The 144,179-nt window shown below is 40.0% G+C and overlaps 1 long non-coding RNA gene across 4 annotated transcripts; it reads right to left on the bottom strand.

The window, feature by feature from the left end:
• Positions 1–55,974: 55,974 nt before the first annotated feature.
• On the bottom strand, positions 55,975–129,279 carry LOC130182043 (uncharacterized). 4 transcript variants are annotated; one of them, XR_008829663.1, is made up of 3 exons: positions 129,175–129,279; positions 128,485–128,668; positions 55,975–56,109 (listed from the first exon to the last, which is right to left on the bottom strand). It is a non-coding gene; the product is annotated as an uncharacterized LOC130182043 (long non-coding RNA). The 4 variants fall into 4 exon arrangements; XR_008829661.1 differs by lacking the exon at positions 55,975–56,109 and adding an exon at positions 110,872–111,295; XR_008829664.1 differs by lacking the exon at positions 55,975–56,109 and adding an exon at positions 120,375–120,807.
• Between the last annotated feature and the right edge of the window lie 14,900 nt (positions 129,280–144,179).

The raw sequence follows: 144,179 nt of genomic DNA, 5'->3' as shown, positions 1-144,179 counted from the left end.
AGAAATAATTAGGTATACCGAATCTGTCATTTGTCAATCAGCAAACGTGTGTGTTGATGTCACGGTGATAAAAAGAAGCTAATTGAAAGATTAACTCGACTCACCATATCTTAAAGCTGTTGACAAGTACTATCACCTCTCAGTTTTAAGATATGACTGTATGACAGCTTCATATGACATGAGCCGGTTTGCCAGTTTTTGCTTTCAGTCTGTCAAATAGTCTCGAGGTAAATGAAAGAAATCAAAGGAAAGTTTGAAAAGAAGAGAATTTGTTAAAACGTGAGGTTAGACTAGATAGCCTAGATGTATATCGACATGAACAATGAATGCCAGCAATTCAGGAAAGAAGCGGTTCTGTCAAGTTTTATGAAGTGAGTACGCATCTGACAAGAAAGATAACATGGTGCAGCTAGGATAATAGCGTGGGCCTGGGAAGGTGACAGTTACAGTGGTGGGCATCCAACATAGGGCTGACTGGGGGGGTTGAAAGCTGGGGCCATGACATGGAGCACAAGTGTTGGTATGGATGTAAATGTTGGAAAAAAATTCCCATGTTGTCGCCGACGAGGCATTTTAAGGTAACAGAAGAATATGAAGAATATGTGATGATGTCTTCCTTTATCTGGCATTTCCCGCATAACTCATTTTAGTTTTTTGGACTTCAAGAAACGAGTTGCCATTAGTTGGAAAGTGATCATTTGTTGCAATGCTCATTCATCTTTGGATCAATTAGAAGTTGAAGCTCTAAAAGCTGCCAGATTTCCTCACAGCGCCTTTACCTCCGTGTTGTGTTTCTCTACCAACCAGTACAGCTGGTAATGCCAATCTACCTTTGCAATCCACTATTTTTATGTCCCCCTTGCTTCTGCTTGCTAACTCATTAAAACAACTACAACTCTGTTGCTGTTGATTGGAAGTTTAACCGAACCAATCTCAGTTCATAAGTGTAAACTTGTGCCAGCTGGTCCACGCCAACCTGGCTGCCTACACAGATTCCTGAAGGAGCCAGGTCTATCCAAAACTGAGCCAGTGACCTTTCTCCAGACCAGTAAGTGCTAAAACAGACACCATGAGATGTCACTTAGAGATGCTAGTGCGTTTCTGTGTGGGCGTTATCGCCCCTTTAGAGCGAATACGAAGCTGATCTATGCCCTGCTGTGCTAGAACTCATCTTCTGCAACAAAAGCAGCATTAATATTACTGTTTGATGGCAGTGAAGTGATTGCTTGGCAAAGTCTTTCAGCACTTCAGTACCAAATATTACTTTCCTACAAAGCAGCATTTGCATTGTGTCACCAGTGCAGTCTGTGGGGCCAGATCATTAATGAACACATTAAATATTTTGACACTGCTTGTTTAGTGATCAAAAACTTCCATTTGTACTGCTATTGTAAAATGTAATGATGCATGCATATCACAGCCAATTGATTGCATAATTAACTGCTTGATTAATTATATCCATTACATAATCCGATGTAATTACAGTCCATCTTTTCCTCTTGTCCTCTCCACAATAAGTAAAACCATCCCTTAAATAACCATTTATGTTAATCCAATGTTTTTTCAAAGTATCCCCAAGGTGAATAGCATGATCAACTGTACAAGATGAATCATCAATCTCTTTTCATTTACATCTCCAAATTCAATTTAGTCTGTGATTTCTATCAGAAACAGTAACATCCAGTAAAGAATCCTTTTCATCTACTTCCTCCAATTGAAGGGGAACTTTGAAGCTATTGTCGGCTACACTGGGAAGAAATGTGGCTACTTCAAACTACGGTTTTGTCAGTTCTAGCAGATGGAGAAGATGGAGCTAACATAGAGCTAAAGGGGTTATCAAGGGGAATTTTCAAGTTGGCTTCACTGGCCGTTGAGTGTCAGTGTCATAAATTCTCAGATGAGCAAGCGAAAGTCTGCAGTCTAGTTTAATTCCAGTACTTAAGGCGACCACACGTCAATTCTGCAATCAATCCAACTCAAGATGGTGGAGCTAGAGAAGAGGAGCAGAAAATGTTGACTCAGTGTTGTTCACCTCATCTAAAGTAGCCATGGATTTCTTCAGTGATGGCACACTGGAGGTTTGGGTTGGCAGTTCTTGTGTCCCAAAAGATGTTTAAATTTTGTTGTGCTGGACTCTTATCTGTCTTTGGACTCAACTCAGTGTAGTTGAAAAACATTGCTTCTAAGGTTCTTTCTCTGTTCGGATCTACTGATTTGAGAGATCTATGACTTTCAATGCAGTGGGCTTTTTTAAAATCAAGGCTGTTTGTCAAGTTAATGGCAAATGTTCTCACTCAGTGGGCTTATTACAGTATTAGTATAATTTATTTCTAGGTTCAATTAAAGTAGCTGGTTATGAGGTTATTTTCTGGCTGCCTCATGTCCTTTCTGGCCCTGAGAGCTCAATGCTCTGCAACTTAGGACAACATGCAAATAGACGAAATACAAGCAAATTCAGAAAATGTCAATTTCATAAATTTGACAACACATGCACTGCAAATACTCACAGCACAACCAAATATATAAATGTGCTGCAAGTAGCACAGACAACAACATAAGTGTTTCCCGGGGACACTAAAAAGTGGTGAACCTGGCTGGGGCGCATTTATTGTCCAATGCTTTGTGACGTTTGAAGTTAAAATTGAACATTGCATTGAACATGCAAGTGCGTCCCATCCGGGTTCATGACTTCTCAGTTTTAAATCTGTGCTACTTGCAGCGTGTTCGTGTATTTGGTTGTGGTGTGAGTATTCGCAGCACATGTGTTGTCAAATTGACGAAGATGTTTTCTGAATTTGTTCGTGTTTTGTCTGTTTGCATGTGGTTTCTTAAGTTGCAGTACATTGAGCTCTTTCACTGATAAGCACAGTTTATGATTTTTGAATCTGTCTCATTTGGCTTTATGCTACTTTTGTTTTCTTGTATCATATTATTTCAGTGAGGTTCTGTTATGTTGTGATCTATGAATGGTGGGAGTTTTGTACATACAGTTTCTGACTTTTGCCTGTGCACTGCTTGTGTATGTCCAGTTACTATATGATATATACTGATATCTAACCTTCAAGTGAACCTTTATACCAATTTGAAACAGCTGATTATTTCTCTGAATCTCAGCAGCACTTGAAGCTTACTGCATTGTTAAAAGATGATGCAGATTTACCTCAGGAACTCGCTGAATAAAGATAAAGGTCATGGTAAGCTGAATGACCCCTTGTGCACCTTGCAGAGGCTTCAAGCATCTTTCTTTGCATGATACAGGAATGCTTCCTTTTTTTCCCAGTTTTGCAACAAACAACAGAGCAAAACTGTGTGAGCCGATGTCTGTGACAGCGCCCATACTGGCTTTGATCTCCAACGATATTTCAGTGCTCATCATCCTAGAACACTGTCAGCTAAGATATTCTCGCTACTCAATGGAGACCTCCTCATTCTACATCTGTAGCAGAGGTGATAGAGGTTTTTGGACATCATCTATTTGCATGTGTACAACATGAAATATTTCTGTATTTCTCCTGAAACATCATCAACCCCCATACACATGCGCGCGCGCGCGCACACACACACACACACACACACACACACACACACACACACACACACACACACACACACACACACACACACACACACACACACACACTTTATATTTCATTCTTTTTCTCTTTTCTTTCCTTTGTGTAGTCTTCAGGATATTTTATTTCCAACGTTGCCTTTGATGTACAGGATGTATGTACATGGATTCAAATGTGCAGGTGTCCTTGTCTCCTGATAATGCTGCACAGCCTTGAATGAATAATAAACTTTGGCTGCCTCAAAGTGAGTGTTTGTTTTTGCAGTCTACCTTAATTATCAGTGGTTTGTTTGCTGACCATGTAACCGGTCTCACTGAATAGTATGCTATGTCAACTGAATATGCAGCACTTAAAAAATTCTGTGTATATATATTTTTTTCTCAGTATCAGGGTCTTGTCAATCAAACTGGAGTTTCAACGCAATAAATCCTTTAATACTACAGACACGCATGCTCACATACTCTTGTGTGTACAAGTACCCCAAATCCTCCACTTTCACCACTCCACACTGGTATTGCTGTGTGTCTCTACATTTATTACCACCTGCCTGAGATGTTAATACTGGAGCGACGCAGCAGTGACGTCTTCCACTTTGCCTTAGTGACTTATTGCCACATGATTTTACCATATAAGGTGTGTCTAGAAATGACGATTGAAAGAAATGAATTGCTAATATTTGCAAAAGAACAAACTATGATGTCAAGGCTGATGATTTAACAAAGGACAGGAAATCTACTTGCAGTTCGAGGTTGTGACGTTTCTGAGCTGTACAAACGAGTTCATGCATTTATTCATTCAGGCACAGGAGGTATGAATCTGGCATTTTAGAACAGCTGGTACTGCTGGCTAAAGCTTTGTTATCCCGTAGCCTACTCATCTGACTCATGTAAAGCCACAGCAGCATGTACTCCTGCAGAGGGTTCAGTAATTAGAAGGGCTCTGCTAGTTGCAGCTTTTTAAATACAAATCCTTCTCTGCTGCATCGGACCAGGATTATAATCTGCTCTCTGTGCAACATAGAATAAATATTCCAAACACTTGACTTGTTGTTTTATAAGGTACATTTAACATGTTGCACCCCTTCCAGCGTTATTTGACAACTAGCCTTTGTATATGGGCTTTTAGTGTATGCACTCTACTCATGCAACGCCTCTGATTAAGATTGACTTTTCTGAAAAAGTTCCAGCTCAAATTCAAAACTTGTTCACACAGTATGTCCAGTGGTGTCCTACACTACCTTCCTGTATGTCACAAAATGACTGAAGTGAGTCACATGAGGTATCGCAGGCTGAAGTGAAAGTAGGAGGCTCATGAACAGATGCATTCTAGTTACAAAAAAACAACTAACAAAACAACAAAAACACAACAAAGCTAAGGCTTAAGAGCTTGAATTGATTAGGAGGCTGCAGGAAAAAGGGAGAGGGTAGATAATGGGATAGTGTGTAAATAAAGAGAGGGGATAGTTACAGTATGATTGAAGGGGCATGGGAACAGGTCAGCCGGCTTGTATAGGCCCAAAGAGTCATGAAATAGGACAAAAATAATGCCTAGGTGTGATAACTCAGGGGAGCTACCTTGCCTAGGCTTGCCTGCTGAAACCCAAAAAACTGTCAGCACCTTTTGCAGTCACTGTGCCTCCAGCTCACCAACATTGAATTGGGTATTTGAGCCAAAACGAACAGGGCACTAGGGAAGAAATACTAATACAAGACAGACAGTAAAATACAGGGGAAAAAAAACAACAGACAATCGTTGTAGTTCCATGCCTTGTACTAACTTGGTCATCTACACTGAACATGGGTGTTAGGAATCATCTGCTGCAGAATGGTCCAATATCATCTCTATGGACTCTGAGCTGGGGACAGTAGTAAAATTGCCTGCGAGATGAAAATGATTGAAAAGATTAGTTTTGTAAAAAAGTAGCCTTTTGGAGATGTTCTCTTTACACACTGTAGCTTGAACAAAGAGATTTTACACTGCGGCCTATAAAACCTGAGAAAATTCGATCCCCTCTCAAAGTCTCTCTAAAACCTTCAAGATCCCTCTCTGACTACAACAGGACTATATAACCTTTAAACCATGATATTGCTTTTGTCCCTTTAACTTGTGGGCTTACGGGTGTAACTTGCTATAATGGAAGTTGGGGCAAAATGGAGGCTGTAGTAAAACTGACCTTATTTTATTTGCTTACAGATGTGAAATAAATTGATTATTGATAAATGAGATATGGGTGAAAAGTTCGTATGGTGCATGAATGAAAAACAGAGTCTCCACCCCGTCCTTTCCCTACAACCTTTTTTTCAATCACTATTTCATTCCCCTTGATATCTTCATTTCCCTTTAGTCTCTGGTACATGCATCAGCATGCACTGTATGTGTGTTCTGCTGAGAAAAAGATGAATTGAATGTGCATGTGTCTCAACTTGAATGTGAGAAGGTGAAAGGAAAGGGCATGAAGTGTTAAATCTCACTTTCTTTTCTCTGGTCTCTGGTGGGAAGCCAAAATGAAATTACCTCCTCCTGCAATATCACCAATCTGACTCAGCACCAACTTATTGTTCTTTTCTCTTCATTCCTATTGCTCTCTAGTCGCCTTTTAGTATTATCCTTAAGTCCTCCCTCTGCCGCAGTACTGTGCATGGCCAAGGAATTCAACATAAGGTCCCAGGTTTATCTGTTATTTTCTACTCCCCTAGTCGCTCCCCCCGCACTCCATCTCTTATGTTTTCTCCCCACGTGTTTTGTGCTGTTGATGGGCCAGAGAGAAGTCATTAATTCCCAACACAGTGTGAGCGAGAGCGCACACCAGAGGAGAGCGGGACTGAAGCATTCACAGCTCTGCATCCTTCTGATCCCTCAGCCAAAAGAAAAATATCCCCATGGGCCACCGCTCTCGCATGAGTGTGTGTGTGTGTGTGTGTCTGCGAAGGAGAGAGAGAGACGAAGACCGTGCAGGAGAAAGAGAGAGAGAGAGTGATGGCCAACCTAAATCACAGGTATTGTTCCAAAGTTAGCTCCCTCGGGGAAAACTGACAGCTAGCTCATCACGCTTGATAAGAATGATACCTGGGATTTTCGGATGTCTGGAGGTTTCATACACCCTAAAAATCCTGGAAAAGCCTTTCCTCATCAGGGACCAATTTTGTTATTGTCTGTTCCTTGTTCCCCCAAAAGGAAATCCTACAATAGAGACCCTTCGACAAATTGATTTATTAAGAAAATCTGGAAATATATATATATCTTTTATCTACATTTGCTACTACGACTGTTTTGTATTCAGTATTTCCACTATGCTGCACAGAAAAGCAAAAACATTTTAATAGTCACTGTATGTTATCCAAACAGTGGAAATAAATTGTGATGCTGGCTGTGTCTCTAACACCATCTGTTAGACAAAAGTGTCTGAAGTTGCTTTGAGGGGAGAGCTAAAGGTAAACTAATCCAGTGCCAGCAGGTAGTGTAGTCACCACACAAAGGGCAGCAAAGGCAAAAAAACAAAACAAAGACAATCACACTTTTATCACTGTGCTGTAAAATCCAATAATTTCCCAACCTTCACCCCAACCTCATCCAAAATGTAAAGTTACAGCACTCCGATCTTAAAATAACACGTGAAGTTGAAATCAATGACAGATTTCAACTTAATCTTAAGAGTGCACTTAACAGGGAGAGTGTACTCAGGACTGCATCTCTGATAGTGATGATGGCTCTTGAGCTGATGACGGCCCCGTGTGGATTAGTGTTGTTTGATCAGTGCCATCCAGCAGGTGTAGCAGGGGTTAGTTGCAGGACGCTCAAATATGTCTTTGAGCTTTCCTTAGGTGTCATTCCATCAACCGTGAACATCAACACGTGATTGGAGGTGCCCACTTGAAAATGCCAGAATTTTATAGCCATTCTAATCCCTCAGATCCAGCCACAGGAAGGTCTGAATGCCGGTGTGCTTGTAGCTGCATGAGGCCTGGTGTGCTACAGTGCTCAGTTCTTGTCTTGTACAAGGTCGCTGGAGTAGGGTGGCTATTTGCTTTACACAAAGGCCAATCCAGCCATGGTGTTGTAAAATGATGTCAGATTCTATTGCAACCATCTCAAGGGAAAGAAAATACTGATACTGAGTAAAAGCACACAGAAGATTTATCGCTACATTCTGAGGAATTATAAACAAACCTTGAACAAATCTTGTCCCACCATGCTGGCTTTGCTCGCGTGCCTCATGCGCTGTGAGTTTCCAAAAGTCTGTGAGTGATTGATCCCCCATGTTCCGTCACTCTGGTTCTCTCTTACCTCCTCATCTTATGGCTGCCTCAAATTTGAGTCACCTGAAGTCCAGCCAAACAAGCAAGAGTAGCTGTTTGTAGGCAGCACATTCCCCGCTTTCCCGTCATGAACTTTAAGACTGATCACCTGTCAGTAGTAGGTGTTAACCTTCCCAGGCCAGGCAGTGCATCCACTCAGTTGTGCCACATCACACGGTAACAGTGTTTGGATCTGAGGTCATTATTTGTGCACTAGCCTTGCTCCACTGGATCCCCAGTGGCACAAAAAAACAAAGAAAAAAACAAAAAAAAAACTTAACCACAAAGAAAAGACAATTTCCTGAGCTGCATTCATGACAAAATATAGAAGCAATAACTTTGAACATCTGTGGGTGCTGCAGGGGTGTTATGACAGTTCTTGCCAAAGTTCAAACATAGAAAGCACTTGCCTGGGGCTGCCCTTGGATCATTTATGAATCTGATGATAATAAAAATACATGACTTAATTTTCAGCAACTCTCAGTTGACTCCCAGGTGACATTATTTACTTATTCGGAGATGTCCATGTCTAATTTTGTCTAATAATTTAATAAGATAATACAGTACAGTCTTTTTCCTCTCTTTCTCAGCTATATAGTTTGTGCTGTAGTTTTGTGCAAGTACCAACATCATTACCACATAAGGAATTTAAAAGTGTTACAGATATAAGACTGAGCTTTAAAAAAAAAAAAAAAAAAAAGATGGTGACATATACTTTATGTTCCAAGCAACACAAACCGGACGGTTCCAAGAAACCAACACAAAAAAAAACAAAAAAACAAACCAAACAAAAAAACACTTCACTTGTGGGCAGAAACATGCAAAGGAGCCTGCATTCACTGTGAAATACATCAACACTGCGGGAGGCTGGCAGGAGTGTGTGTTAGCATTAGACCTGAGCCAACAAGTATCTGGTAAATGCGTCTGTCCAAGCACAACACACCATTATTCGTGACTGGGGACACAGTTTGCGTTTTTCACCACATTCATGAAACAAATATGGTACTTACGGTCTGCAGCTCACTCTCCATCGCTTTTTCGGCCTCCTTCCAGTGTTGCTAAGTGCTTGGGGGGGGGGGGGTTCATTGTTTCTCTCGGTTGCATATTTTATAATAGGGTTCGTGTCAAATTATACTGCAAAAACAACACCACAAACAACAGTTAGCCACACACAAAGGCCTGCACTCTTTTTTTTTTTTTTTGTTCAGGTCTGACCATTATCATGTCTGTGGGGTTCAGCTGTGTGATACGGATCCAAAATCAACTCTGTCAAAACTGTTTCTTGAAAGTTTACATTTTTGTTGGGTTTTTTTTTTAGATACTCTGAGGTTTTCAATGGGCAATGAGTCATTTTAGAAAGGTTGGGAGATTGGATAGGAGTTTTGGTTGTTGCAAAACATTGCCTAAACTTGTGTAATCTTGCACACTGATCTTCAAATAAGGAATCCAGAGGCAGTATAAACTCTCCTAACGTGTTAATACACACACCACACAGTTTTAAGGCCGCAACCTTTGATGCACAAGTAATCTCCTCGCTGGATCCTTCAACTTTATTGTCCCATCAAAACGCTTCTATTATTTTTTTTAAGACTGAGGTGCTGGTGAGCATGTCAGGACCCAAATTATACAATAAACCTTGGGTTTATGACAGAGGTCCAGATGATGATGGGCTTGAAGGGTTCCTGGGTGCTGACAAACTTTCTGGTCATCAGGCTCACGGAGTTTACAGGCCCACCCTGTACTATTAACACACACACACACATACACACACACACACACACACACACACACACTGACACACACACACACACACACATATACACACACATATGTACACGCACGCACGCACACACACACACACACACACACACACACACACATACACACACACACACACATTTGTGCACACAGGCACAGAGTTGGGAAAACACCAATATGTGTTTAGTAAAGACCAGCTGCTGCTTTAACACAGCACAAAAAAAGTTTTGCTGCAGTGCATACAAAAAGCTTCGGAACCGATGAAGTGCCTCTTTAAACTCTACCAGAAAAATATAATTCAGAGTTTAGGCGAGAGGACAAATTTCATATTTCTATATGATGCTGAGAAATTATTCATGATTCATTCTGCGGTTAATGTGGATAAATAAGGTGATATTAAACAGCACGCATCATGATTTGCCACAGGGTCTCTTTCAGGTACAACCATGAGAAGGAAGAGTTTTCTCGCTATAGGTGTTTTCTGCTGTAACACCCGGGAGCTTTACTAACAAACCACAAGCTGCTGCCTCGGTCATGATTGCTCAGTCATTTGCCTTCCTTGTCATTATTAGTGAGGTTTGCAGCGTTTGACCCAGCATGCAAGGGCAAATCAAGGCACGGGTCATTACGAATCAGCATGAAATTAAAGGTTGCTGTACCTTTACTCCTCTTCACGGAAGTGTAGCATAGCTGGAATGCCTCTGATTCTAAATCTAGCTTTTCATTTTGCAACAATTGATGTCTTGTTATGCTCATTTACCTCCAAGTGCCTAACAGTAATTGCAAAGAAATATCCTCGCATACTGCAAGCAGGCGGAATAACTGTTTGTTTTTGAAATGTGTTTTTGCTGATTGCATAATACTCAAACTATATATATATATATATATATATATATATATATATATTTGTCAGAGTGGTTGTGATTCATTTTGATTATGACAAGTTTTGGTTAAACTATTGAGGAGATAATTACATTCTAAGTGTTATTTTGTTGCAGGATGTAAAATTTTAAAATAGCTCAGCTTTGAGAGAAGATGCAGTGTGGACCATCGGTTTAACGGCAACAGGGAACCGACTGACTTTTCCAGGAGTTCTAGGAAAAACCCATCTTTCTCATTACAGGGATTCACGACTCTTCTCAGTCACTGCGATCCCCATAACAGTGATGTCAGTGAACATGTCGTCAGCCAGCTTAGCCTGCCAGTCATCTCAGCTGCGTGTTGCAAGTGTTTGTTTGAGCTTGAGTACCTGTGGTTGGAAGATAGTGTTTGGCAGACTGTGTGTAAATAGTATATGTCTTCCCTCAGCTAGAAAAGGGACTCGCTGCTTTTTTACATTGGTGACTTCTCACTAAAAGCGACAAGCTGCAGTGTCACTTCTACTTTTAGAGCAATTTCTTAATAGCAGAAAACCATAGAAAACAAAGATGTACTGTAAGTACTTAGTACAGATTTTTGTGAGCACTTTACACTCTGCCTGCTTCTGTCTCTGCTCTTACAGCTGCTACAGCTCTTACTACACCTTTGGCAACCAACAGATTCAGTTTCAGAACAAGGTTATATGCTGTAAAAAAAAATAAGAGGATAAAATCAGGAGGTCCAAATCATCCAGCATGCTGTTTGTTACATGGTCGAGCTTTGGGGACCAGAATCCAAAAATAGATCAGATCATCATACCCCAGGACGGCTGAAAGAAACAAAGAAATGAGATTCAAAGAGAATAATGAGGTGGCAGCGAGGTTCGAACTAGAGACCAGAAAAGTGCAGAGACTGGAAGAAGTCTGCTTCAGTGCCTAATGGCAAAGTGAACAGAGATGTAATTGATTACTGTTATCAGTGGACAGGCAGTTACTGTAACACAGATAATGGCAGCCATAATACACTGCCCTGCAATATACTGTTAGACTGATGGAAACAGACTGATAGAAAACCCAGGAGAAAGGGAAAGAAGAAGAGAAATAAATGGGAGATATAGTAATCTACAATGTTCTGAAATGAGTATTAAGACAAAGGGGAAGAGACAGAGACAGAGGAGAGCGATGAGGAGGCTCTAATAATATAATGGTGTATTCATATATCAGTGTTGTCCTTTGTAGGGAGGTTTGATCTTTCCGCACATGCTTTCAGCCCACTCCGTTATCCATATTTTCTTCACCAGCACCCTTTCATCATATGCAGTTTATTGTCAATATCCACCTAGTCCACCCATATGACATCCATTCATCTCTGCTCACCTATTCTTACCCTCTTTGCCCCATTTCTCTCATCGGCTCTGAGCGAACACCTGTCCCCACCCCCCTCTTAAATCAAGTCTCCCTCATCTATCACCTGTCTCCTCACTATCTTCACTCCTTTTTGTCTTTTCTTATTCATCCTCTACCACGCTGCTAAAGCCCCTCATTCTTGGGCTGAGCAGAACAGATCAGAACAACAGTGTCGCTGCCGTGGTCACAGGCTTATGACAAGAGGCTGTGAGCCAGCCAGGAACCCATTACGGTAAAAGAAGAAAGAGAGGATGACATCCCTATTAAGAGATATATATACACACACACACACATACACACACACACACACACACACACACACACATTCACACAGGCACAAAAGGACACTTGTGCATGCGTACAAATACTCGCTGTCACGCTTGCGAGGACAGATGCAGGCATGCATGCACCCACATGCACAAAGTCAGACGAACCCAGACGGAGGCACGCGCGTCGAAGAGATCCTGCAACATTTAATTTTCCTGTGTGACTCATGTCTCTGGAAAGCTCATGCCTCGGCAGTAAATCTTTCGAATTTTTTCAGCCCTCCGTTTTGTTTAGTGGTCATCTGGGAGCACACACACACACACACGCACACACACACGCACACACACACACACACACACACACACACACACACACACACGCACGCACATATGCTCACACTGCCTCATAAGCCTTTACAGTTATTACGATAGAAATTGCACCGGCAGGTGGTGAGAAGGCAGCTGCTGAATTAGAATCTGTATTGTTCAGACTTTAACATGCATTTGTTTTGCACTGCACTGTTGACAATGGCAACCATTTGACAATGAGCATGAGTTATAAGGATGCATAATATAATTAAAACAAATTATAAACAAGAGAAAACATAACTTTAAATAGAAGGCTTTTTACTAATATCGCTTTGTGAAATCCAACATGTCCTCCAACCTAAACAGTCAATTGTCCTTACCCCTCTGATATCACCCACAGGAGCATTGGGCCTCTACCACTGACAGGACATATGTCAAAGATAAACTGTAAATGCTAAGGTTAATATTTTGTTAAGTTAAGGCATAAAAACAACTTTGGATAAGTTTAGGGAAAGATCATGTATTAGGTTAAAACTAGATTCACTGCCTCGCGGTTGTACGCCTCCGCCACTCAGACTACTTTCAGATTACATCCCTGTCTATCCAGTCATATAAAATACCAAACATTTGTGTGAAATTTTGTCATAATTGCTGTGTGAAGTTTTGAGTAATGGCTAAAAAACGTTTTGTTAGATCACACAGACCTTTGACCTTTGACCTTTAGCCAAAATTTAACCAAAATCTAATCAGATCTTCCTTGATAAAGTTCTTTCAAGGTGTTACTGAGATACTGCATTCACAAGGCCAAAACCGTGTTTTGTGAGGTCACCACACCCCTTGACCTTCGACCTTTTCGCCACTAAAATCTCATCAGTTCATCTTTAAGTCCTACAAAATATCTGTGCCAAATTTGAAGAAGTTCCGTCAAGGCGTCACTGAGATATCGTGTCCATGGACATACGGACAGACGGACGGAAAACCTGAAAACAATATGGCTGTCGATGGCGCGGAGGCACATTAAGTACTTAAGATGAAGATAAGATTAGAGAACATTCATCGTCATGATTACATCAAAACATGCAGTTAAGGTTGTGCGTGAACAGTCATGAATAAAAGATTGTAACAGAAAACAAACGGCGGTCTCCTGTCCAACGCTTGTCACCTGACTTCCTCTTTTGCTCCCATCATAATTACTACAGCCACTAGAGGGGCTTATTACTTTTGCAAAAGATGTCAATTTGGGGCATTTGCTCAAACAGCTGACACTGTCTCACATGACCACTAGAAGTCGCTTCACAACAAAACATAACCATTGGTCATAAATGTTTTGTTTGTTTTTTTTAATGGTAGGACGGTCTTGTGAAATCATACCAATAGAAATCAAGTCAACCTTGTACATTATATTCTGAAATGACTTGCCTGATACTTGGTAAACACATGTATTATCATATTCTATGTACAGACTGGTATTTGCTCAGGTCATGATGCAAAGCTATACTACAGGATGGCCTGTCTTTTTCTGTAATACAGTGCTCACACATACCGCATGAACATGATCACACACACATCTAATCCGTTCGCACCACATTCCTGCCATGCACTTGGCTCACCTTTACACACAAAACCCAGGTCTGCAATGATAAACCACAGACATACTATTTGCCACACAGAGCTGCCAGCTTTTGAACACAAAATGCAACGATTCTACGCTCACATTGAAATACTTCTGCGATTAAAAACAGAAGAATTTTTTTGAAGGGTAGGCGAACCAAAGTCAACACCACTATCTAGTATACAGTTATAGTATTTATATAACAATTCTACTGTAACTAGTGATCCTATAGTCATCACAGAAAACGAGAGGTCACCCTTTTATATCAAGCAGACATGTCGTGGGTGGGAAAATGGTCACAGCAAACATTTTGAATTCCCCTATTTTGCGACTGATTCTTATTCACCTTCAGATTAGAATTTAATGTTTGTGGCGCATTAAAAATCATTGTAAAAAGGGGTTTTAGGTTATATGAAATAATCACTGCAGCAAAACGAGAGGGCTCACAGCATTGATCTTTTTGCATCAGCGGCCACATTTACATATACTGAACCAACCTCAGTCCAACTGCGGTTTCATGGAACTTAAGCAGCTTACAGGTGATGCTGATACCCATTAATCGAAGCTCCCTGATGCCATGAATAAAGCAATACACAGAATCTTCCAGCCCACTTGTGTTGAGACAGATCAAGCTGCCCGTCAGCAAAAAAGTCTTGTAAAATATGGACATTAAATGTGCGGTTTGACTGAACAGTCGTTTACTTTTAATGAAATGATGACGCCATGGGGTGAAAATGATGACAAGCACTTCTGAGGTCTGTATGTACCAAAACAAAAGTAAAATGAACAAGATGATAAAATACCAAATTAACCTGTTTAGTATGAGAGAAAATCACGGATGAACTTATTTTTTTTCAGACAAACAAGCAACTAGTTTAGAAGAGAGGTAAATGCTTAAATAACCAAACCAACAACCGAACTCTCTGAGCTCCGCCATCGCGGCGCCGTGGAAGGTGTGCACACAAATAAAGAAGAGCGTGGCACACAAATGGAAGGAGTCACCGGAGCCGTGGCTGGCAGCTCATCACTTCACACACCTGGCTGCCGTCCCAGCCTGTTAGAGGCACTACCAAAGACCCGCCACAATCAAATTACTAAGAACACATAGCAAGGTAACACAATCAGTCCCCCAGTGACTTTCTACACCCTGTTTTCTGGAGATTCTAGCTGAGACAGACCCCCTACCCCCACTGCTGCACAGCTTGTGACAGAAGCTGAGCAGAACCCTCTTTTTTTGTCGCCACCCTCACAACTAGTCTTTTTTAATCTGCACACGTTTGGACCCTGCAGATAATTGGAATCACTGATTGGGTAAATCAAAATGAATAGACAGGCACAATCCATTAGAGCCACTATCTTATTGTCACTTTAGTGCAGCCCGCCCTTAAATTAAAACAAAAAGAGCAGTTTCTTTTCTTACTTAAAAGTGGGCTATTTCACCAGACAAACGCTGGTTCAAACAAGAAATGCATTTTATTGAGACACGGCATGACATGTTATCAAGCAACTCAAGTTTTACCCACCCTTCTGAATTACTCTGTAAAATGAACCTTCAGGCAATGTTACTCCATCTGATGATAGCAGCAGTGTGTAAATAACTGACAACAAATTAGCGACGAGGGCAGGTTACATTATTTTCTGCATGCGCCTAAAAAGCAAACGAGTGACACATGTACAGTTTGTACACATACAATTAGCACATAAAGACGCTGCGTGCATAAATGAATGTGATTAGGTGAAACAAAAAAGAAAAAAGATAAAAGCAGGAAACAGGAAACCCAGGAGGTAATCACAAGTACAGATTGTTGTCAGACATCTAGGTAGTCAAGGTAATGGTGAGATTTCTAATTAGATTTACCTTGATTGTACAGAAGGGATTAAGGCTCAGGATGTAATAGTGAGGAACAATAATTACCAGTGTGTCTATAAAATAAATCTATGCCAATACAGCACCTTGACAAGTTTAAAAAAGGCATTCATATTCTGTGTGTCGGTGTGTGTGCGTGTGTGTGTATATATGTCTGTGTGGATGTGTGTGTACAGATTGAATTGCTTTTTGTAATTTACAGCACCGGCATAGTGTGTGCAGCACTTCCCCAGCTGTCTTTTTGAGCTGGGTTGACTCCACTGTGTGCTACTTTCCCTGCCATGCTTGAGGTAGCCTGAGCTAAGCTGGCTCGGTGTAAATTGATAGGAGAGCGGAAGAGAGGTTTACTAAATTTGTACAAGTAAACACTGCAATAATTTCCATGTATCACTTCAAACCAAAGTGAACTGGGACTGCTGAAGATCATTAGGCTCTGCTCAATCGAAGCTTGTGGATTCTGACAGCACATTCAACAAAACAAGCAGCGCCGTGATTGGTAAATACACCCAACCCAATGTTCCTGAGCACGGGATATCAAACCTATTTGGCTCAGAGTCTGAGGTTTTAAATCGGCTCTCATAACTTTGCTTTCCTACCTCCTCTTGGCTCAATATTCTTCCCCTGAATTGCTTTCCTGGTTGTGGCACTGGATGCTTGTTGACACGCAAGATCTTTTGATGTCAAATGAGTGAAAGGAGACCGGAGACGTTGCAGAATTTGGATCGTGATTAGGTATGGCTCAGGGAGCTTTCTTTCTCTGTAATATTTGATGTGCTTTACTGTAAATGATAATTAAAGAGTGTGTTATTGCTGCAGATTTATCCTGGATGCTTGTGGATGCTTGTTGACTTTTTCTTTTTGACTTTGCCATAATGAGGTATCACTCTTCAATCTTCCTGAATGTCAATTCATCGGTGAAATGTTCAGTCAGCCAAATGGAATTTTTTTTCCTTTCAATAAAATTTGAATTAATTCTATTTCAACCCAAATTTCAAATAAATTCTGTTCACTAAAAAGCCACATTTTACAGTGAAATAACCAGGGATTCACACCAATGCAATCCCAAATAAAAGGAAATACAACTCTCTCTCACACACACACACACACACACAAGAATTCATGCACACACACATCTGTAGAGGTCAATGGAGATAAACCAGCAGATCAGTTCAGATAGCGCCTCAGGATGTATTTTAGCTGACTGGACCACTTATGGCTCAATATCTAGTCTTGACTCCTCTGATCAACCTAAAAGAGAACCTTCTGCCAGCACAGTCTATTAACAACACTAACCAGGTTTTTATTACACAAAGTGTGGACGTCTGTAATTGCAATAATTACACAATACTGACAGTTTATAAGAACTGAATGTGAAAACTGCACCAATTCACCTGCAGGTTGCCTTGATTCCTTTAAATCACACATTAAATGACTAAAAGTGAGCACATTTTCTTTATATGCATTCACTGATGCTGCTCTTCTGTTGGAGCTTTTTTGTGCAGCATTAAGTAAAACACAGCCTATATGTGGATTCGAAATCCAAGGTTAAAGCAGGTATTTCTTACTTCTCTGAAATGAATTCTGTCCCCTAACCTATTGGTAACAAAGCATCAGAGTCCCAAATGGCAACACTGTAAGAAAAGTGAGGTCTGCTATTAAATGTCTGAGTGCACTCTGGCATCGTCTTTCAGATCCCAGACTTTTTACCCTCTCATTGTACCTAAGAGCTCTTGTTTCATAATTAATGATAACATGGAAATTTTCTCTTAGGATGAGTATTGTTAGTCTGACTCTCATCCTGAATTATCATTGCACTCTGCTTCATTATTCAGTGTGAAACGTTTGTAATGATGCCAAAGCAGAGGGCATTGTGTTCAAATTGAATTCAACCCAGGCAGGATTGTCCCTTCCCAATTACAGATTCTTACCCACTAGACACTCGTCCTGAATAGCTCTGGTTGCACCCACGTGGGTTTACTCTGGCTTTGGCTGATAAAAATCTAAATTTCTAATCTCCAGCATGATTGATTATCACCTCCAGAAGAACCAATGCCCGACTGAGAAATTTGCAGTTGGAACAACCAACTGAAAAATCACATGTTATTAATGTGGATTACTGCAAAAATCCAGAATCCTCTTTTAAATCACTCAACAAAGAAATGAATGCTGTCACGACAAAAAACAAACAAACTGATGAATGAAACTATTCTGGACTTATAAACTTGTTCCATCCGTGACTTCCTGAAAATAAATCCCAACCCAGAATCGTTATTGAAAGACTTTATGACAATTCATTTGAAATTACCATCTGACACCATCAAAAACACCACGTTCCATTGAATTCTCCACCTCGGCAAACGATCAGACACAGGACCCCGACCTTTCATCGCAAATTTCAAGCATTCTGTCCTAAAAACAAAAAAAAGATAAAAAGCAAAGGAAAGGAGCTTAACCCTCGTATTATGTTGAAAAAAAATTACATTGATTATGTTGCGGGTCATTTTGACCCGTACTGTGTAAATGCACGCAAAACAGTCAAGAAAACAGGTTAAACTAATAACCAATTTATTTTAGATTATATAAACATTTAGAAAAGTGACATACAATACATTTTTAATTCCAACACTATATTTAAGAACTATTTTGTTTAAGTTTTTCCCTCTTCACAAACACATTTCTTTTTAACTTTAACTTTAACATGCGCCATTTTCTCAGATTTTCAACATTCAACATTTTCATTGTTCTCCACATGATGGGCAGAATGTTACTGTGCGCTTTCTGCAGATGTAATTCTTGCATTTCACACAACAGGTACTTGTTTTACTGTCCTCTTGAGAGGGACACACCTGGCATCTTTTCCTTTTCTTTTCACCTGTGTCCACTGGATGTTGGTTGGGTGACCTGAGCTTGACCTTTTCAATGACAGCTGCTGCTGCTGGGGATCGAGCTGGCCTGGCTCGCGTCTGGATCTTAGGAGTGACAAGCCGAAAAGCCGACGTCGGTACAATTTGCCGGCATTCCATTGCTGGTTGATTTCAGTCCACAGGACATAGTCATTGTAAGCAGACACATCCACAATGTTGTAGAAAATCACCAAAGGCCAACGGGCAGTCTTGCGCTGGCAGCTGTATGTTGCTGTGACTTTGTCCAGATTGTCAACTCCTCCTTTGGTGGAGTTATAATCCAGGATCATTTGTGGCTTCATGTCTTCTCTTGTGCTCAGAGATGCATCTGTGTGCATTGTACTCATTACAAGAACATTCTTGTTTCTCTTTGGGCAGTATGAAACAACTGTTGTTTTCTCAGTGAAAGCAAATATTGAGGAATGCAGAGGTCTGCCCTGCATCTTCAGAATATTACTGGGAAGTTCCGGCTTATTTCTTCTGACTGTTCCCAACATGGTCAGCTTTCTCTTCTGAAGTTCATCTCCAAGGCGGTAGGATGTAAAGAAGTTGTCACAAGTGATGTTATGACCTTGCAGCCCTTCTGGGTCAAAATGACCCGCAACATCATCTTTGTATACAAACTCTGCACAGACACTCCACTACACATCAAAGTGTCCAGATTTTACAAACCAGTTCATGACCCTAGATGAGGAAAAGTCACCAAATTTCATGAAGGAAAAAAAAGGATAACCAGTACTTTTGTCAACACAAAAACTGAAACGGGTCAAATTGACCCTTAACATAATACGAGGGTTAAATACACAACATTCAGACTGAATGATTAATACCCATGAGAAATAAATGAACAATGGAATATACTGTGCCCAGTCTTCAATGAAAACAGGAAAAAAAAACACCAACCTGCATCAGTTGTAGTTGACTGATGGACAGTTATTATTGGCTCCTCTAAATGAACCAAAATAAACTAAAATATCCAACTCAATATAACTATGATAATCACATTCTTAACAGCCTCCTATTCGGAATTGCTCCTTACCAAGGCATCAATGCTAAGGCACCTACCTATATTCCTCTCTACCTTTGTTCATGTATTGTTTTGGGTCATGTTCTCTGGTTTTAATACCCATTTTACTACCCCACCCATCTACCTCTCCTCTTCCCTCTTTACCACATCTTCGCATAGGTTTAACTCACACTTCAGACATATTTCCCCTCTCCTTTTCCCCCTCTGTCTTGTTCTCTTCTTTCATCCAGAACAAGACATACTTAACATGCAACCATGCAATCGCTCAGCTCAGTAACGTGGAATGTACGTGGCATCCACACTCAGTCTAAAAGGATTAAAATCATCAATCATCTTAGCAAATTAAAGGCTGATATACTGTATGTTTGATTCAAGAGACACACTTAAATTCAGAACTATACAGCATCTCAAATTTCAACAATTAGATTTGAATTTTCATCAATATGCCACAGTAAACATAGAGGCATTTAAACTTTAATACATAAAACATTCCATTTGTCCAAAACACATCTGTTATTGATCCAGATGGAAGGTTTATTATTAACTAATGCATATATTAACCACAAAGCATTTACACTCACCAACATTTACTGCCCCAACAATAATAACCCATCCTTTTTCTCCATACTGTGTGACTCAACAAATATCATAATGGCTGGAGACTTCAGTACCATCATTATTGCCCACAGCTAATGGCTCAAGTACCTCTGGTATCTCAAGAAACTGGCACTCCACTGAAATAATAAAACAGCACATAAATGATAATGGACTTGGCAATAGTTGTAGGATGAGTAACCCATCATCAAGAGGACATTTATATATTCCCCTCCCTCCATCAATCTTCCTTTTTTTTATAAGCAACACACACACCTAACATATCCAAGAAAACACAAATCAGTCAATCATGATCAGCTTTTGTTTCCTTAACAATTAACGACCAAGCATGTTAGGTCTCCTACAAGATGGCGCTTCAGTGCATCACTTCTAAGAGATCCTGATTTCCTGGTCATCCTTCCTCAAGAAAGAACAATTCTTTACAAACTTCACCATCACTGTTCTGGGAAACAGGCAAAGCAGTAATGAGAGGTAAAATCATTTTTACACAAGAAAAAACAGCAACAAGAACTGGAAAATTCTTCGAGCAAAAGATTAAACATCTAACAAGCCAATATACCAATAACCCCAGTAAACAAATACAAAAACGAATTGAGAGAACTTAAACTTGAAAGTATACCACACACAAAAAAAAAAAACACAGTTCCTTATCTAACAACTCAAATGTAAAAACGTTCAATACAGCAACAAAGAAAGTAAATGTCTGGAAAATCTGCTACAACACATAAAAGAGAAAGCAATTATCCTGTCCATACTTAATTCTACAGGCACTACAACAGAATCCACAGGATATAAATAATGTTTTCCAAAAATTGTACATCAACGTATACTCAGGAATGCCTCCCTAAACAGCGTGGACTTACCAACACCACTTAGAGAGTAAACAAACATTTTAGATGCAGCCCTTACCTCTGAAGAACTCAATAAAGCCCTGAATAAAATGCCAAATAATAAATCACCAGCACCAGATGGATTTCCAGTGGAATTCTATAGACACTTCTGGGATATTTTATTACCACCATTTCACAGGGGAACAGCAGAAATTAAAGCTACCTCCACCATGCCCATGTACATGAATACTGCCACCATGACACCTCTATTAAAACACAATAATGACCTAACCCATCCTTCCAGCTACCATCCTCTCTCACTAATTAGCACTGACTTAAAAATTATTACTGAAGCCCTGGCAACCAGACTAGTCATCAAAAACAGTCACACTTCAGACAACACCTGTAAGGTTTCAACTTAATTAATATATTGCAACAAAAACAAAAAACAACCATAATTGTATCATTAGATGCTGAGAAAGCACTTGATAAATTAATTAGCACCCTGTGCAAGTTTGGTTTTTGTCATTCATCCATTTGATAATAACAGTGTTCAGCACAATAATCACATACGGGGTCACCAAGCTTCACACTTCACCAGAGCTCCAGATGAAGATGTCCACTCTCACCATCCCTATTTGCCATTTTTATTACAAACCGCAGCAGCAATACGATACCAGTTCACAACATAAAATTCGGTTTTACACTGATGATTCATTATTATACTTACAGGACCTTTACGTGTCAGCAAAAAAAAAACTAATCTCACTCTCAACATTATGAAATAGAAAATCACAGGTCATCTAAAGGTATCCAACTTTTTCAGCACATTATTGGCAAATCAACTACAATATTTATTCAAATGGACCCAAAGGCACAACTACCATGACCCATGGCTAGAATTAGAAAAGTATCAATGTAAAAGCACCTCAGTTGTAGACCTTCCCTCCCTACCAGAATCAATCAAGCAACTGATTTACTGTAACAACAACAAAATCACCTCAACTCTGACAACCTGGTGGAAAACCAATAAAATCACAGTCACCACTACCACACTGTGGTTCTTAAACTGAGGTTTCGCACAATTCATGCCAACTGCACAACACCTCTGCCATCTCTGTGTATGTATGTATGTATGTTTGTGTGTGTGTGTGTGTGTGTGTGTGTGTGTGTGTGTGTGTGTGTGTGTGTGTGGACTTCAACCTGAATACACACTAACCCATGGGAACTTGTGTCACTGTGAGAACAAAAATGGAGGTCCCCATGGATAGAGCCTGCTTTTAGAGAGTGTGTGTGTGTGTGTGTTTGAATTTATGTTTTGGAGAGAGAGAGAGAGGAGGAGGGGGGAGAGGAAGATGAGAAAAAAGGGGAAGGGAAAAAATGTACACACTCTCACCCAATTGGTTATTTTATTTTTTCTTCTTAAATTTTCAATAACTTGCCAGTGTCAATCATGGGTTGGGGGTGCATGCCTACTGAGGATGTGTAAGAAATTACTGACAGACAACCATCCAAAGGTGGAGGGAAAGAGGGTCAAAATACAGAAATGACCCTACAAAAAATGTCATCTCCCTTGTTGAGGGTTTGGGGACATTTCAGGTTTACAGATAGGGTCTTGTCATCTGGTCGTCAGCGTCCTCCAGCGGCCTGGAGCATGACCACTATAAGGGGAGGCCTGTATTACTGTACTGAAGAAAGAATGTATTCATTTATTTCTTCAATAGACACTTTGTATTCAAAACAAACAAGACAAAACACATCCCATCTCCCCAGTGTTGCACACCCTGTCCCACTGGTGGATGATGCCAACTGCCACTCCTGCCCCCAACTCCACTCTTTCTTTCTTTTTCTTTCTTTCTGTATTTTATTTGATTTTACACATTGACAATACAGACACACTGACTGTACATTAAGGTGTCTCATAAATAAATGAACAGACAAACAACACAAATTAAGACATACCAGAAAGAGAGAGAGAGAGATAGTTTAACTTTAGCCACAATAGAATGGTCTTTTACAACACTAGTGATATTAGAGAGACTGCGTCAATGATCATTCAGTCATGTCAGTTGGGAGATTCTCCAGGTTGCCACATTTTATGAAAAATGTTGCAAATTATCTTAATTCTTATCTTAAGTTATCTTGTATGCAATTGTTCACATTTAAGGGGCCACAATCCAACTGGCAATGGGAGATCTGACTTCCATTTCAGTGCAGTACATTTTTGGCAATGGCCAGCAGGATTTCTGTAAGCTTGATGGAATGACTATGTGTAAGATTAGATTTTGAGAAGATGCCCAAAAGGCATATCTCTGGATCCATTGGGAGTGTAACTCCATGAATTTTGGATAAAGCATCACAGATCTTCTGCCAAAAAGCGAGTAGTTTACTACTATGCCAACTGGAATGAATGAAAGCACCCTCTACTAGACCACATCTTAAACAAGAACAGGAGATTGGGGTTAGGAGAGATTAAGAGAGATTGGAAGGGGTAAAATAATACTGATGTAAAAAGCCTAATTAAATTGACCTATGTATCTTAAATTTAGCGTACACATAAAACCATTATCTCTCCTCAGTTCTGGCTCAGTCTCTGTATCTAAACCCCTGTCCTATACCCGAGTCTAGATCTTTCCAGAAAAGGTAGCAGGGTTTTCATAAAACTTAGAAATATTCCTGAAAAAGAAGTTCAGTTGGTAGTTTCCCGTTCTCAGAGTTTAACCCTTATAAAAGTTTCTTCGCTGTAAGTGTTTACAGAAAAAATTGTCAGTTTGTCAAAAAAAATATTTGTCAGTTTGTCAGTTGATATTTCTGCTTTAGTTGCTGGAAGGACATAAAAATTCCATCCATATAACAATGTTCCAAGCGAGTGACTGTTTTCAGGCCAAGACTCAAAGTTTCTGTTCTGGTACAAGATAGGGATGAGCCTATTCCCTCACAAGGGAGTCTGGGGAGAGAGAAAAACCATCTCGCCTGAGCATCACTTTGTACCAAGTTTGGACAAAGTGAAGAGTGAAAGGGTTATAGGTCATAGTTCTGACTGACTTTCCATCCCATTTATAAACAGTATCATGATCTCTCTTATCTTCTCTCTTTCCTAGACAGCCGTGCATCATATCAATCCATCCTTTACACTTATGCCCCTCTCTCTGTTCAGTGTAACACCATATTATTGTGTGTATGTACGTATGTGATGTCATGTAACATGTGTCTGTGTTAAATGACTGGTTACTTGTTTGTCTTGCTTCACCAATTAAAATTGAGAGGAAAAACTTACCTACAACATAACCAAACTGTAAACAGTGATCAGCAAACATTAATCCTCTAGTTTTATCATATTCCATTTGTCAGTATTATTAAGCTCTGTAGCTTTGCGTTCTAATTCAAATGCCTGTCTTTAGTGTGTGTGTTGCATCTAGCTTTGATTGATCAAAGAATATCAGTTTAATTATCCTCCTTGCCATGGTGTCTGGGACGTAGAAGCCCTTTTTGTTGTTTCTTTAAATTTAAATTCAAAGGGAAGAAAGCTGGAGACACACACCCCTTGTTTTTGTGGTTAATGTAACACATTTTTGGGTTAGTGGATTAAGCCTACTTTGCAAGGTTCAGAGAACAACATTCTCCCTTTGCTTTAATTGAGGATACAATAGCAAACTCTCCATGGGCTACTGAACGTACAGCCACCCTAAGGTGCAGAATAACAACTGATGTTTCTGCCTAATATGAAATGTCCCAGGCTATCAAAAAGTCATTTTTTTACACGGTGAATCTTGAAGCAAACCATGCTTCAAAAATATAGAAATGAATGAAAAGGGCGGGATGAATGCAGATCAACTTGAATTCTTTCCTTTAGTTTTTTATCTCAAGCGTAATAATACTTTAAGGGCCAAGTGAAGTCAGGCTGGGGGGAGAGGAGGAGAATCTGTCAGAGAGATCCCTATATAAAGAAGAATAAAAAAAACAGAGCCCAGAAACCTGTGTGAAAGCACATCACACACTTAGATACACACCTGAAGGATTTAATAGGCATGTCAAAATAAAACTCCATTCTGAGGCTGAATGCAGCATCTTGAATAATAATCTCATGATAACTGCTGAATGATAAAAAAAAAAAAAATCATATTGTCAAGTCTTGCCAAAGAGATCAAAGACCTTTTTCTTTATTAATATTATTGTTATTCTTTTATTGTTCCTTATTATTAGATTATTTAACTCATTAGTTTGCTTCTGCCTGTGTATGTGTGTGTATGTGTGTGTTTGTGTGCACATCCCGACTCACAGGTGGTATTCTATTTTTACATTAGTTTAATCAGCCAGTACTTCACAGCCTCAGGCACGCATTACAATGTCTCATCTATAAACTGTTCTGGCAATAAATGAACTTCAGCACTTCAACCAATATCTGATATAACATCAAGTTTAACACACATAACAATAGTAACAGACATGCACATGAGCATGGGTAAATCAGCACACAAGACAAGCAGACATACAGGTTCACAGAAATATATGAACAAAAGAACAGATATATAAACACTGTTCATTTCTTTGTCTTTCAATCAAAAACACAAATGACTGCAAGTGGGCGCATACACATGCTTATACTCGAACACTCAGACAACACACACAAACTCAGGACATTAGATAGAGTCAGGCAAGGATGGTGCTATAAATTACGAAATGCAACTCCTGCTTATCTCAACATTGATTAAAGGGGAAAACTGGCCCTGAATACCATCAAGAGCCCAAAATGGTTAGAAATGAATAAATCATAGCTCTTATCCCAAACAGCAGAAGGAGAAAACGAGCAATATCCTCGAAAGCTTTAATTTTTTTCCAGCGTAAATATGAAGGGTTGTTTAGTGAATTCTAAGCAGACGCTTACCTGATTGGAATTTGATGCACAGCAGCAAAGGTGGAGTTATGGGGAATCCAGTGAGAGAAGCACATATTAAAATACAGCCTTTAATTCCACCATGAAGAATAATTTGAAAATACTGTAGACAGTACATCTAAAAATAAATTGACTGTGTAATTTGGCACATATTGAAGGATCAAAGCCCATATGAAAATAGTCGAGAACTGATAAGAAAGCGTTTGTTGCATGCATAAATATTGTTCGTTTCAACGCTTTTTGCTATTTTGCTTGTATCCGAACAATGAGTGACGATATACTTAGGTTTTGCCCAAGGACTTTTTGCCACATTGACACTGCACAATATATGTATGTGTAGCAGGGTGCATATTTTGAAATAGGGTAGTTGAAACAGTTAATCAGCCCAACCAGAATATAGATTGGTTTATTTTTATCTCACTCATTTGCAGGCATGAATTGGACAAATGGCTCTTTCTGTTTCACAAAATGATGGAATGAATCGCCCTATTTAAAATGTAGGTTATAGCCATTGCTCTGATTAATGAATTCAAGGGAAAAAATGTAAATGCATGTATTCATCCCAGGCCCTGCTGAATATTTTCCCCCCTCCTCACGTTTCTACCTCAACCTCGCCTGAAAGAGCCAGAGCTTTTACCTTTTGAAATCTGAAAGGCTGAAATAAACAAGCGCAAGCGAATCACAGAGCCTCGCATTGACTTACTTTAATTCCCAGTTGTATAAGTTGCGCAAGACGTATAATCTTTTGCACTACTGCTCTTTTATCTCTCTCGTCTGTACAATGAGCATGACCGAAAAAGATAAGTGATATAATGTGGAAAAAGAGGAGGTGCAAGGGCAAGAGTCCTCATCTTCAGTGCTACCTTTAAAGAGTTATCAAGCAGTGCTGCTAAGATGTTAAACTGTGTCTGCAGTGCCAGCTTTCACAGAAGCAATAGTACATTGTGCAGAGGGGTCCTATAAAGCCAACAGCCATTGTCAGTAAAGCGCCTATGCTGCTATCTCTAAACTTAGAATCAGTCACATGCTGAACAAACCCCAGCAGGTAAGCAATGCATTTGCATTTCTTTTTTTTTTTGTTTTACTTGTACGACTTGAGTATTTCTGACAGCTGGAATGGTGTGCACTGATTAACTTCTGTGGTTCACACTGTGATTAACACAATCTCATGTGATTTGGTGACAAACTGAATGTGATTATAAAATTTTAATGAAGAAAACTGAAAAGTTTTTTTTTTTTTGTTTTTTTTTTTTTTAAACTTTCTCAAAAACACACAGTCTTGAAGGCATTTCTGAAATAATTCTATAAAGCAGCTATTTGCAACAGCCCGGAGGCTGGCTGGGAACGGGCCATTTAACTCACAGCTGTCTTCTCATCGCATTAAAAATGCATGGCAGGAGAATTCTTTACATAATTTGTAATTTAAACATTGGGATTTTTTTTTTTTTTTTCAAATTTTAAAATCACAAATGACTTATACTAATGTTAACTGATGCACTTTTAGATTTTTCTCTACTAGTAGTCCTGTCTTCATTCAATCTGAGTATCCTTTAGCAGGGGAACTCACACAGAGGCCAAAGAGTCAGCAGGTTTTCATTCACTTAAAGTGTACACCATCATCAACATATCTTGATCTGTACATAGCAACAACACAAACACACACACACGCACAGACACACAAGTCTGTGCTTGTTGCTAGCCAGCTGTCAGCCAGTCCATCCTGTCACATCCACGGGGTGGGGCTAATTAACGGGGACAGCAAAAAAAAAAAACTTCTGTGTGAGCAAAGTGCATAAATCTGTTTTAGTAGCTACCTTTAGTCACTCTATTTGTTTGATGACTCATTTGCAACCTGGAAATAAGCACAATGTGTATCCTAGACGAGATAATGTGGCTGATATCATTGGCCTGGTTTAGTTATAACATAGCTGTTAATTTTCCCCACCAGTTTCAGTCAGCTCTGACCTTGGAATGAGTCCCTTTGAGTTCATTTGGTTTTTAAACTAGATTTGATACTATGCAATCATCACCAAAGAATACACAAGAAGGACAGCCTGCACAGTCTCTGTCCTCCGTGGCGCATGGTCACAGTCTTTCACTACATTAAGCTGTTTATGTGTGGCTGTGTGTGTTTACAGAGGTGAAGGCTTAGCCAGACACTGACCACCTGGTGCTTGACTGGCATGTTCGCCGCGCAGCAGGTAGCCCGGGCTCGTCTCCAGAGAAGTCATTACACTACCTAGCTCCTTTTTCGTATTTTTCTGAGTTCACTCGCTCCCTTTAGTCGCGTTCTTTGTTTGGCGGTTAAAGACATCTCCAGGATTCAAGCAGCCTTTAAAAGCAACATGAATCAGCGGCCCTGTGAATTTCTGGCTCAAGCGTCTCAAGAGGATCTGCAGAGACAATTTTGTAATTACATTTTGAATAGTGATTAGGTTTTCTAACAAGAAAAATAATAATTGTGCATGAAATCCTATGTATTTTTTCCCCATTAAATTGTAAACGTATAAATCAAAGTCATTTTCAGGGCCTAATAATCTGAGTGCAAACTGTATGGATGTGAAGACGAAGGTGTCTGTGCGTGTGTGTGTGTCTTCATGGGTGCATGTGTGTGTGCAATAAACCCTTGAGCCATGAGAGCTTATAGCTTTGAGGGCCCAGCCCCTCCAATTAAAACCTGTTAAAGGCAGAATTCTCTTTACTTCTCTCCGCAGGGAACTGACAGAGGAGGCTTGTCTAGTTTCTCACTCTACCCAGAGTAATAATTACCTGAGATAATTACTTTCCTCTCTCAAGCAATTAATGCCAATTCCAGGGGCGATGGTTTGGGACTCAGGCAGGGACTGAGGTTATGCACGGGCTTAGGAATTAACAGCAGGGAGCTTTTATTTCTTTCTTTTTTTCAGTCTTTATTAAACACTTTGAGACATGAAACCACGAGATGTGAGCCACGGTGTGTGTAGTGAGCTGCATAACAGAGGAAAAAACAAAGCACGGAGAGGTAAACCCGGTCAGAACGAAGGTAATTGGAACAGATGTCAGTGTGACAGAGTTTGCTTTTCGCCCTCTTTGAATGTTGTTTCCAGCTCCTGCTCTGATTACTCAGTTAGACGGACTGGTAAGGATGATGTGACTACTTATGAAGTCAAAGAAAAGCTGTATGCACATGATAAGGTAAAGTTAAAACGCACATACAGCTGTGCTTGTTAAGTTAAACCATATCTCTCATACACCTCAACAGATATACATACAAAAAAAAAACACACACACACACACACACACACACACACACACACTTGCCTCCCTGATTTTGTTTGTGCTTTTTTGTGAATGACTAAAACAGCCCCTCTAACAGCATCACACAGAGCAGCATTCAAATGAGTGGGATCAGGATCAAAACCATACATGGCTGTGTCTGATCCTGCTGTGCGAGAGTGTGTGTGTTTTTTCATATGTGCACATGTGTGAATAAGCGAAGCTGATAGCCGTCACATGCAGCTGCCACCCTGGGCTGAGTGCTCATACACTGGTGCCAGTGTCTCATCATGGGGTATGTAAAACATTGTGAGAGACTGACCCACACTCACATCCATTCATTTTTTTTTTTTTTTTTTTACCACTTGGAATTATGCAGCGCCAGAGATAGAACGACACACAGCAGGGAAAGATGAACACTCATCCCATTGTACGGTAACAGATCTCATCAACTGATTGGTTATTCTCGTACTGTGTTTTTATTCCCTTACCGGATGGGGTGTTAACAACATGGTGTGTTAACTGTGCATCAGGTATGCGAACGAGAACCGTGTTTTGTCAGCTCCGCATGATCGTGATCATAATCAGCTGCTAATCAGCTTGCCTGTTAGAAGTTTTTTCAAAGAGGGTAAAATGAAAACAATTTGACTGCAATGACCTCTCAACCGCACTTGTATTTCAACAAATAGGCCACTTGTACGAAGGATATGACAAAATGTAATAGGAATTCAAGACTTTCATGCTCCTCAGAGGAACTTTGTTCACTTTGGTTGTTATGCTTTTGACACCATGTGACATAACAACCAAAGTGCACAGTTACATCCCCAAGAAGAAGAAACATCCTGCCACCCTGAGATCAAACTTTACAAATTTAGTCACTATATGCTAATATCTTAATTGATCAATAAGTGATAAAAGAGGACACCTAAGTAATATTTGATGCCACTGAGCATGGTTGTCAAACTCCTTAGTAGTTTGTACACTGAATACATGAGCCGGGGGGACACTTGTGTCAGTTTTTAAAAGCTGCTCACACCTTTTTGCTTATGTATTGAAGGGCAGTGCAGTTACTGACCTCATTAGTGGTCATCAATCAGTCAATGATTGAAGTATAATGACTAGAGGAAATGGTAGAAACCCTTTTTTGCTTCATACCTAAATATCTATTTGAGTGGTGGTCATTTATCACTGGTGATAAGTGGCTAAAAATGACTAAACTGAATTTCTAAGCTTTAAACAAAAGGCATAGAGAATAAGAATGGTCTAATTTTTTTTTTATGTATTGTTCTTAACTGCCTGAATTGCAAAATGGATCATCGATCGATATCTAATTATTTAACATTGATAAGTATTCTTGATGACATAATTGGTGTACTTTTTTTTTCTGGTGTAAATTTGAAATATTTCTTGACTTAAAAGAGCTATTTGCAAGTTTTGCTATTGCTACATAGCCAACATTAGCATTAACAGCTGTTTACTTACCAGTCTTGCCAAGCTAGCTTCGGCCGTTGTTGCATTTACAAGAAAAAGAGATATAATACGCCCTCTGAGCAGTGCTATTTCTTCTTTACTGCTAAGTAAACAGCGGTCAATGATAACGTTGGCTATGTAGCAATAGCAAAAGTTACAAATAGCTCCTTTAATGCACTTTCACTTGTTTGTAATAAAATTAAAAAATGCAAAGTATATGATTTTGCATATTACCAAATCATTATTTGAGTATTGTTTACACCTGTGGGTTTCTATCTATGCACAGTATTGTGTCTCCACCTCAGCATGCTGTGCGGTGTATGTTTGCTCCCATAGTGATCTCTGATGAGCACCAATTTCCAAAAATGAGGGTGGACAAAAAAATATTAGAAATATTAGTTATAATGCAGCACATTCAACAGCACCACAAACAACTACAGCTTCTAAACATACCACAGAGATGAATCAACACATCTCTGACCGTCATAGAGAATTGGCTTCATAAAGGTCAAGTTTGTTACATGCCTGTTAGCTATGTGTACCTCATAAACTGGCAAGCCTGTGTGCAGTGCAAAAACAAGCAATGACCCTTCCTTTCTCTCACACACTCAAAGTACATGTGTTATCATACAGTAGCTGGTGGTGGGGGTGGGGGGGAGCAAAACATGCCATTAATTTGCATGTGGGAAGTCACCAAAAAAAAAAAAATAAAATAAAATAAAATAAAATAATCAGGGGACGTTAAAGCCTCTCTTTCATCTTAACAGAGAGTCAGACACAAATACGCTCTGAAAGGCGGATCATTATATTCATGGCAGAGACCGAAAGAGAGACAGGGGAAGTATGGTTGAGAAAGAGAACATCATAGAGGGAGATGGCATTTAAAATGTATAGCTGTTGTTATTGTGTGTATCCCATTAACGTGGGAAGCAAAATGACCACATTGTTTCATCAATAGTGAGTAAATGACAGCGAGAGAAGGAGTGTCACCTTTAGCGCGAGCACAAAACAATACCTGTAATGGCTCATTGTGTCCATGATAAACACAATGAGCCCATCTTTTTAGGCTGTTTTTGGCTGTCAGGAACAGATAATGTGCTTGTTAAATATTCATCTAATTGCTATAGATGAAGAGCCTTTTCTTGTGCCGTGAGGTGACATTTCAAATGCCATTCAATAAATCCTCAAGTCTAACCTATTCCCTTTTAGTTCAGGTTCAAATGGATCAGCTGAAAATTGAATGACCCCCCCGCAGTAAAACAGGGTCACTTCAAAAATAAGTAATAAAAGGATATGCAAAGAAGACCAGAATATATTCAAAAGAAAATATGTGTTCTTGCTCCTTTTCCTAACATTGCAGTGTGACCTTGGTAATAGGAAATGCTCCGTAACGTCCTCTAAGGAGACTGTCCTCTTTAGAAAAACATCAGCATTGACTGTTTGTTCAAACGCCTAAAATAAACTCGGCCTCACAATAGAGGATTGGGGGTGAACTGTACCGTAAGAGGAGGAAGTCGGCGGGTTAGGATTGGTCCAGGACGGCTGCAACAGGGGACGCTATTACGAGAGATGGGAGTACAGTCTGCACAGGAGGAGATGAAAGGAGGGAAGAGAGGATGAATGGATGTGAATGGGCAGAGGGAGGGATGAGGCGAGAAGGTAAATTGAGAAAGGCAGGTTGAAACAAGTGAGACAAACAGGAGAGGATGGGTTAACCAGTTATAAGTAGGATTGACTGGTGACTTGAGACATGGCCCTGGTTACAAGCCTGTTGACTAATTAACTTCATTACACTGATGAGGACCAGCATGGGAACTGTGATTACTGACTCTTAGAAGCAAAGGCAAAAGTAAATGGAACTATGTATAGGGGGTCATAGTGGTGATGAAGCATATAGATTGAAGGACGTGTTGCTCTCTTATTTCTGTTTCTGTTCATTTTACAAATATAGTGTGTAATACTGTATATTACATTGTTTATGGTATATACTCACTTTCTTAATGAAATGAAAAACCCCTTGTTGCCAAGTCATCATATGGATACCTAATGGATAAAGAAGATATATTAACCGTCTACTGGCTCTTAGAGTAAAGAGTAAGTAAGTTTTTCTGTATATACATATATATACATATATAGCATGAACAAGAACTGTGATTAGATAAAGTCACAGAAGATGAAAGACAAAGGATGAAAACTGCATATGAGAGAGACCAGTGATGTTTGTACTAAAGTCAACAAATGTTGTTTTCATCATTTCTGAGCTGGATCAGTTGGACCATTTTTTTTTTTTTTTTTTGTGTTAGGTCATTCTTTTAGCAGCTAATGGGTTGTTATTAGCACTGCACCACCCAGTGGCTCAGAGTGGCCTCAGGCCTACAGCATGAAGCAGCCTCGTTATCCATCTCCGCTCTGTGATCACTGTGTTTTCTGTCTAGTAAACAACTCTCATACTGAAAAAAAAAAAAAACAGTAATAAAAAAACTCTAGATTATTCTGACAATCCAGTAAATTTCTCATTGACATTCAGCTCAGTTTTTAAGCCACTGCAGTGTCTTTTAAACCTTGACATTTCTCTCAGTGAATCACTGCGATTTTCGGTCCTGTGATGTTGTTTCCATTAGCTGGGTTCATCTGCATACGGTTAATAAATTGCCTTCCTCTCTGCACCCTGACTTTTTGAAAAACTTGACATTCAAGGAGGGTTCTTTCTTTCTGAAAAATACATAGAATCGTTGGATTATTTCTTCATCTCTTCAGTTTTCTGTAGTTAACAAACATAAAAACCACTGAAACGGCTCAGAGCACGTGTTGAGCATATTCAGTCTGTCAGATGTGCCAACACATACTTTATGAGAAAGTGCACTCATATATATGCATGCATGTATGATGGAAACACAAATGGACACACATCAACACACAAGAAACATGCACCGACAAGAATAGGTGCCCGTCGTTTCTCAAATCATGCTCAGTGGATTTCAAATTTAGATGATTCATCCCTTTCTCCAAAGCCGTCTCTCTTTTCTTCTCTTTCTTTACATAGACAGAAAGTCATCTGGCACAGTAAAGTCATCTGTAAAAGAGACTGATGGCTAACAATTGATGTGCCAATCCTGTCTAGACAGCGGCACTTCATCCAATTATGTTGGAAATACAAACATGATCGCAACAACAATGGCAGGATTACCAACACCATAGAGAGGAGAGGAAGAAGTGGAGGAAGACAAGTGATGAGGATGAAATTGACAAAGGAAGATAGATGGGGGCGAGTCTCGACTGTGATGGTATCGATAGTAAGAGATATGGATTTTATTTAGCGAGAGGAACAAAATACAAATAAATGCAGCTTGTTGTCGTGGTGCCACTGAGTGGGCATCAGTGAGATGAAGGCTTGTGATTGAGTTCATGTGTGTGGGAAAGGACGTGTCAATATTAAAACAATACGACACATACAAATCCTGGCACACACACGCATTTGATTTGCTGGTTGTTGCTCAGCACAGGACGGACGAGCAGAGGCATGAGCTGGAAGTGGAATTTTGTTTAATCTGGGTTTCTAAAAGTTATCAACATTATAAGCATCTTAAGTTTACTTTACTACAACTATTTCCTGTGGCTCATCTCATTATTTTTGGTTTATGTCAAACTTCAAAAGAGGGTGTTTACGGTGTTCTATGAAAAAGGATACGAAAAGATACAAAAGTTTAACAGCCTGCTAAGCGTCAGCCTCCTGTAGACTGGTGCGTGTTTGTGTTGTTTGTCTTCAGTGCTTGATTTTCAGGCTAAAACAGTACTTTACAATACAATATTGTTTTGCAAGTGAATTCCAAGCGATCAGAACTCCCAGAGGCACATGAATGCACCATAACAGTCACAGTGACAAACTTAAAGACCGAACTGGAGATCTAAGATATGACAAATTATGTTAAATTACATCAAATAACCCTGACTTTTAATTTTAAGTTACGTTGAATCAAACAGAGAGACAGCGAAGAAAACATGGTCCCCATTCGGTCTGAGTAAAACCAGGTGGGGATTATTGAGTAAAAGGCATAAAAGCAAACCCGTGCACACAGTTTACAATTCATAGTGTTTGCTTTTAGTCTAATTCTGATTTCTTTCCTTTTTATTCAATCACGTCTCATGAATGAAATACAGTCTATACATATCAGTGCTGAGTGAGGTAACATTTCCAAGATTCCTTCTCATTCTGCTTTCATTTACATCCATTTAATAATACATGCCCTTTAGGATTTGTAGTAGAAATAATAAAATATTGACTTTTCATTTGACATTCTGTGATGCAATTAAAACCCACTCTGGACTAAAAATGTAAGAATGCAGCCTGTGATGTCTTGTGGGTTTGTGCAGGTTTTATTCGGTGCAGGGAGAAATAAAAAAATGCTGACGTAATGTCTGATGACCAGCTCCACAAATAGGCATCCCGCCAGACGGTTAAAAATGATATGTGGATAGATCAACCTCCTTTAAAAAGGTTTGCACAGGCTCAAACCAGCCTGCAATTCTGTGTTGCTCAGATGTGTGGATGTCAGTAGCAGCGGTGTGCTTGCACCTTTGTATGTGTGTGTTTTTATGTCCTCAATTTCTACATCCACTGGCTTATTTACTTATCCCTTTCTGATGTGTAGTGGTGACTTGGAGCCTAAGAGAGACCTTCTCCATTACTCTCTTCATTTGGCCCATAATGTAACACCCCCCCCTTTGCTCGCATCTCCCTCAAGGTTGTGTCACCAGGTGTCGGCCACTTCTTTACCGCATTCTCCCAGTATTCCAGGAGTCTGTTGGTGTTGGTTTGTAATTTACACTCCAGTACTGGCTTGATTTCAGCTTTCCCTCAGTTAGTTGACACAACCTCCCACTCAGTTCAGTTTGGCTGATGTTTTTTCTTTTTTTTTTTTTTTTCTTTTTTTGGGCCAGCAAATCTGGAGCCTTCCTCATGTGCGTTTGTTGAGAAAAGTCAGCATGTTCTTAACGGTGACGGATGTTAAATCCAAGAAGACAAAGCATCCAATTCTCTATTCTTAAACTATTTAAATAGCATCTTTGCATGCAGCCTGCTTTTCAGTGGGTAATGTCTACTTTTAGAGCACACTGGGCTTGAGTTTGCAAAATCTTTGATACTTCAATTTTTTATCATGTAAAACCTAGTTTTGCGTTAAGCTGGTTGCTAAAGCTCTGAAATTAACGAGATTAGTATTAGGAGTATTATTATGCATGGTGCAGGGCATTATTACATAGCCGGGTTTTAGAAAGACAGAAGCTCCCTAAGTTGTGTAAACATTACAGGAAAAAAAAAACAAAAAAAAAAGGAGGTAACTAATTTATTTATTTTTCCAACCACGTTATAAATGTTGGATGTTGCGAAGGGGATCATATCCTGCTTTAGTGGCTCACACACAGCGAACTTATGCCTGATTAAAATTAATGGTACACATCTAATACATTGATAATTATTTCAGAATGATCTGCTTCACAGTGTGCACATGGGTTGATCTTTTCTTTAATAATTGACATTAATTTATGATATTAATTAGTTGAAAATTAGTAGTTGCGTGCCGTATTTCAAACAAAGTCAGAAGATCCATCTAAAATTTCAGGCATAATATCACGGACGCAAAGCAGTGTTGATGACAGAGACTCAGTTCAGCTTTGTGATGATATTAATATGTTCCGATTTTGACATACTTCTTGTTATTAATTAACAACTACATCTTTTTACTTAAAAAATGAGAAGGCTGCTCCACAAGGGTAAAGGCATTAGAATTTGGGAAAAGATCAGCATGCCAATAAAGTCTTTCTGCATTTTAATTAGGACAGGATCATTAATGAGCCATCTGAAACTCCACACTCTGAATGAACAACTCCTTTTTAAAATGTGGCATTGGCTGCCTCTGAGGCCAGTGTGCTAATAGAAAAGTTAATTACATTAGAGGCATTCATGTTAATGTATGTACTTTGACAGAAGCGATATAATAAAAGGTTAGAGGAGTGTGTTCCAGTCCCCTGATACCAGACACACTTAATTGCTTTGTCTTGATTTCCACAGTCAGTTATTTTGACAATGTTGTAGAATACAGTTGTATAATCACAAATGGCTTGTTAAGCTTTGGTAAAACATAAGCTGCAGTTTTGATAGACTACGTATGATCATTTGCATATTTGTATATTTATGTATTTGTTTGGATGTACAGAGTTGATATTCAGGCTTTAGGCTGCGACCTACAGGCATAAAATGTAAAGATTCGCAAAAAGAGAGAGAACACAGAGGAAGTGGTGATGATAGCCTCGCCCCACCGGCCACATGAATTAAAGCCTATAAGTGGGTGGTGAGATGAACTGATGATGTGTTGGAGGATTGCGTGTGCAGGGCGCTATAATGTTGTGTTATCATTGATTATTACATCTATCAGCATTATATATACGTGTAATGAGATGGGATCTGTTTGGATCATTTTTGCTATTTCGCAAAACACTGCCCCCATTCTTACTCACCTAGTATGCTAAGGTTGAAAGAAAAATGAATGTTGTAATGTTGTATTATGGCCTCTTCCAGATGGAGTTATACCAGCCTACAATAATAACTTCCAATCAGATGCTTCTGCATCTCTGTAAATAAATCCAGTGTAATACAGCAATGAGTAATTGTTACTATCGTTTCTGAGAGCTATATTTACATCAGTCTGTTCATGTGAATACAATCATTAAATGTACTTTAGGGAAACAAATTCCCATAAATTGATAGATGGTCTGATCAGACACACCAGCTAATCCTCAAGATTTCTTTCAGCTATAGCTCAACTAAAGAAAAGGTTTCCTGCAGCAACCAGTAAACCTGTAGAAAACATGTAGATATTTAGTTATTGTGGAAAACATTCATCAAATTTGATTTTAAGCTTTGTGTGTCTATGTTGCAATTTTACACTGGGTCAGGGTGCTAGTCACAGTGGCCTGTGCACCTGACACATACATCTAATTACCATTAGAAATATAATATATGCATTGGTTCACTGTGACAAAGTTCTATATGTGTTTTCTCTGTTAATTTTTTTCTAGTTAAGACCAGAATTGAATAAATAAATTGAATCTTTCAGAACTACAACCCAGTGGTCTCAAAGGGCACCATAAAAAAACAAACAATTTAGAGTGTAAGTTTTGTGATTCTTGCTTTTCTACTGTAACAAATCTGCCGTTCAGAAGCCATTTATGTCCAAGTAAATCCACACAGCTACATTGCCAGTGTGAAGATTCCAAAACTTGAAGCTTGAAAAGTGTGGGGGGAAAAAAAGGTAACTTGGTTATATATCATCTTGACTCATACTTCAGGCCTTAAATAACTGACTGTCCTTGAAGAATGGTCCAATATTTCAGTGCACACATTTCAGGTCTTGTATGAAAGCAATCTACAGTAAGGAGAACTGAAGGTGTGTGGAGACAGCCCAACAACTTATTCAATGCTATGTATATTGTTAGGTGTATGTCTAGGGAGATTCCCATGGTTCATATAGTAACTAGTAGTAACTACAAGTTATTATATGGACCTAGTACTAATAACATGAAGGGACACAAGAATATATTTTAACCTGTATCAGGGTTATTTCCACAAGTGAATTCATCCCATCTTTTCAAGATTTTTAGACTCAACTGGATTATTTGACTTGATTTTAAGAATCAATATAGGACTTTAAATGCAATGTACTCAGTTTCTTTCAAAACCTAAAATATTAAGTTTTCAATTCAATGTCAGTATGTATTGTTTTTGTCTGAAGCTGTGCAAAACATAGGATTTAGTTGTTTAGTGGGTTGTATTTTGTTTGTGAAGGAAACATGCTGATATGAAATGTGTCAACAGTGTTCAAAAACGAAAGATGAAAGAAGAGCCAAGCGGAAGAAGAGGGACTGTGTAGCTGCAGGCGGAGCGGGGAGAAGTCCCTGACCACGACACTACCACCCACAGATATGCTCGGTTTGAGGGGTGAGCTTCAAAGACGGGTGACTCTGGGGTGCTATAAAACGATGTGATGGTATATGCAGAATAATCCCTCTTATTATTAGAGCAACAGTAATCACTCTTTCATACTGAAGTGACTTTTATAAAAGAAAAATGTTGGACCCACACCAACAATATAACAATTAAAGAAAGTTAGGAATGGGTTGGATGACTGATGTTGACTCATTCAAATTTATCTCAAACATGGATTTACACTGAGTTGCTGAAAGTACAGTGGTGTACAGCTCTAATAATCCCAAGCTTGGATGTGACTAAGTGGTTGATATGGCGTTTTGTGTGGTTTTGTAAGGTGTCACGGCCTGTTTGCCAAGTATGTCTGGGTTGCCATTGTAATTCTGTGTGGATCAATTTTAAATATACAGTATTATGTGTAGAGGAGAACTACCCCAGCAACAATGTTTCAGCACCTTTCAGCACACAAAACACTGGGTTAGACTGTCTTGGCATCTCAAAGAGAGAGAGAGAGAGAGAGAGAGATATTAATGCTTATACTGTTAAGACACTTTGTTCATCATTAAAGAGGCACAGACAGAGACAATGGGTTTGAATTGTTCAGCACCTTGGAGAGAGACACAACTGTCGCTGCCTTTTTGTGCAATTTGTGTGATTTTTACTATTGGCTCTATTTGGCCTGATGAAGGTCTAAGATGGACACGTTGCATTTCATTGATTGTTGCAAGTCAGACAGTGTGCAGGATTTTTTGATTGCCAATTTGGATCCACTCATCCTGTTCCTACGCACCTGCCTCACCAAACAGATGTGCAAATTTTTCTCCTACTGTTGCCCTTCACCATAATATCTTTGGCCTTCAATGTAAGTTTTGATACCTGACACTTAAGACTGTAGAATTCAGCTTTCTTTGCATTAACACCCTGTCTAAATATTTCAAATGTAAGGTTCCTGCATTACTTCTTTTTCCAATCTCCCTTTGTATCTCTGTATATTCCTTAAACATCGCTCTCATCCAGTGTGTTGAATTCCAGGCTTCAATCAACAGCACTTTCAGCAATATGAGCGAGATCTGTTTTTGTGCATCCTGAGATGTCAGCTAAAGCTTGTAATCTTAACTAAGTGCTGGAATTCTGTTGAAACTCTCAGAGTAACCGTGTCCATTGTTGCTGGCTGAACACCAGTGTCACAGTGTGTAAGATACTAACAGTGCTTACTGTAATGACAATGTGCGGCACGGCACTCTAAGAGATATACCAGCTTAACGGAACAATGTTGAACTCTTTTTAAGCCTTCATGTTGGTGTATATAGAGAGACGGCAGCCAGACTGACCGGGCTGCGCAGATGGACAGACACAGTGGACTGATTGAGGGACATAAACCAGATTAATCATCTCATCTTTGTGATTAATTTGGAACTGAGCATCATTGGCAGGGTAACACAATGAAGCAGACGCCCTATTGACAGGTCTATATGTTTACACTGATGGATTTGCTCTCATACATGTGTACATGCAAACATACGGACACACACACACACACACACACACATACAGACACACGCACACATACATTCGCTCTTTTGAGTCAGTCGTTGTTAATAAAAAGCACATCCTGGGTAGAACGGGTCTACATGTTCTAATGTTTATGATGTGATGCAAAATAACTGACTTTACTAAATAAAATCTATGATTGCTATTAACTGATGATTCTTTTGTTGTTGTTGTTGTAGAAGCAGCATGGCGCTCAGCTGGGGATCATGCAGCAGATGATCCTGGTGATTTTAACCCCCGATCCCCACTGTGCTGAGTTTCAGTGTATGCTGAGGGAAATTACAAGATTAGAGTACATATCAGTAGCTGAGTCTAATTTCATTTAATAAATCTTTTCCACTCGAGTCAGCTGACTAAACCTTTTAACTTAAGTTTCTAGGCAATGTTACCTCTTTGATTAGTATCTTGTGGTTGTAATTTTCTCTCCCCATCCCTGCTTGTTTGTCTCCAAAATTCTTCAGGAAGGATGGGATGTGATGGATAAATCACCCTTGGATGAAATGATGATTCTGATAAAAAATTTCCGTATTGAAACCAGGGTGTGTCTGACTACCTTCAGTACACCTTTATTTCAATGTTACAAGTTGATCATACAAGCTAATGTCTTGTAATGTGCTGCTCAGAAAAAATGGTAATATGTATACAAAATGTTGGGCTGTTGACAGTGAAGGCCACTGTGAGTAAGCTACACAAAAGTTGCATCTCATCGAGTCATTTCCGTTTATGGTGTTGCATATTAGTTGGTTCTGACATGTAGATATAACAGTCACTAAAAGCCCAGGTGGTTTAAAACTGTGGTTAACTACCTTGGCGTATCATCATTTCTATTCTGAATACAAACTGTTGTAAATTTCAAGAATGAATAACAAAGATATTGGCATGTGGAAGGTATATTATATGAATACCATGAGCAGATCTGTACTTGAGTAATGATAACCCTGATTCCTTTTTGAGAATCTTCTGAAATATTATTATATTTAATTATATTCTGACAAACAAGACAAACATTTAAAGATATAAATATACATGTCTGGATTACCATTCCTTCTTTTTGGAGCTGGGTTTGAATCCTGAGTACAACAAACGCATGTGTGTTTGTCAAAAGTTTACTTGTACGAAGGACAGCACATCAGTAGAATGCCTTTCACAGCAGAGTGATGACCAGCTCGGTATCTAATGGCCTCTCTCATATAGTACTTGAATAGGCCCATCCTGTCTCTGGCAGGAATCAAAATGCACAGGGGAGAAATACGGGGGAAAAACAATGGTGTGTCACCTCATGGCTGCAGAATAAAAAAAGAGAGATGCTTTGTGTTTCTCTCTTTTTCAGGCGCACAGGTGTTCTGGCAAACAACTCAAAGTGGGTGCGTGTGTGTGTGTGTGTGTGTGTATGTGTGCTTACCCGCTCACCTCTACTGTCCTCTTCTGAACTGCCCTTGATCACTGAAACGTACTGCATCATCAAAAAACAGACACATCAAAACAGAGAGTGTTTGCAAAGTTGTGAGAAATGCTCTCTGGGGATCAGGTGACTTTTGTGTTGTTCAGGGTCCTGCGGAAAAAAGGCAGAGAGATGGCAGAAGTGCTCCACTGTCAGTCTCAAGGAGATAAAGGGAAGGCTTTATCACAGGAATGCATTAAACTATGGCTGTCCATATGTTATAGCATCGTGCACCCAAGTCTTCTTTTGTAGATTCAGGATTCAATATATATTTACCAGTCACGACAGCGTGGCTGGTAAATATATTTGTTGGTCTCACCTTGTGAGTGTGAGCGCGCGTGTCATCAGGGCAACATGTGGTCCTGGAGACACAGCGAGAACTACCAAAGGGGCAGTTTTGAGTAGGTGTTTATATATCTGTCACCATTTTGTCACCACAGTAGCATCACAACCATGGTAGATGCAGGCACGAAACTTAACAGGTGTGTAGTTGAGATCAAAATGATGGCCAAGTTTGAAGATGCGTTTGGCTCAATCCATGAGTACTGAGTACACACACAATAATGTAGTCATAACTATTAAGTACTTATAGCAGGGGTTGGAACGGGGGGTTGATGGGGGACGCAGGCGGTGTGATCCCATCGCAAGATGGTGTCTAATTTTAGCAATAATAGCGGCAAGGCCATAGAGATAGACATGAAAATTGGTACAGATATACATGGTGTAAAGTGGTTGAATCCTTATGACGTTGGTGATTTCCTGACTTTACATCTACTGTCATTAGCAGGTCAAGTTTTTCACTTATCCAGTGACATGTCTCAACATCTAAGAGATTGGCAGAATTCATAGTTCACAGAAAATGAATCCTAGTGATACTAACAATTGTCAAATGTGTCATCTCTAAGCTGAGGCATTTTCTACCACTGGAAGCACTTCAAACCTTGTATCAGTCCTTATTTAAGTCTCATATAAATTACTGTAATATTATATGGTGTAATACTCATCCTTGTTATCTTAGGAAACTACAAATTCTACAGAAAAAAGTCATACATATAATATCATGGTCGGCAGAAAATGCTCACAATGACCCTCTTTTCCACTGTTACAGCTTTTTGAACCCCACTGAATGTAATATCTTGCACAATGCTCGTATTATGTATAATGTTGTGTTGAAGCTAAAACACTCTGTGCTGTTATTCCAATGTATCTTCCCTTGTATACATAGAAAACCAAAGCATCTGATACAGGGAAAGAAATGTAAACTTAAATGCACAAGCTTTAGTGCGGTTTGCAAAGGTCCACAGGTATGGAATGAGCTTGGTGACACTGTCAAAATGTTACTATCTCTATATGCTTTTAAAAAGAACTTAAAGTAGCAGCTGCTACTAAAATATATATATACATATATATATATATATATATATATATATATATATATATATATATATATATATTTTTTTTTTTTTTATGATCCCTGAAAGGCTGGAAGCTCAAGGACTGGTTACTCAAGTTTTATCATTATTTTTTGCTGTAATTTCTTATCTACCATTGCTTATCTTGCCTTGCCTTAAATTGATATGTGGACTGATGGGATATATGTTTTGGACCATTCAGTTATTCCTTTTAGGGTTTTAGGTATTAGGATTCAGGTATTTTGTGGCTGAAATTCTATTTTGTACATGCACTTACCGGCCCAACAAGCTTTTGAAACATTTATTGAGGTGTCCCATTTTCACCCATTACTATTACTATGTTTGTATACTTGTATTCTATTTTTTTATTTTTTTATTTATGATTTATGTAAAATAAAAATGAAATGAACTGAATGAATGAAATAATGTCAGTTTATGACCAAATGTGTGCAAACTCCAAACACAACCTCAACTGTACTTTGTGTTTAGTGCTTATCATTAAATTAGCATGCTAACTCACTAAACCACAATGGTGTACATCATAAACATACCTGCTAAACATCAGGATGTTAGCATTGTCATTTTGTGCTAGACTTGCAATCCAACTTACATTATATGGGCAACATATGAAGCAGTGTGCTACACTTTCATCAAGCTTGGAGTTATAATGTGGCATGAAGTAATGGCCATTACTTCTCTCTGTCAAGGTGTTGCGTTTCTATACCTGACCTTCAAACCCAGCACTACATCCATTTTCTTTACTCCACTGTCAGCAGACCGTATTGAGGCACATAAGATCTCCATGAGTGTAATCCTATGTGGTATAGTAGAAAAGCAGATACAAGGTTCTATATGCGTATACAGTGTAGTTCTGAGAAATGCTGAAAGGTGGGTTGGAAGCTGGTGTATATCTACATTCAGCCATTATGTAAAAAGTTGCGAGGAAATGCTTGTTACAGCTTGGGTCAATCTAAATATCCAATACATTCATTTAAGATAAACAAGATTATCCCAGTATATGGAGAATTAGTAAAAGGAATAACTGGAGATGAATCCAACTCATTGACTGGTAGATCATGGGGAATTTTCCAGTGATCCAGTTTGACATATTATTTTCACTTTCTAAGACATCAAAATGTTTTCCTTTCAGCAATTTGATTTTACCTGCTACTCTTCCGCCATGCTTGTCTTTTCATAAACGTTCTCATAAATCTTTCCATTATCACATAAGTTTTGTGAGTGCTGTATCTGACCCTTTATCACAATAAGACTGAAAACCACAGCGTGCTGAATTGAGTTACTTTCTTTGACAGACACTGAAGGAACAGAAAGGTTTCTTGATTGAAAACATACCGTTCCAACTCTGACTGAGACACGAGGATCACAGTGCTGGTTACACTTTTGGGCTTTATAGTAGAATCTATCTTCGGTGACAAAAGTGGTTGGCAGTGGAGAGTAGTTTTTTGTTCAAGTAATGTGGTCATAATAATCGGCCCGCTACACAGCTGATATTAAGAGAAATTGAAGATGGAATTCACATAGATTGCTATCATCCAGGATTAACAAATGAGAGGAAATCGTGGCTTATTATTGAGCATAAAAGGCAAAAATACTTCATTTATCAGCAGGAATCCTGATTCCTCAAAAAGCTCCATCAGCAACATAGCAAATAAAAACCTACCATATTTTTCCGTGTGTGTGCTGTGTGTTTTCAATTCACTGCTTTCCATGATCATTGAAACAGCAACCATCTCAAGGTATACTGATTTAGGAGCATTTGAGGTACAGGTAACCACCAACAAAATTAAAACACTTTAAAAACTAAAATTCTACTCTGTGGAGTTTATACTTCTGCCAAGGCCAAACAATCCTACACATCCTACACATGTCAGTGCAGTGCATTTTTAACTGTAATTGTGTTACATAACTTCTTAATATCAGTAACTACAGTAACTAGGGTAACAAGGATATAAACATGTTTAACGCACACTGGTGGGCTCATTTCCTGCTGCTCCACTCAGCAGAATTATTTAATTATGTCCATTAGATCACTTGCCTTTTTTAAGTAGCTCTTTGTGGGTTGTTGATTATAAATAAATATGAACCAACAAATGTATAAGCCACATTACATCACAGTAGAATTTTGTACCATCCTGCTGAACCAGAGTCAAAAGCAATGCAGAGGCTGCTGTGTCATTAGCTGGAGAGACAAACATACAGAATCACATACATATATTAGTTACTTAATCAAAGTCTTAAAAAACTGTGAGGGCAATCATTTTATCTTGTGGTGTGCAAACAACAAAGCACAAGCCATCTAATTGCCAACAATTATGCAAGCAATAATGGAATTATGACAAAATCTGGCCTGATATTCTCCCTCAATACTGCAGCATGCCTTTCCAATAAGAGTCAGAGCAAGTTGAGCCATTGAGAATTGGCATAAGATGAGAGAAAGTTTTGTGCTGGGAAAACTCTGGCAATGCCAAGTCAGGTCATTATTTCCTCCAGAAAATGGCCTTTTGACTTCCTCAACAAAATCTCCAAAGACCTCAGCCCTAAACTAGTGGACACTGTACACTGATATCCTCATACTCCTCATAAGCTATTTATAACCCCAAGGTTTGCAATGCTTCACTAATTCATGAACACATTTAGAGGCAGTCTTCTCCAATTTACCAATAGCTTGAAGAAGGAAAATCTTCACTATCAAACTGATCGTGTAGTATGACATGACATTATGTCATTTCTAAAAGTAAGGTATGTGGGGATGTTGAATTCGGGGAAAAGATGCAATGGCTTGACATTGTTGGAACATACCCTTATGATAGAGGATCCCTTACACTGGTATACGCCCCTGAATTTCATCATAGGATGGGTAAAAGTAATAGATAAGGGAGCTGTGATTGTAAAGGATGAGTGTCTGGGACCAGAAAATTGGATTTTGGGAATGAATGTGATCAACCAGTGTTGGAAGGCTCTGTTTCAGGGAGACCACTCAGAGAGAGAGAGAAGGTTTTCGCCACCTGCAGGCAAATAGAAGGAGAATCCCCTGCTGATGGAAAGGTGGGTGTGGCCAGGCTGATGAGACAAGACCCTGCTGAGGTGCCGGCATACAGTAAGATGATCCTCTAGGTTGAGGTACTGGAAACTTCCAAGCCCATCCATTCCTGTGTTCTGATGAGGAGGAGTGACATGTGGCCAGGACATTGGCTGCCATCAAAAATGCAAAGATTCCTATCTGCATTAAGTACGTTAACCCATTCCCTATTGTTGTGCTGCAGCATCATCCTCTTGCCTCAGCGTAACAGGTTCACAACAGCGATGTCCATGGAGAGAAGGAACTTGTACTTCGCACCGACCAGCAAGGGACCATTTTCTCAGCTGACTTCCAAAGCCATTTCCAACACTTGAAAGCCCTTCCACCTCTACACAGACGCAAGTTTAGATTGTAGCGATAGTTCTGTCACAGGTGCAAGATAGGAGAGAACAGGATTTGTCAGTTGTTACTGGATCCGGTCAACTTTTGGCTTGGCTTCCCCAAGGTGCAGCAGCCCCAAGAGGGTGTGAGACCCAACTAAGACGAGACGGCAAGTGACAGAGACCATTGATGGGCCATACATTTCGAGAAGCAAAGGACTGTGAATCAACTGCTCATGTGTGTGTGAGAGTGTGGCCCCTGATCGCAGGCGAGCCCGCCAGTGACTGTATGCTTATTGTTTGTTTGCAGCGGGTGCATCCCTGCTCTGCCAGAGCATTCCTGTGCATTTGCCAAAGAGTGTGTTACCAGATTCAAATGAGTCTACGAGTGACCAGAGATCATGATAGGCCACAAATCAAGATAAGTAAAGGAACGTGAACGAGCAGCTAATTATGTGTGTGTGTGAACTCGGCCTCCAATTGTTGGCATGCCCACCAATGATTGCTTGTTTGTTGCTGCTTGTTTCGAGCAGCCTTTGCTTTCGGCCGACAGGGAGTGGAGGGTCCAGAGAAGCACATGCTAAACCACAGGGATATTGGAACATGACTGGGAACAGGCCCCACGATACAAAACCTTGGATTGGACTGAGTTTGAACTCATATTGAGATAATATTGGAATTGGAATTCCTTAATATTGGAAACTAGACTGGGAAGAAATTGTTTAATCTTATTGTTTTATTGCTTATGTCATTTCATTGTTTTATTGTTGATACTGGCCAGTCGCTAATTTTACTTTAGTTTTATTAATAATTATCTTTTCTCTCATCTTTCTGTTGTTATCTTTGTGTATTAAATTATTTTATATTTGAACCCACTCTGCCCTCTTGTGTCAGTATTGGTGTGGCCTGGGGGTTTTAACACTTAGTACATCCTTGTGACAATTACACAGAATTATACAGTAGTTACTGCATATTTGACATAAAATGATGGAGATAAGGCAGATAACCTTCAGCTGCCTGAGGCAACTGCAGCCCCCAAGCATTATTTGACCTAAACAGCCAATAGGTGACTTGGTGGCCCACCAACAGAAACACAGTTTTAACTGTAGAACACGTATCTATGATAAATGTTAATATATATTTATCTATTAATGCTCTGAATATAATTATTATTTTCCTCAGATTAATTTTCCTACAAGCAAATTGTTCATGTAATTGAACAGTGAGAGTGATTTTCATGTAAAGAGTTTGTAGCTTATAACCTCCACACGATATATAACACATTATAAAATACTAATCATCAGTTTGGTTTTCAGTGATTGTTTTTTAATTATAATCACTGTAATTTTGAATGTTTCTCATCAAAATTCATTGCGAAGTTATCTTTACATACATTCTCATTTTATATCCTGTTAGTGGCAACTAAATGTTTTTTTTTAATCAGTTTACTGTTTTCAGTGTTTACAATTTATTTTTTCAAAATAAGAAAGAACTTGCAGCATATAAGCAGCTGCACTTTACTTCGCAAAATACATTTAAACAAAAATATAGTGTGTTTAATTAGCTGATAATTTCATCTCATTTGTTAGTTTTATTGTTGTATGTTATTTGTCATCAGGTGCATCAAAGTATATGTTAGTATTCTAACCGCACTAAATGGAACTTTGAAGCAAAACTAAGAAGAAAAAGAAAGAAAGAAAAAATTCATGAGCCTTTTCAGCAAAGATAAACCTTTTTTTCAGTGCTTCTGTAATTTCCATGTCAATAGCGTGCCTCTTAGCAAGGTGAGCCATCACACAAAGTAAAGAGCTCTAGAGTGCTTCAAGGTTGATGCTGAATTGAAACATATATTGCAGTATTTTAAAAGTCACTTACATAAATGTTCCATCCCTGTGGATGCTCCAAAGCTGTATGAGTTCAGTTTCTTTAAAGCGAAAAAGCACTTCAGAGGGTTTCTGTGCACAAGAAGTCATCAGGTCAGATCCTGAAGAGAAAGTAGTGACTGTATTGTACATTGGCCGACTATTTCTATCTATTTTTTCTGACCTCATGAGATCCATCTAATTTAATATGAGATTAGATGAATATGAGAAGAGGGTGTTTACCATGACACTTTTCAAAAGGGTTAAATTAGCAACCGTTAAGATCAGTAGAGCAAAATATAAGTTTTGGTGCTCTTTTGGAAAAAAAAACAGGGATCTATCAACAGACAGCCAGCACTGTAATCAGTCAAAAAAAAAATTGGATCTTAACTGCATTGATTTTATCTATATTGTCATTCATTTTTAGCCATATTGTACTTATTGCAATGAAGAGGCGAGGCTCATTTGGCAAATGTAACCTGAAGCAGATGCTACTTCAAATGCAAACACATCTCTATCCTTCATTTGGAGACACCAATAGGACACACAGAATTTACACTTTTTACTAAATGTGACAGAGGATAAATCTGTTTTGCATCTAGTTTCCTGTTTGAGAATAAGAAAACAAGAGACCCCCCAACCCTTTCATTTTTCACGAGGCATGTCATTAATATCTCACTCTGAGTTCTCTATTATTTGACAAGCACCACTCCTTCATGCATGTTTATCTTTTCAGTGAGTGTATTTCTGAAGGGCAGCACAGTTTACCACCCGGGGAAATAAATAAGCCATTAGTTCAAGTGATGCTAAACTGGCCTCTCTGAATAAAATCTGGTCCCAGAGATATTTGTTTCTGTGTGGCCATATTGTGTGTGCGAGAGTGCGTGTGTGTGGGCTTGTATGCGTACATGTGTGTTAGTGTGTGACTGATCTGATGATTTGGAGGGCAACCCAAGCAGACAGGGATGGCATTTGTTGCATGAGAGGGGGGCTGTACTGCTCCTGTCAGCTACACTGTTGTGGACACACACACACACACACACAAACCCCAATATTAGAATACCATGCACAAATGCCAAACACACAAACACATATACACGCACGCACACACACACACACACACACACACACACACACACACACACACACACACACACACAGTATGCAAACTACATTGCCTGTGGCTTTTCAGATGCCCCCCAGGCTTTTCCTGTCCATCTGTGGTGACAGAATGACCACTCTGCCCCCTACAACTTGAGCATAGCCATGTAGAACCACACACATAGAGGGACACCGGACCAGAAGCTCTGCAGACACCCACCCCTTCCCTGCAGAAAAGCAGCATGAATCTTGTTTGTCTAATTGACAGCATTCCAGCCAACCAAACAAACAGGCCTTGTTGTAGTGAACTCAGTTACACATGTAGCCTGGAACACTTCTGCATGGCTGACGTGGAAACACAGAAAGTGATCAAAATCTGTATAATATAGCATTTTAGTAGAGACGCAAGATGCTGTGGAAATGTTTAGACGAATAAAGCATTTTTGGCTTGCAGTGAAAGGTTTCATACTTTTTTTGGAAAAATATTTTTAGGCGAGGGGGAGGGTTCCCCCTTTATTATGATAGCGAGTGTGGAGAGAGAAAATAAAGTTAGAGGAGAGAGAGGGGGCGACATGCAGGAAAGGGCTGGGATCAGACTCAAAGACTTAGTCTCATTGCTAAGCGTTCTACCAGGTGAGCTGGAGGGGTGGCCCAGATTTAATTTTAAAAGTGGATATAACTTTATGTAATCTAGTAATGACAAGGTCGAAATCTGAAATCAATATAAAAAAATGTAAAAAATCAAGTTTTCAATTCCACAAGTATACTCACAAAAAACCTGAACATGTGCTTAACATGCTTTACCTTTATAAAAAAAAAAAAAAAAAAAAAAAAAAAAAGAAGCATTATACAACATCTTTGATGTTACATCATTTCACCTAAGCGAGAATCAAGGTAGCCAATTATTGTTGCACTGAATGAAAAAATATAGCTACTATTAACAAGACAAAGAGTGTGAATTTTCTTAATGCTTTGATAGGTTACCTCTGTGATACAAAGAGGTTGAACTTTCTACATTTTTTTACCAATTACCATTGACACACTGTTAGTGACAAGTTGTAATTGGTTAATTGCCTTCCTGTTTGTGTGAATGAATAATGACTTAAAATATCACCTTTTGTAATTGCGCTGCTGTAAAAGTTATTTTAATGGGTCTCTAAATGTGCAGAGCTTTAAACTGAATGAGCTCCTCACAGTGGCAGTGGCTGTTTTAGCAGTTTCTAACCTTACAGATACTTAGTGCCTCTAAAAGGTTCTTGTGTGAACTTCATTGAAAACACTACAGACAGACCACCACGTGCATGTGGAAAAAACTAAACAAAAACAGGACATCAAAAACGCAACATGACTCGTATCCAATAAAAGAGCCAATAAGAATAAAACGAAACAAGTTGTTAAACAGGGACTACACCTAATTCATATAGACTAAAAGGAAAAATACATTTATTCACATGTTAATATTGCACATTGAAATAAAACCACTACTTAAAAGCATTAGCGTCACGGCCATGAAATGATAACAATTTTACTCGTCGGTTCTGTCCCACAGCAGTTTATCTGATCTTTGGAGGCAGATGTATCACCTTTCTTACAGGGGGATCAATCTGAAATAAAATTACATTAAGGACAGACAGCTTGGCAAAGGTGTACATGTGTTCTGATTTGACTGATCAAACTGAAATCCAAAAACATGTTTTCGAAACACTGCAATATACATGAGAATAAATTATTTATGCTGCTGTACAGCTTCAATCAAGGAGATGAGATGAGCAAAGCCCTGATCATTACGGGGATGGCTTACATCAAAGCCTCATAATGTGTGCGTGCGCGTGTGTGTGCGTGTGTGTGCGCGCGTGTGCCTTTGCAAATTCACACTCAGTCTTTGTACGTGATTGACCTAGAGATCGCTGCAAAGAATATTATAAGCTAGAATTGTATGAAGCCAATGATAATAGAGGTGAAAGTATGCGTTATGTGCGTGTCTGCCAAACCAAAGAAGCGTTTGGTTCTGTTCTGTAAAAATGAACACCTGCATTGTCAGGGCCTCTATGTCATTGTGATTCATTTGAGGCTGGATGTTGCGCTGAGAGCTATATGTACACCGTAACAAAGACTCTGATCCATTATCTGTATATTATCATATAAAATCAGAATTTCCTCCGCACCTAATTCAGCCCGACACGTTGCACATGCAAAATGGTTTGATGCCCCTCTCAATAAAGTCTCTTTAACGGCATTCAAGCTCGGCGGTTTTAGCCCTTTGATGATAAAGCCTGTTTGGGATCTGCTGAACAGGAAACCCATCGTGCACAGCACATTGTTTCAAAACGGCACTCGAAAAATGACACATGCAAGCCACCTCTGAGCTGACAACCCAGTCAATGATCTGACTATGTGGTCCGCTATGGTCAAGGTTCGGTTTGCTTGATCTGTCAGCAGGAACCAGGAAGTGGACAGCGGGCCTCCTGCGTCAAAGTCTGACATTTCGTTGTCTGGTCTTCCCTTCGGCTGAACTTTATAATACGTAATTGTGCAGAATGAGGATTGTGAGTACTATATTAAGACAGACTTGGGAAAATCCATACCTGTTCTTTAATCAGTTTTGGGTGCAGCGCTTGTCTGCATAGATCTAAACTTTAATGAGTTTGATTTGTCTTAACTGTCAAGTTACTCACCCACCACTACCACCAATAACACAGACCTCTCACCTTCTCCGTGCTATCCAAACATGATGGTGGCACTACGGGAAATGCTATAGGGGGATTGCTCAAGGCCCTGTCCCTGCTCCAGTGGTGCGCACACACCAAGTGAATATATACTGAGCGAGAGAGGAAGAGGAGGAGAGAGAGAGACTCACTGCCAAAGAGAGCCACAGGCTTGATTCTTCTTCACAAACATCAGCTGCATTGTCAGAAACATTTGGAGCTGTTGGCAGATGAGGAGAATGAACCCGTTTTTGGGCACCGGAGTCAGACTCAGCTGTTTCCACCTGAGAGCTGCTAAATCTATCCTCTCTGCCTCCCACCGCCTCTTTCACTGGAAATAAGGTCATGGTCTTTTTGAATCTCTCCCAGGCTTGATGTTCACTGTTTTCACGATGCCTGATCTAATTGGAGGCATGTGAGCGCTTCAGAAAAATTTCACCTCTGGTGCAATCACTGATGTTGCCGCATGTTTAACAGTGTGTCGAGCGCTGAAACTGCATGTAGCACTTGTCATGTATGAAAAAAAAAAAAAAGCATGTGCACTGCTGTGAAACAGTTGTGAAACAAAAGGAAAACGAATGAGGAGTAATCAAGCAAGAGCTGTTTATCACTACTTAGCTATTACTGTGTTTACAGGCCTGATCCACCATAATGAAGTGTGCAAGGAAAACCAAATGAGGATTTTCTCATTCTCCTCTTTTCACATCATCATAACTGCTTTCTACTCTCGTCTCCTTCCTGTTATATATCTCCATATCCCTCCCCCTCAGCTGTGTGAAGAGTCACATTAAATATAAATAGAGAGAAATGATGGGCAGAGAAATCTAATTGTTTAGACACCATATTGAATTTTAGAGGTCTCTATTGAATTAATAGGGTATGATTTCATTGTTAAAAATTCATGATGAGATTGTGAGGATGTTGGTTTTAATTCTGTGAGAACCGACAGCCCGGGCAGGCGGAGGCACGGAGGGACAGGATAAAATATAGTCCCATAATATTTAACTCTTGAACAAGTGCTCTCAAGGGACAATTGAAATAAAAACCAATGCAGTGCAGGGGGTAATCAAAACTAATCCAGTCAATCAATAGAAGTTCACTTTAAAGCACTACTCTCACACTGTGCAAAGACAAGCACTGCAACATGCATAAAAGATCAGTGTCCCTAATCTTATCGCGGCGCATGCACGACATCTCGGTATGAGTACACACACAAACACACACTCACACTCATACTGACGCAGACGCGAGGGAGACTTGTACCCTTTCTTCTTTCCCTTTAGGAAAGGATTGCAGGCAGCAGTTCCTATTTATCAGACTGCCAGCCATCTGAAATCAAATTTCCCCTGAAGACACCATGAAATTACAGATATTTTCTCTCCCAGTCCACCTCCCTGCCAAAGCCCACAGGATAAATATCACAACTCTAAGCCTTTCAAGCTGCTATAAGCTGGCACGCTGATGACATTTTGACCAGGCCTGTGTTTCTCCCCAAAGCCTCACTCTAAGCCACACATGCACACACACACACACACACACATACACTGTGTCCGGAGTTTCTCCCTTCTCTGTCTCCCTCTAGCCCCTCTCCCAGTGACAGACTTAGCAGTGCAGTGATCCATGGTACTAGCCGCCTGTTTATCCAGGCTAAGTGCTCTTTTGCTGTGCCACTCCACTTTTCTCTGTTGTCTCAGACCTGTTTGATTGATAAATATTGCAGCCGGCAGGCAGAGCCAGCCTCTGACCTTAAGATAATGGAAATAGTTTGGGAAGCATAGGACAAAAGGCTAACCACTAAAATCTCCTCACCATCATGTTCAGTATGTTTTGGGAAAGACATGGCAGGTGAGATGGATGGAATCTGGCTAATTCACTGTTTAGCCCGGTCCATGCTGTGTGCTGAAATGCCTTAAAAATCCTACAGTAAAGTAATGGAGATTTACTGATGGGGAAAACCTTTGTGTGCATGTTCCTGTGTGTGTTTCTGGAAAGCCCAATCCATTTCCTGCAGATAGCTCAGGTGAAAAAAAAAGAAAAAAAACCACTGGGGAAAAATTTTGTAACTGTGAATACATGTTGGGTTTTCAACCTTTCCATCTCGATAAGCCAGTAACGGTTTAAGTGTAAAAACAACATGTGACCAGAAACCCAGGAAACGCCACATCTGTCTTTCTGTTCTAGTGTTTTAGATTATTGATTGTGTTTCCTTTCAGAGAGCCAATGATCTCCACGGTGTCTAAAAGCAGACATGGAGGTCACACTGCAAAAAGTAATGGAAACCAATGGCACCTGGGTGAAAACCTTCCTTCAAAAATCTTAAACAGCAGGGAACGCTCTCAGAGTCTCTCAGCAGCTCAGACGATTCCAGCTTGACAAACTACATGACTGAGAAATTATGACTGCATGATAACATAGTCACTCACAGTAGTACACTGCCATTTGGTGTGTTTGTGTTTGTTACTGTTGCCTAGTGCATCTGATAACAAGAGGAAGCATTTACAGCAGCTCTGTGATGCTACATGGACACAGCATGCCTTAAGCCAAATTCTAATGTTATCATCATCACCATGCTGATGCCAAGCCAGTATAATGTTCCCCCATCTTATTTAGCACGTTAGCATGCTAACATACAGGGTTCGAATAATGGGGGAGATAAGGAGGCCTTAGCTCCCCCACAAGTAACGAAATTTCAATAATAACCATTAACATTTGTAAGTACTGCAACGATGAATGATGTAAGAAATTCATAAAATCCAATTAAAATGTAATGTCTTGTCACAGGTGAATTTAAATGTACGTGCGCAGGTCTGCCGCGGTCAGTGCGTCTGACTCTATCTGCTGTCAAGTAACATGATTGATCGGGGCACATGGGCGGAGCGCACCTATTGACATTCAGTTCAGCAGCCGCTCCCTCATCATTTCTGCCTTGCATTAAAAGCTGGGTATTGTGTCACTCAGTCGCAGTGAAGACTTCACCGCTCGTCCCGATCACAAACCTTTGTGAAGCGGGTTCTGAGAGTGTGCTGTAATGTCAGCCACAGGATTTTGTGTAATTCGATAAATGTGGAAAACACCTCTCATAGCAGTTTTCCACTCAAGGACAAATGAATTAAGAAAACAGATGATTAATGAAACTTGAAACAGGCTTAAAATTCCCATCAAGTATTGAGCTTCTTATTTTTCGTTGTAATATTTGGTATTAGAGGTGACGATAGCTTAATGGAGACTTCCTCTCCCTTTATATATTTATTGTTTGATTTTTGTTGTTGTTTTTGTGACGGATGTTTATCCGCCAAAACTGGAGGTCTATATAAGTTTCTATCAGTAACATGCGGCTGCTTTTGTTTTGCTTGTAAGGGTTACCTTGAGTATAAACACCTCACAAACTGTGGATGCTCAAGGAGCTGAGAGACAATCACAACGGTCCAACATGTGCTGTCAGACATACAAAAAGCCCCTCGGTGCACACTATGTGTGAGACAACCTGAAAGAAGCAGAGGAAGATCCACGATGATGGAGCCTGGTGAGACACAGCAGGAACCTGCAGTTACCCACCGAGTGATGGAAAGACTTTGGATGATTCCCAACTATCTCTGCTGCCGAGGACCTTCACTCTGTCATCCCCAGAACACAGGCGCGTGGAGAGGTGTCTTAGGGAAAATGCTCACTCGGTTCTGAGATGGGACTGATCTGGAAAATCTGAAAAAACAATAATACAAAATGGTGCTTAAAGAGTGATTGATGCTACATTGCCATGTATCTGTAACATACAGTAACACATTATGTATTAATGGACATTACAGAGTCCTGCATCAGAAGAAAGCTGTTAAGACCACACAAGATTGTGCTCTTAACATCCACTACAACTTCAGGCTAAATGGTAGAAGTGGAAAACTATTTCGAGACAGATTTAGGAACAGACAGGAAATTATAAGTAGCCACAAATGGCAGAATAAATTTGATCTCTATCAAACCCCTACCAGTGTAGTTTAGCATTCCACTTAATACATAACATTCAGTGTGCCTTAAGCACTCAATAAAACATTACTTTTTGCAATGCAGTTTGTTGATAAGGGCACTATGTTATTAAAAAGTTAAATGATTTTTTGCTTCTCAACATGTGAAAACAAAGATAAAGATCAACACGGGGCGGGCATTTTTGTTTTCAGTTTACCATCCCCAATTCCAAATGGAAATGAGGCTGCTGTCGGTTCAGATATAAATATAATAAATTAGTATCTGTTTCTGCTCTACTACCTTTCAGTCTGAAAGAGTGACACCCAACCTTCATGTTTACAGCTATATTAGATGACTTAAAAGCTCATTTCTTTCTCATACTCCACTGCTGCACCGGCAAACATGTGATGTGTGGACACGTATAAATGTTTCACTGATCAACTTTGAACATGAGAAAAAGACAAACGCAGAGAGAAGCGATCGGCGTGAGCTGCTGCTCTCACATTACATACTCTGCTAACTGAAATGCACCCTCTGCATTATGGTGGTGTCATTGGTGCTCACTGCTTTGGTCGGCCCTAAAAGTACCTGCTGCTGCACAGCTCTGATTCCAAGTTTCCCGGGGGGGGGGGGGTTATTATCATTACCCGCTTATTGCTGCTGTGCCAAGTTTGGCATATTCCTGTAGGAAGTGGTGAGGGCATTCCTGAAAATGTCTTTCAAGAATGTCTGAGAGAATGATTATTACTATACGATTATCAAACAATATATCAATTGTATATGTTAAACAAAGAACAAGATACTCATACTAATGTAATTATATACAGTCAGTGGTTTACATAACTCTATATCTAAGCTACATTTCTGTTTTAGCAAACTATTTCAGCACACCCACATGATATTAAAATTGCATCAGTGTCCATGAGTGTGTGTATTTTAGTTACTGGTGGTCCTCTTCCTGAATCATCAAAAATAACCACTGAAATAAGTTCACGAAGTGAAGGTAGAAAGGTGAACCTGTTCTATCACATTTCCCCACAGGAGAGATGGGTCTGACTCCCAGTTATGTAGGACACATTTGATCTGCAATCTCATCCCATATTCCGTTATATAATATCTCTGAGACACACACCAAGCTTCAGCTCAGTAACTGGTTCCTCTGCTCTCCGGTCTCTTGTCCATTTATTTCACTGTCTTCTTTCTTCCAGCTGAGCCCACAGGGGCAGTGACCTCATCTAAACCCAAACTCTGTGACCGCTGGGCTTCCTGTGTGTCTGAGAGGAGATGAGAGTGCCAGACACCGCTCTTATTAAACCTCTGTTTGGCTATCAAGCTGGGGGGGGGTACAAGACAGAGACGGGTGGGCTGGACCAAACTGAGTCTCTTTTGTCATCTCCAATATTACACTCTAATTGGCTCCCACAGGTCTTGAGCCTGTGAAAAAAAAGAACGTGCACACACGCGCACGTAAACACATGCACACACACATTTACAGTAAAGATTTTATTAAAAAAGATGATCAAATCTAAGAAAATATTATATTTCATTTGAGTAATGAAAGTTTCAGACTTTGTGCATTTGTCAAGAGTGTGTTTCCAAGTATGTTAAATATTAACACTGGAAGCTCATTAACTTTAAGTTTCCTTCAGGCAACCCTTTTCATTTAAAAACATGATCATTAAGTTGAGTACAACACAATCTACAATTGCTTTGCTTCTTTGTGGGCTACAGTCATGTTTCTTTTTGACAGACTGCCCTGCATAATTAGCTTCCTGCCAGGTGTCCAGCAAGCAATAGCACTTGTGAAATTACAAAGTGTAGCCATGGGTGGATTGGCCTAGTCTTAAAGGTTTGTGAAACCTATTATGTGGATGAGACTATAGAGCGGCACACTGTTGGAAAAGGTGCCCCGAAGAGTTTTTGACCACTAGTGATGCTAGAAAAGTAATGTTTTGATGAGCCGCGAGCTCTGGGCGCTGGAGAATACAAATGCAAACTTTCTTTGTTAAAAACACTATTTTTTGGGGGACAACGTATGCTTTTATTAGATAGTGGTAATAGAAAGATGACAGAAAACATTGGAGAGCCAGATGAGATACGGTTTAAGGTTGGCAGCCCAACACCTAAGCCACAGGGGTGCCCCACGATACACATTTCTGCAGACAGTTTCACGCTATTCCAGTGATTAACAGTTTGTGGTGGTGGGAAAGAAAATGCAACACAGTTTTGCTGAGAAACACCGAATGTAAGTATAACTATCTGTTTGCAAGGAAACACCACAGGGTTCCCTGTGGGATCTGTCACTTTGATGGAATGAGTAAAACTGACCTCGCCATCATTCACTCATGGCTAACCTTAATCAAGCTTTGTTATATCACTTATATTGTCTTAAAACATTACTCGCATATCAAACTGTTTGTCATCTGAGCATGAGGAGATCTATTCCTGACATGATTCCAATGTGAGTAAATGCACTGTAAAGCTTAACTGAACCTAGCCATCACTACTTTAATGCCTTATATACAGTGAAAGTAGAATTTAAAATGCAAAATAATTCATGTTGTCTGCCTAATCTTCATAAAGCAGTATAATCTTCATATTGCTACATAAACATGAGCCTGGTGTGATCCATAAATAAGTAAGGAGTTTTAAATGAATACTCTCTTGTTTTTGGAAACACCTCTATAAAATGTCACCCAAACAGTCTCTATCCCATCGTGTTGCTGGTCGCAGCCACATGTCTACCTGTATTCTGATTAAACATGTGGAGCTCCGAGTGTTACTTTGGCCTGACGCATTAAAAAGAAGATGAAGTGTACAGTCGTTGCTCCGGTTACACAGTGTTTTGGATTGTGACACGGCGGATGGAGAAAGGAACGGATGATCCTGAGGGAGTTATTAGTGGACAGTTTTCATTTGTTCGATGATGTTTGACGTGCACATAAGCACAGAGGTATCTGTAGTTATTTTTGCACCATTTTGGTGCTGATCGCATAAAATGTAATTATTGGATCTGCAGTGCGTACAGTAATTGTGGTTTGATAGTGTGCAACATCACAGATGGAACAGATATCCGCTGCCTTCAGACGGCTGTATAAAGACTGATCAGAGTAAAGACAAAGCCTTCAGTACAGATAGCTGCTAACTGTCGTAGATCACAGAGCTGGTAAGAATCAATTAGTAATCTGTATTTCGTCTGGCTGGCATTAATGCCACTTTTTTGACAGCATTAACACATGTCATGTGAGTGAAAAATGCAAAATAAAAGTGGAAAGATGAGCAGAACAGCAGCTGTGTGATCTTGGAGGGTTTTACTGTATATGGGTGGGAATAAACCAAATAATGTGTCCAACTATAGGCAAAAGCAAGGCAAATTCATTTGTGTTGCAAATGATCATACACATAGGTCATTCAATGTGCTGAACAGAAATGAAAGAAGCATAAAAATAGAAGTATAAAGCACAATAAGAAGACAGTATAAAAACAGTAAAAACACAGGTTATAGAATAGGTAATATCTCATCAAAGTACAAGATTAAAATTTAGATGAAGGCAGGGAAAAATAGAGCAGTTTTTAGCTTCTTTTTAAAGCCACTTACAGTTTGGGCAGATTTGATCTCCAGTGGGAGCTGGTTCCAGCAGCGGGCAGCATAATAGCTGAAAGCCATTTCACCCTGTTTAGTTTTCACTCAAGGCACCACTAACTGACCAGCTCCTGCAGATCTTAGAAACCTATTGTGCTCATTTACATAGAACATGTTTTCTGAACTATATTTAGGGCCCAGACCATTTTGTGACTTACAGACTATAAGTAAAACTTATATGGCCAAGAGGGAGCATATAGCGGTCGGACAAAAGGGGCCTGAGAATGGATCCTTGTGGGAGTCCGTATGACATGGTGGTTTGCACGGATTCATGAGCACCGACAGACATAAAATAATCCCTCTCAGTGTGTCAGTTCTTCTACCAGAGTCTGTGTTTAGGCAAATGTCATTTCGTACCTTTATGGAGGTAGTTCCAGTACTGTGATGTTGCCATTTATATTAAAGTAGTTACTGAGTTGGTTTAAAAACTACTTTCTCAATTACCTTGCCTATTCATTTTTAGGAGAGGTTTGATACCTGCATTTTTTTGTGATGCTGGAGAAGTGCCTGAAAGAAAGGAGCCATTCACAATCTGCAAAAGTTCAGATTCTAAACAGCTGAAAACACTTTTTAAACAAACTTGTTGGTGGAGTATCAAGGCGGCAAGTAGATTAAGATGCAGCACTATTTTCTTCAAGAGTTTTTACCATCAATGGCAGTAAATTCCAATATAGAGACTGTACTTTTTCTGAGTGCTGGTATAGGTTTTTCTTAAGTCATTGCTTGACTGCGGAGCCAATACTTGATGTTTTCGATTTTCTGATGGAAAAAGGAAGCATTTTACATTTTGCATTACATTTTTTTAGCCGATATAAACTCTTGAGGTAACTGTGTTGGGGGATTTCTTAGAGCATTGAGAGTGTTGTTAATATTCCCATTATTGATGTTTGAGAAGTAAGATTGTCTAGCTCTGCATAACTCAGAGTCATAGATACAGAGACTTTCTTCAAAAATGGCATAGTCAAATTGAAGCTTAGTTTTCCTCCATTTATGCTCAGCATTGCTACATTCTCTCTTTTGATATGCTACTGTAGTGACATTTCTCCATGGTGCTTTACGTTTACCCTTGACAGGTGCAATAGTACTGACTAAGATGGTCGTCCACAGACTCTGCTGTTATACTCAGTGTCATAGATATTGCTTATGTACCTCTTATTGGCAGTTTTAGATCTGGTTTGGGTGATGAGTCTGTAGATAACAACGAGTAAACTTCTACGAGAGCTCTTCATCACTTTACAAAAGAAAAAATATTTAAAGGAGTTCAATTCCCCAAGGGCGATCTGTTTACATCCAAATGCGTCTTTATATAGAGCAGCTACACCCCCACCTCTCCTGCCGACTCAGGAAACATTTAAACATTTAACATTTAAAATTGGCGGGGAGGGGGGCTGACTCAAGGAGAACTGTTGCACTGCAGCTGTTCTCCAACCATGTTTCAGTTAAAAACATGAAATGGAACTGGTATGTAGAAATAAGATCATTAACTAAAAGTGCTGTGTTGGCAAGTAATTCGACATTAAAAACAGCTAACTTTAAAATGTAGGAGGGGCTTGGAACAGTCTGAGGTTTATCTAGGGCTTGAACAGGTTTTAGGTTTGATGTGTTTACAGAGCGTATAGAATGCTGCCTGTATACTATTGAAATTTACTATGAAACAAAAGTGTGCTGGTAGTCGACTGCACAAAACACACTCATTCTTGGCAACATAAGACTGCAGCGCACTACATCCTCTCCTGCTCCCCTCCTGCCACTTGGGAAAGCACCAGTTCACCTGTGCACCTCTGTGTTTTTGCACCGTTAGTCTTCCTAGTACAAAATTCACTTTTTGTGTTTCTATCCCTCCATTGCAGCTCAGCAAGTAAACACTGAGGAATAATAAAAGAGGGAATTTTGTACTCGAAAAGTGCAAATTATAGATTGTGGATTTTGGGGGACTACCTCTGGAAGGGAACTCTTCAGGGCCAAAATGAAGAGGAAGAGTGCTTACAGCTACCAACAACTGTTTAAATGTATATATGGGCATGTGAGGGCTGTTTTAAGATAGAAACGAAAAGGTTATAGTATAGCCAGTGTGAAGCACTCACCCACGAAGGAAACAGACTTACATTTGAGACATTGCTATGGTGCTATGAAAAGGCCAGAGCATTAATGTTACTGCTTTCGACATGAAATATCTTTGTTACACTCTAAACAGAGTTATGTATTGGATCTCGTACTTTCGTGTTAGAAAATATCGGTAAGATAGATATAATCTCTTATGGCTGATGACAGTGCAGAGGTCTGTACGTACACGTACAGTATGTCCAAGTCAGCTGTGAATCAAGAGAACTCCACACAGCCTGGACCGGCTCCAAGCTTCAAACCCAGGAGACAACATTGTTAATCACTTCCACCAGGGTTCCGCCAGTGTTACATTTAAGGATTATTGTAAGTTGTGACAGGAAATTACCTTCCACAGCAGCAAGTTCCTTAAATTACATGACTCCACAGATTCATAAGTCAGAACATAAAAGCAGAGACTCTGAAATGCCTCCGGTGATGAGGCTTTGTTTTCTCTGTTCTGTGTGACTTTCTTTGTTCCATCGTGTTCTTTGTGACTTTCATTCTTCCATCAAAGTGACAGTCATCCCTGAAAAATGAATAAAGTGGCATCATTTAGGAACCTTGCAAATTATACTCCATTTCTGCTCACCGTCAACTGACTCCCCTAGGTTTTATATGACCATCCTCGTCAGCTAAATCATCCTCTCTCTAACACAGCCTGCCATCAACCGTATCCTGATGGCACATTCACAGACTATAGATTAATTCACTTTCTCATATAACAATGTTTAATTACACAGCCTTCAGAGCAGCACCATCACAGGCGGAGATTTATGTGTGTTTGTCTGCAGATATGAAGTCTATATAACAGTACGCTGTCATATTCATCATCCCAATAGATGAAAGTGGGTTTAATTCCTCCCTCTGTTAGGATGTAATTACAGAGGTTTACTGAGATGGAGAAGAATTCTGACAGAAATACTCACACTTACTCTGAGAAATGCACATGCTACACACACACACACACACACACACACACTCTCACATCAGGCACTTGCACAGATGAGAATTTTGCTCCATGTTGTGCTGTATTCATGCACCTTTTTCCACCAAAAAACGTGTGCCCAAAATAAGTCCCTACCTCTCCTCCCATAGAGATAAATTCTCGTAATTGTGATTCAGGAAACAGATTTGTATCTGGCTAATCCTATTTACATCACTGCAAGTCTTTCTTTTCAACTATTTTGGGCACAAGTGTCTAGATTAGCGCATATAAACAGCTAATATAAATGGAAACGTTTTCCGAAAGTCTCTCACAGGCACTCTTCAAAGAAATGACTGCTGCAGTTATTTTTTCACTTGCTGGTGTCAATCTTAAATGACCATCTGAACTCTTGGTGGCGTTTGGGCACACTCCTCTGCAGCTCCAGCCATTTCCTCAGGCTCAGCTAATTGGTGCAAGTGTTGCCACTGATTGTAGATGAGAGACCGCTGCTTATATCCAGACACAAAGGAGGAGCCGGACGACTGTAATTGGCCAGGGAGGGTACAGGCAGCAGAGACTGAGGGCTGGTGGAGAGAGACGGCAATGTTATTTTTATTCGTTTTTGTTTGTCTGAGAATTGCGTATGGGTCAGCAGGGATGTGAGTGAATAGGCAGTCATGGTGTACTTTTGACGTATTGTCAAGTGACTAGCTACCCCCCCCCACACACACACACACACACACACACACACACACACACGCACTCCACCACCACCAAGCTGTCATAGCTATCAGTTACATTTTTTATGCCCATCAATCACTGTTTCTCCCCATGCCAATCATTCCACATCTGTCTCCAGATGTCTGTCAATCCATCACCGTTTCTTTTCCCTCTTGATTTCTGACGCTCCCTCTTTTCCCGTAAATGCTACGGTGGGTCATTGTCTGTATGTATAATATCCCATCTCGGTCCTATAAACACAGACACCAGCAAACAAGCACATGGGTAAAAGTCTGCCACTGTTTCAGCAAGAGTCTGTCATCACATTGTTAAAATTGCATAAGCTGAAGGATTTTAGCTGAAAATTGTGTGGGGAAAAAATGGAGATTTTATTCAGTTTCTCTCCAAAATACAGGCAATTTTGTAATACTACACCGACTCCAAGCCACAAATGTTTAAATGGATAATACTTCAGTCCCAGATGGATCTTCATATGGTCAAAATGTTTGAAAATTTTTAATGCACCCATATACAACACTAGGCTGATGGACTCTGTGATGACAAGTGTGATTAACCATCCAGGGTAATTAACAATTCAAGAAGTACAGAGTGAAAACTCAACTCAACTAGAATTACCACCTGGCAGTTGTATGCTTCCACCAACCAGCCAAGCTGCTCAACCTTGCTTTCCCGAGTTACAGCATTGGATAATGGTCAGAGGTGGGTTTTTTGCAGAACATTATGATGTCACAGTGGAGCTGACCTTTGAGCTTTTGCATCTATCATCATTTAATTTCAACATTTGAGTTTAATTGTGTCATAATTAGTGTATGAATTTCTGAGTTACAGTCAAATACGTGTTTTATGAGGTCACAGTGACCTTGACCTTTGATCTTTGACCACCAAAATCTGATTAGTTCATCCATGAGTCCAAGTGGACATTCGTGCCAAATTTCAAGAAATTCCCACAAGGCGTTACTGAGATATCGTGTGTGACGAACAACGCAAAAACATAATGCCTCAATAATGCGCCCTGGCCGTTGCCGGCACGGAGTCATAAAAATACATCAATCCTGAAAAAGGAGCACACAGACAATACTATATTATCACGACATATTTAAAATCAAAACTAAAATTGCAGTCAGTAGAGCACATACCAAACAAACAATTCTACATGTCTGCCAGATCTGCACAAAACTGTACGAAGTCATCAAAACTATAAATATGTCTCATGACATCAGGATCCACACATTATTTCCTGAGAATTTGACGAAAGTGTCGAAAAATGAAAAATCTTAAAATCTTAAGAATGTGATGAAATATTTGAGAATCCACCCCTGCAACAGGAAGGAGTCTTTCCCTGGCCCACGCCTCATCCTGCGACCCAGAACCCTATTTGGTTCTGGAGGTAAATATCCAAAATATTTGTTAAATGGCAGAAATGGTCTTTATCTATTTGGCATGTGACTGTGCATGTGCTGCCTCAGTGAACGTCAGTCATGCCAGGCCTGAGATGATGAATGCTCCTCTGCCACTGAAAAGTTGATTAGTCTAGAGTGGAGGGCCATGAGGAAACAGGTGGATGCTGATGTATGTGGCACATACCACCCCCCCACCCCCCACTGGAGACAGAAGGCTACAGACCTCCTTAACCATGCTGAACTGGCTCGTTGTCCAATTTCGGAGAGCCATGAATCAAGGGCTGAAGGGCGGCGCTTGACAGACTCATAACATCCATGGGAGGTTATGAAGTTCCATGTGAGTGGAGTGTGAAAATAGTTTGACGACTGTTCAAACTAGGTAGTTGCTGTAGTCCAGCGGGCTCTACGTGCTCGCTACTGTGCAGTCAGGAGCAACCGAACTGAGCCAGAGAAGCGAAAATGTCTTCGTTGTCCTCCACTCTTTCAAAAAAAAAAAAAAAAGAAAAAAAAAGTGGATCAGGAAGAGGGTGATCACTGAGCTTTAATAGGGGCAGGCCCCATAGGCTTGAACAGGCTCACCTTGATTATCTAAGCGTGTACATGCAAAAGTTCAGTGCATTCATTTTAAGAGATAAGCAGCTGTGCCTGCAGAGCCCTGTTGGAGGGCCAAGCCCATGTGAATGGAACTCTTCATCTACTAATGATTTGCGATTGCTGCCAAAAGTGATTGGCTTGTATACATGTGTCAGAGCCGGCATATATATATATATACACACACACACAAACACACACACACACACACACACACACACACACGCACAGTGGCATAGGGAGGTGGTAAGAGGGAGTGCTGGCTGATGGCGGAGTCTGGAGTGTGATGGATGTGAGAAAGAGAAAGAGGGAAGGGGAGAGGGGTTGGGTCGGGGGCGCTTACTGGTGAGTAGTGATGGAATACTGGAAAGCTGAAAGCATTCATTCTCTTTCCAGTGTGTCTGTGTGTTGGCATGACAAAAAGGACAACGGAGGGTTTGTTGCATGTATGTGTTTCAGACAGTGAACTTTCTGCACAATTAGACTTTCCCAGAAGCTGTTCACTTCCAGCTCCATCATACTTAAGAGTGCTTCACTGGACACACCCAAGTAAAGAAAGAGGAATTACTATAAAAGTTGTCAGCAGATACTGTCACCAACATTTATGACATTTAAGGCTGGCCAGGCCAGTACTGTTAGCCTTACTGGTTAACAGTGCAACTTCCTGTTTTACCATGAGGATTGGCCCTTGTGAAGAGGCTCTGAACCTGAAAGTATTACCAGTTCAGGCTACCCAGCAGCAGACATTTCTTTTCCTCATAGTCTGTAGTTGGCTGAGCCCCACCATCTTCATCTCTGAGTTCCAACATCACCACATAACAGCTGGTACTGTATACACGAGGTGGCTGCCTTCCAGTTGACGCTCAAAAAAGAAAAGCCTCTTGTGTGCAGATACAGCATGTATGTGTCACAGGAAGCTGCCTCTGGAAAAAGGCAAGCTTTTTTTTTTTTATTAAAAAAATTAGAACATTTAAATAAAAAAAAACAACTTAATTTTCAAGGCAGTGATTTAAATGTCAGTGTTGGTTTTGACCTCATTAATTCATATTAACTAAATTGGATACGTCATTTAATTTCAGGTCCGATGTAAACCTGCACCATTCTCTTTACACAACTACAGGGTTTAGAAAGACCTCCTTTCCATAGAAATGGAAACCTGGCAGAGCTGACAGGGTGCGTTGTCTTTGCCTCTCCCTGCCTGGTGGAGAGAGCCACTAACTGCAAATGTCGCAGCTCTCTCACGAGGACCATTTAATTGATTTGTATTGGAAGGCACCTTTGTAGTGTCTGTCTAAAAGGGCAAGAAGAAGTATGCTGTCGGTGTGTGTGTGTGTGTGTGTGTGTGTGTGTGTGTGTGTGTGTGTGTGTGTATGTGTGTGTGTGTGTGTGTGTGTGTGTGTGTGTGTGTGTTAAATCCAATGCACCAGCAACATAATGAAAGAAAAGAAAAGTTAGTTACTAACTATTACCACAGCACCTCTCCTGATTAGTAAGTGCTATTTTAACACTCTTAACTTGCTAAGTGTGCATGTGTTCATTTCAACGCACATGCACATGCACTGTCCGTGTGTGATGTGCACCGTTTGTTTTCGTTTTTTTTCTTCTTGGCTTTAAAGGTGTACTCTCTAAGATCAATGTTTGTTTGTTTGCCTGGTGAATTATTAATTAGTTGCTAGGCAAGTGAGGTATTCTTCTTTGAAGCTGAACTATCCACCCTTGCAGATTCCTTCTAATGATATAAGCAGCAGCCTCAACCTTTCAAAGACCCTTTGAGTCCCGGTACTTTTCGTATGGTTATAATCCAATGGAGCTTGAAGTGTTTGTGATATTATAGATTTTCAAACTGAGAGAGATGAACACCCCCCTTGAAGAGAAAATCTGTGCTTGGAGTCTTTCAGACAGCACAGCCAGCTAACCAGTCTCATACCTGTGCTGCAATTCACTGGTGAGCTGTTCGTTGAATAATAGAAGAGAAGTCCTTGGATGAAGTCAGCTCTATGCATAGCTTTTCTGTTTGAGTCAATATTCCTCTCTATTCTTTCTCTCAGCAAGGATACGCATCACACTGAGAAGAAGTTGCCTCTGTCTCTCAAGGATATTTAGTATTTGCGCACCAGCACTAAGAAGGTGAAAGAGTGAATGTGATCACAGACAGCGTGTCTGGACCAATATTGTAATATGAGATCTAAACCAAGCGGAGAAAGGTTGCGGTGATTGTAAGGAAACGAAAACACAATAAAACAACTCCATATGTGTTCCTAGCTATTTGACAGCTATTTAAGGCCTCGGGTCAGTCTCCAGGTTGGCATGTGAATGAAACACCGGGGACATCTGATGGTACACTGAGCAGCAGATTATCCTTTCCAAACTCGCACCTTGGATGGAGAGAAGTCCCACTGTGCCGACCTGTGCTAGACAAGAGACAACAGAAGGTGGATAGGTTGAAGTGAGGACAAAATGAGGTCTTAACACTGTAAGCAGTAGGGCAGGAAGTCTACAGGACGGCAAGCTCAGGGGATGTGACTGTTGGTGTCTGTTTGTGAGGATGGCTGCATGTGAGCGACAATGCCATTCCCCGTCTACCATCTGCGTACAGAGCAGCTCCAAACCAGGGCACCGAGGTGGGAAGGTGGGGGGTGGAGTGGGGGGGCACACACACTGGGGTCCTTCCCCCAGACAAAGGGCTTGTAAATGGGGGAGCCATCTGTAAGAGATGACCTGTGGAATCGCGGTTCAGACAGTCACAGTGTGATGGCGGAAAACAGACGGAAACTCTCAATGGTTTCTTCCTATATGCACAGATGCACGCGTGCTAAAACAACCTGCGTGTACTCAAACACAGGCAGACACACTCTATGTCTGTCATTTTGCCACTGAGCAAGATGGCAACAAGGAGAGAATTTATTTGACTTTATTTTCCTTGAGTTGTACATTCTGATGAAAATCATCTGGAATATTTACTCAGATAAATGTTGAATGAAGAATGTGTCTGTGTGTGTGTGTAAATAGCAAACAGAAACTCTAAAAGACAAAACATATATGCACAGAGGAGACATTATCTACCATGCATCTGCTCAGTTTAACTATGCAATCAAATATGTATTACGTATCGTTTACTGTACAATTGAATTATTGTGCACAACCTGCCATTGCCAGATTGCCAAAATTGCTAAATCTTCATTTATTTACCATCAAACTAGTGTCAACAAAGAGCCGATGTTGGTTAGTTAAAAAAAAACAAAAAAAAACAAACAATTGCTTTTTATGTTTCAATCACTGAAAAAGTTTTTATATTAAATAACAGCTAGCTAAATATCATATATATATATATATATATATATATATATATATGGTCCTCACAATGAGGCTGTAAGGTTCCCACACCCTCAGACTGCTGACCTATCAGTAGTTAGCATTAGCAAATCCACTAAGAAAGAACAACATCTAAATAAGAGAACTTTGGAGTTCGGAGAAACGTTTCTCATCTTTTCATAGAAACCAGATAAACGATAACAGGATTATTAACAAACATAATTGTGTCACAAATGTGCGGAACAGAAAAAGCAAAAAAAAAAAAAAAAAAACCCAGTATACAACTCTGTGGAATCCCAATATCATTTACAGAGAGGGGGATGTGTCCTATCATGTGTTCCTATCATAAAATCCTTGAGAGAGCGAGATAACATTCATTTCATCTTTTTTTTTTTGTGTTAATTTATGGCTTTGATTTTATCATGTACTTTGTAATAGTGTAAGTTTTCTAACTTTATTGCTTGTGTCAGTGCAAATCTTCTCTCTCTCCTTCAAACCTCTGCACTATCATATTTTCTCCACAGCACGTCACAGTGGCGCAAGGCTGCAAGAAAGCATGCAACACTGACTATGACCATGGTGCCTACACGATAGTGTCATTATGTCTGTGGACATACTTATGCAAGTCATGATTCCATATGAGCAAAATGCCAAAAAAATTATCAATTGCAGGAGGAGAGAAAGAGGCTTGATGGCTTAAATACAATAATTTATGAGCCTATTCACTCAGATGATACGGTTATTTGTGTAGCAATAATGAGTGTAATTATCATTGTCAATGAAAAGGATTTTTATCTTGAATTTATGTAAATGAATGATTTGGTTGTGAAAGAAGCTAAATGGCCTTATCAATGGACCTCCACCCTCACTGACACAAAATGATTGTTTACTGGCTATAAGGTTTATAGCTGAATACATTCCTCGCACAGCAAACGACTAAGACTTGTCACGAAATTGCAAGATGACAGAGGATAAGGAAAGTCTGAGAGCTGAATATCCTTTTTGGCCTCTGAGCAAGTGGCCATTTTAAATTGTTTGTGTGTGCGTGTGTGCCTGCGTGCGAGTGTAAGTTAGAGAGAGAAAAGGACGAGGTTCTTCTTTGTCTCTTTCCTTTTTTTCCCCAGATTTATTCTCTATTGAAAATGAATCATCTGCCAGGTTTCATCCTCTTTCTTTAGATGAACAGAAAAAGGACATAGTATCTATAAAGTATATACTGCTGTATTCAAGAACTGTCAGCCTGGTTGGTTGGTAATAATAATAATAATAATAATAACAACAACAACAACAATAAAGAGGAAAAGCACAAACTATGAGAGATAGAAGGCACGTAGTTAATGACATGCAGTAGTGGGATATGAATGCATGGAGAGAGAGGGAAGAAAAGGGAGTTCCCTTAGCAGCCTCAGCCTATAGGAGCATAACTAAGGGAGGGTTCAATGCTCACCTGAACTAGCCCCAACTACAAGCTTTATCAAAAAGGAATGTTTTTTTTTTTCAAATGTAGAGAGGGTGTCTCCATCAAACTGGAAGCTGGTTCCACAGAAGAGGAGCCTGATAGCTGGAGGCTCTGCTGTACTCTTTGAAAGTCTCTTTGAGTGTCTGACAGCATGCATTTTCCCTTTCATGAATGTAACACAAGCGTAAGGGTCAAGAGTTTCCACGAAGGTCATGAGGCTCTCGTGTATGAAGGAATGTAAGGATGATTGGGGTAGACGGCGGCGAGTCCAGGAAACTTGTCTTGGCCAAAACTATGTTAAGGAAAGTTCGCAGTATCCACCAAGTGACACGGAGAAGACACATGAAGAAACAGCTGACGCTCTCACTGTATATAAGGCAGCTCCATCCGATGTGGAACTGTCATTCTCTGCTACTGTCTCTAGTGTGAATGAACCGAGCTGGTCATTAAAATTGAAAGAGACTGTTTGTGGCCGCCTGACTCTTTCAACTACGCAGACCTTTTTTCTAGTTCCTGTCAGAGCTCGCGCTTCAGCATCAACTGGAGGATTTCCACAGAGCTACTGGGAGATCCTGATAATAAAGAATAACAGTATTTCATCCTCGAGGTAATGCATGGACTAGTTTTTTGGCATCCTTTCGGGACAGGATGTTTTTTAATTTTTTACAATTTTGGGCAGGGGGAAGATGGCTGTTCTATAGAGACCTGTCTCATGTGTGAGACAAAGAATGACTTCAAGGTTCCCTACAGTACAACTGGAAGTAGTGTGTTACCTTTTCTTTCGCTGCCAACACCCACTCCTTTCCAGGAACTTGAATATACAAAAGTCAAAGTCATGCATAGACTGGATAAATATTTATATAGACTGTTTGTGGTGGCACTGGGTATAACTTTAGTTCAGGCATATTTACAACTCAAACAATTAGTAAATACAATGTTCTTTTACGCCCATCGTGAGTGTGAAAGTGCACGTCAGCTGTGGAGATGTCTGTCTGTCTTCAGGACATGGGTTGAACAGTAGGAGGAGATGTTTCTCAAAGCCATCTCCGTAGCTGTTAAAATGTTAGTCATTCACACAAGGTATCTGCACACAAGCATCTTCTTTACACCTTACCACAAGTATGCGTGCACAAAAAAAGCAGATTGCACCTATAGTCCAGACAAATGGAAAGCACCATTGCACTGGCCCGCAGTGCTCATCCTCTTTTTAAATGGCCAGAAACTTCCAACTACACGGTGCATGGAGTAGCTTGTATAGACTGCAACATTTCACATATTGGTGCAAAAGACAGCAGCTATGTTACTACACAGAGACCTACTAATGTTCTGAAACATCAGAAGACAGATGGGGAAAGACAGAAAGGTACAGTAGCCTTGTATTAGGAAGAAAGGTAAGTTACTGCCATTGTTCAACGCAGACACTATCGATTGGTTATTAATTTGGAAAACTTGTTGATTTAATGCTAGCCATGTTGCTTGATTCTTAGTGATCAAAATATCCATAGAAAGTTCATGAACCAGTTCTACACTGTCTGTCTGTTTTCTGCATGCTCAGTATGTTTCAGACTTGGCTTAAGTTCATCAACATGTTGTGGGTGTCACTGTGAAAATAGATGTCTTGTAATGATTACATTAAATATGAGACTAATGGACCAACTAAAGTAGTGTTCCAGTCCTTTCTATTGTGAAATATATATATATATATATATATATATATATATATATATATATATATATATATATATATATATATATTGAATATAAAGTTAGTGGATTTTTAAATGGTGTGGGATCTTGAGGAACACAAAATTACTTCTTATCTTATAACTACTTATTATTCTTTCCCTCAGTATGCTTTTTAGAAAAACAATAAAAATCCACTGTCTTTACATAACTTTGCATTCAAATTTAAAGTGCTCCCTGAACCCACCCACCCACACACCACCAACAACCCTGTCCCCTGACCTAGATGCTACAGTTGAGCACATAAGAAATGATTAGGGTAACTCAGAATAACAGTGTAAATCTTTACTGCAGAGACAACATAACATTCATAGTTATTCATGAGGGACTCTGGCTAGATAAGGGGGATCAGACCATGGCCGGAGCGGTTCTCATTATGGCCTCATTTCAAGGTTTGGGAGCACAAAATTAACCACATGCACCAGCAATACTACTCTATTTGGTCTCTGTTTTCTAATTCATGAAAATCCTAAAGCTTGACCAGCCATGTGTTTCACTGTCTTCGCTGTACCATTAAATCACGACATGGCCATATTGGTTGGCAAATCAATGCGGTTTGTCATCAAAAAAAAAAAAAAAAAAAAAAAAAAAGGGTTGGTATTAATGGTATAATGAATTTTGCACACATGCCTCTATTTACACATAACTGCGTGCATCCCTCAAAACAAATGCCTCTTCTGCCGGTGCAACAGACATGCACACACAAACGTGCTCTATAAACTGGAAACAGTTACATTTTGTGAGAGCAGAGGAGAGTATCACCTTCTTTGAGGTGTGTGAATGAATGCTGGTGAGCCAGAAGTGGTTAATAAATATTTAACAGGGCATTTAGGCTCTTTTAACCAGTGGGGCGGCTCAGGTTCTTTGCACACTTTGCTCCTTTGTCGGTATCGCTCTCTCTTTTTTGTGTGTGTAAATGTGCTTCCGAGAGGAGTGGGGCATGGAGACGTGTGGGCTCATGTGTGATTGCAGGTGTTTCGTGCACGTGTGATCATGCATGTGTGTTTAGTGTATATAACTGGAGTGCTAATTATGTGAAAATGCTGCTCTTCGAGTTGAGCTAAAGAGGTCTGTGCGATGTTGGATCCCACCACTCTTCCTGAACAACACTTCACAGGCCACGATTGCATGATAACTGCTATCTTAATGGCAACTGTTATTCAAGACATTGTCCTTCCCCTTTAAAGCCCCTGCATTATCGCACATGAATATTATCATCATGTCTCTCCTTCACCTCTGCGATCTCAACAGCCTCTTCACTGTGTGTGTGTGTGCGTGTGTGTGCGCAATTGTTTCGTCCTGAATGAAGGATATAACTGCAGGGGTCTAACCCAGACCTATTATCATTCCCTGGCCATTGGGTGGAATATTCACTCACTTTCTTTCTATCTTTTCTCCCATCTATCTATCCATACATCCATCTATCATTGATTGAGCATATGCCGCTCTTATTTGTGCTTCATATTTTTCTGGCCGTGCTGCATGGCAAGCGAACTGCCCACTCTATTACTAACCCAGCAACTGTGTTCCAAACACACACACACAACGCACACGCACTGAACCAAATAACAAACACAATCACATTATTTTTCTTTTGTTATACTAATTAGATAAATAACCTTCATGGAATTTAATTAGTGCAGACTTGCAGTACAGTAACAATAATAACTGCTGCAGGGAAAGGGACTGTGCGGGGGGGGGGGGGGCATCATCAGGCTGTCAGTGGTAAATATGTCAAATTTGCAGATTCTCCACAAAATGCTGAGGTTCGGTTTGTCTTAAAACCTGTACGATAATATGATGACACAAATAGCAAGGTAAAATAAAGGCAATTAGAAAAATAAGATTGTCCCAAAAACAAATCTCCTAAAATCTCCTACTCGTCCAAAAAAATGTAGGTTTTGTGTGTGGCAATATTCTAATTACAGTAGCACAGATTATTCACATCAATAAACCCCTTTATATGTCAGACAGTCAACAATGAGGTGCGCTGTGTTTGTATCACAAATGTGTTCTAGGAGCAGGTGTGTTTTGGTGACATCCGCACTGTGCTACCTCGCTCGACTGCAGCGAACATGCGAGTGACATTCCACCGCCATTGAAGCAGCGACCTAATTACGGCAGAAGACCAGCGAAATTTTAAGCGAAGTGACAGGACAGGAGGTGAAAATTTACACTATCAGCACAGTTTTTACCTGAGCCCAACTGTAACCGTTTTCCCCAATTATTACATGTTATGTTTTGGTGACAACTGCAGGAAATAACGTCAAAATCGTCAGGGGGCTGAGGCAGGGACATCCTCCCTTGTAGAGTCAGATTTCTGCCTGTAGTTATGAGGCGTCACCCAGTGTAGACGCATACATCTCACATTCTGGTCAGACTGTATGTTTCAACAACATACTGCATGCTGCCTTGATGCATTCATATCCATCACACAGCGGCCCTGAGTGCTCAACACACTCAGCGCGACCTAAGAAAACACTCTCGGGGGCCACCGCAGACATCAGTCAGTATAGCTGAGGCAGAGACAACGCAGATGAGCAGTTGTCGGACGGGCGGCCTACAAACCACGGTTTCAGATTTGATCCCCGTTACTGAAAGATCTGACCTAGTTACCATAAGCTCTGGCGTGATACAACATTTGCAGAGATGTGGAAATATAAAGGTTACATCATCGAACCCCATTATGCAGCCACGCCGGAACAATTTTAACAGCAGATTTAGATGCTTTTGTTGTAGTGAACACAAGGGTGTCATTTGGTGGAAGAAAGCTCGATAATAAAACTTGCTTTTAAAGCATTTCGGTAGATGGTAGGCGTCATCACAACCCCAGGAAATTGACCCCATGCTCATAACTTGCCACGCTGTTCTTTCAATCGCACTGTTTTGAGGAAAACCGTGGATCTCCCTGCTCCTGATACACCTCTGCTATCAAACTTTTAAGACATGGCATGCAGAACTATAACATCCATGTTATAGAATTTATTTGAGGTAAAGTCACGATCTTGTTGAACTCTAACGTCCGTTACAATCCTAGATAACTGTGAATGTCAGCGTGTACATCTGCTCTCAGTCTTCATGAGGTTATTGGGGAACCATTTATGCAAAACTGACATTCACACAGGAAGTTTACTGGGCCCGTTAGATGTTAACATTTTCCTCAGTCACACTCTATCCACGTATACAAACTGTTATGGCATAATAATTGCTAAATTGTAATTTTGACTGGAATAAAGAGACCACTCGCCAGTTAGCTGAGTACCCCCACAAATAATTGTAAGTGCAAGTGGAAAACTAAGATAAGGTTTGCTTTCCCTCATCAAATTGTGATTTATAACAACTACTATTTTAATGCATCCAAAAACTTTTTCCACATTTGTCGCCTGCTTGCAAATTTTCACAAAGTCCTCTTTTAGTCTGAAATATCATTGTTTATCCATGATAAATATGTATGACAATGCGTGATCCATTTTCTAAAGCTGCCCGTCTGCTCCCCCCCCCCCCCCCCCCCCCCGCCATGCGCTTGTTTTGTCTCTGGCATGCTGTAGAAGGTGTCAAGACTTATGCCACATTATGTTTAATTTCCTACCCTGTAAGTTTAAAATATATGGTGATGGCACAGTGATATAAAATTTGCCTTTATAATTATATTTTCTTTTTTTTTTTTATTAAATTATTTTTAAGAGTGGATAGATAGGCCCATTGTATACCTGCTCTGATGCTGTCAAACTACTAGGGTGTCATTGGCAAAGATAATGAACCCCAAATTTTTCCAGATGAAGAGCTGTGCTGAGAGTTGTATGCATGTGTGCGTGTGTGTGAGTGGGTGGGTGAATGAGACCCGTAAAGCAGTTCGAGTGGTAGAAAACATCTATATAGATGCAGTCCATTTACCAATTATACGTCAATGTTGAAAATAAGGTAGACACTACACAATACGAGCACTGCAGTCAAGCCCACCGTTACAAAATGTAGGTCAGTGAGGGAATTACAACCTGTTGGCTGAAACCCAACATAATATGAGCCCATCTTCCAACTCACAACAGCCAGGATTATTACTGTTACTGTGATTATTTAGAGTGGTAGTGAAACAAAAGATGGCGGGGGGAATAACACAACAAACAAAACATATATAACTAGGAAGGTAAGAAAAATAAGACCAAAATCAAAGACACCAAATTACAATAGCTTACCTCCTGACTTAAAGCGGGCTATTATCAATAATTTTTTTTTAAATAAAAATAATGGGCTGTATACACAGATGTATCCACAGAAAAATCACCCATCTCTGCAGCTCCATGGAGCTTTGCAGCATCTTTGCTTCCCTCTCATCGTCATTTTTGGTCGCAGTTTTCTGTGAAAAATGGAAAATCCATCATGACGGCAAATCAATGCTCAAGTTGCTGCATATTTGATAGATGCGTGAATAGGCAACTGTCAAGCTTAGATCTTGCTAACTAAGTCAAGCTTAGTTACTTAAAGGTGATAAGGTGCTAGTTTAGCCTATAGCTTGTTTTCGCTTCCCTCGAGAGGCCACAAAAAAATTGCAGATACCAATAATAAACAGGAGGAGAAAAAAAAAGGACAAACAGAAGTCTCAGCACAGCCCGACAAACTCCAAATAACACCATCATGATGACAATACAAACAATAGAATGTGCTGCTTCTTGGAAAGAAGGGGAGAAGAGCTACTAACGCACGCAGGTTTCAAAACCATCTTCTCCCCCTTCTAAAGTCTGCCGTCATTAGCCCTCGCAAGGAAGGAGCCAATCATCAGTGAGTGGCAAGAGCCTCCGGACCAAATGCCTCCTTGTTTTTGCTTGCCATCCATTAGCACAGATGCTTACACACACACACACACACATACCTGTCACAGCTCAAATGCATTCAGTCACGTACCAAGGGAGCAAACCAGATCATAGATGGTGCACACAACAAAACACAGCCACAGCCATAACACAAGTTAAATCAAGGATACCTCTGATAATAAGTAAACAGAAGAAGAAAACAAAAGCAGTTTTCAGTCCGACATGACGGAATATGTGTGAGCAGCGTGGCGTGGGAGCATTAACTGCAAAAGCAGGTATGACCGATTGTTTTTCAAGGCACCACAGCAGCCATGTTCTAATCAGTGTAAATGATTTGCAACCTTTTGCTGCCGATCATATCCATTTCTAAATTTTTTTGGTTCCGCGCGTGTGTTCACTTACAAGTTAAAAAGTTGCGGCTGTGAGGATTTAATCCAAAATTGATCTCAATTCACTGGGCTCTATCAGAATGAAATTTTGATGAGTGTCACAAAGGCAAAATCAAAAATAAAACAATTAGATTGAGAGAAGAATGGAGCAACATGACAGCCAACAGGAGCAGGAACAAAGCACAACAAAATAAATCAAAGAAGAGTGAGATGAGATTTGTAAAGAATAAATAAGGAATAATAAATAAAGAAATAATAAGGCGGACAAGATCCAAAGGGCAACACATGTCCTTCTGGTGTCGGATGTACGTAACCGAACATAGTCGGACCGAAATTTAACACTGATACACCAATATCTTGCTGCGTTGCTCAATGTACTCTACGAAATACCATGAAAATATTAAGATTTACAAAAGGAACTTCCCTCCTCATTTAAAAAAACGAAGTGAAATGAGGAGAGCGAGAGAGCAAGAGAGTGAGAAAGCTGTGAGGGAGAGGAATAAAATAAACTGAAGCTTTCTTTTATTCGGTGTTTCTATAACTCTGGGTTCTTACAGAGGTAGATGAAGCTTCCTTGCGGTACAAGTAACTCTCCTCTAGGTGCTTTAGGTGTTCCTTTCCTCCTCACAAGCAGATCAGTCCCTTCCTTTGGACTGTTAAGGAGGCATCTTTTTTTGGGGGGGGTTTTCTACACAAGGCGCTAATTTTAGTTTAAATGACCCGTGATTATGAAGTTGACAAGGACAACTTGAACTGATGCCTCTGCGGTAAAAGATTCCCATTCGTCATTAGAAAACGTTCAGTATTATTCAGTGCAGAGCTTCACTGAATTTGCCAGCACCAGTATAAAAAAATAAATAAAACTTTTAGTGATCATTATGCAGGAGGAGACAAAAAAAAAACCCCGGACCAATCCCTTAGCCATTGTGAAAAAGTAGAAAAACATAGGTGTACTCAGCAGCGACTTGCTTTGATTTATGCAGCTGAATCAATGTGAAACAGAATGGTAAGGAAAATAGGCACTTCGTATGTACAACAACATCGTTTCTCAGTTGACAAAATGTGTAATATGCACATATGTAAGGTAATTTGTGATAACTGCAGCTATTTGCTTCTGCAGAACCAAATCCAAAGGCATAACATCCAGGATTGTAAAAACAGAGGAAACCTCTGCTGCCCTACCAAGTACGCTGAAGCATCAGTGCAGAATCTCTGTGTATTTGTGTTTTTCCTTTATTGTAATTTTTGCATCACTTAAGAAAAGGTCAGGTCAACCATATCACAAAAGCTATATTTCACCATTGAGATTCTGCTGTTGTTACCACAATACAATAGGGGGTGAGCGAAAGCGTTTCTGAATTTGTCCCATTCATTCCGGATTGTCAGCTCAGCGTACACAGGAGTGACAACTGTCTACATATGATGCATTTCAGTTAAATCCACTGTATCAAATTACACTCCTGCTGCAACATGAACCACCTCTCCCTTGTTGATTCATACACTCATGAAAACTAAAGTCAGGGTGTGGCATCAATAACACACCAGCGAGCTGCCAGCAAGGACGCTCTTTCAGCTCATTTATATTTTACAACTGATAATATCGCCCACCAGTGATGTTTGTCATTTGAATGTCAATGAGAAGCCTGCTAGCATCACCTGAATGCAGATTTTATTTTATTTTATTTTTTTACCAAAGTTATCACAATTCATCATGAGGGGAACACGAATGTCTGCGCCAGATTCCATGGCAATCTTCCCGATATTTGTCAAGACATTTCACGCAAACTGACACGTTACTATGCTGCTGGCACACTAGATGGAAAAGCCACGGGATCACCAAAGCCAGTAGGATACACAGTTAAAAAAAAAAAACGCAAACTGTCCAAGAGATGTCACGATATTTCGTAGAAAAACCTACAACGCAATCTCGTGGTGGTGCGGGAGGAAAAGTCAGGTGATAACCAAAATTGTTAGGCTTCCTTTTTTTTGGAGACCATGAATGTCTCTGCAATCTTTTATACCAATCCAGCCAATATTTGTCCAGACAGTCGGGACCAAAGTGGTGGACCGACCAATCCCAACCATTCCAAGAGCCTTGATAATGGACTGGCTGAAGATTAATGCCTCATTCAACCTCAAAGTTTAAAACATATAGCTCTGTCATATAACCTTCATCACTAGTACTGCTAAATAAGCTTAAACCAGCTTATGTTAGAAATATATTATAAAAAGTATACTAATATCTAGAAGCACGGTTTCGTGGTTTATATTACCCTCTAATAGGACAAAGTGAGCATGAAAATTCGCTGACTTAAAAAACCAGAATGGGGAAGAGTCTGAACAATGTATGGAGACAATAAACAAAGTGCTTGACAAGCCAGTGGAGGAGACTGTAGAGTTGGCTGTTGACTCAGACGCAGCTTACTCTTGACCTTTCCACACTGGACGAGAAGTTGTGTAACACTGAATGAATACTGAGTAGCGGGGCTTTCCGAAACATGAATTTTCTCTGAAGTATATTCAGTGATAAGTTATGAAAAATAATTCATATTTCATATTATTTTTGCGATATTTTTTGATCAGTTATTTTCTGTAGCAGCCCAGCAGAAACACCCTGGTGCACTTGGCTTTCAGTTGTGTTACAGTAAAGGGTCACTTCACCCAAATCATCCAAGCATGCAGCATGGATGATTATTTTTTGTTTTTCTTGGTTAGGTTGAAGTCGAACCACTGAAAATTTACATTTGAAATACCCAAACAGCAATATGTCTCCTCAGAAACAACACTCCACAGCACCATGGCTCACAAGTGACATTTCATTAACCCCTGCTGTATCTGAAATCAGAAAATCTCAGTTGGATATCTCAAAGTAAAACCAAACCTCTGCATGATTGGATTCATTTCAGGGTTTATTTGTTTATGAGCTTTGTTTGATCAACTGTAAAAAAAAAAAAAAAAAAAAAAAGCACAATGAGTTAACCACACATCTATTACAAAAGATACAAAAAAAGTATCTATTGTGGGTCCTTAGTGAGAGACAAGGTAAAAATGCAGCTAAAGTGCAGTGTAGAAATCTGTAGCCTTCAGTTGAGTGCTGCTTATACTTTGAATGCTGTGTAATCCTAGAATCTTGATACTGTATGTCAAGTGTGCAGTTTTCGGGACACTTCTGACCTTTCAATTTCACCTACAGCTGCATAGTCTGTCTTGCAGGGTCATGAATTAAGGCAGCATTTCTTGAGAGCTGCGGAGATAAAAAACCTTGGGACAGCCGCCCCATATCCCAGTTCAGGCTGAGGATGACAGACCAAAGGTCACCGCGATGAAACTACAGGTTTCATAGCAAATTCAAAGCACGCATAGCTGAAAGTGACTGCGCTCTGGAGCAGGGGCTTTGTGATTTTCCAAGAAGCACCTTTTTCTTAAGGGCTGTGTGTAGGCCTGAGTGCTAAAGCTACATTATAATGTTGAATATGTTGATTAAACGACTTCCAGTTGAAATTGACGTGCTAAAACACAATCTGAACAACCCAAAGGTGATTAGATGTCCTCTCTCAGCAGCTGCTGCTCGCTCAGTAGGTGAAACAGGTAAGCCTGTCAATTCTAATTTACAATGAAATCAGTGCACTTCACTGTAAGTAAAAAAAAAAAAAAAAAGTGTGAATATACCGTGTCTGTCATATTTCTCATTTTCTTCTTTTTTTACTCATTTCTTCTTCAAACATGTCACCACTTTTTCACACAGAGGCTTTCAAAGCCTTGCGATTTTTATTGCCCTTGACCCTGTCTTGCTGCATGAATAATATCCCATTAAATCTGCAGTGACAGTTCAACTAAATCATGGCCTGACTTTAAGGAAGCCACTGAAAAGGAAGAAGCTAAGTCCTTACAATTTTCAGGGGCCAGATGGGGGCTGATGGAGTGTGACGCACTTAAAAAGCTAAACATGGTCCTCTTTACCTTTTACAGTAATTCAAAGTGGTCTTTTTGAGAGTCTTTCAAACATACTCTGCCAGTCTTTCCTCGGTTGCCGGATCTTTATGGAAAAGATAGAATTTAGTGTGTTGATACTCAGCAATCTCTTACCCTCTGGTTAAAAGTCAGTTTTAACAATGCTAACTTAGCCACATCGAAAGGACAAATCACAATTCTACTGATTTGTATATGCCGTCCTTTCTCTTTTCGGTGCTTGCATAGCAATTCGCAGTCTTGGTTAACAGTTTACAAATGACATCGCTGGATATTTAGACCAAGGTTCACTGTGTGCAATGGCAGTGCTGCTCTTTGTGAGCTGGCTCCAGCCCCCTTTCATCACTGATTCTCCGAGGTTCATTATCGGGTTTTTAATAGGACTCAAACTACAACATTAACAACAACAACAACAACAGATGCTTTTGAACAGAAGGAAGAGAACTCAGATGCTGGTGGCTTTAATGAGGGCACCCAATCCTCCATGAGCTGGCAATTTACTGCTTTCTGCGGGCAACTCTCAGTTCTCTCTACGCTGTTTGGCCTACCTGACAACCTGGAAAAACAGGTTGCAGTGTCTCGGTAAGACTCAGGGAGCTCAGAGCTAGACACGAGACACGAGTCCTAGGACATGCCAGAGATTATAGATAATTCTGGCTTCAGGGCCCTGGGTTAGCTTTTGTCAGGAACCCCAGGATTTCTGGCAGTACCCCCTGCCTCTGAGTTGGCGTGTAGTTTCCCTTCTCACTAACTAATGCCTTTTCTGTCATCCCTACAGTATCGTACCAATCAGAAGGTACGACATAAAGAGCCAGACTTTATACGTTACTTTAAGGGCGTGCTCCATCCAATGCTCCATCTCACATGTGCACTCATTAGTGGGGTGTTCGACTCGGTAATACAACAAGGATCTAGGGAGATTTCTCTCTCTCTCTCATTCACACACACACATACACACACACACACACACACACACACACACACACACATTTAAGCTCAACCATCACAACAGCACACCAACTTCATTGTGATCTTAAACAAAAGATCTCGACCAAATGATATGTCCTCACTTTTAAGAGCTGTCCTTAATCTCAAAGTATGCACACACACACACATAAATACACACACACACCACTAAACACCACAGACTGTAGATGCACATATTTAATAACACACATACTGGCCTACATAGCAGTGTACTGTGATGTTGTGCGTAGGTGGGGGAGGTTGTGTGTCTGTGTGTGTCTGCGCAGTGTTTGTAGATGCTGCGCTCCCATTCAATCACAGCAGGAGGTCTGTAGCTTTAGACCTGCTCTACATGCACAAGGCGTTCGCTAATGGAATGCTCAAGTTGTGTGTGTACGCATCTGTGAGTGTATGAAGAAATGAATGCTGGTTTACAAGTCTGAGACACTGCTGTGGAAATGGCGCAACCACTGGACCATAGGGCTTGTCAAAATAATTGCCTGTGTTAGTGTTCCATGGGCTATACCATATGTAAGGTATACGACAGTGATATAAAGAGACAGATATAGTAAAAATTTACAGTTTAGCCTTGTTAAGATCCAGCAGCCTCCGGCATGCAACTCCTAGACTATAAAACTTCGGAAACACTGGGATCTGGTGTCTTCTAAAAAAATTTTAAAAAATGTCTCTGTGACACATATTGGCTCATTGAAGCATTTTATTTATGTACTGGCTTATTTAACAAATGCCATTTACTTGTCCAGTGATGCTATTTGGGGATTTTTATAGAAACTTAAAAAGACCCCACTTAATAAATTTTGAATCAAGTGGATATGAGCTTTATTTTATCTATTTATAATAATCTATATGTTCATATGTATATAATGTATGGTAATGGTTTTTATGTCATGTGATTAAGCACATCTCTGTTTGCAGTTTCATTCTTGTAAATGCCATGATTCAGCCACAATAAAGCACTTACACAGAAGGTATACACTTAAAGAGTAGATTAGCTTTTGGAGTACCTGGCTGCATAAATTTCCATGTTCATGAGGAGGAATTGTGTGACATTTGTCAAGTACCTCTTGTTTGAAGCAGCTGTAATGTTGGGTGGGTGTTATCTGAAATTTTGTTGTACATTAGTCTCTGCAAAGTAGCAGAGCTGAGATTTAATGTATATTGACTTCTGACAACGCTAAAAATGCTATGTTTTCCATATGGTAATGAGCAATGAAACTCAATATTACCAGCCACAGAAGGGTACAAAGAAGACTAGAAAGACCATTTTTGGTAAATGCTTTTTAAAGTTGTCTTATAGTTGTTTCAGTAGCCTCTGCTCATATAGGGATCAACTTAATTCATTTAGCCTGAAACGAATGATCTAGGTTCTGAACTAAAAATTTCAACCATGCACATCAAGCAATATAAGCCTGAAATAGCGCTCCTCTGGGGTGAAGTCAGAAAATTGGTGTGAAGTTCAGACTGAAAGTGATGATTCCAGACTGATTTTGCCACAAGAAAACATTGTGTGGCCTTCATGTTGCCCTCTCTCTGGCTCTCTCGACTTCGCTCCACTTTCTCGTGCTGCACCACTGGGTGATAAAGTGTCTTATAGTTCTACAGTTTTTATAGCCACCTTGTATATTTTTTTGGCTGGACTGACTGACTGACTGACTGAGTGATTACGTTACACAAGTGGTCAACCAAATGCCACATGACTGAGTGATAAGGTTACGCCATTGGTCAGCCGGCCGAGCGTTTTAGTTTCCTCGTTGGTTCTTACACTTTCAAAATGAAGTGGTGCGAAAAAGCAGTGTTGCCAACTTTGCGCCGTTGTTGCTGACTTTCAAACTCCTTCAGTGACTTTCTTTAAAAAAGAAAAAAGAAAAAGCAACTACAGACTTTTCAGACAATCTTTGGTTGAGGACGTACAATGAGCGTCTAACTTTCTCTATGAGTGATCCTTTTATAAGTAAATATGGACAAAATCACAGCACAGCCAGTTTTTTTAAGCCATGTGTTTGGTGGTTTTGTCACATGACGCTGTAAGTTATAAAATCAGGATTTCAGCAGCAGATTGAAAATAGCTTTGAAGTTACTGCTGGGTTAATATGTAGTCTTAATGGCCGTGTTTCAGTCATTATTTCAAACTTGTTCCGTTGTCTAACAACACAAACAGATTCATTGGAAATTCATCTATATTAAAATACTGCATACTGCACCAGCTGACACTAGGCAGAATGCAAATATGATGCGGTCCAATCATATACTAGGTTTTGACCTAGTCTGGTTTTCTTTGAGCATGAAAAAGGAGGCAAGGTACAAAAAAAAACAAAAAACATTGTGGCTTATTGAAGAGACCATTCAATTTTCATCACTAAAATCTAAAGGAAGGAGGCTGTGTTTCAGGTATAATTTCTGTAGGAAATGTGATTTGAGCAACACTGACATGGTACACAACCCAATCATGCCAGAAAAATATGAAGGTTTTGAAAAGACGGTTCTTTATCTAAAAAGAAATACGCTCCTCATATGGGAAAGCTTGTGATTGAAGTAAATGAATGATAATGTGGCTTGTAATTGGGGTTATACAAAGGTTTTGACATAAATGGTCTTGTCACAGCCCTAATATCTTCATGTCATGGCTGATTATTAATAGGTGGTGGTAATTTAGGCCAGGCCACATATCACCAGATTGTATTCTACTGCTTTGATACAGATTATATGATAAAATCCCCTTCTGCTTTTGTGTGGAGTGAATTAGGTTTTGTGCTGTTCTCATGCACGTAAACATATTGGGATTGCGTAATAGCAATGTTTTCTTGTATATTCTTTTGGTTTTGTATCACCGTACAGACAGTCTCGACCATAAGTATTTGGAGAGTTACGCAATTTTTGTTCTTCAGGCTTGAATGTGGGTTGAAATTTGCCACTTAGATTGAGGTGGAGTGGTCTGTAAGAAAGGAGGTGGCCATGCAAGTGAAGACAATAATATTGAGGCTCAAGAAAAGTAAAAATCTATCAGAGAAATGTCAAATTTAGTTAGTTTGCCCAAATCAATAATTGGATGCATTCTAAAAAACAAAGAAAGCAAAACAGGAAAAATAGAAAATGGTACTGATAGTCCAAGGAGCATAAGTCTTGTGATTGACCAAAAAAATCATTCGCATGGTGAAGAAAAACGCCTTTAGGACTGCACTGCAAGTCAAGAAATGCTCTGCAGAATGTAGGTGTTTATGTTTCCCTGTCAGCGATGAAGAGAAGACTTCATAACCTCAGAGGATTCGCCACAAGATGCAAACCTCAAAAATAGAAAAGGTCAGACTGCACTTCACAAAAACATACAAGGAGAAACAGGTATAGAGTGCTGGAACAAAGTGCTATGGGCTGATGAAACAAACAAAAAAATCAACATCAAAATCAAAATCTGTGAAAGAAGGTGTTTCTCTTAAAGGCTTGGGCCTGTGTGGTTGGTGATGTAAAAGTCTCACTGGCATTCATTGATGGCTTCACCGCTGATGGAAGCAACAGGATGAATGCAGCAGTCTGCAGAAGCGCCTTGTGCTCAGATTCAGCCGAATGCATCAAAAGTCATTAGACAACATTTCATCATTCAGCAGGACAACAATCCTGATCATACAAGCAAGAAAGAGCTTTTCAGGGTGAAGAGGTGGAATATCCTCGACTGCCCGAGCCAGACACCTCATCTCAATCCGACTGAGCTGCATTTCGCTTGCTGAAGATCAAAGAGACCCCACAACAAGCGAGAGCTGAAGGTGGCTGCAGTGAAGCCTGGGAGAGCATCAACAGGGAAGATACAAAGCATCTGCTGTTTGTCAGTGGGTTGCAGACTTCAGGCAGTCAGTATTTCCCACAAACTATGAAATATGATGAAGTTGCTCAACTTCATCATATTTCTGTCCAATTACTTTTGAACCCCCTAAACTTTGGGCACTATGCGTTAATAGGGCTCCCACACAGTTCTCTTTGTATTGATGTAAAACAACTCAAATGAAATGTAATTAATTTCAAAAACTTGGTGTGGAGGAAAATGAAAACCCTTCAAAGTGAGAAAAAGCAACTAAATACAAAAAAGCATGACCAAATACAAATTTCCAGGGGATACTAAATATAGCAGGTGTGTTCATCACTTTTAGTGTTCCCTGGAAACTGCTGTTGTTTTGCAACTCATTTCCGTGTGTTTTGTAACTCATTTCCCCATCGTGTTCTGTGCAACTTGCAACATTTGTTTATTGGGTTTATCTGGCTTTTTTTGTTTGTTTATTCATTGTAGTCATTTCTGTACTTGGTTGTATTTTCCCTATCCACAGCATGTTTCTGTATTAGGGTTTGTCTGTGCTGACTAGGCGTTAACAAATTGATGAGGATGTTTCCTTCATTTGCCTGTGTTTTGTGTCTTTGCATGTGTTTCCTCAGGAGCTTCAGGGACATCATACACAGACATACATATACGTCTGAAATATGTCCTATCCATAAGCAAGTTATATAACATCTCATTCTTATTATGTTACTTGATGGCCATAGACAGCAGCTCTTGACTACTGGTTTAGATGGATAGTCTGTGTGTGTGTGTGTGTGTGTGTGTGTGTGTGTGTGTGTGTGTGTGTCTGAATAAGAGAGGTGTCCAAGACAGAGAGATTCAGCGACAGTATGACAACATGCGAACATACATGTTATTTCAGGCTTCTTAAGAGTCAGTATCTCTCACCTAAAGTCATCCTGTGACAAGCTAGTGAGAGATAGAGGCGGTGTGAGCGTGTTTGTGTATTTTAGTCATGCGTTGTCAGCACAAGTGTATGCTACCTGCCATCAGGGAGCTGATGCTATGCTATGCTTTTCTTCAACTTTACCTCAACGTGGTCCCTCATGAATGCGAAATTTATGCATTTCCAACTTTTAAAGAAAGTTCTCCGCAGTCAAACAAGTCACATACAGCTACTCATAAGTCACATAAACTATTTAAAAATAAAAGGGGAGTAAAATATTTATGCCTTTAACCTCATTTAAACCCAATCCTTTGATTGTGCTGCCTCGCATGTCGTCTTCATCATTTTATTTCCTTACTTTCCATATAAGCACACATGCGCACACACACACCTGCATCTCATCTCTTTTATTTTCCCCTTTTTAAAATGTTTTTTTTTTTTTTTTTTAACATCAGCATCACCATCCTCTAAATGTTGATATGTTTTCGGATGTGACAAAAAATAACAACCAATTATTAACAGATGAAACACATGAGGAGGATAAGTGTCTGATACTTTTCCTTAGCTCATTAAAACAGAGTCATATTAACACCTTGTGATTTATTGCTAGTGATGGAGACATTACTGAGAGCATGACATTTCCACTCTGACACAATCTTTCGCCATGCGTCTCATTTGTGGCAGGAATCATGTCTGCTCACTGTTCTCCTGTCCCATGCCTTAACAACCCTGTCAAGGTATCTTAGCAACATGTCAATCCTTACGCCAAACAGCGGGTAATTTCTAGACAGGAACTATCCAGTAGCTGAACTGATTGTAAGGTTTTCTTAATGCCTTTTAGGAAGTGGTGTGGTTATATGGAAAATACATGTATTTTAAATGAAAATATGCTTTCTTCTCTTTTAAAAGGAGGCGAATTTGCTGCAAATGCACGGCTGTGAGTGAAGTCTGAAGGCTCTCCTCTTCCCAGATGTGTCTAACAAGAAGATTGTGCAGCAGAATGCCAAGCAGAAAGCAGTATGGAGGTAAATGGAAGAACAGACTTGGGCCGGTTTCCTCTCTGCTTGCAGTTACACTACCACAGTGCAGGATGGTGCTGAATGAATGCAGAAGCAGTCAGTCCCTAACACTGTGATCACTCTTCTTCCACCTCTAGCCCACAGCAAGTCATACGTTAAATTCGGCCTCAACCTATTTCCTGAATCCATTATCAGTGTTTCTTTATTCATCTTCCACACACCCTGTGGTTGTGGGATGAAGCAGTTCCTGATACAAGCTCTGGTGGGTGCTCTGAAACCTTGGATCTTCCAGCTTTAAGTTAGGCCACATCTACCCATACCAATCCTGAAATTTGTAATCATTTTGGGCACCTGATGTGAGCAAGTGGACAAATATATGTGTGTTTCTGTGTTCATGTGTGAATGTTATAAAAAAGAAAAAAAGAAAAGAAAAAAGAAAAACCACCAAATCACCCAGGTCTGGCGTTTTTTATTTTTCTATTTATTTACTTCTTAACGGTTCGGTTTTGTACTCTCCTCTGTTTTCTGGTGGCCATCTGTGGTCGCTGTCACACAGCACATATTGGCAGTAAATAAAGAAGACGCAGATGTTACTGCAATAGGTTGCTTTTTCAGAATCTACTCTTTGTCTTTTCAGTGTGAAAGCTGGCAGCAGAGGATACATCACACCTCATTCACTGCTGCTCAAGGCCAGTTTGATAAATAAAAATGAAAGAGTTCACAAAGTACACCTATTTGTTCTTGTCATTTCAGAAGTTAGTTATCTTGCGTTTTCAGCGATCTCCATGATTATTTATAGCACTAACTGCAGCCTTTTATGTTGCGCTCAATTCACCTGTGACTCTCCTATTATTAAATTGACCTACTGTAAGAGGTTGGCTCCCACTGCTTTAAAAGCATCATTAAAGTCTGTCTGGATTAATTTCGGTTTTCCACAGTTCGGTGTCTATAAAAATTAAAGAAAGAAAGAAAAATTAATTTTAGAAAAAAAATCAGTGCATTACGGAAAAATAAGAAGTAAAAAAAAAATACAGTAAGCATCACTCATGGTGCCTTTATAACAGGCTTGCTTCAACTCACAGGCCCTCTTTAGTATTCCCCTCCTCAGTCTGTGTTTTTGATAAGGTACATTGCCATTCAGGGGTCCTGTCTCAGGGGCTTGTTTCAACACGCAACTTTAATGGGTCGGAGGGGAAAAAAACAACGTAATGATATTTAGAATATGAATTTGAATAAGATGGAACAAGCCAATTAAAGATGTGGTGTGTCTCAGTAGGCATGCATAAGTGGCTCTGACTGAATGTAAAAGGGGATGGAAAAAACACCCCCCAAAAAAACAGGCATTGCAAGTTTCTCTTGTTCAGTTTTCATTAAAAGCTTAAAATACATCGCCTGTCAATCAGCTGTGTGGCTACAGTGGGGCTACCTGCCAGATTAGGAGGTTGTAGTCATGAGATCTGTTTTCAGTACAGTATGTATCAGAGGATATATAAGCAGCTTTTTTAGCACTTCCAATCGTTGAGTTTAGGTTTATAATAACTAGTATTCAAGTACTTTAGCATATCTAATGTCTCAAGCTTTAAGAGTAATTCCAGTTTGTAACAATTTACAAGCTTATTTCTCCTAGAAACTAAATTTATATACTCCCAGTCTGTTTTCCCAATTATGTTTGGGCACCAAAAGCAAATGACTGTCTGGATTATCTTCACTGGCAACATAGTTTTGACTGAATGAAGTATCATATTTATGTACCAACTACAAAGTCCTAGAAAGGTGGTTGATATAAAAGCGAAGGGTTAGGTTTAGGCCAGTGGTTCTCGCCCTGAAGGTTAGGACCCCAAGATTACTTTCATGATGATTTTCTAAATAAATAAATAATTAAGAAATTAATAAATATTTTTGGAGAATGCTTTTTCCATTAAATTTCCCATAACAGATTTGAGCCAGTCAGTGAAATTAGTGCATGTGAATCTGGGCTGGAAAGGTTGTTTCCTTCAGCTGGAGTGACAGACTGACAGTGACACAGCAAAGTGGCAGGTGCTAAACGTTAGCTTACCACTGCAGAGTGTCTGAATAGTGAGCGGTGGCTTCTCTTAAAAAAAAAAAAAAAAACAAGAAAAGTCTGTCAGATACTGATACTGACCAAGAAGAGATATGTGAAGGTGGGCAGAACAGAAGCTACACCATCAAGTTCAAGTGAAAAACGAAAGGTGCCGGCAGCTCTGATAGATCTGGCCTCCAAGCAGGCATCGCGAGCAAGGACAGTAATGCGAGGTTTGTGTACGTCTGGTAGCTGTTACGTGTGACAGCAAACCATGGGATAAACGGAGCAGAGAAGCGTGTGTTCGCAGCACAGGGTCACTCAGTCTTCCACTGCTATGAAGTCTGTGTGCTGTGCGTGCAAACGCGCTGAGCTCTGTGCGCGCGCGACTGTGTAAACAGCAGTGCCAACAGGGCAGGGCGCCGAAGTGAGGCGTGTCACTGCGGTGTTGTCTCCAGGGTGAGCTGAAAGGGAGTGGCACGCGAAACCCCAACTTAAAAAGGGTCCCTGCTCAAAAAGGTTGAAAACCACTGGTTTAGACAAGAAAAGCATTTTAATTGAGTTGAATGAAAGACAATATTGATTAAATGTTAGTAAGCAAGTTAGGGTCGTGATGATCTCAGTGATCGACGATCATCAGAGTGATTGCTGATAGCTCGTGCCTTTGCCAGTATCAAGGCGATATTTGGCTCATTTTCCCATTAATGTCTTAACTTATTATTATTTGTATTATATTAAATTGAGTTTGCCCTGCCATAGTTTCATGTATATAGCCGCATATAACCATTGCTTGCATCACTGACGCGCGCACACACATTTGCGACCAGCTGATTGCCACAGAAGCACTACTTGTAGTGTGTTCAGGAGCTGTGCTGTGATTTAAGAGCGGAAGAGATCGATAGACAAGAACATGTCACTTAGTTCGGTTTCTTAGCCTGCTGCTCTTTCAGGTTGCAAATAGAACTTTTGGACAGTCAACAAGAGAGAGAGAGAGATCATATGGCTATCAGCTATTCACATGGTGACCAAAGGACTATCGGACATGGATAAGATCGCACAACCCTCCTTCAAGTCGCCGTGGACTTCTTCATGATCTTTCCCCAACCGTAACCAAGTGCTGAGAGCGCCTCAGCATTACCATGAAAAAAGTTTAAAGTGCTGGAGCTGCCCTGGGAAAATACTGTCAACAAGATCTGCTATATCGAGGGGCATATCTGACTCATAGTGTATGTTCAGGATTAACATGATGCATCTTGCCAGGTATGTTAACATTTCAGCATTATGTTAAAGAAAAACCAGTGTCACTGCAATTCCTCCAAATGCATTTGCTGTTGCAAATTAGTAGTATATAAACTTCGAGGACACAGTGTTGTTTATTGTCTCCGTCTTGGCTATAACTCCCATTGGTAATAATAGCAACATGTTTCTCGCCCTGTCAGGCTTTTTTGCATGTTGCCATGTTCTCAGATCTGCCCAACAATTATGTCACAATAACCCAGAAACACCTTTGTAGTCAGTGATGTGTTAAACCACACTGCAACTGCACAGTGTGATGTGAATGGTAACCAAACAAGTGTATATACACTGTAGTAGAAACACAGCTGAGATATTGTGCCTGTCAGTACATCTATTTACTGTATGTGTATATGCATACAGTGTGTGTGTGTGTGTTGTGTGTGTGTGTGTGTGTGTGTGTGTGTGTGTGTGTGTGTGTGTGTGTGTGTGAGGGCGGGTCACTCGTGTCGCCTCCGGCTACTCTAACCAGCAAAGCCTCCAGCTTATTAGTGTCAAACAAGAGAAGTAGAGAAGACGGGATATGGCTCACCAAAGAGGAACCAGGTGAGAGATAGAGGTGTGGGTGGATGTCATCCTCATTTTCAGCTGTTACATATTCAGCAGGGAGAGTAGGGCAGGGCAGGAGTGGTGCGCTCGACTTGATGTGCATAATGAAATAAAACGAGACAAGAGGTACTGTAGGAAAGAGGGAACGGAACGGGAGAGTAATACATCTGAAAAATACTTCAGGTTAGTTACATGTGTTTGTTATTACAGTGATAATATCTCTGATTTATTTATTTATTTTTAAAAGAGAGAAAGTTCAGGAAGAATGGGAAACGGCAAACAGCAGTAACAGAGAATTGGTGTTTAAGGAGAGAAATTGAAAGCATAATGATGGCATAGTGATAACACAGGAAGGGATGCCTGAATGGAGGTACAGATGAAAGAGAGGTGAGATGCTCATGCCTGCTATTGGCTTCTCTCCTTTTCCTGCCCCTCCTGCTCAACCTCAGACCCATTAAATTCACTTTAACGTTTGCTACATCTGTAATGTGGCATCTCAGCACCCCTTCCACCCTCCCCTGGGACACCGGGATAATCTCTGCTAAGCCTTCAGGAGAGAGGGATTTTATCCCTCCACTGACAGATAGAGAGAGACAGAAAGAGGGAGAGGGGAAAAGAGCTGGCTACTGGAGGATAACGACATACATAATGAGTTAGCTGTCAAAAGATTTTTTTTTTTTTTTTCCCTTCTCCTTCCCCCATCCCTGTTCCTCAACTTGCCCGGCTGCTTAATCATTTGAGAGTTGCTTTTGCACTTGCTTAATATCGCATTAAATGGACTTTACTGTGTGGAAACTATAAAGTTAACTGCATGTGTGTTTGTGAGTGAGTTCATTCATCACATTTGTAAATTGTAGATATTGCCAGAGAGCAATACTGTCATTTACAGATAATAGCGGAGTGTGAGCTGATGATACACTGGCCCGAAAAGACTTTTTACCACGTACAACCTAATTACAAAACAAACAGCTGCAAGACAGTGAATAAAGTGATTCAAATGTCACAAATACTCTGACTTGGGCCCTTGTAACATCAGAATCTAATCCATAACGTCTAATTAAAAAAAAAACAAGAAGTCTTCATTTTCATCGCCATTGATCTGTGACAGGAGCCAGCAGGAAGTCATATCCAGAGAAGCACTCCAACAACCCAAACTACAGAAGTCTGAGATACCCAAAAGTAATTCTTTGACTGTAGGAGCTAACAAAGCAACTGCCATTGAAATAAAAGATGGTGCATGATATCCGGTTCTCTTAATACATTCCTCTACTTGAAAACGAGCCATCATTGTTCTGTAACTAGGAAGCTTGCTCATAAACTAAATACTGTATCTGTATTCATTAATAAATGAGACCCACAAGACAAGTGTTTAACTGGCTGCATTTACATTCATTGGCAAACTGACCTTGTGAACATACTGTATTATTAGTACTCATCATGTTAAGGTTGGGGGTTATGGGGAAAGAGCACATTTTCTCACCTGTTAGCAGTATTGTAATGCATAATAAATCGCTGAAGGAAAAATTCTCCCTTCACTTTCCACAACCCTCTCAGTGACAGAAAATAGAGAGTAGACCTAAAACGTGGGAGTTAAAAGTATATTGTGTTATTAGCTATTTTTGATCTAACTGCCAAATGTGTTTCCCCACAAATACAAACTGCCAAAGTGAAGAGCCGTCTTCAAAGAGTAGTGTATGGTTTGGCATTTTGAGAAATATGCATTATCGCTTTCTTGCTGAGAATTCGATGAGAAGATCGATATGACGCTGATGTCTTGAAACGGCTAGCTTAGCATAAAGATTGAGCTAACTGTCCAGCTAGCCGTCTAGCTAGTTTAAAAAGTCCGCCTAGCAACGCCTTCACGTTTTATTAATTAAGATGGTATATTATATCTTGTTTGTTTAATCCAAACACAAACAGAAATGTAAAGTTGTGATTAAGGGAAATTTCGAGCTGGAACTATGTCTTGGGCCAGGATAGTGATCGGCTCTCTATATTTAACGTCAAGACGATTAGAGCGGTATGGTCTCATCTATAAGGTAAGAAATATATTTACAAAAATAACCCAAAACGATTCCTTTAACCATCCAACCAACAGTGTATCAGGAAATCCAAAGATTAAGATTGAATCAGTCCGAATGCATTAACACAAATCAAATAGTGTGTGCTGCAGACCATTTTGAGAAATGAATCCAACTCACTTTGGTTGAGGGAAACAAACTCTAGAGTCTAGTAAGGGGTAGACAGTATGTATACTGCATACGACTCTCTTTATTCACGAATGAACAGTTCACAAGTGAGGAGGGCCTCAACAAGAGAACTGTCAAGTACAGAGATAAGAGTTGTGAGATTTGTAGCAGGACCTTTTTGAACTCAGCTAATGAGCTACATGGAATCGCATGGGGGATACTTTTAAAATGTCAAGGCAGTAGATGTACATGCTTCCTGCATACGTGGTGGTATATGCCTTTTGTGTTTGTGTAGCATGTAATTTATACAGTTCAGATAAGCAATTAAGTGTTAATATCTAACACAAAATTATGACACGTAGTCCGTCTTTTTACAAATAGTGGTTGTGCGGATACTGATACTCCTTTTTAAGAAAACTTGTATTAAATATAATGAACAATGAAGAGTCAGTCCCCAAAAATATCAAACTGCGGGTTTTAAATTACATCCTGTAAAATAATACTTGATCACAGCTATTTATTACTTCCTCTATTTGTGTTTTTACGAGAACGGATCATGTTAAGATCCAAAATATTGTAACTTCTGTAGTGGGACCCAGCTGAAGACCGCAATCCTCAAGTGGTAAAGTGGCGAGGTGCTTTTATTTCAGTCCTACACTCATCTCTCTCCATTATCTGGAAGTGATTAATGCCATGAAATCCCCTTTTGTATTTTCTGCTCTCTCATGTGTGCAAAGGGCACAGTGAGCTCTACAGCAGCTACACTATCATGCTGCCCATAAACACCACATCCTGTGTTACAATTGTGTTGCCAGTTGTTGACAGGACTATAAACAATGTTGGCACCAATCATTTTTGGCACTGCTTTTTGTCACTCAAAGCGCAAAAATGGCTCAATACCAGAGCCGGTATTTTTAACGGTTTAATTTTGTTTGGGGGGGGGGGGGGGGGATTCCACTGACTTAAGTTCAGGACTACACAGAGGAAACAACAGAGAAAAACAAGCGAGACGAGTGCATTCTGCAATCTGCTTCTTTCAGTGTGCGCACACGTCTTTGAAAATAAGACCATAGTCAGGTCAGTGTCAAGTCAACACAGCAGCTGTTTGATGTTGACAAGAGTGACAAAGACATAACTCTTACTACCACTGAGCAATGTCATGTGTAAGACCCAGCAGACACCTTCAGTCCCACCAAGACATGCTGGGACAGAAGCCTTGGTCCTGAGTGTATTGAACCCAATTATGAGAAAAGTGTGCAGGGAGCAACAGGCATGGGGAAGACAAACATTTTGCACATCCCCTATCTCCAGCTTTATGGGGATTGTTGTCAGATAAAGATCAGAAAAATGTAACAGAGAGTATTTCAGAATTCTGCTGCAAAGTACATTCCTCCACCAGGGACACTGGTGGGGGTAGATGTGCTCCCTAACAAAGGATCACTTGCATCGTCTCTTACAGAGTGAAGAAGCCCCAATTGATGGAATCTTTTTTTTTTTTTTTTTAAATAAACTTTGCTTGCCTACTTTTTTTGTTTTAATGTGACAGCTTGCATCCCTTTCACAGCTTATTGATTTTCTGGAGACTTTCATTTGGTATTGTAGACCAAAAGCAAATCAGTGATGATAGAAAGTGCACACTTGCATTATTACTGTTATGGAAAAACAGGACATTTGGGGACAGCCACTTCTCCCAGGCTGCAAGAAAAACACTAGTGTCAGATGAACTTGCCTCTCATTCCATGGATGAGACAGGTTCTTGAGCACGCCACATAATGGTGCTTATAAGGCTATGTGGATTTACTGCACAGCTTAAGATCAGGAAATTGCCAGTAGACGGCAAGCTGTTGCAAATGTTGTGAGGTTTGGTTGAAATTCTAGCAATTGCAAGATACAAAACTTCTGGAGTGATTCACCTTGCATACAAAAACTGTGATTGTTTTGTGGCTGGAAGCATTTCGTTCCAACATCCCTCTCAGGGAGGGAGACCTTTGCTCATAATAAGATCGACTCACGGGACTGGACCATCTTTAGAGGCTAGCTGGTATGGCCCTGTTGGCTAAAAAAAAGTCAGAAGTGTAAGAACTCCGCCTACAGGAGATGGAAATGCGACTTTATTAGGATTCACAACAAGCAGTGTGTGTAAGATAGAATTTCTCTGACCTCATTTAGGAGCAGGGTTTTCCATTAGTCAAGTGTTGTTGCTGCTTGCTTAACCAAGGGGAAAATGGGTTTTTAAAACTGCCACTCCTGAATATGTTCACCGTGTGTGTGTGCATGCGTGTGTGTGTGTGTGATCGTGTACATCTATAAGGTGACTGCAGTGTGAGTTTGTGTGTACAGGTGGGAGCTGTACGACAGTGCACAGTGCAATGGGGCTTTGTCTAATGGATTTAATGCTGACAGTGGGGTTCACCCGAAGGATTTGACAGTCATCACATTCACAGTTGAGGATGTAGAGCGAGTTCTGGGCAAAAGGGTATGCAGGTATTATTTTTCATAGTCTGTGGTGGTATGTGCTGTTTCATGGGTGTCTTTGCCACTGGCATCACTGTTTAGACAGGTGAAAGGAAAAAATAAAAATAAAATCAACCGAGTCTTTGAAGTTGATCTTTGCTGTGTATGATTGTACGTCACCATGGTTGCATCACAATCTGGTCAGCTACATTATTCTCTTATAGAAAAGGTGCTGCAGGCGCTCACAGCAGGTCACTGGTAAACTAAGACGTGAGGAAAAGTGAGGAGAACACAGGAAAGCTGATGTTTCCAGTCACAATCAGGTACATAACTTAAGACAGACACCAATAGTCTTTCCCATCACCATTAGCAGTGACCATCAAACATCCGCCAGCCAATCAGGACACATAACCCGACACCGTGAACTACTGCGCAGGTAAAGAGCAAAACGAGATGTGTATTACACACATACAACACACAGTGGTTGCTCCTGAATGTGCAAACCGGAACAAAGGATCACAGCAAGAATGAGACGAGCGAACGGGCGTCAAGGGAGACCAACCTACTAACACAAACTGACACACCCTTCAAGATGAGTATCATTTTGAGTCTCAGTCTCGCTGGAACAATTAGAGTGTAAGGGAAGGCTGAGCTCCTGTCAGCACGTCTTCACTGAGGATTAATTAATTCTACAAAAGTCTGTAAGGACTGCAGCACATAAAAAATGAGGAGGGGCTGTAAATGAGAAAGGAAATATTTTTGTCACAACTTTACAACAACTTTAAATGCAGTTGAGTCACTGGAGTGTGACTCAGACATGGCACTTTGGCCGAATCACATTTGGTCCATTTAACATTGCCCTACCAAAGGCAGGTGAATTATAATCTGTTTTTAATTACTGTCAAAGAAAATACAAAATTAAAAAGTCAAATAAAGCGATACATCTATGTGAATGCCGGTGGAGTTTGGTTTGAATAATAAAAAAAAAAGTTCCCATATCTCAATGTATGTATGTTTTATGTTTTTATTATGGGCGCATCTATTTTCTAGATCTAAAAATTACCTTTTTACTTTAAATCCTTTTTTTTTTCCTAAAGATTTTCACAGTTTTAAGTTTTAAATTTCAAGTTTGATGTTTAAAATTGATGTTTAAAATTTTGCATTTAAAAAGGAGAGAAAAAGAAAAATCCTTTCATTTGACAAAACGTGGGTCTATATTGGCGGAGAGTTTTTGTCGTATTCTCGAACAGATCAGCAGTCACCACTCAGTTATGGACATCATGCTCATAGCACACCGCCTCTCCTTTCACCACTCCAGTGCCTTTGTATGCAAAGAGTTATGCAAGCAAAAAATGACTGTGCTAAACCGCAGTTGGTCGCAGCTCAAATACTCCCCTTACAGCAGCAATGCCTTATTTTTCAGTCCCAGACACCAGGGAAGAGTGTGAAGAGAGCCCAGTGCTACTTCAGACAGACGGAGATTTTGTAGTTGAGAGGTGATTTTACACTCAGGGAATCCATCATGTGTTAGTAAAATCCTGAGTCACTTACAGATAGACAACAGAAAAAGATATTTTATACTATATATATATATATATATATATATATACACAACGCGCATATATATATATATATATATATATATATATATATATATATTGGATACCTTACCATACACTTGGGGTTTTAACAGAGTTTTCTTTACATCTGCAGATTATGTGGGGGAGGAAGTGTTATCTGTGCTGCGTTGGAGAGACCGATGAAGGTCTTTGAAACTGAGCATTATTGATATTTTTCATGATTTAAATCATCATCATTGGCCAACACTTGCTTAATTATAAGATGCTTACATTGACTCAAGGAGTCTATGCTGAGTTCCAACCCATGCACGACGTTCAAAGCACACGCACTGTACAAATAAATTGGTATTTAATTTAGTCCTACCACAACACTGAAAAGAAATATAATTTTCAGTCTATTCTCATGTGAAAAGTTCACTTGCTGTAGCTCACGCAGTGTGTTTTTTTTGTCTTTTGCCTTAGGCTTTCAGCAAAGTTTGCTCAACTTTTTTCCTCTGTCTCTGTCTTTGTATCTGAAATGAAAGCAAGCATGGACTTAGGTTTTTCTCAAAGTATCATGGGATTGTCTGTGCAAGTCTTTTGTACTTTTCAAGCACCCCTCATCGTCTCCATCTCTCTCCCCTCGCAAAACCTCCTGTGGCTTGTGTTCCGACTGTTGTACAGTAGATATGTGCGTACGTGTGTGTGTGCGCGTGTGTGTCCATGTATGAACAGATGGGATTTTCAGAGAGCACACCATAACTAAAATTTGGTGTTAAACAGAGCACAGGGTCTCATAAATGCCTCATGAAGGTTCCTCTCAGGGGTTTCCTCCACACAGCTTTTATCCCACCACCTACGACATGGATCTTTTCACTATCTATATATTATATTATATCACATGTTCAATGTAATGGTCTATTGAAATTTTGACATGATTCTAACAATAAAGAAAATGACTGTCAACTACAATACAAATAAATAAGTCATCAACTTGGGAACTGTAATATATCATCCACCTTTAGGGTAACATAGATTTCCTAATCTAAGATAAAAACAAAACGGCATCCTCCTCTGAATGTGGCATTCCAACTTTTTCAAAATGCATGTCACAGTAAGTCACTGCAGTATTTTCAGAGCCCCACAGGAGTTGGTGAGGCTTGAGGATTTTCAGGCAAGATGGCCTATTATTATTTAAGCAATGATTTTTTTTATTTACTTACTTATCATTCATTGATTTATCTGTTTATTTTTGAGGGGAGGTTCACAATTTTCATTAGGACCCGATGTGTTTACCATTAACTATTAAATTTCATTATTTTCCTGGTGTTGTTCTGTTTTTAGGTATAATTTAGTTCGGTTTGATCAGCCATGAATTGCTCTGTGGCTTAATGGAGTTCATTGAATTGAACCCCAGAACAGTCTGGCAGATGGAGACCTTATTGCTCATTTTGAACTGAAGGATTTTGACAATAATAGGACTAGTGGTCTCTCCCATTAAGGAGATGAATTCATTTTGATGGCTCATTTGTGTAATAAAAAATGGTCCATTTCTGCCTCTCCCTGAGTCTCTCTCTGTAAATCTGCAATGTACATTTGAGTAAGAGTGGGTGCTGTGGAGGCTGCAGGCAGCTTTACACAGGTACAGAGCTACAATGTCCAGATATACTTTAGGCCAGTGGTTCTCAAACTTTTTCACATTTAGGACCCTTAAACTGACACGAATTAGACCACGGACCCCCATTTGATAAGATCTTTGCCTTTAGATGTTTTATTATGTTTGAAACCCCTGATCAATATAGTCATACATTCTGTTGTTGTGTTAGTTATGGATGGAGTTATATTGAGAATAAATTATTTCCCTTCTTGCTGGACACACACACACACACACACACACACACACTCACAGAGAGAGAGAGCCAACGCAGACTGTATGCATATTGGCATACTGCAAATTTCCCACATTATTTAAACTTTACATTTCTTCATCAAGACAAGTATCAGAAATGTATTGTTGCCATAGAAACACAGCTACCATTTGAGCCTTTTTTGTAAAGGAAAATGATTGTGGCTCACAACAAAACACTTTGCAGTGATGACTAAATTATGGCCATGTCTGTGTGCACTTGTGTGTATATGTGTCCGTGCCAGACAGTTGAGCTAATGGCTAACAATTAATTATAATACGAATGATTCTTAATAAAGTAATACTGATGATAATCTTAATAAAGTAATGATTGCTTATAGGCACAGGGTCTAGAAATTTATAGTCGTGTAGTTTGTGAAAAATGTCAATCACAGATCCATTCAAAAGATCAGATATGGTGCTTTTTGAGGTACAAATACAATATGCTGAACACTGTTTAATATCAATGTTTTATGTTGTATTAAGAAGTTGTATGATGAGCTTTACGTAGCTTTATGTACGTGTAGATGTGTAGAGAAGATTCTGTATGACCAGACGGGCTATAAGAACAATGCCAATAGGGAAACCCGAACAGTCGAGGTATATGGGGGTTTATGGTCTCCCCTCGAGATAAAGACAAAAATCCAGAGGTCAAAAAAGACTACAGTCGGGAAGAGACTGTGGTCTGGGTTACTGGACAAGAGAAAAAGGAGAGTATGTGGGCCAGAGGAGAAACTTGACATTTAACGGTAGCCGGAGAGAGAGAGAGAGAGAGAGAGAGAGACTGGACCTCGGATGATGTAGTAGTGTGCCAGCAGGTCAACAATGAATAAAGTTGTGCTTTCAAGTCCATCATAGTCCTAAAAAATGAAGAGTGTGTGATCATAATCTGGCACTCCAAGATATTTGAATGTGGACAGCTTTTTCATGCACAGGACTGAGGAGACACTGTAGCAGATTTGCCTGCTGGTTTGACAAGAAGCCAAGACGCAAATGACAAAGATCTGATGAGTTAGTAAAATACCTTGTGATAGACTGCTGCAAAAATGAGCAGAAAGACAAGCGTGGGAATTCTATATGTGAAAAATTATGTTTCATTTCACTATGGTTAGTGGACACTTAGGAACTGAGTGAAAACAGTGTCTCTTCTTCTTCTGTCGATGCTCCAAAACCAAGTTTGGAGTACACAAGGTAGTTTGATGCTCCAACTGTGTGTTTGAGAAATACATGTTTCTGGCATAAGCATTAGAGCTTCCTCCTTATTGTGTTAGCTCTGTAAGACACATCTCGGGCAATGGGACCGCGAACCCTAAAATAACATGAATTCTGTTTCAAGGTGGACCTCTTTAATATTTAATTGTTTTGATCAACGCCAGAGCTTGCCTCTGTTAGAACATTTCTTAGCTCCTCCCTTGAGAACAAAGAAATCTCCTACTCGAGATGAGAGGAGGAGAGATATACATCAAGAGACTGACGGTCAGACACACAAACAGCTCCCAACTCTGTGTGCATGTGTGCATGCACATCTGTGTGTTTAGTACCTAGTGTTGTCAGGTTGTTGCCCAGGGCGAGTTATTAAGCAGAAATCCTGGTGCCTCAGGCCACAGTAAGACCTTTACTGTCTCCCAGTGCAGCCAGGGGACTCTGTATGTATGTGTGTGTGTGTGTGTGCGTGTGCGTGTGCGTGTGCGCGTGTGTGTGTGTGTGTGTGTGTGTGTGTGTGTGTGTGTGTGTGTGTGTGTGTGTGTATGTATGTCTAGATCTTTGTACATGTTAGCTGTAGCAACTGCGTGCGTCATGTCATTTGTGCATGTCTGGTATACTGAGGAATGGTCACACAATACAACACGCTATATGCAGGCGGAGGGGAAAAAAAAAAGAAAGAAGAAGGGAGGAAGCAGTGGATAAAGAAATGTGCGGGTTGTGGTTACACAAACAAAGTATTCTCTGGAGATAGCAGTGTCTTTGCTCTCGGCGTTCGATTGTCCTTATCAGGTAGGCAATACTTAATTTTTTTTTTTTTTTTTCCCCACCTCACTTCAGCGTTTGCTTCGATTTGTATATCATTTTTGGGAGATAGTGATAAGTCTCCTCTATCAGAATATTTCAGCAATGTGCCCATTGTGTGCCAGACTGCTGCTGGCACATCAGACCTGTTCTGGGACCCTCAAGCTATGTTAACAAGTTTGCAGAGCAACTAAAAGTGAATGGGCTTGAGGATGAATGTACATGTGTGCACATCTGTGTGTGTGTGTGCGTGTGTGTGTGTATTCTCCACTAGTCTGCAGTAAAGACTGTGAAATTGTTCAGGTCAGAACTATTTACTAGACTGTTGTGTGAGCGCTGTGCATCTGTGCGTGCCCTCCACACACCGTTCCATACCTAAATGTTATTGCTCGAGCCAGAGATTACACTCTTTATATCCCCTATTACCAGCTGCTCTCTCACTTTCCCTGCCTCTCCTTCTACCTCGTAGTCATTTTCGTCTCTCCATCCGCCGCCCGCTTTCATACGTCTTCCTCTTTCACTATGTATTGCTCTCCCCTTTTTAATTCTCTGCTTCTCTTGGGAAGCGGAAGCAGAGTCAGGGAAGGGCTTAAACATCAGGGTAAACGGGGTGATATTGCATTTTGACACGCCTCATATTATTTCCCCTTGAATTTCACTGCTTGGCGAGGAATGTTGGTCTTTCTTTCTCCCTGCATCTCCTCCTCTCACCCTTCCTCCTTATCTTCCTGTCATAATGTGTTGCAGGTGGGAAGGCATTGTGGCTGGACAGATTGCACTATGCCTTCCAATTCCCTCATATTTTTATTAACTTATTGGCTGACCTCTGTACAACAGAAGTGAGCTATAACAGCATAAAGGGATAGGAGAGGAAAAAGCAAGGGACAAGGAGACAGTGAGAGATTATTCATGACTAACTGATGTTGCAGTGCGTGGCCGGGGAGAAAAGGGTCAAGCAATCTCATTTTCCAAGTTAAACTTAAGCCCGCTGTCGCATTGGCCCACGCTCCAAATGAATTTACCAGCTATTGATCATTTGCTTTCCCCCAGCCTGGGAAGTACATGTGCACTCAAACATGCATTATTTCACTCCAGTTTCAAAACACTGGACAGATCCCACTCTTTCTGGATTTAAAACATTTGTGTGGCAGTTGCTTGTAAAGACAAAATATCCACCGTTTAACCATGAGAGAGAAACCTCTGTCATTTATTTTTTTGTTTGTTTATTTTGACTCGGAGCTGGGGCAAGCTTGAGTAGCTTCTGAAATTAAGAAAGAAATTCATTCACCATTATTAATTTCCTCTGATAAAAAAACAAAACAAAAACACACAGCTTCCATTGCTGATATTGCTTATAGCCGGTATAGGTGCAGAGCTATTGAAGTTACATACACTGAGATCACTGTACTATCCTGATGAACTGATGCATTTTGTGCAGGCACCGTGACTTGGAGCTGTGCCAACTACCCTGACCTACATCATGTGCTGCATCATATACCAAGCAAATTGCTGTGACTGAGTTCACCAACACTTTTCCAACACTTCACAGCATTTGAATTTGAATATTTTTTTTTCAGCCCTCGTGCATCACAGCGGACACTCGGGATGGTGGCATGATCAGGCAGGTAATCTGGTTAGAAACATTTTAAATCTAGTCAACTTTAAGGCAAAACACAAGCTCTAGACTAAAGCTTGCTTCATCAACAAAGGCCTACATTACAGGAGACGTTTTATTTCAAAACTAATCTCCTCTAAGGTCAGGTTTAGGCTCCCTGCGCCTGCTGCTGCTTCCGAGGTGTGTGTCCGAAATATCAACTCTAAGAGCAGTGCTTAAGTCCATTTTACAGCTTTGTGCATAAAATCACTCATACAACATTATTATGGATTTCAATAGTCGGATCGTATCCATGCAGAGAAACACTGTTGGTGCGGAGTGTCTTCGATCAAACAGTGTTGGCATTTAAACAGGATGAACACAAGCTGTTTGTGTCTGTTTGTTTGTTTGTTTGTTGTTTAATGATGCCCCACGGTTATCTCCTAGGTGAATATAAATGTAAATACATTGATTTCTAGCAAAACACTATGAATAAACTGAGTGTTATAGCGCATTTCTCTGATAATAGAAAAAAATAAAAAAAACACCATATTTTGCCTGATCATCACTGGGGTGTATGCAAATTGGGTTTATTCTGTGACACTGGGAGCCTGGTGTGGAGTAATGTTGGCATAAGCAACTTTTAACATAACTGAATGCAAAATTATTCCTGCTTCCAAAACATCTGCACATTTCTAAACTAAGTTAACTGTAGATTTATGATTGATGACTTGAGATGATTAACAGCAGATTACAAACATTCAAAAATTGATGAACTGATGAACTGGATCGGTTTTTGACCAAACTTGCTCGCCTGCCTCCCTCCCCCCCCTCCCCCCACCCCCCTGCGCTGTGCTGTCTACTTGCCTCCCTTGACTGTCTGACAGGCAGATGTTTGGTCTGTGAGGTGAGGAGGTGACTCCACTGGGAGTCCTCTCCTCGGTAATTGGCTGTCACACACAGCTTCCCAAAGTTGGCAAATCGGATTTTTTGGCATCCGTGACCATAGGGGGAGTAAGGCCAGGGATAATATGGCAGGGTGAAGGCTTTAACTGCAGGTGTAAGTGTGTGTGCTTAACCTCTTACTAGCACTCTCTATGCCTCCTTCACTTATCTGCCTCTTCGCTTGTCTTTCTTTCACTCTTACTCTAACCTTCTCCTGATCTGGTACTTTGTCTTGCTGTGTACACACCTCCTTATTGCTCAGTCTCTTTTTCTTCCAGTGGTCACTTCAATGTTGACAAAAACCAGCTTACAAATCCTGCTCTTTGCCTTTTTTGTCATATTTTCCCTGCACTCTGTTAATCACTGCTGATCTCTCCTGGGACAGTAGATTTTTTTTTTTGTTTGTTTTGTTTTTTCTAACAAAAAATTATCTCTCTCCTTTCACACACACACACAGTATATATGTATACACACATATGCCACCTTGACCTGGGTCTCCCCCAAAGACAACAGGTCGAACGCAAAGATGAGTTAAGATGTGGTTTCAGGTTCAACTGTAAAAGATTTATTAAGAGATCAGCAGTTATTTAAAATACATAGACCAGGCTAAAAGGTTTGTAGGTAGACAGATGTCTACAGTTTGTAATTATATTGAATTGCTAGAGGGGAAGTCACTGACCACATTAAAATAACAGGGATTGTCAGTAAGTTATTATTAATAAAATCACATTAAAATTTCTACACAATCAAAAATAACAAGCAAGGCAGGCCAACTGCTATAGAGAGAAAGTCGCTTTAGACTTAGACAATTTCACTTCACACTATAAATGCTACCACTAGATGATAAACACCCACATAAAAAGCATGCATTCATGAACGGTGCCAAACGGATCTAAGAACCGGCCAGCAATCCCACCAGTATGGAGCAGTAAAAGATCCAGAAACAGCATTAAAACAATCTTTGAATCAGCTACAAAAAAAAAACAACTTATACACAGAATAGGCTAAACTATATTCATTAAAAAAAAAAGACCAAAAGCAAAAAAGGATCATAACCAAATAGACAGAATACCCAAGGTAAAATGTGGTAATATTATATATAGCCCCCTCTATAGCCACCTGTGGTGACCCCCCTCAGGACAAAGCACAAACATTAATTAATTGTGCTTCAAATAAAAAAGTGCAACAAATGCAAACACACATACAAATAGAGAAAATGCATGCCAAAAGAATTGCTGCACCAGACAGAGTTACATCATAAGACTTTTTTTCCCAGAGAGAAAAACTTTGACAGTGACTGCAGTAAACAATACACCTGTTATATAATCCATAAAATACATTACAAAATAAAGCAATAATGCCCATGTTTGTTTTCGTTAGTATTTATTCATTTTACTGATATGTGATGATATATCTGTACATATAAGAACCCCAAAGACGCAACGCTGTTGTTAAACTCTCCAATAAAACATGTATTTATTAAGTAATCAGCTTTACTTTCAGACAAATTGGCAGCGAGAAATACATTTCAACTCTGATCTTTTTTTTCCTCCAAAAGGAATTATAACATATTTCAAAATCCTGCGGACAACAGAGCCAGCGGTAAATTACCAAAAGGTTTGCTGAGATAAGACTGTTCTCCCTGGAATGACGACGCACAACATTCCTGGATTTGGAGTGTGTTTCTCTTAACGTTTGTGCTCTTGTACTCGGTCTTTAGGGGCCACCATAGCCACCCATGCCAAAAATGGCACAGTTTAGTTTCCACCTCAACGGACACCTCTACTGGCAGGATTTACTCTGTCTCCGCTGGCACACAGCCACGCAATATCACTTCTGGGGTAAGCTCTATCTTGAAATAAGATTCGCATTCCTATCAACCAGCAAAAAATAAATAAATAAATAAAAATGACATTTTCACATGGGGCATTCTGAGGTGTGTTCGGAAACGCCAATTAAAAAGCGAGACCTCTTCCGCCACATGGTTTTGTATATGGATGGTATAAGTTGGAGGCAAGAGCGAGGGAGTGTCACCATGACTTGTAAGGTAAGGAGAGACGGAAGCAACATTAAAAGGGAAACGTTTACATATCCATACATGCATATATTGTACAGTATGTACAGTATATGTTGAGGAAGCCTTTTTGTAGACTATACAGGCTGACCTGAACATCCAGCCCTGAAGCTGACCTTAAACTGCTACTGTGTAGGGCACTAAGTAGCTTAATCCCTAACCCCCGCTCCTTTTTCCAAGTTACTTTAATCTCCTCTCAAAGTGTCCTCGTCTAACCTTTTTTCCGAGGGATAAATATCTGTAATTTCATACAAACTGTACAATACTAATCTGCCACAAGCTTAACCAGTCTTTAACAGTAACTGGATAGTTCACTGCTTCTACCTAAAGCCTATTTGTTGTTGGAACTGAAAAGATTCATCTGAGGAGATGAGAATAATTCGGTCTGTTCAGGATGGTAATTTGTAGCGTCTTGTAAAAGCAGTTCATGTCGGTTTTGTATGCTGAATTTAAATTGGAAAATGTAAAGGTGTACAAGTAGTTGTCTGTAGTATCAGATAGCTGTATGCTTTGCATGCTTGCAGCATCAATGCATCAAGAGTGCTGAATTTATTCCAAAAAATGCACACAACTATGAGCAAAAGCATAACAAACTCATAATTATGGCAAAGGAGAGAAGAGCAGTACTGTCATCTAACTTAAAAGTGTTTACTATGCTTCGAGCATTAACTTGTGACAGAAAGTCTCTTACTTTCGAGAGGATTTTTAAGTAAGAAAGCCGGCTGAGGTTGAGGCAAGACTGTGAAAAGCATCAAGAATCACACTCAAGTTCCTGTCCTGTGTGTTGCTCCTTGGAGATAAAGAATCTTAATAAGTACATGTTGCTTGCCTGAGGCTTAGCACCAACAACAGGAATCCATTTTATTATTATTGAGCTGTGTAAAATTACAGAACGTCCAGTAAGTCATGTTTTTGATGCAGTTAATTAGTGATTAACCAGGGCTACCAGGGGACGGGAAGATCTATAGAATATCTACATCCGATTGTCCTCAACAGGATTATGAGATTGTACATCAAGTTTTAGTTTGAGGCAGTAGATTCATCTTATATCTAAGCGCAGTTTTGTCCGAGTCAAACACACATAAAAACATTACCACCTGTGACAAATGAGACATGACAGTGGCTATGTGGATACTTTGTTAGTCCCTTAAGAGACAATGAGAGCACTTTACATTACAGCTTTTAGTTGCATTTGAAATGTTTTCGTTAATAACCTAACACATTGTCATACCTTAATGGCATAATGGCTGTTCCAAAAAATAGAAAATAAAAAAATAAATAAACATAAAGAGTTGATATCATTTAGTAATATATCACATCTATAGTTGATCGATGGAAAGTTTAGGCGACTAAATCAAGTGGGTTAAGGTAACATGGTGGTGATGCATTTAATTACAGAGAGATTGCGTCACTATTTAAAGAAACCAACACTTACATTTGAATGGTGGCAGCCGCACTGTACGGCCATTCGTCCACCATGACCTCCTCATTAAGACTGTTTTGGTATAACGACACATACTTATGCCTTCGCTACTGAACGCATGTCATTTCAACAAATAAATGCTGCCACCAGTACAAGTGCAAACGGTTTCTTTCAAGTGTTAAGTTGACTGAATACTTGACGAATGCTGCTTGGTGAGGACATCCTTTGATTACATATCCATGAGGAAATTCTAAAAGTCAATGCTTCCTGGATTTTATGTCTCCAAGTTTCAAAAAAACCTTTGTGCTGATGATAAACCATCCTAAAACTAGAGGCCGTTGCATCTCACGACTGTGTTTCTTCTGATAGCATTATCATGGCATAGAGATCCTTTGTAGATCCACAAGAGTTCCAGGACTTTATGCAACAAGAAGCCAGCTTCTGTTAGTTGTGATTGGATTTCATGCATTCTGTTGTGTTGAATTTTCTCAGAAAAGATTCTCTTTCTTCACACCTTGGTGTCCAGACAGGATAAGAGCAAAATCCCTTTTGATTTTCACACAGCTCCTGTGTCCAGACTAGCAGGCTATCTGCTGCTTCAGGGCAGTAGAAATAAGGTTTCATGGATAAAGACTAAAGATGATTAAAGGCTGTGTCAATAGAACAGTGTGACAAAAATCTGGAATGGTGTAAAATATGTCTCAGTAGCTTTCAGAAACACTTCATACACTTGTCACTTCACAAGGACAAGTACAGAAGGACTTCATGTTTTATTTAACCTTTATTTACTGGGCCTGGTAACTCCCATTTAAGTCCCACTGAAATCTCTTTTTCAACATGACACGGCAAAGTAGCAGCAAAACAGAATGTTAGAGACAGACCCAACAGGACATAATAATAGAATAACATATGAAGTAACATAACATATACAAAATTATAATAGAATTTATATTAGCAAGTTATAACTAATAATTAAAACCTCTTTTATTATTTATTTAAGGCCTGATCTGTCAGTGATTGTGAGGATGAAACACTCTCCTAAAGCCAGAACAAACAGTACCGAAACTTGAGCCAGTAAATAAATCAGGCTGTTCCAAAGAGAATGAACTGGCAGCTTTCCCAATCTATTCTCTGTGGAGGAGCTTCAGATTTTACATTTTGATAACAATACAAGTTCATCTATTAGTTTTTTGGTAAAGGTGACAGTGAATGCCCGCACGAGGACTGTCAGAGGTTGTGGGTATATTTTCTTGCTGAGAGCAGATAGCACTAAACATCATTCCAGTAGACAAAGTCAGACAGTGTGTGTCCGCAAAGATCCATCTGCAATAGCCACAGATTTTAAGGAATACAATGGTCACAGATCGTGTTTCTGGTGTTAATATTTTGATTGTCAAAGACTATTGACTAAGCCCCATAGTGGGTAATAAGAATTCTTAAGCTTAGAGTTGTTACATTTCAAGTCAAACCAATCTACTATTAAAGTGTCCAGCTTCATCAAATTTAGTAAAACTACCACCAAAGCTCTAATTATAGTTGTGACCAAGCTGCTGTTTGCTTGATTTTGCTTGACTTTGCTAGTTTGTCTGTCAGCAGGATTACACAAAAGGTAGTGAACCGATTTGCACCAAAACGGTGGAGGGATTGGATTCGGGCCAGGGAAGAACCCATTACATTTCGGTGCAGATCCAGGTTAAGGTTCGGATCCAGGGATTTTTTTTTTTTTTTTAATATATAAACACTTTCCTTAACATTGCGAGAGAGGGCATTTTGCAACACTTTGGCAGTTTCTCAGGAAATAATGTATTGATTGACTGATTGATGAGATCTTTGACTTCATACACACATCCTGGTGCAGATCCAGATAACAATCTGGATCTGGTGAAAAAATATTTTTGGCCTTGGTGGAGATATGCGCTCTACTGAGTGACACTCTAGTTGTATCTGATTTTGAGCTACATTGTGTTCTGAGCAGCACAGTAAGAACACATTTCTTTCTATGATCAAGCAAAGAGTCTTTATATGGCTAGATGAAAGGAAGAAATTTGAACTGGTTTGATAGCGAAGGAGCCAGCAGTAGACAGTGTCAATATGGGAATACTTTTGCCCGAGGCTGTTCTGGAAACATGAATGCACCCAAATGGTAGCACAGTGTGTCAGATAACCTGATGCAACTTAGCCTACTTTGCTCTCTGCTCTGCCTCAGGTTTGCACGTGTTTTCACAACGTCGTTGTTTTACATTTCCCATAAATTATCATAGTGTATTGTATTGAGGGAGTGTGCAAATCAGTTTGAATGAAAGAAATGCTCTGAGGAGAGAGCATCAAGCATAGGTGTGACCACAGAGAAGAGAGCGAGAGAGAGAGAGAGAGAGAGAGTGAGAGAGAGAGTGTGTGTGTTTCAGCATAAGACAGGAAAAGAACTGAGGGAAGGGGAATTAGGGTAAATGAGATGGAGATAGTAACAATGAGAGAGAGAGAAATGTAAAAATGTCTGACAGGCATGGTGAGTGTGTTGATCCCAGGATATTTTCTCAGTATAATTGGATGTCAATGTACACATCTTGAATGATGGGTAAATGAATGCGCTCACAGATGCATACACAAAGGCACATTTGCACTAAAACATTTATTAGCTGAATAAATAAATGACTTGTACAACATTGCCTGTACACTGATTTCCTCAGACCGTACAGTATGTGTGTGCAAAGTCACTGATATGTAAATTTGTGCGCAGTAGATTTGACTTTACATCCTCTATCCCTGTAACTCGAGTAAACTTCAAAATGCAATAGGTTCACAAGTTAATAATTAATAAGAGGTATGTGAAGGTGATAGTGTCTCTGGCTCAAACTGTAGTCGAGTGTGAGGGGTGCCAGGAGACCTAGACTACATGCAGCTGCTAACGTGGAACTGTCAGCTCACAAGCACCAAGGCTCCAAGGAATTGTGACTCTGCCAGAGTCTGATATAGACTCTTCTTTTTCTATCGTCTCTCAGCAAAAGAACATCATCCTCAGCAGTTGCTCTGTGTGTGCATACAGGGTGTTGGGAGAGCTGGTCTCACAGTGAATTCAATTTTGCAGTATTCTTCTAGTTGCTGCAAAGGAAAACAGATAAGGAGATAGTGGTTTCAGTACTCCGCAGTGTTTGATGTTAACAATCTTAATTGCAGGTCCATCGCCTTTGATTGCGCTTGTGACTCCTCTTACTTTCCTTTCCACCTTCCTTCTATTGCTCTTCTCCCCAAATGTTTATTACAAAAAAGCCACACTTTTCTCCTCCGTCTCTTTCCTCTTTTCCCTGACTTTCCCTGAAGAAAGACAAAAGGAGTTACACACACACTCACAGACCTTTAAGTTGACTATCAGAATCTGCAAGTTTAATGACCAAGATTCCCAAGAAATGTCAAGGAGAAGTAAGGTGATGAAGTGACTGGCAAAAATAAAACAACATCCAGTCAGCAACAAACTCTTAAAAAGGGAGATCTTTCCCTCACTTCTCTTTTTGTTGGGAATATCAGCTACTTTCCTTCTTCGATCTACTCTGTCACTTCTGCTTTCCCATGCAAAATCCATGTCATTCATTTTGCTCAGAGACTGTTCTTTTAATACCACTACATTTCTGTCATTGTGTCCTTATGCAACCTGCCGCCACCCCATCCCCACTTTGTCCCTCAGGATGATCCAGGTGTATCAACTGAAAGCCTCCATCTTCCACCTGCTAGCTTTACTCCACCACCACCACCAGTGTCTTGACTCTGGGGGATTTATCTCCTGTCTTCATGGGCCTATGCTTACCAAAGATGCATTGCATCAATGGGGTCTAATTGCCTAATTTCCAAATTGCCTTCTCTGCTGTTAACCTCAATAAATATTACACACTTTCAACTGATCTCTCTCTATTGTACTGTATGTGTGTTTGGTTCTGGAGGGCATTGACAATGTATTTTGATGTTTAATTTTGAGGACTTGTTGGATGGCATAACTTTCAGGTGAGCAGTGTGGCAGCAAAGTGAACAGAGCACTGACGACTTAAGTACAACATAATAAAAAACGCATTTGATATGTAGTATGTTTGTGGAAGAGGATTATGGCATGTGAGTTGACTCGGGCAGACTAGGTGACTTCCTCATGATTGATGAATTCACCCATTAACTGTTTAATTCATTCATTTTTGAAAACCGAAGAACTAAATTAATACAGGTTTCAATGGCAAACTTCTGTTTAATGAATATGAAATGACATCATCTGCACTGACCCTCTTGAAAATGCACCAACATTAAGTGCTCAGTCTGACAGGCTACAGTGGGCAGATGCTGAAGGCGTGAGTGAAAATGGTGCGTTCATCCTGGGTTACTCCCACTGGACTTTAAGCACTGCACCAGAGGGCAATATCACCCTGTTGCGTTATCCAAAGAAGCTGCACTAGCTCACTTACTGCCTGTAGGCCATGTATTGGGGCTGTGTCTGTGGGAAAAAAAGTAAATTATTAAATGTTTTGTGAAAAATCAGGAATGCATCATTCTAAGCCATTGTCCATCACTCCCTCTGTTTTTGGCTTACTGTCTTCGATTTGTCTTACAGTGCTGTCAAAAGAACGAAAGTAAAAAGGAGGATGAATCCCTATTTGTCTGCCCAGCTGGTCTTCATTTGACAGCCTTTCTGTTCCAGATTACATCAGGGCTCTCAGCAGGTGAGATCTGCATCAATGTGTAAAGCCGTCCATCTCCAAAACTGCAAGTGGGTCATTTGTTATGTATCGCCTACTTTATTTCTACAGGTAGATTGAAGGTTCTGTAAACAACTGTCACTCCCACTAGATGTTGCACTAGACCACCAGCATCTCTTGCCAGTCAGCAAGGTGTTATGAAGCTCTGTGAAAGCATCCACTAAACACTCAACAAGAAGCACATGTGCATAAAGTTCCCCTGTGTACACTAGAGCCAACAAAAATCAATCCAGCCACAACCATTAGCCCATGCTGGCATTGTCATGGTATGCTCCATGGCAATGCTAGCAGTAAGCCAGCTAGCATTAGCAACATTTGCCAAACAAATTCATCACATCTGTAACAGCAAGTTAGCTAACACTATCATGCGTACTGTAGCTGGTCCCTAATGAAAACAGACACATAAAATTATACAGCCATCAAGTTAGTTTCACATCGAGGAAAAGAAAAGCCAGTTCCAAGAGTCCCAGTGCCAGGCCAATATTGGCTCTGGTCCATGGTTGGACTGGGAAAGAAATTCAGCCTTGGACTTATCTGCTGGGACGAGGACGCACGAATGACAGTGAAGGAGCTGACAAAGACACCAAGAGAGCAAGTAAAAATGTAATGAATATTTTGACGATCCATTGGCCAACCTTTGTTGGTGGCCTTTTTTAGCCACCTTTTTTTTCCTGAATGCTGCGTACTGCACTGTACTATCTCACCTGGGGGTGGCCCCTGTGTGTTTGTAGTCATTTAAAAAATTGTTTACAGAATCCTTAGAGCAGCGTTGTTACTGTTGACATATGTGGCTCAGTGGCCCAGGTGCTGTCCAACTGACAATGCAGCCCGCAGCCTGATGCGTGACTGTCTGTCATTCATCTCAACATGGATAAAAAAAATATAATAAGTTGCCCACGACTGCTTTAAAGTGTATGAATACTGATCAGTTATTGTGGACAACATAAGACATGCTCTTAGTGTGTAACCTGTCCAGCTTGTTTGCTGACAGGAGGAGGCGCTTCTTTTTAAGAAACCCCAGCAGTCCTAATGATGCTTTGAATACTATAATAATATTTACATGGCTTCCCTTGTTTAGTTCAATATTTTATGCACTTTTTTTGTTTGTTTTTTGTTTTTTTTTTATTCTTTTACTTTAAAGTATAACCACTCAAAATTCTTTTGAACATACAAAAATGGTTTGATGGTCTTATGGGAAATTTCATTCTTTGAATTTGTTGAATCTAAATTACATTGATAAATCTTTTACAATAAAGCAACCGTTTCTTTAGAGGTTTTGGTTTTAGTTTTAGTTTTGAGATGAGCTAATAGTTTTATAGTCATTGTTTTGAAAAAAAAAAAATGTTGTGTATTTGTATGATCTTTTTTTATCTAAACTTATACAGTTGTTGACCTTTACTGTACATGAGAGTGGCGCTAGCTGATCCTCACAAGGAAATGTAATTTTTTTCCAAAATCATCATTTGCACTTTCATTATCACAGCCGCCATCTTAAGGTCTCTTAACGCTATGCATTTCTGGCCTGACATTTATGTTTGAGGGATATCATTTTTCTGAATCCTGTGAATCAGTGAACAGGCCAAACCTAGACTGCCAGCCATCAAGACATTTCCAACACACAAACAGTTCTAAATCAAATCAAATCTAACATCATCTATCTAAGTGTTAAACATCAAAGTACTGTATCATTGGTCAGGTTTTGCCAACTGATGTTAAAAATGTGATTAATATTCAAGGAAATAGACTGAGCAGATAAAGCAGAACATCTTTCTAGACTCACCATGATACACTGATGTGCAACAATCAGAGAGAGATCCATTAAGGAAACAGACACCAACACAAGTATAATGAAAGGACATGTTACATTTTCAGTAAAAATGTGTACTGTTCGCACACTACTTAGCTGGAAAAATGAAATGCCTGCACACCCAGCTTTGATGATTGAAAGCAACAAGGTCACCCTCTTTATCCAGGATTTCATAAGTTATTCTGGGAAATACAAGAAATCACAAACTAGCTGGAGAATAAACAACAGGGAAGGCAGACTTTGGGACAGTGGGGACATCAGAAACTAGATTTCAACACAACCCTTGGAAGGCACTGTATCATATAGCCTGTTTATAGTATCCACATAGGCATATGAGAAACTTCTGTAAACCTACAACTGATAACTATTCACCCACAGCAAAATTACAGTATGTTGCTATGTGACAAAAATGCGATTCTCGGTAAACAAACAAAAAGTGATTTGCTCCAAGAGAAAAACTCAGTATCTGAATTGTTAAGTATTCTGCAGTTTTTGTTTTTTTTTTCTTATTAATGCAGAGCTTTTGTTTCCAGGGTGCAATATTATTACTGGTGTGTGCATGTGGTTTAATTTCTCAAATTATTAATGAAATGTTCAAAGAAATTTTAAGTGACTTGGGAAATCATTCCAGCAGATATATTTGGCTGTTTTACCACAAACACTGGTGAACTTAAGTTATTTTATTTTCTGGTTTTGGGAATTTTGTCAGCGTGTTTTGAGTAGGTTGTTGTTATATACATTTTTCAGTATAATCTGTACGACTGTCTTCATGGCAGCACTTGAGGAACAAAGGTGTGAAATGGGGTTGGGAGGCAGATGGATTGGATGATACAGGAAGGGACAGATAGGCTGATGGGTAGGTGTATAGAGAGGTTGATGGATGAAGTATTGACCTTTGTGAATGTCAGTAGCTATAGGTATGTAATCCCAGCTCCCATCGCAGACCTTCATTATGGAGACACTGCCTTTTAAAAATGCCCTGAAAGTGTTTACAAAGATCAAGATAAAGAAGAACTGGGGCGATGCCTTTTCTGTTACAGACAATCTTGTTGCCAAGCGAAGTGCACTTCTGAGTATGTTATCCATAAATGGAAGTGGGATTTCAGATCTGAGGTTTAATGTATTGACCTTTATGTTGCCCAATTTCAAAACCATAACACCCTCTTTTTCATTGTAAAGGCTCAATAAAGGATACTGGCTAATGCAACATCTTCTTGACATGATGGCATAAACTGTATTTTAGCAGACAGGATTGTTTTTGACAGAGGGTAAACATGAATGATCAACCTAGTCATCTTTTTATCTTGTTATACGTACATGTGGCTTTAGTGTCTACAGGAACATGCTTTAAACAGGACACATACTGAATGAAGATGCTGAGTGTATTTTGAGCTGCAATATTTAAATCCCCTGACTATGTCTGTTTAATTTATTTTAGCATACACTTTCTCATAACATTACATGCATTACAAAAACAAGTTTTTCTTGAACTATTCTATTTATGTGAGCATTTTTTAGGACTGAGTGCTTGTATGCTTCCTCACTTCCAATAATGGCCCTACAGCAGGGGTCTCCATTGGGATTAAAAAAAGAGAACAGACATGTTTACAGACTATTTATATGAAAAACTGAGACAAATGTTTATCTGTTGTGTACAGCTAACACCTGAAACTCCCTTAACTAAAATAACTGCCAAATTTTGGGAGGGATTTCATGATCATTTTAGAGCATGGACACGCTTCTATAACAATCAAAAGCCTTGTAGTTATGTAGCCTTTTCAGAACATGTAAATAATTTTATAAATTACACTGAATAGAATGCAGGTTAGAGTACTTACAAATAGGGTCATGTAAATTAAAATGTTTAAAGTCACACATTTAGTGTAAAATATTTAAAACGGCTGTAAATGTTGCAGACATTCAGGAATAAACAGCCAATTTACCCAGTGTCTGAAAAAACGGCTCCTGGTCTGAGTGTTTCTCACCTGGTGATAAGTCTGTTATCAGTGCCTCCCTGCTCTGCCACTGGCCCACTCTCCTCAATGCTTTGCCCGACCAATCAGACAGGCAGTCACCTCAGAGTTAGCCAGGGACTTAGAGAGCCCTGCTGAGGGGACATGGTGATGACTGTCACTTCAAATCATGAAGTGAATAGCAAAATGCTATTTTCTTTTGTGGTAGAAGACTTGGGTTAAAAAAAAAAATATGACTCATTTCCTTGCTGCTTGAAAAATACTTCAGCAAATTCCAACTAGGGCAGATTCTGAAAGCTAATTTTCAAAAGCACCAGACATGACCATAAACTCCTGGCCCCCACTCAGTGCCCACATTAGCAGCTAGCAACATTGAAAATATGTGAGTAAAGTGAGTAGATGATAGTCCATCATAAGGTTCAACTAATGCATTACAAAGACAGACAAATAGAGACTAATGGAGACAAATGAGACTTTACCAACCTAATGAATTTCCCTTCCATTATTCATGTATACATCTACACTTTTTTCATGGCATTGTTGATTACAGAAAAAGTAAAGCCATTGTCAGTTAGGAATATTTTTCTACAGAAAAATCATGTGACAAGTGGCAATTATATCCTAGATTTACTGGAAAAAACATTTTTAAACTTAAATTTGTTGAAATTAATTCCTTCATTTGTATTCTGCATTTTGCTGCTCAGTTTTTTCAGCATTTTCTTGTGTTTTCAACTGTCACTTACACATTTTCTTTTGCGTCTGTATTAGTAGAGAAACTACATGGGCAACTAGTTGTACTGAATGCACAACTAGAGAGCAGCCTGAACATTAAAGCTTGTTAAGCACTTATCAGTGTATAATGCCCGTACTGTCACTCTGTGCTGACCATAATGGATGAGTCTACAGGTTTCTCCATGCTGACCAATGTGTTTGCAACATTACTGCCTTTAAAAGACAACAATCCATGTTGACCGCAGAGAGGGAGGAGCTGCTCCGTTTCTCTACCAAGGCCAAATATGTTAACAAGGCACCGGACTCCAACACTCTGGGACGTTCTCCAAACCTTTCTTGGTATCTATCCAATGCTTGGCTGCATATGTACTGTATATGATCGCCTGGGCTTGCAGGTGGCAGAGAGGAGACAGATGCCAGACCTTTGTTTTCCCCTTGTTAAATGTGTCTCCAGAGAGCTTTTTTTTTTTTCTTCCTTCACTGGGACATAATAAGAGAATCTCCGCTGCCACTCACTTTCACACATTTTCTGTTTTAGTTTCTTATCTTTCTCTCTCCAACTATTGTCTACACACAGACATATACGCTTGGGGGCAAGTGTGTGGGCACAGTCTGACATGATTCATCTAATCAGATCAAATTCTGTCTGATGACAAAATATGATGACTCAAGCAACCTCTTTCTGTTTGTATTCTTCCTCAATGAAATTCTCGATGACGTAAAATGCAAAGCTCATTGTGGTGATGCAGTTTAGAAATTACAGAAACATTTTTCAAGCTTTCTTGTTTTTGTGAGATGTAAATTGCTTTTTTGTGTATTGGTTTCATAATTTCGGATAACAATAAAAGTTAAACTTAAATGCTGTTTGTTAGTTAAAAATCTTCCAGTTAAGTACCTTAAATTTGAGATCTGAAGATGCTGAGTTTTTACGAAATGTAGTTCTCAAGCAATATTTAGGTGAAGCCCAGAGCGGCACCTAAATATTGGGTGAAGCTCGGAGCAGTCTGTCATGACTGAAGGCACACATATCTGGAGTATAGCTCACCCTACACGCTTTCTTCCATCTCTCATTCTTTAGTGTCTCCAGTGTCTCCTTCCATTCTAACCTTAACTTTTACCCCTCAAGCTTTTTTCTTTATTTTTTTTTTTATTATCCTCGAGCAAACCTCGTCTCCCTAGCGCCTTATTTTCTCCACACTCTAACCTAACTTCACCCCTGCTTTACATCAACTCTCTTGCAGCTACATAATACCTTCCTGTCTCGCCGTTTTCTCTCCAGCCAGACTGATGATGCTGCTCGAATGATGTAAGATTGCTGAAGGTGTGTAACACTCATCGTCCTTGGAGGGGCTGAGAAAGCCAAACAAACCAAACCACAAATATTGTTAACTTTTTTTCCCCCCAGGGTAGTATATCCAGACTGTCCAGCTTAGTATGCCTATAGTTAGGGTAGCTTTCCACCTCTCTGCCCTCGCTGTTCATGCCTGCTGCTTTACACACTCGAGTCATTAGTTGGGAATGTTAGCCTTTGCTACTTTCTCCCAGAAGAATCTTAAATGTTTTCTTCTCTTCTCCCCACCTCCAACTTTCTTAAAATCATGAGCACTCTCATCCAAAGCCCTCTCTCTCCCTGAAAACCTATGAGTCCCACACTGGCATAGCCTATCCTGCGGTAGAGTTTGCCACCTACAAGAACTTCACCATCAATGTCTTACCATGCATTAATGATGTGGGTGAGCAGTTGTCTGCGTACATATGGAAGGAAAGGGGAAAGCAGAGATTATTCTCATGGCATCTCTACTTGACTGAATATCATTACGTGCAGAGTGACAGGAAAGACAGAAACTCACTGTGCCTATAAGTAAAGTAGCACGCAGTGGTACAGTGGCATACATGTATTTCCGTGAATTTACAGGAAAAAGTAAAAGTTTGGGAAAGATGGATTCTTGGGTAGGATGCTTCGAGTTTTATTTTGTTCCCACAACTCATTATTTGGCTACAACTAATTAAGACTGTGTGGTCGCTGTTGGTAAACAGACATATAAGAGAATTATTTATTACAAGGGTGAACGTATGCATTAGCCATGTCATTCTTTATATTTCAAATTTCAAATCTGTACCAGAATTATAACAACACAGTAATTCCATCATGTACCACAGACCAGAACACTGTGGCAATAGTTGTTCTGTCATCGTATTAATGTTTTGGAACCACTGGCAGTAGTTCTAATACTGTGCTTAAATTGATTTTTCTTGTAAACTGATACCCGACGGAAAACTGTGTCTCGCAAAAACAAACCTAGTGAGAGCTGTGCAAGCAACTACAGCAATAAAATTGTTGACACCACACTTTTCCATTTCAGCAAGGCATGAGATTCAAAGGGATTGGAGAAAAGACACAGTACATAGCCGCTTCTACCTTAAGGCTTCACTCTAGTAGAGACTTGTTTGCAAACTGAACCAAGTGATTCATTAACTTTGGGCAGAAGGTACGTTGGATGTATTACTGTAAATTGCATTTATTAGTGTCAAGTTGTATGTCCTAGAAAAGTTATAAGTGTCTTGTTAAATCAGTCAGTGTTGTTACTTAACTGTAAGCAGCAGCCATTATAATCTACTGACTTGGGCAAACGTTGTAAAGTAATGACTGCAGTTCCACAGCCACTAAATATAATAAAATAAATACATGAAAAATAAATCAACGGTAGATTATTAAATAGAAAATTAAAAAGTATACTTTTTAATTAGAAATAAATTAATGCTATTCTGCTGACAGGTGTTAACAAGCTTACAAAGCTTTGCTTTCTTTCTCTCAACCAGCAACAGTAATATATTGCACAAAGATAGAATTTCTATTAATATATTTTTAAATAACATGGATGAGACTGCACAAGTGTAGGTTTGATATCTTATACGACCCATCAAAAAAAACAGCATTCAAAGAAGAAAGCCCATTATTATTTATACACCACCAGAGCTCAAAAGAAAAAAAGAGTAGTGGCAAAGATTACAATGTGTAGTGTGAGGTTATATAAAAAGTATTTTAAAAAGGAAAAGTGGGATTCTTGGGGCTCTGAGTGCAGGGTGTAGTGCTGAACTGTGGCTGGGACTTATGATTCTCTGTAGTTGCTTTTAGGCCTTGTAGGACACATCTCAAGATTTGGGGCAACAGCAATGCATAGAGGGCATGTCTGCCCTGCCCTGAAATCCAGAATCCATTTTACTCGAGAGTCCTTAACAAACATATGAAATCCCCTCCAGCTTTGTATTCTGTGTCCTGCTGTGCTCTGACTTCTTTGTGTCCCCTGTAAGATCAATGAAGTATCACCTTGTTTCACTTGTATTGAATGTGGACAATTTTCAAGGAGCCTGTAGGTAGGAGCAGAAGATGGAAGTTACTGGAAGATTCTTGATCAGGTACAAGAGCGGAATAGAGAATTGGGGAGCCAAGGCAACCATAAAACATGGCAGTAAAGCTGAGAAGAGACATGGATTTGAACTAGGAGCTGTATAGAGTGCAATCAAGTCTCCGGTGAGGTTAGCTGGAGGACGCCAGGTTCAAAACCTCGCCTGAAGAAACAGAAGTGAGAGGAGTATAATCAGTGAGGTTACAAAAGTTTGTGGGAGAGTGGAAGAGGATCATGGTTGGGAATAAGTACTTGGGATGTCATCAACCTTCTGTTCAAACAAGCTGACAAAACACTCTGTGGAAAAGAAGGGAGAGTGAAGGTAAAGCATAGTTTTCTTAAGGTAGAAGCTGAGGGCCGGGCTTCTTTACTAGGATACTGTCAACAACTTCAAAGGATCTTAAACTTCCAAGAACATGACAGATTTTTTACAATTCTAAATTTCTATACTTTATATACAGCCACATACCTTGCACAACTGATTATAGTTTTACTCGTAATTGTGCTAATAGCATGCCTTTGCATAATGCTTAAGAGTGTGCATGTATGCGTGGGCACTTTCACATGCATGAAAGTACAAAAGACTGTGGGGGGAAAAAAGTCATACCAAAGAACTCAACCCATTAAAGTGAACATTCAGAGACAAGAGTGTAAAAAGTGTGCTTTACACAGTGTGTGTGACGCAGGTGACTCTTTACTTATGCTTCGGGGACACTACATTAAACTCTATTTCCACACACTAGTGATTAGATTTTTTTCTACATTAGTGGAGAAAAAACACACAGGACAACCAGGGGTAGCTGCGATTACATTAACCTGATCTTAGAATTATGAAACTAATCTGAAATAGCACTATTTAAGATAAGAGTGAACATTAAGCCTGTCATAATGTCACACATCTGTAGTAAGTCTTCATTAAGGCTCTGAATATGATTATGAAACGCATCCTGTCTAGTGGGGCTGAAGAGAGAGAATACTTGTTCAGTGTATTCTTGAGATGCCTTCCTGGCGATTACAGTGGCAGCTGCCATAAAGGCCCGTGAAAGCGTCGATGACACGAGAGCTGACAAGTACACAGGAGAACTGAGGCATTAAATGTTAGAATAAACACCGCCATTATCATCTCACCCAGTTGCCAAAAGATGCAGTGCAGCCGGTGAAGTTGCATTGCATCTGGGAAAATGTGTGTACGCGAGTGTCTTCTGTGAAAGAAAAAGCAAGGCGGATACAGTAGGCTTTTCACAGATTCAATGTCCGAACTGTGCATTTTCATGTCCGACTGGATTCATGCTTCCAAATGGCACGTGGCAGCAGTGCTTTTATTGTTGGTACCATGCTCATTTTTGGAACAGGCTAAGCCACGTCCTCTAGCTCAATTCACCAAAACACAGTGCTGAGAGGTTCATGGACTGTCCTGAGGGGCCTTCTGACAGCATGTGGGGAGTAGAGGAAGTGGGGTTGATGGGGGTGGGGGTAGGAGTTGATAGCAGACTAGACTGACACCAGGGGCTGATAGCAGGACTAAAACCTCTCTCTCTTTCTCTACCACACACACACACACACACACACACACACACACACACACACACACACACACACACACACACACACACACACACACACACACACACACACACACACACACACACACACACACACACACACACACACACACACACACACACAGAGCTGAAAGGAGGACAAAGCCTGAGGCTCTCAGTAGGGAATCCATCCTTGGAAAGATGGATTTCAAAGTGGAGGCACCTCGCTCTCTCTACCTCTCCCTTCCTTATCTCCTCCTCTTTCTTCATCCCTCTCTCAGCACTGCAAGGTGAAAAAATGACCAGCCACAATCACAAAAAAATGTCAGCTTCGCATACACATACATACATACATATACTCACACATGCACTAGCTGCAAAATGGATATTCACATGTTCTTCTCACTAACCTCTCTATCCAGGGCTCAACTGTAACCAGTAAATGGGTTTCATCAAGCATAACTGCTATGCCAGATTCTGCAATTACATTACCAAGGTGAAACACATGCAGGAAATGCGAGGAAGCACTGTATCTCTCTACCACAACATATTTTTTGTAGCTGGTAGTGTAAGCACTGTAGGGAAGTGCAGTTTACTCAAGTTTCTGTGCTGTTGCCATGACAGGGAAAGATGCAAGAGAGAACTAGCTGGGAGCACAGAAGACAGAAAACAAACAGGTCATAGAAGAAACTGAAAACCCAACCTATATAAGAACATGTCATTGACACAGACAGACCTTGCACAAGCAAACACACACACTTTTATGTGAGAAAATCCTAATTATAGCCTTTCAAAATAATGCTGGCAGCTCCCTAATTGCCAATTAACTCGGGGTCACTGCTGTTATCTCTCAATCGCGCCGGCCTGCCAGCTTTGCCCCCTACTCTTCCTCCAGGAAAAGAGGGAGCTTTACTCCCTTCCTTTGCACCTTCCCCCTTGTGTGTGAAGACCCAATCCAAAGCAGCGTTTAATTTGTTGTATTTCTTTTGAAAACCGGTGCAATAGCAAGGGACATGACAATAACTAAATGGTTATCGTTTTGTGTCACCACTGCAGAATTGTCTGAGGTCCTGCTTGCCATGGCTAGTCTGGATTCTGCTCGACTGCCACTTAATCACCTTAACCCTCTCCCAAGAACAAACACACACAACAGCCCATTACACACGCACATACGCGCACACACACACAGTAAGCCACTAAATCACACAGAGCAAATGTGACAGGATAGCTAATCTAACTGTAAACACATTTGCAGTTAATCCTGAAACAAAAATGGCCCTTAAAAAATACATAATAGTAATGTGAAGAAAAAAACAAATTCATCTCTGGAGAGACAGAGAGCTTGAGGTGAGAGAATGGATGTTCAGTTTAATTCAAAATAACCCAAACATTTACACACACAAAAAATACTCAAAGCTGCGTGTTCAGCTGTCTGCACCCTTAACGCCACCCTATTTATCCAGTAGCTTGAGCAGATACAGAGTTGTTAGTGAAATGCACACACATGACCATACAGTAGGTACAAGGCTGTTGAAAATCAACATCAGTTACATTAACACAGCAACCCCAACCCACATTTTCTATTTAACCATTATCAGACAAAGTTCTAAAAGTGTAGGATCTTTCTCAGAGGAAAAACACACAAAGGGAGATTTTTTCTGGAGTAAAACACTGTAAGGTAATACTTAAATATTAATTTGTAGATTGGAGGTGCAGTAGTGTAGTGTGCAGTGGTTCCCCTATATGCTCATAACAGCAGCATGTTTGCTATTAAGTGCTGCCGCTGCAGATATCTTTTTTTTTTTTCAACAAGAGAATAGGAGAGGAGAGGGCTCCGTCTTATCTCTTGAGAAACCAACATTAGGCCTATATTATTTCACACTATGGACTATAATTCCCAACAAAGAGAACAGCAGGGTCCGACACAACCGATGACCCGGGGTTGTCTGAGTCCGTTTTAAAGTTTAGTGTCCACCACTAATGTCACTGTTGCTGTGCGGCAGCTGTGTTTTATAATGAGATACAATTTTCAGCAATTTGACTTCCATGAGCAATGTGACTGGCATCAGATGATGGTGTTGTTAGCTACTACCTAGACATGCAAAGTGCCTGAAAGGGTGCTTTTGATTTATTGTTCCCATCTCTGCCAAATTTGTGGACTGCCTCACTATTCAAAAATCCCGTCCATAAGGACAGAAAATAATAATAATAATTAAAGCTGCAGGCAGCGTTGATCGGGCCCTTGCATCTCTGTGGATGTTGTAGGTGCTGGCATGATGCCAATTCACGCAGCTGTGCACTTTTGTGACCATCGTACACTGCATGAATGAGTAAGGTGTTATTTCCTGCGTGGAATGCGTGGTGGTGGACATGACATTTTGAAGAAGTTTTGTAGAATTTTCTGTGTCAACTATGTAGTGCAAGAGAGCAAGCACCAAACATTCCTCATGTTCCTGTATATCAAGTGTAGACCAGACCATGAAAATTTCATGTACATCAAATGATGATCGCCACTAAAGGGTTACTTCCTGTTGACAGTAGGTGGTGCTGAGTATGACTTCATATCAGCATGCAAAATGGGAAATTTTCGAGCATCCAAAGCCCATCAAAAGTGCATTTTTCCATCAGAATAATAATAACAATCTCTTCAAAAACAATAGGTTTCTTGCACCTTTGGTGCACCTCTGGCCTGTAAGTATTTACCTAATGTCATATAGCGTAAGGGAATGATTGAAATGTTTTTACAATATGTGCTGCAGTATACGGCCCCTATAATTATATAAAAAATAAAAAAAAAGTTATTTTCACTTTTTGGCTGCCAAACCACTGAAAATGTACAAGGGGCCAGTAACACTCTGATCTACTGGCCAAGTGGGCTAGGGGCAGAAAATATACTATACATATATAAATAATATATTATGTAGGACACTGACCAGTCTTCATGTGTGTATCACACAGTAACATTAAGGCAAACACTCATTTAATATGCAAGGAAACACATATCTGTGAAATAAACAACATTTGGAGGATCTATGTTGATACAAAGATAGTAGATATTTCACAAGATGCTGGCCTTTCTACGCAAGGGTCACCATGACGCTTTCAATCTCAAAGATAACTGACAGATGCCCTCACACAGAGATATTAATGTTACATATTATTTAAATAGGATTCCCATGAAGTCGTAAATGCAGCTCTAACCCTCACTTCTACTGCTACCACTCCATCATAGGGGAAACACTGGTGTGGGTATCAAGTTGTACCTTACATACTTTATACAACAGCAACATGTTACATATGTTTCTTACTTTTGCATAAATGTGAACATGCACAAGCATATGTGCTGTTCTTCACAAACATCTTCAAGAGTCAGAAAGGAACAACTGGTGAAAGAGCAGAGTATCACAATGGCTAGCGAGGAAACATCAGAGACATTCAGCCACACATTTGAGCCTCAGTCAGACCTAGACTCAGATGAAGAGTCTGTTGTGCACCAAAATCATCAATAAGCCGACGTATCAGAGAAGTAAGCAAGACTGTCATTGTAGGGGTGGGCTATCTGACAGTCTTATATCGTTTACAATCTTACTTTGCCACAAGATCTACTTTTCACAGGAAAACACGAAGCGGGACAAGCCTGGGCTGCAACTGAACATTCTAATTAAAATACTTACATATCATACATACCACATATTGCATATCATAAAACTTACACATCATAAAAAAATAACAGTGCTGTCCAAACGAACATTCCATATGAATTAAGAAGCATCAAAACGTCACAAAGATATGAATCACAACCTCCGGTCACGACTTTTATCCTGCCCTATGTCATTGGTACACTGCAGTTCCAAGCTGGAAATAGTGAGCTATGGCGTTGAGTCATTATTTCATTCATGACATATCATATAAAAAACACTGTATGGACAAACAACCAAGTTAAATACTTGATTTTCATTGGAGGTGGTATTTAAGCACTAGGCCTCATAAAGGAACATAATGGTAAACATGCCAAAGTATTGCTCTTTTGAGCAGGCTGCTTAGTATTTCAGAGGAGTTCTTTAAAACGCCTCCCTGAGAAAGACTGAATAGAGCGAAGGGTGGTGGGAGGGATGGTAGACAAGCGTTTGAGTAAGTAAACCAGGGAAGGTGGCGGGTTTGCAGGGGACAGGAAAAAAGAGGCATTAAGGGCAGTTGTATTATGAAAGGGTTTGCAGGGTCTTAGCACTGAGGGGTAATGAGTAAATAGCTCTGTCCATATTAATTTTTCTCAACTTGTTTCTTTTTAAATGCATAAGCACCTGCTCTTTTCCTTTGATCAATGCCATTTGCCAGCGATAGGAAAGGTTAAAAGGATCAGTGGTTTTATAGCTAACGTCTCCTCTCCATTAACGTCTCCTTTCCATTACATAGGCCGCATGTACTATTATCCTGACTGGACAAATCATAGAAAATATCAAAGCTAAAAGCTGTAATGACAAGGTTTATAACCATATATTCACACAGCATCAAAGTAATATATCCAGATCACTAAAATGGTCTCAGTTTCTGTGACTATCCTCCCTGACCTTCAGATCAAGTCTAAATCAAATCAAAACAAAGGTCCCATGTTTTGTTTGAGCCTTTCTTTAACTATGCACACAGGAGAAAAACTCTCAGGAAACATTCAAATATTCAGCCAGCAACTACTATTCATGTCCTTCATGACATCACAACAATTTTTAGAACTTGAAAATGATATTTTTGTGTCTGTTCGATGGTCTTGTGTATTATTTAAGTAATAGCACTAAAACAATCTTAGGAAATTAGTGTGTTTAGTCTCATGTTTTAAAGCCACGTGAGGGTTCAGTGTGAGTGTAGCGTGAGCTGGATCAAGAGGTTCAATCTTTTTTGGGAATCCAGCCACTGATTTTACAATGGAAGTATACTACCTCTCACCACATGGCACAAACCCTTAATATATATTTCATTCGACTCAGTAAAGGTGTCAGGTTATCGAGCAGTCTTGTGGTATTTGGCTTACTTCCATTATTTACTTATTTATAATGTTCTCAAAAACACAATTTGTGTCACTGTTCCGATTGCTGTCAAAGAGTTTTCATATTTTTAACAGGTGAAGTGATTTAGCTCATTGGTTCACTCATTTATGCATTCATTGATTCAAATTTAGCACCTGACACATGACCCTATTGAGCTTTTACTGTTTAAAGGCTGTTGTGGTTCTATTAGTGGCGCCCTGGATACTTTTAGGAGCGAAAGTGAAACCAGAACATTAGGGTTCTGCTCCAGAAGTCAGAAAACCTGATTAAAAATCCCACTCACATTTCTAACTACACTAATAGCTTAAAATCCAGCCTTAATGCAGAGCCTTTCACACCAGCATGTCATGCGGATCGTGTCATGTGTCTCGATAAGGGCAGTAATTTAATAAAAACAAAATATCATCACATTTACGTTTCTAGTGGCATTTTACAAAGACCATTTCCTGTAAGACTCAGACGTTTGCAGGCTAATGCTACATTAATGCAATGTGGGGTCAACGGGTCAAGAGTGTGCAGCTAGTTCAGACATGTTTGTAATAACAGCAGAGAGGACTGAACACGGTAGAAATAAAGATTACAACTAGAAAGTTTTTTTTTTTAAAGTTACTTTAGAGGAGAGATTTGGTGAGTTTCATGGATATATGTTACATAAAATAAATATTGTTTGTGTTTACAAAGAGAAGGTTGTTTACCTTTGCTACAATCACAAGGATTTCCTTTAGGTGTAAATCATAACTATTTCTTCAACTTAAAAGTCAATACACTTAATAATTTTGAAAACAATACAAAAAACATCTATCTGTATTTCAATCATAAATTTGACCCCTTTTGAAATAACCAAGATTCGAAATAAATTCAATATTCAACTGAGGTCCCACTCTGACATGCACAAAGTCACTCTGCAACTCACTACTCACTACTAAGTAGTGGCCTTTGAAATAAAATAAAACGATGCAGGCCTGAGTTGTTGCTTGGGAGCATTGTGGCCAAAAACAATCACTTTACTTGTTAGTGCAAGCTACCAAAATAAAATGCACAGTGTTAGTTTGTACTCACAAGTCCATGGCATGTCACCAAGGGAAAGGTGGGTAATGGGCTGGGAAGAGCTGTGAGTGGATTTCAGGCTGCAACAGTCCAACAAGGTGTTCTAGCCGGCGGCCGCAGTTCAGGTCGTTGCTATAGCTGCTTGGAGACATTTCCTCCTCACAAGGTCCAGAGAGAGTTTCCTGGTGCTTTCTGTCTAATGAGAACAAATCTCCACTGTCACTTTAATCAACCAAAAGCTCATAAACGGTATTATACCAATTTAGTTTGAAGTTTACCTTCACTAACAACACGCACACAAACAACGTACAGCAGTGGTCGCACAAACACTCAGTCACGCATCAGGCCGCACTGTGTCATGGAAGCAAGTTACCAACACAATCACTAACGCGGGACGTGACACCTGCTATCAGGTAGGTGAACCCGAGGCGGGACGAGCCACGGCTAGCTAGTCAGCAGCGACTGAACTTTCAAATCAACACACTTACATATAGCACCTCATAAATAAATAACAATGCTGTCCAAACTTATACTCCATATTAACTGAAAATCCAGCCCCTGATAAACAGTAACAGGCTGATACCATATTGAGAGCTTTGTTGATACTGGTAGCATGCAAACGTGATAATCGCGATTAGCATCATAATTTTGTACAAGCGGATTTGAAATGGCACAAAATTAAGAATACACACATGTATTTACCTTCTGCAGACTGCATTACGTCCTCAACCAGATGGTGTAACTCTCTAAACCAAAGTTAAGGACGAATTCACTCTCTGCCAAAGTCAACAAACTTCTCAGGGCTGAGTCTCCTTTGAGACTGTGAGCCTACTGGCCTCTTCCTGCACCTCCTCCCCCTGTACCTCTTCAACCCGCCCCTCGTCCTTTACAATGACGGGTGATTGGACTGAAGGATTATGACAACCAATGCAATTAAATAAGTCGAGTTGTCAAGATAAACACGTTATGTTGTACAGGGTTAGATTGTGAGATCACCGCATTGTATTCTTTCTTCAACATTATCTGCAATAAAGAACAAGCTATTTGTATTTCTCCCCAATCCAAACATTTATCTTATGCTGAACAGTTTCTTTTTCTAAATTCACGATGAACTGCTGACATTTCTAAAGTGAAATGGTTGTGGTATAACATATTACAGATATAAAGATTATTTATTCACCTCTATTTATTTGCTCATTTAGGCTATTTCTGTCTACACATATAATTTTAGACTGACCCACCAGTTTCACCAGTTATCTCCTTTACTTCCCATGCAGGGATTTGGTTCCATCACATCACTCATAAAGATTTCCATTATATTTGCACCAAATGTAGACAAGAATGTCTGGTTTACACGTTTCACGTTTATTTATGGATTTACTCTGTATCGCTAATATACTAAGATAACACATCACTCTCACAGGAAATGCAATCACAAAACCTCTTTTGGAGATAATATGAAAAAGAAATGCGGTTCTTGTAGATTAGTAGGCCTAAACTAAAGGAGAACATCTCATTTATACATCCTACATACATGGAACTATATCGCAGTTTCAACTCTTCTATGATGCTCATGTACTTAAATTACATTTTTATTTACATAAGTGATATGGAGTCGACCTGACTTGGTACCAGTTTGCCCTTTTGTCTTACTTTCATTTAATTAATTCACTGTGTCTTTAATGATGTACTGTACATGCAGACTGACTATGGTGAACCCTTTAGAGGAAATTCTCACCAGCTGAGAAAAAACTCTGCATCACACATTTAATGAATAATTTCATATTACAGCCGTGGGAGGAAAGCTGTGTTAATACTTCTACCATAATCACACCGCAAGATCACAACCGGGATTTTGTCCAATTTTTTGTTTTGAAGTGAAACATGTTTGTTTAGAAAACTAATCTTGAAACAAGGTCCATTTAGAAGCTGTTCTGGAGCTTTCAGTCGCATCACATGATCTTCATCAGACGCTGGAGTTTGTTGAATTGTAATGTTGAATGTTGAAATTAAGATTTTTTATGAGCACTTTTCTGTTATTTTTTCTTATATTGTGTCAAAGTGGTCTTACCTCACCTCACCTTCAACTTAATCATTCACCAGTCACATTGAATGAAGACATTTCAGTGGACTTTGTAATCTGACAAGATCTCACTGTCACTCCTAATTACACTGCTGTCAGTAATACCTTGGTCCTACCTGGCACACGTCGCTGTACTCGCTGTGTCACTTTATTTCTCCCTCTGCCACTAAACTTCCATCTGGTCTCATTTCATACTGCCATATTTGTGAATGGCTTCTCTTGTCTTGTGCATTTTGTGTCATCACGTATCTCAATTATTTGTTTTTTCTATTGTGCTGAATCCTGCACTGCTGCTGAGAGTCAATGTAGAGCAGAGTCTGCTCCGTCAAATAAGACTATATAAACATATTTGCAATATATTGTCCTAAATCCACTGATTCAAGTGGGCAGGCTAATTTATGTTATCCACTTATAACCCCTCTATTTACAGCATTTTCAGTGTAATTCTGTGCATCTTCATGAATGTGTATATTTGGTTTGGCGGCAGACTGCCTTGGTAAATCAGAACAAGTAAACTACAGCACAGGTAAGCTATCTCAATTATGTCACCAGCTTCAATGCAACGGTTGAAGGATTTTAAGATTAAACGCTTCATGGGGAACTCAAATGATCCTGTAGGGATGTGGTGCCAAGACAGAGCAAGCTGAATAAGTATGACTGACCATCTCTTTGGGAGAATTAGTCATGTCACTGTCAGTATCCAAATAACTGCAGGGTTCATTGTGAGTCATTCCCTCAACTGAAGACATTTCAGTAAGTTACCCGTGAATGTGAACAGCTCTCTCACAAAGGCAGAAATAGGGCCAAAAACAGAAGAGTCTAATCTGTAATGTCATATCAAAGCACAGCCTTGAGCAGCTGCATTGAAAATGAATGAAGCACTGACTTTGTGGAGACACACTATGCTTGCCTAAACTTTGCTCTACTGTAAGCCTTTCTATGTTGTTCTTGTATCGTCTCTGCAGTCAGCTCTCTTCTGTAGTTCTCTTTCACCTCCTCGGTCTCCCCAATGACACCAAACCATTTTGTTTCTCATTGATTTACCACAAGTAACCTCTGAATTCAGTTTAATTGTTAAACCAATGAAATTTAATTTTTAGACCGCTCTTAAGATTTTTGCAAGCTTATAATGTTAAATCCAGAAAAAACACCTGCAAGGACAAAACACTTTATCTCCTGATTTATGTTCCCGAATGTACGGTATTTTGAGAGATACACTGGACTCCAAGACAATGCTTGGTGTTTTGAATGTGCACATACCTAAATGTTTCTCTCTCTCTCTCTCTCTCTCTCTCTCTCTCAAAATGCCCACGCAATTGTCCCATATACTGACGTGAAATCTCACACAAATAAGAAACCTCAGTGGTTTGAAAATTCCTAATATAAATAGTGAAAGTTAAGACTCTCAGTGTTGTCTGACTGTTTTTGACTGGATTACTCGATCCAGCACCCTCTGATTTTTTCTCCCATTTCTTAATTCAGTGATTTCGACACTCATGAGGATCTAAAGAGATTGATTGAGCTAGCCAACCTTAAGGGATCAACGTACTGTTGGATGTGGTCTTCAGTCACGCCTCCAGTAAGACTGCTAATGGAGTAAATCAATTAGATGGACCAGATACTTCTTTCCTGCACCCTGGATCCAGAGGGGCACAGTGTGGCTTCGATCACTTCATCTACCACAGGTGACACACACACACACACACACACACACACACACACACACGCAGTGGCGCGCACATAAGCTCTAACACGATCACCACCCTCCAGCCTGATATGAAAGCTAAACCCTGGATTTGTTTATCAACTAACAACTAACAAGCTACAAACAAATGAGCCCCAAATACCAAAACCTTGCCTGGCACACATGCAGATGTGATGGTCATTCATTTAGATATGCAAATGTTCCCGCAAACATGGTGTCTGAAACGGGCAGTCCGCAACAATAGGCCGCGAATAATGGAGATGTGTTCAAAGCCCTGTCGATATTTGTTCATAGATTTAATTTGCTATTCCTGTTCTGATTTATTAATTGCTGCATTCGGTGTGCGTGGAGGCTTTGTTATTGTTGTTGTCCTTTGGCTGTTTGTCTGGACCAATTATGGTTGATCCTCCCGGGAGTAGACTGGACTCTTCAGATGTCTGCTTATAATCTATTGATTCCTTTCATCTCTGGCTGCTGTTGCTGGTGCATGTGTGTTTGTGCGCGCGCAAGTGTGGACTCGTGCGTGTACGAGGGCGTGTTTGTCAAAGACAGATGGGGGTGGGTGGTTGTGTCTATGTGTTGGAAATGAGTCGATCTCATTTACACTGGTCTCCTCACCCGACAGAGGAGGGAGGGCGCCTTGCTCATGCGTTTGCTGCCTCTCTGTTTCCTTCTTCTCTCTTTCTCTCTCTGTTTTCTCACACGCTCATAGAATTCTGTCGTTATCGCTCTCTCTGTCCCATTTGTCTCATACTTTCCTTATATCTTCCTTTGCTTCCTCTCTTTGCATTGTAAACCTTTATCTTAGTCTGTCGATCTTTGGCTGTCTACCCATTCACTCTAAATTTCTATCTTTGGATGTTTTCTGTTTTTCTGTCTATTTTTATTTCACAATCATTCACTCAGAATTCTTTTTTAATCTCTTATTCACTCACTCTTTCTCCATACTCAGGCTCCATCTCCATCCTTTCTTGTTTCTTTCACTGTCTATCAGATAGTGTTAATTCAAAATCACACTTGATGAAATAGAATTGTAGAGGGCAAATGATATTGTTTAATACTTTGTGCAATAGGGTGACTGTTGCGTATTAAAGTTCACTATCCTTTCCATGTCTAAGAAGTAGCTGTTTGAATCTTTTGAGCAAGAGTAGTGCTGCTCCAGTGAAACTTAATCCACTGAAAATGTGAATTAGCCTCAAAGCTCATACAACCTTCATCACAAAGGCTTTGTTGATTTGTCACAATGAAGGTCAGCCACAAAACAAGGGGAATTGCTGTCGTGAGGCAGATGTGTATTGGTCTGAGCTTATGTGAGTCTTAAAAGGATGAATTTAAAATGTCATAATTCTATATTGCACCCATTATAATAATAATTAAAAAAAATAAAATAATAAAAATAATAATATTCACATATTTTGTACTCATCCTACCCTAGATTGACTGGAATTTTGACCATTGTTCATCACATGGTGATGATACAGCCAGTCCCAAGTATTTTCCTCACCTCTTTTAGCCAACAGATATAGTGATTCCAACTTTACATGCAGTGCATGAAATCTTTTCCATATACTGTCTGAAACACAGGTATTGGGTAAGTCTTTCATGTCCAAAATGCGCAGTACCATTGGGCTATCTGTGTTACCTAAACACAGTCTTATTTCACACATACAGATAGCACTGAAAAATGTTAAATCTGGTATTAAACAAGTGAGTGTTACAGTGTCTGACCATCAGGAAGGATGTTAACAGTGGTAATTAGCTGTTATATATGTGCACATACACACACATGTGGGTGTACAATTGATATTCTCTCTCTCTCTCTCTCTCTTTCTGTCTCTGCCTGTGTCTCTCTCCCTCTCGTGTCTCCATCATTGTGGGCAGTTCTGATGTAAGTGGATGCATTTTGCTCCTGCAGTAGATGATATGACTCGAAGTGATAAGCTCCCAGAGTGGAAAATCAAGCGCTGTCTGGTCACTTTACCATGATCATGATCCCATCACCTCACACTCATTATACAATTTACTGCAGCCATTTCGATCAATCACCACCCATTGTAGCGTCACTGTAGCAACCTTGAGGCTTTCACAGCCTTGGGGCTTTCTAAATAACTGCCTCGGAGAGAGAGAATAGAACCACACTGATCCTGTCTATCAGTTTCCCTCTGTACTCTCACTTCTCTGTCTATGCATGGTTTGGTTTGTACCTTGGACAAAGGGCGGTTTGAGCAGTAATTATCTGTATCTGTGTGTGTGAATGTCTTTGTGTATGTGGAGATACCGTATGAGTTGCAGTCCGATCAGATATGTGTGCATTTTGTGTTTATCAGCTATTTTGGATGATTTTGTGCAAAGTCTTGACATCTCTCAAGTGCAGCTAGCACAGGTTATCATTTCTATATTCTATATTTTGTGACAACCACAGGGAGAAATAGAACCCAGCAGGTACCAGACGTCAATGTGTTGTCGGAAAGATGTCGAACTCTAACGACTCTAATCTGACACAGATGTAAAATTTTGGTTGGAAATGAAAATCGCTGACGTGAAAAGCCAATTTTGGCATCGAGTTTTGCTCACAACCTGAATGTGGGTATTTTTTATGTCAAAATGGTGTTGGTATGAGACATTTGGAAGACGATGGATTTTGGTAACTTAACAACACAACTTAAAAACCAACAAAATATCAACATCAACTGTCATTAGACATTGGTGGCCAGGTTCGTGCCTGCAGGGAACATAATGAATTTGTGTTTGCTGTTGCCTCTAACTTCTTGGCGCTTTTCCTTTAGTTTCGACTTCAAGTTTTTGACTTTCTACTTCATTTCAAATTATTCTTGCCAAGAAGTCATCAATTGCAGGTGAGCTGCCAACTTAGACTTTGTCTTCTAAAGTTTCTTGCTGATATAAGGTGTTGTTTTTATTGTTGGACACAAAAACTGCACTAGCAGTAATTGTATTCTTTCGCAGAGCTGTCATGGCTGATGGCAGGAGCACACCCAAGCACAGACAGACAGGCAGGCTGGGGCAATGACAGAACTTTAATAGAGTAAGTGATGAGGACCAGGCTTACAGACAGACAGATGGACAGGCAGGCAGGTGTATCTAACCAGGTAGGAACAGGAGTCCACAGAATGAGCAGCACACGAAACATAAAGAGTTGGCAACTGACTGGGGGAAAAGGGCTGGTGTTAAATACCAGGCAGCAGATCACGGAAAGAGGAACAGGTGTGTAGATAGGCGGGGACATTCCAGTGATTGGAAATGGAAAACAGGTGGATCTGGAAACAGGAAGAAAGCCTGGGGACATCTCGAGGGCGGATGGAGTATGACAGGAGTCCTTTAGATAGGGCTGACATCTGGACAAGCACTATCGTAAAAGCAACAGTTTTGCACAACAGCTTTGTTACCAAACCGAGACAGTGCGGCTGGTCCTGGAGGCTAGAGGTGTTTTTGAGTTATGTTGTTTACATGTCTATGGGGAAATTTTGGCACAGCAATAGTGTCACGACCATGCAACACACAGTCATGAAAATTTAATGATGTGTTGTTGCGATCAAAATGAAGATGCAGATGGTGTGTGGTCCGACCACGGGGGCCAGAAATAGGAGGGTTGGAAGTAAGGAAGTGGCCACTGGTTCCCCCCGAATTTATGCCCCTGGCCCACATTCCTTTTAAGTACTGTATCCCAGTTTCAGTCATTCGTGTCCACTCTAAGACATTAGGTAAAACTACATACCATTTGTGTAAAGGTAACTATTGTCAAGTTGTGTTCATAATTAATAACTTCGACCAATCGGCGGTACTTAGGCCGATGGCTGCTCTGCTTCACCAGTCATACACTGACGTGCTTTACTGTATGTAGATTTTATTCACAAAGTCAAGGCTATGTCATTGTGTACCTGAGATCATTTCCAACTGCCATGGGGCTGGTATTGTGTGTGTGTGTGTGTGTGTGTGTGTGTGTGTGTGTGTGTGTATGTGTGTGTGTGTGTGTGTGTGTGTGTGTGTGTGTGTGTGTGTGTGTGTCATTATGGCAAAATGTGATCGTGGAGACACTTACTGTAGCGGGAACCACCACAGTTGAAAGTTTTGAGTACTTTGGCAGGTGTTAACACATCTGTCCGTTTTCTGGACAGATTTCTTCACCACAATAGTGTCACAACCGTGCAAGATGCAGTTGCCAAAAGGTGTGTAATTGAGATCAAAATGAAGGCTGACTTTGAAGATGGGTGTGGTCTGACCCATTCATGCTGAATACTCATGTAATGATATAGTAATAACTACTGAGTACTCATGGCTCGGAATGTCAACATGTTGACAGGCGTCGCGGACGGTGTGATCCCATCACAAGATGGTCTCTAGTTTCATTTAGTTTCAAAGGAAAGCACAGAGATGGAGAGGGAATCAAACACTTTGGGCAGAACTTGCCTCTTCAGCAATAACAGTAAAAAGTTTTGTGGTAAAGCAAACCACCATTTTCAGAGTGTGATTATGGAGGCTTTAATCAAATCCAACTGCTCTCACCATGTGTCAATGCATGTGTGTGAGTACTTATGAAAAGCAGAAGTCAACTTATATCCCAGCCCTTCTCTTATTCATTTATTCTGCTGCTGTTATTGTTTATGCGTATGCCAACATATGGTCTTGCTGGTATTTTGCTGAGCCTAAGGATGCATTGCACTATGATGGTGGGACTTTATTGAGGTGGCTGTACTTGAACCTCAGCCTCTGAGAAAAAAGAGAGAAGGCACAGGAGTAGGACAGACTCAAGATGAGGGAAGATGAAGAGGCAAGGTGAATGATGAACGAATCGACCTCAGTGAATGGAGGTTGGACTTATACTTCAAGCAAAGCCAAGTCAAGACAAATTTTATTTATACAGCCTAATATCACAAATTTAGTTTGTCTCACAAGGCCTTAACAATCTGCACAGCATACGACACCCTTTGTCCTCAAACCCTTGTCTACAGAGCTAACACTAAGCAACAAAGAGGGAAGAACAGCCTTCATTAATCAGTTAATATGATGCCTCATTTTAACTTGCTGAGCTCATTTCTCACTGAATCTTACCTCCTGCTTCTCTGGTACTTCATGTAATAACAACCAAAACTTTGCCCATGAGGTGCAGGAAGTGGAAGATAAAAAAAAGAAAAAAGAAAAGAAGTTTTCTCACACAACCAAAATTCTTGCACTTATATCAAAAGATGGCAAACCATGGGGTGCAGATTCCCCCAGAGAGTCCCTTGACTTGAGTACTCAACAAGGTCAGGTTCACTGCTGATTACATTCTCCACACACCATGCTGTGCAGCATCCCTCCTCAGCAGGGGGAGGCACAGTGGTGGTACAACACTGCACAGGGACAAACTCAGTTACTTCTATGAGTCGGTCTCTCCTGAGGGTCTTTTTGGGCAGCCTCTTGAAGCCACCCAGGCAAAACTTTGAGCGGAGGAAGAAGGAGCGTCAGTCCCTTAGATAGATAGCATCATTCACAATATGTGAAGTCCAAGCAGCCCAATGGGTGCCCATAAGGGCTGTCACCCCACTAACACTTCCTAGGAGGTCACTTCCATCTGTGAGTTTCGGGCTAGCTGCCTAGTAGCCAGAACCCCAACCAGTCAATCACCACGCCAGTTGGCTTGGAACAAGGGTCCACACCCCCGGCCGCCACGAGGTCTCAGCTGCCAAGAGGAAGAAACATCACTAATCGTAGCTCCAGGGGAGGGTGGAGAGGGGCATCTGTTCTCACCAAAGATGCAGCTATCACGTTCAGTTCGGGGGTCCATTTCCATAAGATGTTGGAGTGTCCCAAACAACAACAAACACTCCCAACTCACTTTGCTGTAGCGATGGTATAATAATCCTCAGCTAGAGACTACAGTATTATGAGTCTATTTTATGGCTGTAGGGACAGATCATGGTCTGGTTTAATACAGAAAAAGTTCACAGTGACTTTATTCACATTTAACCAAACCACAGTCTCTCCCTAACCTTAACCTTAGGCTTTTGTTGCATAAACCTAACTACACACTGAATGCGGATTTGCTCGTCTTTCATCCCAGCCACCTCCTATAACTCCTCTGCCATTAATAAATTTCATTAAAAAAACAAAAAAAACAAACAATTGCTCTCATGATCTGCCCCCATAGTGACTGTGTTTGGACTTTATTATTTCCTCACCTAAAATGACTTTGTATGGATTTTATGTTTATGCTTTTGTGTGCATGTTTCTGTTATCATTTTACGTGCCTGAGTTTTTGGATTTCTTGCTGCCCCATGATTGGTCTTTGTTTCATCCTGTAAGTAAGATTCTGGGTTTTTACCTTTGTTGAGTAAATCTTTGTACTGAGCAACAAGCCCTGCCTCAAGAGTCTGCATTTGAGTCCTGTACACCTTAACCATGAACATAATCCTGCCAGCAATTACACTGCCACCAAAATGTAATTGCGAGAACAAATTAGTAGCATTTGAACATAATGGCTAGGAGACGTATTTGAGTATTACGTAATTACTACTGGCTTGGTTCTGAATATTGGTCTTCTATGGTCTCCCTTATGACAGTCTTTACTTCCTTTGCTAATGTATTTGTCTGTGTCACAGTGAGCGACAAACTTCATGATTACCTCTGCAACTGCTGTCACATCGTGATCCAACACAGTATGTATGTCCCTTATGGTTTATGTTGCTGAGAGCAGAATAAATGGTACACGATACATGTCACCTGCCTCAGAGTTAAACAGAGAGAACCTGAGTTACACCACGTCGTAGGAGATGAAGCAGGGTTCCTCAGTGTCCCATTCGAGGGAATACATCTAATTTACATCTCTCCCTTTCGGTGATGACGGTTTGACATTATGGCCAGTGCACTTGATGTGTGGTCTACAAACGGCACTAATCGGAGACAACTGTCAGCTAATGTTGGTGCGACTTCAATACACACAAACAAACAAAATACAAGAAAAAATAGGGATAATGGGGAGCATGAGGACAAACTGTTCAAAATCTCAAGGTGACATATCAGACCGGGTGGGTGGAGATTCCCCTGTCAGAGGACAGGGGAGGAGATTGCGTAAAGGAGTTAACAAAAGCACTTGGCATCTACAACCGAGATCCCTTCGATTGAGACCATGCTGCCACATCAGTGAGTGGCTGGAGACTAATGTCCTTTAATTTGATCTTAATTTATGAGTTCATGTGACCTGAAAATTGTTCGTTAGTAGGGCAAATAGTTTTCATTGAGAACCAGAAGTAGTTAAATTGTATCCTGTATTAGTTGTGTTTCTTGTTAATAGGATAACTGGAATGTTGGTGAATGTCTGAGAGATTCATGTTTTTCCTTTTGGATGCATTAATAATGGAAGATGCATCCCTCCATCCATCCATCCACCCTACCATCATTTCCTGAATTTCCTGAAGAAATAAATGCTTAAGCCGCTCTTGGATCCAAGTGTTTAATGTGCATACCAGTCAGCGGCTCCATGGTCCAGTTAGGTTAAAGAGCACAGGCACTTTTTACAGTCTTTTTACACTAAACCATTTCTTCAAGAGAAAAATGTATCTTTCAACAACATTTTTCTACTTAGAGCATGACATCCTCCATCCAATACATCCCCCTCCGATATTTATTATTGTTCCATACGTAATGTCTATTCATCACACTCATCACCATTTGTTCCACCTCGCACTGCTCGCGTCTGTCTGAGACACTGCTGTGAAGTTGGCAACTGAAGCACAGTGTGTAATAAAAACACAGATTCGCTGTGGAGGAAATGACGTGATCGAATTTGCTCTAGTGTGCTCTGTGGCGTACATTTCCATACTAATGTATTACATATTAATACCAATTATTGTGTGAGGAAGTGTATTTTCACACATATGTATTTGCTAGTTAATGAACTGATTAGCATTGGTTAATAGTGTAGCTGGGAATTGTTGAGTATGTCATAGCGATTGCATTCGGGCAGCTCAAGTGCGTCTCTCAGATTCTTGCACGTTGTCACATCTCTACTTCCATCACTGTCTTCTCCCTTATTCCCCATCCCCTTCACTTCTTCCCAGGCTTTTCTCTGGTTGCTGTCTTTGATACTTCCTCCTCTCTGTGATTCAGTTGCTCCCTCCATCCCTCCGCCGTCTTAAGACAGCTTGGGCTGAGAACAACTCTGCTGTGGGATAACTTCATTACAAAGCAACAGAGGGAATCCAAGGAGGCTGAAAGAAAGGAAAAAAAAGGGGGGGTGGTGGAAGAGAGATGGGAGAGATAAGTAGCAGTGTTGTTATAAAGCTGTCTTACTGTTATGCCTTCATTTCATCTCTCTGCTCTTGTCCTTCACTAATAGAGAGATAGTCTGGCATTAAATGATCAGACACTCACCTTCTCTAGAGTACCACGGAAACAGGAATCTCAGTTGACTACTTTCAAATAATGGAATTTGCAGGAACGTGGAGATGTTGAAATGATGTACAAATGTGATTAATATTTTTGTTGAAACCTTGTTGGCTCAGTATCTTATTGGTGGTTCATCTAGCTGCGAAAAGGTACACTAATGCTTTGGAGGGTGAAAGTGATCGTTAAATCCCTAACAATATCACAGAGATGATAGCTCGTATACTTTACAGCTGTTTTGTTACAGTGTGTATTCACAGTATCTGTGTATAAGACATTTGCATTTGTTTTTTTTGTTGTTTTTTTTTTACCTTTTATTCTATGTATTTTTGCGATGGTGGCAGCCTCATTTGCCTCCGTACTTGCTCATGATGCAACCACGAATCACTTGCTTACTTCAAGTGTTTTTGTTTTTGCTTATGAGCTAGTTACACCCCCACCACCCAACCACCACTACCCCCTATATACACACACATGCACATTTTCTGTTTTTATGCCTATCTCTCCCTTTGTGCCACTCCATTCCCCCTCTTAAAGCAATGCCTTATTAATGAAATATAATAGGAAAGAAGGGGCGATGTGTGAAGCGCAGGCCATTATGCTATGAAGTAGTCATCCCAGTATCATTTAAGTTTCTGTAATTGAATCCCAACAGGCAGAAACAAGTCTATGAAGTCAGCCTTTGGTCTGTGTGTGTGTGTGTGTGTGTGTGTGTGTGTGTGTGTGTGTGTGTGTGTGTGTGTGTGTGTGTGTGTGTGTGCACTTGCTTGTGGAGAGAGTGTATGCATGTGTCTGTGGGCATGCATGTCAGTGTTTGTCTTGTAGCTCTAGTGTAATATCCTTATCTGGTTGAAAGATATTTCTCTCACAAAAAGGTTTTGTAAACAAGACGAACTTGAAGACACTTTGCCCCAAGGCAGCAAAACTGTCATGTCACTCACTTGCGCATACACTCGTCTTTTGGGGTTTACACGGGTTCACAACTTCAAGAGTGACAGAGCTGGAGCAGTAGAATGTAGTGTGATCAGCTCCCCATACAGAGAGGGCGTATTAGATTAAAATTAATATTCTTTCTAAACTGTCATCTCACTGCTTCTCGCTACACGCTACCACTCTTGATTTTATCTACAGTGAATTAAGTAGTGTAAAACTGTTCATTGTGATTAGCATACATGAATTAAAGGCAAGATGAAGCAATAAATAGCGCTCCACAACTCCTAGATTTCTGGAATCACTGGGATTGATTTAATATGCTTGGAAATGATTGCAACACTTCTGTTCGTATAATGCCAAAAAGGCTTTCCTCCAACTTCTGAGGGAGGTAAAAAAAAAAAAAAACAAGAAATGGTCAAATGATCCGGTTTGAACACGGCATTGTACATTGTTTTGTGTTTCCCCATCTCAAAGTAACTATCCTGCTATGATTTAGCGCCATCAAATCAGCTCATCTGTTTGTTGATACATTATGTCAGTGTGTTTTTGAAGCTTACAGCTAATAGGACGGTGCAATTAAAACTGCCTCCCAGGCTAATCCCTTAAAAATGCACAAACTGCATAAAAACACTCTCAGCAAATCTGAATTTTTGCAAGGAAAAAAAAAAAATGTAGACTTTAGGATCTGTATCCCAAAAGGCACTACAAATTCTTTGGCTGCATTTACAGTCTTCATTGATTTACTCAACTCAACAGCTAATGATGCCTATTTTTGTAAAGTGATCGCGAGGCAACTTGCCTCTAGGGAGAGCTGGCAAGGTACAGGCAAGTTTATTTGTTAATTCTTTTGCCCCTCTGCAGGGCAGATACCACTATGGATCGTCTACAACAAAGCAACCACTTGGGGGTGGTGGGGATGTAGTGTTTAGCTCAAGGACACTTCGCAGGGTGGATGCTTCCTGACAAAGCACAAAAGTAACATGTTTTCCCTTTGTGTCCTCCCAACTCCTGTCAAACCTGCACTGGTGTTTGGAAGCATATCGCTTCAATGGCTTCAGATTTGAAAGGGTCACCTCCACGCTATATCACCGCGTTGCCACGGGTGGATAACAAAGGTACAATGGAGTATATCACTGTAATATATCATGGGTGTGTATACATACATCTGTGCAGCAGAGCTATGAGACATATAGAGAAAAGGGAGGGGAACCACACAAGAAAGGGAGAATGGTGAAAGTGTTGTGTTTTCTAGACCTTGAGAGCAATAATGAAACAGAAGATACGAGCTGGGAGTATAAACATTTCATTAAAGCTTCTATTCTCAGGTTCCCCTATTGCTTGTGTCCTTTGTTTCTGTCTCCCATCTGCAAGACTTGAGCTCACTAAATGGCTCACGGCTGCTTAATAAGTGAAAATGTAATTAGCCTCTGTCTCCTTAAGATATTTTATCAAGTCAAAAAATTTACACAAGCAAGCAGAGAGTCTATGAAGTTATCTCACAAGAAATAACAACTGTAGTGTCCACAGCAGGAATTACGGTTCTTTTTTTTTCTTTTTTTCGTTTGCTTCTCCCTGTACCTTTCTCTAAGCTCCCTGAGAGTTACTGAGCTGAGAGGAGAGGAGAGAAGCAGGATAAGAGAGGTGGTAATCAAATGCAGGTAATAATGGGTAATTGAGGTCTTGTAGCAGAGAATGAATGTCTGCAAAGTCCCGCTGCTTTTCTCATTTATCCCAAAAAGTTCTTTTATTCAACCTCTCTACACCCTCAACTCTAAAAGAACGACACCTTTTTCCTTCAACCTCTCCGGAGGAAAACAAAATCTCAGCCATTACAGCTATTTTTTTTCACTCTCTGAGTCATGGTCCAGTGTCATTTCTCCTCTTGATTCTGAACCTGACATTTTCTCTAATTTGTGTATTACCTCTTTCGACTTTATGTTATTTAGGGTTTGTGTTGTGCTTAGGTGGAAGAAACTGGAAAGATATACCAACACAGAAATGATTCCCCTATTTTTGTCTCTGTCTTTGATTTGATTCAGATTTTTCTCCTCTCTCTCTCTCTCTCTCTCTCTCTCTCTCTCTCTCTCTCTCTCTCTCTCTCTCTGTTTTCTGATTGACATGCCAGAACTGTGTAAGCTCATCAAGGGTAGAGGAATGGATTTCGACTACCACTATTGTGTCTCTTTATGTGTGTGTGTGTGTGTGTGTGTGTGTGTGTGTGTGTGTAAGAAGAAACAGCAAAATCAGAAGATAACTGCCTGCCTTTGCAAAACAAAGTTGTGTTTAGCAGTGTTCAAATCCTTGGTCTGTTGAACATCTAAAAATGAAGCTGACTACTTAAAAAAAAAAAAAATGTAGAAATCTGTGTCTGTTTCCTTCATTTCATCCTGCGAAATCTGAAAATATGATTCAGTTAGATTTGCATATACAAAGAGGTGGAGAAGGTGGGGAACTGCGGTTTCTTTGTTTTGCTTTAAAATGTCTGCCCAGCATGCCTATTTAGTCGAAGGGTTTAAGTGCTGTTCTCCTTCTGTGGCAATGTAGAGACTGTTGAAAGGCACTTGCACTTGAAAACACACAGGGCCATTAAGGTGCTTTCATCGTCTC

This window comes from Seriola aureovittata, chromosome 15 (assembly GCF_021018895.1).
Source record: "Seriola aureovittata isolate HTS-2021-v1 ecotype China chromosome 15, ASM2101889v1, whole genome shotgun sequence".
NCBI classification, from domain to species: domain Eukaryota; kingdom Metazoa; phylum Chordata; class Actinopteri; order Carangiformes; family Carangidae; genus Seriola; species Seriola aureovittata.
Note: the sequence above shows the minus strand (reverse complement) of the source record. Positions and strands in the feature narration are given on the sequence as shown.